General features: G+C 48.9%; 4 protein-coding genes across 4 annotated transcripts; 2 read left to right on the forward strand and 2 right to left on the reverse strand.

Annotated features, from left to right (window-relative positions):
* Positions 1-915: 915 nt before the first annotated feature.
* LOC143401505 (vomeronasal type-2 receptor 116-like) lies at positions 916-15,010 on the forward strand. The gene is given in 9 exon segments (XM_077105921.1): positions 916-939; positions 5,402-5,691; positions 6,083-6,312; positions 6,315-6,461; positions 8,257-8,687; positions 9,378-9,605; positions 10,149-10,272; positions 14,119-14,223; positions 14,226-15,010. Coding segments are annotated over 7 exon segments (1,992 nt in total). The 5' UTR covers positions 916-939; positions 5,402-5,691; positions 6,083-6,140.
* Positions 15,011-25,229: 10,219 nt separating this feature from the next.
* Positions 25,230-32,960, forward strand: LOC143401514 (vomeronasal type-2 receptor 116-like). The gene is made up of 5 exons (XM_076859080.2): positions 25,230-25,508; positions 26,298-27,098; positions 28,757-28,984; positions 31,042-31,165; positions 32,038-32,960. Exons 1-5 carry the CDS (start codon positions 25,386-25,388, stop codon positions 32,958-32,960), a joined length of 2,199 nt encoding a protein of 732 aa, XP_076715195.2. The 5' UTR covers positions 25,230-25,385.
* Positions 32,961-44,919: 11,959 nt separating this feature from the next.
* LOC143401521 (putative adhesion G protein-coupled receptor E4P) lies at positions 44,920-66,926 on the reverse strand. The gene is made up of 16 exons (XM_076859091.2): positions 66,896-66,926; positions 66,314-66,364; positions 65,261-65,383; positions 64,312-64,461; positions 62,505-62,545; positions 61,897-62,032; positions 61,484-61,582; positions 59,582-59,760; positions 58,194-58,361; positions 56,867-57,061; positions 50,569-50,804; positions 48,661-48,727; positions 48,023-48,114; positions 46,616-46,796; positions 45,518-45,613; positions 44,920-45,074 (listed from the first exon to the last, which is right to left on the reverse strand). The coding sequence occupies exons 1-16, from the start codon at positions 66,924-66,926 to the stop codon at positions 45,039-45,041; spliced, it is 1,881 nt and encodes a 626-aa protein (XP_076715206.2). The 3' UTR covers positions 44,920-45,038.
* A 3,282-nt stretch (positions 66,927-70,208) lies between these two features.
* Adgre1 (adhesion G protein-coupled receptor E1) lies at positions 70,209-121,044 on the reverse strand. The gene is made up of 26 exons (XM_077110365.1): positions 121,038-121,044; positions 120,157-120,303; positions 119,491-119,643; positions 119,262-119,381; positions 118,084-118,236; positions 117,855-117,974; positions 117,345-117,491; positions 116,678-116,830; positions 115,271-115,423; positions 114,537-114,683; positions 113,870-114,022; positions 113,641-113,760; positions 109,314-109,460; positions 108,132-108,220; positions 107,343-107,423; positions 103,317-103,494; positions 100,693-100,809; positions 98,252-98,451; positions 97,127-97,297; positions 95,174-95,368; positions 94,226-94,461; positions 93,033-93,099; positions 91,276-91,367; positions 88,911-89,079; positions 88,384-88,488; positions 70,209-70,427 (listed from the first exon to the last, which is right to left on the reverse strand). Exons 1-26 carry the CDS (start codon positions 121,042-121,044, stop codon positions 70,209-70,211), a joined length of 3,639 nt encoding a protein of 1,212 aa, XP_076966480.1.
* Between the last annotated feature and the right edge of the window lie 22,072 nt (positions 121,045-143,116).

The following is a 143,116-nucleotide window of genomic DNA, read 5'->3' on the forward strand; positions in this document are numbered from 1 at the left end:
TATAGTTCTCGAAACACTGGTCAGAGCAATTAGACAGACGAAAGAAATTAAAGGCATAAAAATAGGAAAAGAAGAACTTAAATTATCACTGTTTGCGGATGACATGATTCTATACCTAGAAGACCCAAAAGGGTCTACAAAAAAAAAAAAAAAAACTACTAGAACTAATAAATGAATTCAGCAAAGTGGCAGGATATAAAATCAACACGCATAAATCAAAGGCATTTCTGTATATCAGCGACAAAACTTCTGAAACGGAAATGAGGAAAAACACTCCATTCACAATATCCTCAAAAAATTAAATACTTGGGAATCAACCTAACAAAAGAGGTGAAAGATTTATACAATGAAAACTACAGAACCCTAAAAAGAGAAGTAGAAGATCTTAGAAGATGGAAAAATATACCCTGTTCATGGATAGGCAGAACTAACATCATCAAAATGGCGATATTACCAAAAGCTCTCTATAGGTTTAATGCAATGCCAATCAAAATCCCAACAGCATTTCTTGTAGAAATAGATAAAGCAATCATGAAATTCATATGGAAAAATAAAAGACCCAGAATAGCAAAAGCAATTCTAAGCATGAAATGTGAATCAGGCGGTATAGTGATACCAGATTTCAAACTATATTACAGAGCAATAGTAACAAAAACAGCATGGTACTGGTACCAAAACAGGCAGGTGGACCAATGGTACAGAATAGAGGACACAGAGACTAATCCACAAAGCTACAACTATCTTATATTTGATAAAGGAGCTAAAAGCATGCAATGGAGGAAGGATAGCATATTCAACAAATGGTGTTGGGAAAACTGGAAATCCATATGCAACAAAATGAAACTGAATCCCCTCCTCTCGCCATGCACAAAAGTTAACTCAAAGTGGATCAAGGAGCTAGATATCAAATCAGAGACTCTGCGTCTGATAGAAGAAAAAGTTGGCTCCGATCTACATACTGTGGGGTCGGGCTCCAAATTCCTTAATAGGACACCCATAGCACAAGAGTTAATAACAAGAATCAACAAATGGGACTTACTTAAACTGAAAAGTTTTTTCTCAGCAAGAGAAACAATAAGAGAGGTAAATAGGGAGCCTACATCATGGGAATAAATATTTACTCCTCACACTTCAGATAGAGCCCTAATATCCAGAATATACAAAGAACTCAAAAAATTAGACAATAAGATAACAAATAACCCAATCAACAAATGGGCCAAGGACCTGAACAGACACTTCTCAGAGGAGGACATACAATCAATCAACAAGTACATGAAAAAATGCTCACCATCTCTAGCAGTCAGAGAAATGAAATCAAAACCACCCTAAGATACCATCTCACTCCAGTAAGATTGGCAGCCATTAGGAAGTCAAACAACAACAAGTGCTGGCGAGGATGTGGGGAAAAGGGTACTCTTGTACATTGCTAGTGGGACTGCAAACTGGTGCGGTCAATTTGGAAATCAGTATGGAGATTCCTGGGAAAGCTGGTAATGGAACCACCATTTGACCCAGCCATTGCCCTTCTCGGACTATTCCCTGAAGACCTTAAAAGAGCATACTACAGAGATACTGCCACATCAATGTTCATAGCAGCACAATTCACAATTGCTAAACTGTGGAATCAATCCAGATGCCCTTCAATAGATGAATGGATTAAAAAAAATGTGGCATTTATACACCATGGAGTATTACGCAGCACTAAAAATGACAAAATCATGTAATTTGCAGGGAAATGGATGGCACTAGAGCAGATTATGCTTAGTGAAGCTAGCCAATCCCCAAAAAACAAATACCAAATGTCTTCTTTGATATAATGAGAGCAACTAAGATCAGAGCAGGGAGAAAGAGCAGGAAGAAATGGTTAACATTAAACAGAGACATCAGGTGGGAGGGAAAGGGAGAGAAAAGGGAAATTGCATGGAAATGGAGGGAGACCCTCAATGTTATACAAAATTACATATAAGAGGTTGTGAGGGGAATGGGAAAATAAACAAGGAGGGAAATGAATTACAGTAGATGGGGTAGAGAGAGAAGATGGGAGGGGAAGGGAGGGGAGGGAGGATAGTAGAGGATAGGAAAGGTAGCAGAATACAACAGTTACTAATAGGGCATTATGTAAAAATGTGGATGTGTAACCGATGTGATTCTGCAATCTGTATTTGGGGTAAAAATGGGAGTTCATAATCCACTTGAATCTAATGTATGAAATATGATATGTCAAGAGCTTTGTAATGTTTTGACCAACCAATAAAAAAAATACAAAAAAAAATACAGACATGTTTCTTATTTTTTTACTTTCTGTTTTATTTGAGAGTTTCCTGGTAGAGTGATTATCTGTTCGCAAGTTGCAGATATAATTTATCTGTAAATCCATTCAGTCCTGATGTATATTTTATATTTGGACTTTTATTTCCTAAAGCATCTGTGGGAACCATGCAGCACTATTCGTGTCATGCTCTCTAGTTCATATTTCAGTATATTCAGGTTACTATATTTTCCTTTGAAAAGAAAGAAAAAAATCCTTTTTTTCTAAAATCAAAGGAATGGATTTTAAATGACCTGTGTCACTTCACTCATAATCTCTGCCTTTTATACAATGTTGCTAATGTTTTTTCCTACAGCACTTTTCCTCGTTCGACTCCTCACATTCGTGTCTACCTGTGGATCTCTCTGAGGTACCAGATCTGCTGTTTATTTTTCTTTTGGACCCAACCATTCACTTTCATCTGCATTCTTATTCTCAACTATTTCCTGCGTAATTTTCTTCTCTTTCACTTATGTTTAATTCACATTCTTGTGTTCTTTTTTTAACCTTCTGTTCAAGAAATTTAATGCTGAGCCTCTCTCTCTTCAAGCAGACGTTCTCACCCGCCTCAGACCTCCCCTCCTTCTCTGTCTCCGTACCTGGCTATGACTTTCGAATCATTGGTTTTGTTTCCTTTCAAAATAATTTCATGAAGATGATTTTTGGTTTGTACACTGACCTGCTAAAAATATTTTCAGTATTTAATGAGAAGTCTCCTTAGTGTGTGGTTTAACAAACTGAATTTCAAATGTGCCTGCTCACTGTATTTCTGTGCTGACCCAAGATCTCTCTCTCCTGGGGACTTAGAAACCTGCTCAGATGGGGACTTGCTTGGTGGTAAGAGAGAAGCCTGTTCATACTTACAGGATTCCTCTGTGTTAAGGGCATTGCTATAACTGGGATCTGGGATGTCGTCAGAGGCAATGTGTTAAACACTTGGTCCTCTGCTTGGCAGGTTGTGGGAGCTTTAAGCAGTGGGGTCCTACAGGAGATTTGGGTACTGTTGTTGTGGGACCCCAGGCTTTCCTCTTCCTTCCTCTTTCCTGCCCCAGCCATGAGATGGGTGCTCTGCTCCATCAAATGCTCTAGTCATGACGTACTGCGCTGCCTTGGCCATAAGCAGTGGGCCACCAACCATAGACTAAACCCTCCAAAACCATAAATCATCTTCCCTTTTTAGGTTGATTATCTCAAGTATTTTGTACAGTACTGACTGACACAGGCATAAGACGTGAAACATATAAATACACACTGGCTTGTTGGGAGGGCTTAATTTGTAATTTATTATATATTTCTGGTAAAAAAGTAAGAAGATTAACAATATACATAAACCCTGTATTGGCACTTTTCAGTCAAAATCTGAGAGTCTTGGATGTTTGGTCTTACTGTCGTTAGGTATAGTCAAATGAATATTTCTTAATGGTTTACATATAAAAATATATTATTGAGCTTAACATTTTCAATTTATGGGAATTTTGTTTTCCTTAATACTTTGCACCTTAAGATAAATGTGTTTGAGCATTCACATAAATATTTAGTACTTATTTTTAGTTGTGCTATATTGTGAGCAATTGTCTTTATGAAGAGTTACAAAAAGCTTGGTCCTTGTCCTCAATGCCAATTCAATAATGAAGACACTGTTTTAGAAAAAGGAAAAGGAGGGTTGATTGCTTTGCTAGTAAAGGAGAAGCACGGGGGGATTCCTGTCCTAGAGGTCCTGATTGTGCCCATCAGGGAGAACAGAGGGATTTTAAGGAAGGGATTCATTCCAAGTGTCCCCTGAGTCGGGGGAGGATTCATGTGCCAGTTTGGGAGACAGCCATTCCCTGGATCCTGCCATCCCTGAAATCTGAACTGCCTGGTCCCCGTGATGGTGTGTGCTCTGCCTAAATGGGAAAAAGGTAATCCTGTTTTCCTTCCCCAGGTTAGGGAGGAGGAGAGGGAGAAAAGGAAAGGAAAGCATGTCCATTTTATAACAAGTCTCAATGGCAGCTCAAATAAAAGAGTCTAAATTACACAGCAGATGAGATAATGCATCTACATCAGAGAGAGTGGTCTGGTGTGCAGAAAGAAAGAAGGAATGCAAAACACATGTCACGAAAATACAATGTAAAATACAAATAATGTGGAAAAGTGATGACATTTAAAATCCCAAATGGAAATAATTCTTCAGTTAAATACAGGTTGACAAATAGGAGGAGAAATCACAATTTTTGGTCAATTATTTGTAAAAAAGAAATGTGAAATAAAAAACATATGGAACCTTCCAAAGTCAAGATATGGCAGAAAGTACAAAGAGACACCAGGCAAATTCCAAACACAAAACATCAGTGGTGGAGAGAGGGCTAAAATAATATCACATAATTGAATAATTGAATAATTTATTCAATAAATGGAATAAAGACAAAATTCAGCATTATAAATAAAATGGCCCATTTATAATGGGACAAGCCTCAAACCAGCACAAAGAAATTGTCATTGTTCTCTGACATAATAAACTGTTTTACTATAGTCCAAAATAGAAAAGTAGAAGAGGAGGAAGGAAGACAAGATAGAGGGGTGAGGAGGAAGAGTGGGAGGAGCAGAAGTCCTGTGATCTGATTGGTGAGGACTTCAAACAACTGATAAGGTCAACTGTTCCCATAATTATACTTGTGTAGGCCTTCACCCTTATTGGCTTCACTGCTGTAGAACAGCATACCAAATACTGGGGGACTTCAACAACAATCATCCTTTGTCAAAGATGAGGATTCCAAGATCAAGGAATGACCTGATTGGTTGTCAGGTCAAGGTCTGCTTCCTGATTCATGAATGGACAAGGATCTTCTCAGTGTGCCCCCATATAGCAAGCCCTCTGGACTTTCCAGGGACACTGATAAGAGACATCCTCCTCATGACCCTATTTCATCCTAACTACCCACCAAGATCTCATGCTCTCACAGCATCACATTGGGTGGAGGATTTCAACACATGAACTGGGTGAGGGGGCAAAGACAAGCATTCAGTATATACAAACCACTGTATTAGATTTGAAGAAAATCATTGTTAGAGTCTTATCCCTAAAGACCTCTATGCCCTCTATGCAGGTTGCAGTCCAGGAACTACCAGTATGTCCTGTCGTTGGTCTTTGCCATTGAAGAGATCAACAGGAGCCCATATCTCTTACCCAACGTATCTTTGGGATATGAGTTCCATAGTGTCCTGCACACTGATCGTTGGACAATGGAGAGTTCTTTAATTTGGCTTACCGGAAGGGTCAAGTACATCCCTAATTACACCTGTAGAAAGGAGAGCAAGTCCGTAGCAGTAATTACAGGACAGGCATGGACATCTTCAGCCCAAATTTGAACACTGCTGCAGCTCTACAGATTTCCACAGGTGAGGGTGGGAGGGATGGGGAGAGAGGAAACCATTATCTATTGGTGCCATTGCCAGGGGAATAAAGAGAGTGACAGGAGAAGACTGAGTTATGCCTGTTATCAAAGTGTGTTGTCTCCAAGGCATACTCCAGCACTGGAGGGAAATCACATATACTTGGTTTGAAATATACAGGGAGAAGTGGGGGAAACATATAAAAGGGCTTCCCTGAACACAGGGATGAGTCAGTTCTTTTATAGGATAGTGTGAGGAAGTAGGAGTTGATGAGAACACTGGGACAAGAAAATCTTCACTTATACGACTTAAAAAGGTTGTACCACACCTGTCAGTTCTGAGAGGGTGCCTGGTGCCAATCCTCTTCCTCACATGGCTTCCATGTCCTTCCCTTTCAGCTCACCTTGGGCCTTTTGAACCCATCTTGAGTGACAATGGCCTGTTTCCTTTTCTCTATCAGATGGCCCCCAAGGACTCAACTCTGGCCCTTGGTGTGGTGTCCTTGATGGTTCATTTCAGCTGGAACTGGGTGGGGCTGATCATCTCAGAGGATGAGAAAGGCATTCGATTTCTCTCAGATGTGAGAGGAGAGATGGAGAGGAACGGAGTCTGCATGGCCTTTGTGAATATGATCCCAGTCACCATGCTGTTGTATTCACAAGAGCTCACAAACAATACAACCGGATCATGAAATCCTCAGCACGTGTGGTTATCATTTTTGGTGACACAGAGTCTCTTCTGGCTGTGAGTTTTATTTTATTTTTATTTTTTTTTATTGTTGGTTGTTCAAAACATTACATAGTTCTTGATATATCATATTTCACACTTTGATTCAAGTGGGATATGAACTCCTATTTTTACCCCGTATACAGATTGCAGAATCACATCAGTTGCACATCCATTGATTTACATATTGCCATACTAGTGTCTGTTGTATTCTGCTGCCTTTCCTATCCTCTACTATCCCCCCTCCCCCCCTCCCCTCCCCTCTTCTCTCTCTACCCCCTCTACTGTAATTCTTTTCTCCCCCTTATATTTTTCCCCCTTTCCCCTCACTTCCTCTTGTATGTAATTTTGTATATCCCTGAGGGTCTCTTTCCATTTCCATGCAATTTCCTTTCTCTCTCCCTTTCCCTCCCACCTCTCGTCCCTGTTTAATGTTAATCTTCTTCTCATGCTCTTCGTCCCTACTCTGTTCTTAATTACTCTCCTTATATCAAAGAAGACATTTGGCATTTGTTTTTAAGGGATTGGCTAGCTTCACTTAGCATAATCTGCTCTAATGCCATCCATTTCCCTGCAAATTCTATGATTTTGTCATTTTTTAATGCAGAGTACTCCATTGTGTATAAATGCCACATTTTTTTTATCCATTCATGTATTGAAGGGCATCTAGGTTGGTTCCACAGTCTTGCTATTGTGAATTGTGCTGCTATGAACATGGATGTAGCAGTGTCCCTATAGTGTGCTTTTTTTAGGTCTTTAGGGAATACACCAAGTAGGGGAATAGCTGGGTCAAATGGTGGTTCCATTCCCAGCTTTCCAAGAAATCTCCATACTGCTTTCCAAATTGGCCGCACCAATTTGCAGTCCCACCAGCAATGTACAAGTGAACCCTTTTCCCCACATCCTCGCCGGCACTTGTTGTTGTTTGACTTCCTAATGGCTGCAAATCTTACTGAAGTGAGATGGTGTCTTAGGTTGGTTTTGATTTGCATTTCTCTGACTGCTAGAGATGGTGAGCATTTTTTCATGTACTTGTTGATTGATTGTATGTCCTCCTCTGAGAAATGTCTGTTCAGGTCCTTGGCCCATTTGTTGATTGGGTTATTTGTTATCTTATTGTCTAATTGTTTTAGTTCTTTGTATATTCTGGATATTAGGGCTCTGTCTGAAGAGTGAGGAGTAAGATTTGTTCCCAGGACGTAGGCTCCCTATTTACCTCTCTTATTGTTTCTTTTGCTGAGAAAAAACTTTTTAGTTTGAGTAAGTCCCATTTGTTGATTCTAGTTATTAACTCTTGTGCTATGGGTGTCCTATTGAGGAATTTGGAGCCCGACCCCACAGTATGTAGATCATAGCCAACTTTTTCTTCTATCAGACACAGAGTCTCTGATTTGATATCCAGTTCCTTGATCCACTTTGAGTTAACTTTTGTGCATGGTGAGAGAAAGGGATTCAATTTCATTTTGTTGCATATGGATTTCCAGTTTTCCCAACACCATTTGTTGAATATGCTATCCTTCCTCCATTGCATGCTTTTAGACCCTTTATCAAATATAAGATAGTTGTAATTTTGTGGATTGGTTTCTGTGTCCTCTATTCTGTACCATTGGTCCACTCGCCTGTTTTGGTACCAGTACCATGCTGTTTTTGTTACTATTGCTCTGTAGTATAGTTTGAAGTCTGGTATAGCTATACCACCTGATTCACACTTCCTGCTTAGCATTGTTTTTGCTATTCTGGGTCTTTTATTTTTCCATATGAATTTCATGATTGCTTTCTCTATTTCTACAAGAAATGCCGTTGGGATTTTGATTGGCTGGCTGTGAGTTTTAATAGATGGGACAATGTAGTCACACAGAGAGTTTGGGTCACCACCTCACAATGGGATGTTACCAATAGTAAGAAACATTTCATCCTGGACCCATTCCATGGAGCACTCATTTTTTCTCACCACCATGGGGAGATTTCTGGATTGAAACATTTTATCCAGACAGCGAATCCTGCCAAGTACCCAGAGGACACATTCCTTGCTAGGTTGTGGTGGATGCATTTTAACTGCTCAGTCTCAGAGTCTGAATGTAAAACATTGGAGAGCTGTTCTTCCAAAGGCTCCTTGGCATGGTTACCACGGCACCATTTTGACATGGCCGTGAGTGACGGGAGCTACAACATATACAATGCTGTCTATGCCGTGGCCCACACCCTTCACGAGATGCTCCTTCAACAAGTAGATGGGCAACCAATGAAGAATGGGAAAGAACCAGTGTTCTCCCCCTGGCAGGTAATGTCTCCAATTGGGTGGTGTGAACTTCACCAAGGCGTCATCCTTGAAGGGCTCCACAGGGCTCCAACCAAGAAGTCAGGATCCTTTCCCCAAACACAAGCACTTCTGTACTCTTGTCACTGCCAGCAGGTAAATCTGGGCCTGGATGGCAAGCAAGAACCAGATGCCGCTGGCCAGGGGAAAGGAGCTAGGAATGAAGATCCGTGTTCAGTTAGAGAGCGCCTCAATGTCCTGCCCGCCCACTGCTCTCAACAGGAGAAGCCCCCTTCCAGGATGCCCTTCATTGACAAGCAGAGAACTAGCTCCCTAACTGCCTGGAGGACGCTGGGCACAATGGACAGTTTGCAGAAGGGATCTCATGCAATTCTGCACCACTTCAGGCTCTGGTGGCCTGACCTGGCTGACAGGTGCTCTGAGGCCCAGGAGAGGAAACGGGTGTGGAATAGCATGCCCACTGACCATGCAGGTGTGCCTGGGTTTGGGCATCTCCTCCTGAGCCTGACCGATACTGTAGAAACACTCTAACCATACCAGTCAGAATTCATACCATGTCCATGTTGTACTCCATCATGTGCCTGTAATTAAGTTGAATTTTTAGGAAGGGATTTAAGAAAATGTGCAGCATTCTGTAATCCAGGTTTCTTCTTAACTCTGGATCCCTCTCCTAACTTGGTGCTTCTCTTTCAGCTGCACCCCTTTCTGAAGAACATCAAATTTAACAATCCTGCAGGGGACCCAGTGAGTATGAATCAGAAAGGACAATTGGACAGAGAGTATGACATTCTTAACTTTTGGAATCTTCTGGAAGGCCTTGGACATAAGGTGAAAGTTGGAACATTTTCCTCTTATTTACCACAGGGACAACAACTGTCTCTATCTGAGGACAAGATAGAGTGGGCCACAGGAGATACACAGGTGGGTTGATCCTGATCATGATTCTTTGCACTACACTTAGAGAACCAAAAGTATATGATGGGTCATGTGGCTCTCCAGAGGTGAGTAAATGGCCACATCTGGATGGTTTTCCATCATATTTCACCTTCCAAGATTTCCTTAGTGACTTTTTGATGGGTGGGAAACAAACATGTACATTTGACCATGGGTTTCTAAATGTCCATATGTATCACATTTGCCATGTAGTTAGTCTTTTTTATCAATTAATTTTGGGTAGGTATATGCAAAGTATATTTATTTATATATTTATTTTTTAGAGAGAGAGAGAGAATTTTTTAATATTTATTTTTTAGTTTTGATGGACACAACATCTCTATTTTATTTTTATGTGGTGCTGAGGATCGAACTCAGGGCCCCGCCCATGCCAGGGAAGCACGTTGCCACTTAAGCCACATCCCCAGCCCACAAAGTATATTTATTAGTGGTCCAATACTCTAAAGCATTACAGTTATTATGGGACTGGGTCAAAGTCCTCTCTTGCCAACATGTATTTGAATTTCCTAGACTCCCAACTCAGCCTGCAGTGTGAGCTGTAGACCTGGATTCAGGAAGTCCCCTCAGGAGGGAAAGCCTGCCTGTTGTTTTGACTGCACTCCCTGCCCAGAGGACGAGATTTCCAACCAGACAGGTGAGTGCATGCCTTAGGAGAAATTCCTGAGATCTGCTGTATCCCCCAAACCACGCAAGGAACTTCCAATTCATATGGAAGAGAAATGTAGGGACAAAATTCTTCCTTGCTTAAGTTAAAAACTCAGGTGTGATAATCAATAGTACCACCCCATGAAATAATAAACCTCCTGTCCCTTGAACCACATGCTCTGACTCCGCATTCTAAACCCACCTCACACAGTGTAGTCCCAGGAAATGTCTTTTGACACCGAACAGTAGCCTAAGTTTCATTTCCACCTGTGAATTTAACACATAGTGCTATATGTCTCCACTTTCAGCTTCTTTGAAGGTACATTTGGATCACATTGAAGATGAGGGTCTTGCATAGCCTTACTTTCTCAGTACACAGCACTGTTCTTGATGCAGGGCAGGTGCTTAGAAAGGTTGTGTTTCAGTTGAGGAGTAAATAGTGCTGCCATGTAGAATGGCTATGGTACAGCGTACTCCCAGTAAGTAGGCTGTACTTCCTGCTCTCCCCTAGCTCACCTGAGTGAGAAACAGCACATAGAGAGGTGAACTCAAGATATCCGTTACACTGCACTAGAAGCAATCACAAAAATTCTAGTGTGTCATGGGTGATTTCATCTACATGCTTGAAGGTTGGCATGGACTTCTTGAAAGTGGTGTAGTGTCTACTAATGATGATCACTGAGTGTGCACTAAGAATTGGTGGAGTATTAGAAATGGCTAATTACAGGGAGTCACCACTTCATCTGATAGCCAGAGAACTTAACAAACATACACAGTGCAACCTCACATAAAAAGGTGGTTGTGAGTGTTGGGAGAGGATGTGAAAAAGGAACACAAGTCTACTTTGAGCTGCTCAGATTTGACATTAAATGGTGATACAGGAAAACGTAGTCTGGAGTGGGGATTTTCTACTTTTTGTGACTGATATGTAGCCTAATCTGTAACACATTTCACATTATTTCAGTTGATTTAAAGTATACTTATTCTGACAACATCGTCCAGTAAATGAGCAGTTTGAGTGAAGGTTCTCTATTGCACAATCAGTATATGGTAAGCTATTTGCTGGCTCGTGTGCACAGCTCCCACCAGCTTCAATTCCTATGGGCTTGGGAATTTAAACATACTCTTCTAAACAGACCAGGGGTTATAAAATACCAACTATGTGAGAAAGACTAATTCTCTTTCAAGAAAAATTTCAAACACCAGACAGAAAGTGGGTCCTCTATAAAGGTCTACCAAGAATTGTTAGCATCGTGAAGATTTAAGTCAACCTGAAAAGTTGCAGTGTCAACAATGATTGTCAAAGATGTCAAGAAATAATCTGAACAACCCCATATTTATGTCTTAGAAGTGTTTTAAAATGTTTTACATGAACTATTGTCTAAAAACTCTTACACATTTTTATTGTGGCTAACAACTTCACTGGTGAACGCTATCAAACATTCAAGACACAGCAGCCACTTAGTCAGAACCTCAGGGAAGTGAAAATCACAATGGCAACGGGCTGCCACCTCACCCCAGTTAGAGTAGGATTATCCAAAATGAATAACAGCAAACTCTGGCTAGGATGCCGGGAAAGTGACCACTTATCCATTGTCGGCAGGAAGTACGTGAGAACAGCCAGCGTGGAAAACAGAATGGAGTTTTCTCAAAAACCTAAGAAAGAACTACATATGATCCAGCAGCCCCAGGACTGAGCACATGCACAAGGAAATAAAATTAGCTTGCTTAAAAGATATTTTTACTCCCATGTTTTGCACTTTTCATGATAGCCATAATATGGAGTCAGACACACATCAACGTGTGAATGGATAATGAAAATGTGGTACACGTGCACAGTGGAATATTGCTCAGACAAAAAGAAGAAGGAAATCCTGCCTTAGAAGGAAATAGATGGAGAAGGAGGACTTCATGTTACATTAAATAAGCCAGACCCAGAAAAATAAGCATCTCATTTCTCATTTCCTCTCTCATATGTGGAAACCAAAAAAAAAAAAAAAACAAGAAACAAACTTGACCTGAAAATGAAACAGTGACTATTTGAAACTGGGATGGTTACCTGGAGTGAGAGGGGAGAGGATGGAAGAAGGGTGGATGGATCCAGTTCCTGCAGACTGCATGCATATGAGGGAATATCACAGGGAATCTCATTAAAATACACAATTAATATGCACAGATAAAAGCAAGATATACAAAGGAGTAGGGAAATTGAATTTCTTTATGCTAATAGGTTAACTTTTGTTGTCAATACTGAAAAGCTCATTAGAAGAAAGGAAACATACAAGCCACTCTCCTTGAACGAAATTCACATATGATTAAAAACGAAAAGAAAAGAAAAGCAATCCCACCATATTTTAGAAAAGGACTATATCATGACCAAAACTGGTTTATACAATGGAAGTAAACAGAGTCCCAGAAAAAGAAACAAATTATAACCAAACACCTGCAAACGGTTAATAAAATGCAGTTCCCATTCCTTTTATACTAAATCCAGAGAAACAACTCTTAGCACAGGAGTAAGAAAGATGGGTTTAAATCCTACCAAGAGTGTCCCAGAACAGCACAGCAGGCACAGTGCACCCGAGGTCAGGTTGAGGACAAGAACAGGACGAGGACGCACACCGCTACACCTGCTGGACCCCACACCAAGTCCTACCCACAGCTGGTCCCAGAGGACTGAGGCAGAAGGAAGACCATATTGGAAAGGAAGTGACTCACGGTGTTCATTCAGATGATATTGTTTCATGAACAAAAAAATCCAAATGAATTAAGGAGTTAGTCATTTATTTTGGTGGGAATGGACTTTCTATTTCCTGGGTGCAAACTGCTTGTTTCTATTACTCATCTCGTTGTTCTCAAAAAAGAAAATTTAAAAGATAACACAACATTTAAGCTTGTGAAATATACAGAAATAAGTTTAATGGAAATCTTGAAAGAACTGAGAAGAATGAAAGAAGACTGAAGAAGTGGACAAATAAGGCCTGTCCCTGGCTGGAAAGACACAGCACCTGGAAGGTGGCGGGGCTGGCTGTCTCAGCCGGTCTGCGGGCGCCATGCCGTCCACTCCACACCTGCATGTTCTGGGTGGACACTGCAGCTTTGGGCTGGGAGGACTCACTCCCCGTGAAATCGAGTACTGTCATCTCTAGATGCTTGTGACTTAGCCATTCATTTCCTTCTGATGGTCTAACAAACTTATCCAGACCATATTTGGGGAGAGAGGCAGGTGTTTTATGTCCTCCCAAATCCATATGTTGGAACTTAGCCCTAAGGTGATGGGATGAGGATGTGGAGCTTTGGGTGGTGTAGGATCAGGCGGTTTCCACCTTCCTTAATAAGATTAGTGCTACCATAACCAAGGCCTGGGGAGTTTGCACTCACAGTCAGGTGGGGACACAGCAATAGCCACCTTCCTTGCAACAGAGAGAGCCTGTGTCAGACCATGGACAAGAAGCTCTGCAGCCTGAACTTCCTGGGTTCCAGAAGTGGTAATGGTAAATGTGTGCTTTCATGAACTCTGAGCTCAAAGTTAGTTCATTATTGTATCTTGAACACACTAAGAAGTAGGTATGGCTTTTTGTTAGATAAGGAAGATGGTCTCATGAACATGCAATGCAAGGTATTGGATGAAAGAAACAATAGCTATGTTTTCCAAACCGTAAAGAAGATGGGGAGTGTTGACTGGGAATCGTTCCTCACACAGCTCTTTCATTCACTATCCAAAGCAACAAGGAAGGACACTTTGGCTAAGATTGTTCAGTCCTCTACTTTGAGAGGGCCTAAGAGTAAGAGAATTACTGACCCAGGACTGATGACACTCTGCATTTCTCACCAGACATGGACCAGTGTGTGAAGTGTCCAGCTCGTCAGTATGCCAACACGGAGCGAACCACCTGTCTCCAAAAGGCTGTGACCTTCCTGGCTTATGAAGACCCCCGGGGTAGGCTCTGGCCTGCACGGCTCTCTGCTTCTCTGCACTCACATCTGCTGTCCTTGGGGTCTTTGTGAAGCACAGAGACACCCCCATAGTCAAGGCCAACAACAGGGCTCTCAGCTACATCCTGCTCATCTCCCTCACCTTCTGTTTTCTCTGCTCTTTGCTCTTCATTGGCCGTCCCAGCACAGCCACCTGCATCCTGCAGGAGACCACATTTGGACTGGTGTTCACTGTGGCCGTATCCACGGTCCTGGCCAAAACTGTCACTGTGATTCTGGCTTTCACGGTCGCTGCCCCAGGGAGAAGGATGAGGCGGTGGCTGGTGTCAGGGGCACCTAACTTCATCATTCCCAGCTGCTCCCTCATCCAGCTGACTCTCTGTGGAGTCTGGCTGGGGACCTCTCCTCCCTTTGTGGACACAGACACACACTCTGAACATGGCCACATCATCATCACGTGCAACAAGGGCTCAGTCACTGCCTTCTACTGTGCCCTGGGATACCTGGGCTCTCTGGCCCTGGGGACCTTCACGATGGCCTTCCTGGCCAGGATCCTGCCTGACACCTTCAATGAAGCCAAGTTCCTGACCTTCAGCATGCTGGTGTTCTGCAGTGTCTGGCTCACCTTCCTCCCTGTGTACCACAGCACCAAGGGCAAGGTCATGGTGGCCGTGGAGGTCTTCTCCATCCTGGCCTCCAGCGCAGGGCTCCTGGGCTGCATCTTTGCCCCCAAGTGCTACATAATTCTCAAGAGACCTGATGAGAACTGTTTGAAAAATGTCAGGGATTAATAAAGCCAGGGGGACTAAGCATTCAGAAGATTGCTTCATATGTATGTATTATCATTGACAGTTCTGAGCAAGGATGGAAAAATACCACCCTGATTTTGCTTTCTGATACTATGAAGTAACAAGGATCCCTTAACCTCTTTACCAACAAGATCCACCTCCCTTTTGAAAGGACTACTATTTAAAACCAACCATAACCAGCCACCTGAGCTCACAGATGTGAATGCTATCCGAGTGCAAAGGTTATGCCTGAATGCATGAGTGTTTACATAGAATTATTTCTGCCTTGTGCATGCTAAGTGTCTGACACTATAATGTTCATAGTTAGATAAAATGTCTGATTTTAAATGCTGATTGTTTTCTTCTCATATCCTTGGTGTTTTATATACATTAATGTTATCTTGGTGTTATTCTGTATGCATGATCAGTCTTGCTAAGTTAGTTTATATGTGTATAACACACAGTCCAAAAAATTTTTAACAAAGGATCATTGTTAAACAATTTTGAAATGCTGTCCTTGCCACACACTAAGTTCAAATACAAGTGGGCATGGTTCTGAGAACTTGTGTTTTTCCATTGAGTTACTGATTCATGTTATTAATTTGGCTTTAAAATTTTTTTGTGACAATACTAGACTGGCACTAGTATTTTCAGGGAACAGGTTTTTATCTACTGAGATGAAAATTGTATAACAAAAATTAACTCCTTTAAAATCTACAAATCAATAACATCTGGCACATTCACAAAGTGATTCAACCACCCTTTCTAGTCACTATCCAAAGCATTTATTAACATAAAGCCAAGTTCCTTGTGCATTGAGCACTGATTTCCAAGACTTCCTTTTCCCTGCTTGTGCAACTGCCAATCAGCTTTCTGTTTCTGTTAACTATTCTGGATATTTGGCATAAATAAATTCATATATGTTAACTATTCTGGATATTTGGCATAAATAAATTCATATACCAGTGCAACTTATAGTTTGTGACTTCTTTCCTTTAGCATAATTGTCCCAAATTCATGCATATTGTAGAAGATATTCTTCATTCCTCCTCCTCCCCCTCCTCCTCCTCACTGGGGAATTGCACCCAGGGCCTGGGGCGTGGTAGGCAAATGACTTATCACTGAGCTACATTTTGATCCCCTCCCTTGGTCTTTTCATGTCCTAAAATTTTAATTGATTAGGATTTCAGCTTCTAAAAGACTCTACAATGGGGGTCCTGCCCAAGTAATAAAATGTATTGGAAAGGAAGAAATAAAACTGGTTGTTTCTCACTGAAAGAATTAACCCAGGCCACAGCTTATAGAGATTTAATTTAGTGAGGTATATAGGCTTTGGATATTATATGAGAAAAGGAAAATGTTCCCATGCATATGCTGGGACTGGAAAGGATAGCTTTGGTCACATAATCCTACTAAAGCTGGGCAGTATCCACTGGAGGTCATTCCTTCTGTGGCATTCTTTTATGTTCTGTCTCCAGCAAGAAAGTCGGACAGTTTGACCCAACATGCCTGCTTCTCTACTGTAGAGACCTGAGAATGACAGAAAAATAAATGACCTAGACTAAGGGCGCCATACCTTTCTTATCAGATGTGGGGTGACCCATGCATATCGTCAAGGCACTAATACTGAGAGAGAGCACTGCTGCCCAGGGAACCTGAGCTCTCTGACTTAAGAAGGCCACTTTAGGACACCTCTGGCCCATGTGGCTCTCTGCACTCAGCCTCTAAACTTCAGGAATGGCTCCAGTGAGGCATGGAGACACTTCCATTGTCAAGGCTGAAAAGCAGGCTCTCGGGGCACCTTGCTTCTCTTCTCCTCTTCTGTGTTTGCTGTTTCTTACTCTTAATGGGCCACCCCAACACAGCCACCTGCAACCACCATCATACTGCATTAGAAGCTAATGTTCACTATGGCTGTTTCCACTGTTTTGGACAAAATGGTTCTGGCCTTCAAGGTCACTGCTTCAGGGAAAAGGATGGATGAGTTTCTGTTCTCAGAAGTACCTACCTCTGTGTCTAACATTTGATCCCTGGGCTGTCTCTGTGCAGCCTGGCTGAGAACATATCCCCTTCTATGGACACAGACACACACTCAGAACATAGCCACATCATCATCACGTGCAACAAGGGCTCAGTCACTGCCTTCTACTGTGCCCTGGGATACCTGGGCTCCCTGGCCCTGGGGACCTTCATGATGGCCTTCCTGGTCAGGAACCTGCCTGACACCTTCAATGAAGCCAAGTTCCTGACCTTCAGCATGCTGGTGTTCTGCAGTGTCTGGCTCACCTTCCTCCCTGTGTACCACAGCACCAAGGGCAAGGTCATGGTGGCCGTGGAGGTCTTCTCCATCCTGGCCTCCAGCGCAGGGCTCCTGGGCTGCATCTTTGCTCTCCATTTGTACATTATGCTCATAAGACCTGAGTGGATCGATCGTCTGAAAGATTTAAAGAATAATGAGATTTCCAGGGAAACAGACATTCTGAGAGTTTATCTCATAAGTCTCTTTCACATTTATAGGATATTGAATCAAAAAGAAACCCAGTTTTGGATTACTGATTTTAAAGGAACAGTAACTAATTAAAATAAAATAAATTGGCCCAGCTCCTTTTTAAAAAGAGTCATTTTGTGAAAGTACCCTCACTGGCCATCAGGCTGCAAGCCACAATGATATCCTACAATTAAGGCTGTCCTTGAAATCATAGTACTAAACTGATAGTTGTATTTTATTCATTAATTGGCTGACACTATACATATCTATATTTTGATAAAATATCTCAATATGCTTGTGTTCATTTTCTGTTTTCCTCTCTTTAGAACTGGTTATTTTATTGTTTGCAAAACTTTTACCTGAATAAAACTCAATTAGAATAAGCCATAGCTAAGCAAAGAAAGGGGTTGAAAGTAGGAAAGTGTTAGAAATAATGAACATAATCAGTTTTTGAAGAAGGCAAGAAAGGGTGTACTCTAGAATTGATAAAACTTGACCGTGGCCCAGAGATCCAGAGGAGAGGCCTGCCTGCCACACTGCAGCTGGAGATAGGGAGGAGGATATTGAATCAAAAAGATTCACCACACCATGACCCAATATCCAAAGGAGAGGTCTGTCCCAGGCCCAGAGATACACAGTGAGCCACTCCACGCTGGGGTTCATTATTCACCAAAGCGTGGCTCCACAGCCCAACATAAGGGTACATATAGGCTCAAAACTACCACTGCCACAAAATTGGGGTATAACCATTTGTATCAAGGGACAACAATAAGGACCTTGTAACAAACCATCAAGGTCCTTGTGGGCCTGACTTCACCAGAGGTTTCTCTACTAGGGGTGATAGCAGTTATCCTGTTGCTCAGGTAACAGGGAGTCTTGCATAGGGTTGCCTATCTCTTGTCTTTCCTACTAACAGCCAAATTCTTATGATTACCCCTTCACTTGTCATATAATCTAATTCCTCCATATTCTAACATCCTACCTCATAAACATCTCAGCCAACCCCCCAGTTCCCCCTTCCACCATCAGAAACTATAAACCATTACATAAACCTGTTGACTATAAGGTAGAAGATAACCTAACTCATCATTTCTGATTATAGTAACAAAAGTGTAAATATGAAAATAGAAGCTGATACATGGCTGCACATTGGATACATTGAGTGCTGTAATATGATCTCTCCCTTAAAAGTGAGGTATTGGTAACCTGTAGGCACACTATAACACAATAAGACAGAAGCTATAATACCTCAGATCTACACTGCAAGAAAGAAAGACTCAGATATCATGAAAAAACAAGGGAGGAAATTGCCTCAAACAAACCAAGATACTACAACAATAGAATCCATAGATAGTGCAGTAGGTGAAATGTCAGAGAAGGAGTTCAGAATATACATAACTCAAAATGATTTGGGAATTAAAGAACAACCTAAGTGAGCAGATACAGGCAAAAATCTATCACTCCAACAAAGAGGTAAGAGAGCAAATACAGGTTGCAAGAGATTACTTCAAGAAAGAGAGATACTAGAGAAAAAATAAATAGAAATCCTCGAAATGAAAGAAACAATAAGCCAATTTTAAAACTCAATAGATAGCATCACCAACAGACTAGATCACATGGAAGTCAGAACCTCAGACAATGAAGACAAAACATACAATCTTGAAAATAAAGTTGACCTCACAGTGAAGATGGTAAGAAACCACCAAAAGAACATCCAAGAATTATGGGATACCATCAAAATACCAAATTTAAGATTTATTGGGATAGAGGAAGGTTCAGAGATTCAAACCAAATTTCCCAAGCATGAAGAATGAACTGGAAAATCAAATACAAGAGGCCTATAAGACAAATGTATAAAATTACAACAGATCTACACCAAGACACACTATAATGAAAATTCCTAGCATACAAAATAAGAATAGAATTTTAAAGGTTGCAAGAGAAAAAAATCAGATTACCTATAAGGGAAGACCAACTTGGATCTCAGAGATTTTTCAACCCAGATTCTCAAAGCTAGGAGATCCTGGAACAAGCTCTGAAAGATAATGAATGGATGCCCACAAAGAATCGTATATCCATCAAATTTTTTAATATTTATTTTTTAGTTGTAGTTGGACACAATGCCTTCATTTATTTATTTTTATGTGATGCTGAGGCTCGAACCCAGAGCCTTGCATGTACACAGGGAGTATAAAAAGTCAAACTCAGAAGCAGAGTCCAATGGTAGTTACCAGAAACCCAGCAAGAGGGAACTGGGGATTATGGGCCACAGGAGAAATGAGTTCAGGAGATCTGCTAGAGTGCTCAATACAGCTAATGAAAAATATTTTATACTTAAAATGTGCTGAAATATCTAAATTTTCAGTATTGGAATCTTGACTAATAAGTATGTAAGATAACATATATGTTAAAGAGCTAGATAACAGTCATTCCTAAATACATAATCTCAAAATATCTTGTGTAGAACATAAATGTATTCAGTTTGTACTTGTCAACAAAAAAAAATTAAATACAAATGAGTAAATAAAATGCTATCACAAATGTTTCCCATGAAGAATGGTATCAGGAAAACATGACCAGGGGAGAGTGGCGTGTGAAGAGCTGTGTGAAGAGCAGTGTGAAGAGCAGGCCGTAGAAGCTGGGCCACATGGAGCAGGCAACCTTGAGCCTTGTGCAAGAATCCTCAGGGGCAGAGCTCAGAACAGCAGGCTCAGGGGTAAGTGGTCTCAGTTCTGTGAAGAGGTCAAGGTGAGCTTCCCAGCTTGTCCTCCATGCAGCCTATGCCCTGTCAATCATGAAGCCCATTTATCCCAGGAGGGCACTGAGACCTGAGAGTGCTATTAGATGTGAGTGGCACAGGAAGTCTTCACTGACTGACCTCAGCCCTTCACCCTCTTGCTAAAGCATCATGTGCAACCACACTCCTGGGTGTTTGGTTGATTCCAACACCAGCTCATTCAAACTTGCCCAATTTCTCACACAACCAGCCCTGGCCCCTGAGGTCACTGGGTTACAGGGCCCACTGTCTCAGGATGTGGTGGTCCCCAGTGCCTTGTTGAAACATGATGAAATCGCAGGCCCCATAGGAGGAGTCCCAAACATGTTTTTCAACCATAGTTTTCACCAAGTTTCAGGGTGACAGGTGCAGAGCCTCGGGGCACCAATCCCCAGAGCTCCTGGATGGACAAAAGGGAAGCAGAGAAAAGACAGGGACACCAGAGCTGCCTTGACCGCAGGACACTAAGGGCAGGGTCAGAGCACCAAGTCTCCCTCAGTAGTCCCCTTTGCTCCTGGCTGTGCCCAGGCCTGGCCAGCTGCTCCTGCATGTGTTTTACCAGCCGGAGGGCATGGAGTGAGTGGGGGATTTTCTGTGCCCTACTCAGGGTCTGACCCTCCCTGCAGAGCTGAGACTGTGGACATGATCCAGCCCCTGCTCCTCACCTCACACTGTGCACTGGGCTCTGTCTCTGTTTGGGCAGAGCCGGGCATGGTGTTCTTTCTGGTTCTTCTCTTCCTGCTCCCACAGCCTGTACATACTTCATGGGTGCAGATTCAGAATTGTTTACAATACTTGAGGCCAGCTGTCTACAGAGATGGAGACCTGGTCCTCAGTGGGTTTTTCCCCCTTTACTACATGAACCAGGATGCAGACTTATCCAGGATATCCTTTATACTCCAACCAAAGACTGAAGTGAGAGCTACTAGGTAAGTTTCTAGACTCTGTGTGTGTGTGTGTGTGTGTGTGTGTGTGTGTATTAGGTATGGTCATGATTTTGTGTAACTGGATTTTTTTTGCTTGTGTGTGTGTGTGTGTTTCCCCCATGAGTTATGAAAACTGTGCACAGCAATGGCAGAAACATGAAACAGTGAATCCTGAGGTCCTTTCCTTCTTTTTTTTAGTTTTCTTTTATTTTGTGCATTATAATTATACATAATAGTGAGGTTCATCCTGAAATATTCGTAAATGCATACAATATATTTTTCTCCATTCCACTTGTCTTTTATCATTCCACAACCTTGCATTTTCATCTTTTGCTCTATGATACCTTTTCACATTTCTATCGGTGCATTACAGCTGTACATAATGGTGGCATTCGTTGTTACATATTCCTACCTGCACATGAATATCAGTATAATTTGGCCACTGTCATCTTCCAGCATGTCTTTCTCCTCCCCTCCTCCCACCCCTTGGTCCCTTTTCTCTACTGATCTCCTTTCCATTTTCATAACATCTTCCCACATTTCTTTTCCTTTTTCCTGTCTAACTTTTAAGTATGAAAAAAATATGACCCTTGACCTTCTGAGTTTCTCTTATTTCACTTAACATAATGGTTTCAATTTCAATCCATTTCTCTGTAAATGACATAACTTCATTTTTCTCTATGATTGAATAAAACTCCATTGTGTATATGAACCATATTTTCTTTCTCCATTAACCCATTGATGGATACCTATGCTGGTTACATAGTTTAGCTATTGTGAATTGTGCTGCTATAAATAGGCATGCATCACTGTAGTAAGAGGAATTTAGTTCTTCAGGGTAAATACCAAGGAGTGGTATACCTGGATTCCATGCCTAGTCTTTTGAGGAACCATACTAATTTCCATAGTGATTGTACAATGTACAGTCCCATCAACAGTGTAAAGTGTTCGTTCCTTTTTCTCCCCATCCTCTCCAACATTTACTGTTATTTGTGATCTTGATGACTGCCATTCTGACTAGTGTGAGATGAAACCTCAATGTAGACTTGATTTGCATTTCCATAATTGCTAATGACATTGAAAAAATTTTCATATATTTGTCGGCAGTTTGTATTTCTTTTTTTGAAAAGTGTTTGCTTAATTAATTTGCCCATTTATTATTTGTGAGGTTTTGGTGTAAAGTTTTTTTAGTTCTTTATACATTTTCTGTATTAATCCTCTGTCAGAAAAGTAGATAGCAAATATGTTCTCCCATTCTGTAGGTTCTGTGCTATACAGAAGCTTTTTAATTTGATACTATCCCATTTAGTCACTCTTGCCATTATTTCCCGAGCTTTAGGGGTCCTATTGAGAAAGTCGTTGATCGTGCCTACATGTTGATGTGTTGACCCCATGTTTTCTTTGAGAAGTTGCATATTTTCTGATCTAACTCCTAGGTCTTTTATCCACTTTGAGTTTATGGTTGTGCAGGGTGAGAGACAGAGGTCTAGTTTCATTCTTCTAAATATGGAGAACCTGTTTTCCCAGCACCATTTGTTAAAGGCTGTCTTTTCTCCAAAGAAGGTTTTCAGCACCATTGTCAGGGATCAGATGACTGTAGATGTGTGGGTTTATCTCTGTGTCTTCTATTCTCTATCATCGGCCTATCTCTCTGCTTTTAGGCCACTACTGTGAAGCTTTTGTTACTATAGCTCTGTAATTGGATTAGAAGTCAGTTATCATGATGCCTCCAGCATTGCTTTTTTGGTTTAGAATTGCTTTGGTTATTCTTGGTCTTTTTTTCCTCCTAAAAAAAGACTTTAAGACTTTTATTCTGGGTCTGTGAAGAAAGTCATTGGTATTTCAAAGGTGATTTCATTGAAACTATATATTGTTCTAGATAGTATGACATTTTAACAATACTAATTCTACCTATCCATGAACATGGGAGGTCTTTCTATCTTCTTCAGTCTTCTTTAATTTCTTCCTTCAATGTTCTATAATTTCCATTGTAAAGACCTTTCATTTTATGGTTAGTTTTATTCTTAGGTATGTCATTATCATATATTAGGTCTTTTTTTTTAGAGACTTGTGAATCTATACTTTTTTAAAGACATAGGATAAAATTCAGCATCTATTGAGACCACTCCTTCAGTCTTATCCCATTGATCAGGCACTGGGGACATTGGAGGGAGTTGAATTTTTTTCAAAAGGTGATCCCATAGAAGTGGAGAATAAATCAGTTTATCAGGGGCTGAGTGAACAGGGACTGGTGAGGGGTGGGAGAGGTGGATCTATGGTGCTAAGTTACAGTTAGACAAGTGGAATTGACTGGTGTGCTCTTACCAGGAGGATGACTACAGACAATGATGATGACTGTGTCCTTGAATAACTCAGAAAGGGTTCTGCATGTTCTCACCATGTAAAGAGAGAAACAACCGAGTAGACATGTGTAATTGAACCTAGACACTAAACAATGCGTACGTACATGAAAACATCACATGGTACCTCATAAATATGGACAATTTTTATATTTTATGTCTCAGTTAAAACAATAAGTTTAATTTAAATTTAAGCCTTTGAAAACATTTCCTTCCTTTAAAGTATCAGAACAAGTAAGACAAAATGCTTAAAGGTAAACAAAATTATTGATTCATTGTTATTAATTTAATAGGACAAAGATAAAAATCAATAATTGGACAAACTCCAGCTATAAAATTTCTCTGCTATATTTAGTACTCCATATCAAAGTAGTCCTTCATGGACTGAAAAAATATTTTTATCAATTATTTATGGAAAAATAAAAACATTTGACCATATGTTTTAGTGACAGAAAATATCCTTGAATAGCAACCATACAGATAAAATTATTGGAAATAATGGGAAAGCAGATGTAATTAAAATAAAACATTGTTACTTGGTAACTGCTTAAAAATGTTTCACCAATATTCAGTTAAAGAGTTCCTACAAAATAAATGATTAATAAAAACCATATATGGAAAATCACAAAATCAAACCATAAGCAACAATGGATATGAACTAAAACACCAATAGTATAAAATATTAAGTCTAAATAATTCATGAAAAGGTGAAGCTTTTTGAATATTTAAATAAGATTCCAATTTAAGATATTCTTTAAAAACTAGGTCAATTCTAAACAAAGAAAAGAAATTCATAAAGATTAAACAAAATATTGTATTATTGAATTCATAAATTCTGTTAGAAAAAAACAACAATGGCCATATTACAATTCAACAACCAATATTTTTGGAAAATCTACTTAGAGAAAAGCTTCAAATGTTCAAACATAAAATGAGAAAGAATTTACTAAAGAGAAAGGGAAATATTTTAAGTTGAGAAATCAGTTTGAAGACTATGGAAATAAACTGGATGTTCTTATCAAATATTAACTTTCAAAGAAAATATAATTGGATAAATCAGCTGTGATAAGATGATAGAGAAGAATATAGAAAGCATCCACTTTAAGTGCCCCATGTGGAATGGTGTAGAGGATCCTGATCCCAGTGGTTTGAAGAACTGGCAAGTGAGCCCCTTTGAAACACTTGCAGACACATAGAGTCCAAGTGCTTGCGTCTTGGCGTCTGCCTCTAACTAGACACAGACCACAAGTTGGAAGCACCACGGCCTTTGCTAAAGGGTTTGCAAGGGGAGAGTGCAGCCCTCACTCACGTCCCCAGAGGAGGACACCTTGCTGTCTTGTGCATACGATGATGCACCTCCCATTTATAGGACACTGAAAACCAAATGTGCCCACTGGGCAGCTGTATGACCCAGGCAAATGTCACCTCACCCACTCATGATGCCCTGCAAGGCTCTCAGTTTGCTTCCTGAGGGGGAAAGAGCCACTGCATGGTCTTCCTGTGCTGGGGAACCTTCCTCACACCAGCTCCATCTCTCAGGGAAGGAAAATCTCTGAGATGGATGCCTGAGTCTAACCCAGATTGTCTCTGTGCTTGACAGAGGAGTTACCCTGGATGACAGGATTGGACCATTTTCTCTAATTCTTCTTCTGTGTTTAGCTGGTTCTGGAAGAACTATCAGTATGTGCTGGCTTTCTACTTTGCCATCGAGGAGATCAACAAGGACTCCCACCTGCTCCCCAACCTGACCTTGGGGTTCCATGTCTATAATGCCTTTTCCAGTGACCAGTTCACCTTGTGGAGCACTCTGCTTTGGCTGTCTGGAAAAATGCAGACTCTCCCTAATTACAACTGCCAGACACAGAGCAAGTCTGCTGCCATCATTGCAGGGACCATGTCAGCATTCTCGGCTGAGATTGGAACCCTTCTAGAGCTCTACAAGACCCCACAGGTAGGTGGTTACAAATTCTGGAGAGAAATTTGGGTCTCTTCCAATCACAGTCCCTCATATCTAATCAAAGGGAAATTTGACAGCTGTGATTCCATATCCCATGAGGAATAAAACAGATCCCAAGGAATTGTAGAGGTTGCAAGATACCTCCTTTTTTTCCATCTTTATTCCCACTACTTGAGATGAAAATCACATGGGGATCTTGTGAATTGTCTTTCAAGGGAAGTCATGTGTCCTTTCCCGAAGGATGTGGGGCAGGATATCATGGTCTTCCCTGTGCTCAGAAGGAGGGAACTGGGCAATTTCTACAGCATTTGTTATGGTTTAGATATGAGGTGTCCCCCATATGAATGGGATGATGCAAGACATTTTAGAGGTTAAATGATGGGGTTATGAGAGCCTCAACTTAGTCAGTGCATCAATCTTCTGATGGATTAACTGGGTTCATCTCATGCTGGACAATATCCTGCTTTTCTGGCTTTTCTGTACCACACTCTTCTTCCATGATGTCCTGCCTCACCTTGGACCCAGAGAAATGGAACTGACTGTCTATGAACTGAGAACTCTGAAACCATGAGCCCCAAAGTAAACTTTCCTCCTCTAATTGTTGTTGTCAGATCTTTTGGTCACAGCAGAGAACATACTGACTGAAACCGCACTCTTTCCCTTTCCCCAGCAGTAATCGATTTGTGAGCCCTCACCTAGAAAAATTCTGCCATGCCATGCCCTAGAAAGCAACCCCATGTCCAAATGAACTTAGAATCTTGATATTTTTCTTTGCTCATTCAGGTCACGTATGGACCTTTTGATCCCATGCTAAGTGATAAAGACCAGTTTCCATCGCTCTATCAGATGGCCCCCAAGGACAGCTCTCTGGCCCATGCGATGGTCTCCTTATTGCTGCACTTTGGCTGGACGTGGGTGGCACTCTTCCTGTCTGATGATTTGAAGGGAGAGCAGTTCCTGAGGGATCTGAAAGCAGAGATGGTAAAGAATGGTATCTGTGTGGCCTTAACAGAAAAGCTCCCTGTCACTAAGATAACGTATGGGACAGGGGATATCACCTTCATGAGTAGGATCAGAGTCTCCTCTGCAAACGTGCACATACTCCACGGTGAAGCAGGGAGCCTCATCACCGTGGACATGGCAGCAGACTTCTTTTTAACCACAGGGAAGGTGTGGATCATGGCATCGAAGCAGGAGATCGTCCTGCATGAGATGAACCACATGCTGCACTCTTTCCACGGGGGCTTCTCCTTCTCACCTCACAAGGGGGAAATCCCTGGCTTCAGACACTTCCTCCAGACAGTGACCCCTTCCCACTACCCGGAGGACTTTTACTTCACTAAATTGTGGTTGCACCTCTTTCATTGTTCACCGGCTGGGTCACTATGTGGACAGATTTATAATTGCCCTCCAAATGCATCCTTTGAGTTTGTGTCGGGAGTAATTGACATGATGACCCTGACTGACTCCAGCTACTTTATCTATAATGCTGTGTATGCAGTGGCCCACGTCCTCCATAACATGCTTGTTCAGAAAACTGAAATGGGATCTTTAGAAGACCAGCTTAGGCTTCATCCCTGGCAGGTAAACCTCCTTCAGAACCAGGTCATGCATGCAACTGAGGGTATCCATGGGTGTTATACTAATGTAATGCATAGCCATGTTTTCATCTTAACATCAAAGAATCAGGAAAAATGAAATATCAGTTCTTTGACACTGGATATATTACAGATAATTGTCATATACAGATAATTGGATATATACAGATACTTATTATCTGTATCAGGGGAATTCTGCTAGAGGAGGCTGTGGTTTCTTAAAATTAAAAACAAAATGTTACATCAAAAATACTTGCAAATGTAAGATAAAATTATGTAAAGTACCCAAACACAGCCCATGACAGAACAGATGGGGCAATAAGTAATCAAACCTATACATTTCCTTAGAGTGCACACAAATGTAGAGAATACTGACATGGTGGCCACATCTGTCAACAGCTGTTCCAACTAAAATACTATGTATTGTCCCAAGTCCTTTAGGAGATACATTCAGTGAAAAGAGAAATGGCTCCTACATAGTATCCTAAAATGACTCTGGAGAATGAATCAGTTTTTGACATCACTATTCATCAAAACTTGGAACAAGTTTGGGAAAGGGATTATGGTTCCATTTTTAGATGTTATGCGACCAATGATACCTGTCAGCTCAGGCTATTTCCCTGGGTCCTGTATGGATTTTTCTGAATTTCCACCTGGCTTATCTGAATTCATAACCCATTCAAGGAACACATTTATAATCTCTCATGAAAAGGGACAAATTGTTTAATGAAATTTATCAAGTAAATCAATTAAATTTCATTTACAGAAGTGGTTAAATATGTACGTGTGAAATGTTATGCCATCGAGTTTAATTTACCATCTGTATATTTTGACTAACAATAATATTTGATATGCCATATTGAGTTTATTTAGATGTGATTCTAAGAAAACTAGTTGACTTTAACAAGATAAACTCAATGACATAATTGTGGATTATTTAGAATGCTTCAACTCCACAAAACTGAAGACTTAAACAACATTTATTTAAAGAACAACAGGCATTTACCTTCCCAACATAGTGTCACGGATCCCAGAGATTCAGTGTTACCACACTCTATGAAAAAATCATTAGAATCTGGAGTTTCAATTTTTCTATTTTAAGGCAAAGACCACTACCTGCAATATTACCAGATGGCGACATTTTCCAAAAAAAAGGTTGAGGGCATAGAGAGAAAACAACTCACATCATGCTTTCTTAATCATTATCAAAGTATAATTGACACATAAGCAATGCTCATATTTAATGTAAACATTCTCATGATTTTTGACATATTCATGCACTCATGCTGTTAACACCAGCAACACATCAACCCATGTTGTGACCATTTCAGTGTGCAAAGATTGACTCCCGAGAAGCCCTAAATGGATCTGATTGGTCAAGATTGCAAGGAGTCCATGCCAAGGCCACCCTGGTGACATCATCCTAGAATTTTTTGACTGGATTCATTCACTCCAACATTGTTTTCAGAGAAAGAAGGGTTTTTCCCAGTTGAATCCATGAGGTGGTAGCCACCAAACAGAACCGAGACACTAATGCCAGTGACTTCAGAGTGAGGGGAGGTGGAAGAGAAGGACTTCCTGGTACATATGGTTTTCCATCTTTCATTTAGATGCACTCCTCATGTCTAACTCTGGCTCCTTCAGCTGCATCCGTTCCTGAAGAACATTCAGTTTACCAACAGCGCTGGGGCCCACATCTCCCTGGATGAGAAGAGCAGCCAGATGGCCCACTATGACATCCACAACGCTGTGAATTTCCCTGCTGGTCTTGGGCTGCTGGTTAAAGTAGGAGAGTTTGTCCCCAGAAGTCCACTTGGTCAAGGGTTGGTCATCAGTGAGGAGATGATAGAATGGCCTATTGGATTCACAGAGGTACAATCCCAATTCAGTGTGGGTACATGGGAGGGATCTGGATGGGGCCCTGAGATGAGCCTGACCATGACCTTTAACCTGGCACTAAACTCACCCCTGCCATCTGTACTTTTAGTATAAACTGAGCTCTATACAAAGAGCAGGTTTATAGAAGCCATCACTTTTTTAGTTTTTGTAATTAGTTCAAACAGCAATTTAGAGAATGAAATGAACAAAGTTAATGAATGGAGATAAAGGGTTAACAATGGAGATGAATAAATACCAAAAATGTCCCTCCACAGATCCTGAAACCCTTTATTAAATATGGCCTGGATCTTCATTATGCTTTTATGTCCTATGAATATGAGTGACCTGTGGACTCACATCTTTGTAGAGACCATTCCCATCCTCCTTTGGCATTTTATACTATTCAGTCCTCAGCCTTTCTTCTACTCAACATCCCAATGTTTTGGCAAGATTTTATGTCAGGTTTTGGCCTTGGGATGATCCCACCCAGTGTTCCAGGAGACTGAAGTAATAATCATGATGCATTGTTCATTGGTACCAGTGGTGCCCAGCTGGGTGGGGAGGTGCATGCACATAATCCCAGTTACTTGGGAAGCAGAGGCAGAAGGATCACAAGTTCAAGACCAGTGTGAGCAGCTCTTTAAGACACCATTTCAAAATATAAAAATAAAAATGGCCTAGGAATATAACATCATTGTATTTCAGTTGCCTAGAATTCATAAGACCCTGACTTCAATCCCCCATACTGTAACCAACCAACCAATCAACAATCCACGCCAGGATGATCATGCCCACAGCAGAATAGACACAAGCCATGGTGTTAATGCCCTCTCAGCACTTCTCTCTTGACCTTGCTCCTTGTCAACAGTACTCCTACGTTGCTTTATGGGTTCATTCTTAGCATTCATTACAGTGGGATTCATTATGCCGTATTCATCCATGGCCACAGCATAGCTCATCAGTCTCCTTCCCCAGTGCCTCCCTTCCCCCCTCCCGATTCCTTGTCCCTTGCTCTACTCTACTGGTTTCCATTCTCTTGTCATAGTCATTTATTATTATTTTATTTAATACATTCTACTTCCGCATGAACGCCGGGTTCATTTGGGGTGTATTCACATATGGACAGAGCAGATTGACAGAATTCATTCCCAATACTTCCCATGCCCACTGCCCCTCCTCCCTGTCCATCCCCCTTCTATTCTCTGTAGGTCTCCCTTCTATTTTTGTAAGTTGCTATTTTTGTTCTCCCCACATATCCACACATGAAATAAAAATGTCAACCCTTGACTTTGACTCTGGCTTATTTCACTTAGCATGATGTCCTCCAGTTCCAGCCATTTACCAACAAATAACATAATTTCACTCAACATTATGACTGAGTAAAACCCATCATGTATATCTACCACACTTGTTATCCTTGTGTCTGTTAATGGGCACCTGCCCTGATTTCATAATAAGCTATGGTTAATTATGCGGCTATAACCTGGGATAGGTGAGTCATACAGTAGTTCCATCTGGGTTTTGCGGAATCTGTAATAGTACTAATTGTCAACTTCCCCCACGGTGCATACATGTACCTTTTCCTCCGCATTCTTGCCAGTAATTAATGTTGTGTGTGTTCTAGATGACTCCCAGTCTAACTGAAGTGAGAAGAAATCCCAGTGTAGTTTTGGTTTCATTTTTCCAACCAAGAATGAAGGTCTGGTAAAAATACCATCAGGCGTAGAAACTCTTGGAATCATCAGGACATAGAACCTTACATCCCAGAGCTCTGGGAGAAGAGGTTAAATACAAAGAGGGAAAAGGCTGGGGGTGCAGCTGGTGATGCAGGAAAGAAAATGACCAGGAACCTGGAGAATACTTAGTAAAACAAAGTCAAGGTAGCACAGGTATCCAGGTCAAGAAGCAGAGGTCATGTCAACACGGTGGGAGCTGGTGGACGCTGTGGTGAGGACTTCCTGCCAACATCAAGGATCTCTTAGGAGACGCATGGACAGCCTTTGAAGCTGCAGGTAATCTGCAGAATCATGACTGCTGCTCTTTTCGCTCAGACTCCTCGATCTGTGTGCAGCCAGAGCTGTCCCCCGGGATTCAGGAAGATCCCCCAGGAAGGAAGGCCCGTCTGCTGCTTTGCTTGTGTGTTTTGCCCAGAGGGACACATTTCCAATCAGACAGGTAGGTGATGCGGAAGGAGCCCATGGTCACTCTGCCTCCTGACCAGTCCTAAGTGAGGACACCAAGGCTGTTGGCCTCACACTGGGGCCACAGCGCACCCTAGTCTCCATCTTCCCACTCATTCACTCTTTCACTCTTTCCACGGCAGAGGCTGCATCCTTGCTATGAGAGTAGGTGTGAGCCATGGCAGGGGGAGCACAGGGCATCCAGGACAAGATGCCCATGACCCGCCACCTCACAAAGGAGGGTTGCCACCCACACTGTCTGTTTTAAATGAACAGAAAGGTTTAAAGATATGCCCTGTTCTTCAGTAACCACATTACCATATCAATTAATATAAAAATAACCATATAGCAGCCATATATTCCCACTCAAAATTCAAATATTTCAATCACTCTCTTCTCAGTACTTATATGGAAAATTAGACCAAAATATTCACAGGAAATTATCATTTCCAATAAGAAAAAAATTTAAACTATCACCAGAAATTATGGTAGTGACAAAAGTAGAATGACTTCTCCATTGGGTGTAACCAGGAGAGCTTTCTTAGGGGAATAGTAAATGTCATAAGGTGTCAACCCGGGGGGCTCAACAGGAGCAAGACTGTGGGCAGGCAGAGAGAGGGCGGAAGAGCCAGGTCCTTGGGGACACTACGCAGTCCAGGGGGGCTACCTCAGCCCACAACTTCTGAGGATCCCATTGGAGTGGGTGTGGTCTTCTCCTGGAGTCAGGAAGAGAGGAAATTCTCTACGTATCTCAGGACTATGTCAGGCAGCTGTTCTCACAGTGATAGTGGAAAAACAACCATTTCCTTTAATTTAAAAGTGAGGATTTTGTGAAAAAGAAACACTGAACCTGTGCTTTTTCCCCAGATGCAGAGCGGTGTGTCCAGTGCCCCGCACACGAGCACCCTAACAGGGAGAGGACTCACTGCCTCCCCAAGGTGGTGACCTTCCTGGCCTATGAAGCCCCCTTGGGCATGGCTCTGGCCTGCACGGCTCTCTGCTTCTCTGCACTCACAGCTGCTGTCCTTGGGGTCTTTGTGAAGCACAGAGACACCCCCATAGTCAAGGCCAACAACAGGGCTCTCAGCTACATCCTGCTCATCTCCCTCACCTTCTGCTTTCTCTGCTCTCTGCTCTTCATTGGCCGTCCCAGCACAGCCACCTGCATCCTGCAGGAGACCACATTTGGACTGGTGTTCACTGTGGCCGTATCCACGGTCCTGGCCAAAACTGTCACTGTGATTCTGGCCTTCAGGGTCACTGCCCCAGGGAGAAGGATGAGGAGGTGGCTGGTGTCAGGGGCACCTAACTTCATCATTCCCAGCTGCTCCCTCATCCAGCTGACTCTCTGTGGAGTCTGGCTGGGGACCTCTCCTCCCTTTGTGGACACAGACACACACTCTGAACATGGCCACATCATCATCACGTGCAACAAGGGCTCGGTCACTGCCTTCTACTGTGCCCTGGGATACCTGGGCTCCCTGGCCCTGGGGACCTTCACGGTGGCCTTCCTGGCCAGGAACCTGCCTGACACCTTCAATGAAGCCAAGTTCCTGACCTTCAGCATGCTGGTGTTCTGCAGTGTCTGGCTCACCTTCCTCCCTGTGTACCACAGCACCAAGGGCAAGGTCATGGTGGCCGTGGAAGTCTTCTCCATCCTGGCCTCCAGCGCAGGGCTCCTGGGCTGCATCTTTGTCCCCAAGTGCTATGTTATTTTATTAAGGCCACATAGGAGCTCTCTATGTGGGTTCAGAGAGAAAATTCATTGTGGGAGTAACAAGCCTTCTTGAGTATTAACTCACATTTGCTAACATTAACAAGCGGCCTTGAGAAAATTCTACTCAAATCTAAGAGTCTGATTTCAAGTTACAATGTGGGATTTCCTTCAAAGTCAAGAGACTGTCTCCTAATGCTACAGTCACTATGAAATACCACGGTCAACTTTTCAATTTTGAATCTAAAGCATTTTTTCATTTCCTCCAATTAATTCATCTCTTACTGCTTAATCATGTATAGTATTCACCTGGGTGTAGTATTCACCTTTATGTGTCTCCCACTTGGATTTTTTATATATTGTCTTGATTTGCCTCATTGATATCCATAAAAATCCCTTTTCTTCATCTAGCCATAATTACCCAATGATTCAAGAGCATTTATAAAGCCTTCTTTCAGTCTTTCAGTAATTTGAAATGTTCCTTTTTAATACACCAACCTATATGAATATCACCGTGTTTTGGGATCCCTTGATATGTTACATTAATTTAACTCAGGTTTTGTTCATAGAGAAACCACACTTTTGTTAATCAAACTAAATTTGGCCCTAGGGGACCTCCATACAGAGTCCTTAACATGATGAACTGCAACCTAGCTTAGTAGTCAGCCTAAGGTAGAGTGTACTGCTTTGTAGCAATTGGCTGAGCAGCAGCCAATCACAGCAGCCAAGCCCCTGGGCGGTCACTATTCAAACTTCACTGAAAAAAGGCAAATGCATATACTGATATATCTGATTGTTTTGTGCAGGAATTTATGATATGGAAAGATTTGCTTTGATAGATGTCTAAATTTACACTGCATTTACCTTGCGTCTACTCTGCCCCTAGAAGCCCACCTTCCTTCACCTTTTGTTAATTGGTGGGTGAGCCTCCACGGCCAAGCACTTATTGGTGTTAGACCTTGGGTCTGTCTTCCAGCCATTCCTCCAGGATTTCTTACCCTCTTACCTCTTACCCTATATCTAACCATTTCCTCATGCTTTCATTGCTTTCTGTGACACCCCCATGTTGCAAAAACATAAAGGCCCTTACAAAGTGCGCCTTTTCTCCTGTTCATCCGTCATTTTTAGTTGATTCCTCAGGCCCCAGCCTAGGATACAGGATGTAGGGAAACTTGTTTTCTCCTCTAAATACAAGTGTGAACATAGTAGCCCAGGGTCTGTCTTTGAGAAACTTGTGGACACACAACAATTTGATTTCAGGTGGGCATTGAAGGAAAACATAGCGTGCAGTATTAGAAGTTTCCTTCTGTTCTCTCCAAGGTGGTTTTTGCAACCAAGGGGGAAGAGTCTCCCTGTGGTGGGAGAATCACACCAGCGACTTAATGATGAGGTTAGAAAATTGGGTCTTAGGAGCAGGAAGGGCCAGAGTGAAGAGGTAGAAAGAAGAGCATCAGGGCTGGGGATACGGCTCATTTGGTAGAGGGCTTGCCTCGTATGCACAAGGCCTGGGGTCCAATCCCCAGCACCACAAAAAAAAAAAAAAAAGAAAGAAAGAAAGAAAAGCATCACCAGCAGGAGAACATCCTAAGCAAAGGCCCTGAGGTTGGGCTCAGCTTTGAAGTGTGTGTGAGGAAGGCAGAGTGGCTGGAACCTACGGAGGGGAGACAGGATATGAGAAGAGGTAAGTGGGGCACAGGTTTACGGATCATTGTGAATTTTATTGTAAAAGCAAAGGAAGTCATCGGCAAATTGACAACAGAGAGAGTGGAAGTGGTTCTTAAAAATGGCCTCACTCACTGTATTTGGGTTTTAATGGACTTGGGCAAAAAAAAAAAAAAAAAAATGTGTGCCATAAAATCTCTCTTGAATGAAACCTGATGGCTTTTAGTTTAAAGATTACTAAAACAGGCAATACTGAAGATGAATTTCAGTAGCATGGTAAATACTATAGATGGGGTGGACATCAGTTGCTCTGGTTGGGATGTGGTTCTTCTCCCAAGGGTTCGTGTCTTGGAGGCGTGGTTCTCAGTGTGGCAGTGTTGAGATGGTGGGACCTCAGGAGGTGGGACCCAGTGGGCGTTTATCACTGGCCCTCCCCTCACTCTGGCCTCCTGTCCTACCATGGTCTCTGTCTCTCCCCTGCATTCCCACCACTGTGATGGCATCCACCATGAGATGATGTAGCCAAGGGGACCTAGCCAGAGCCAGTGCAATGCTTTTTGGACTGTCACACTCCAGAACTGTTAGGTACAAAAACGTCTTTTCTTTATGAGTATAACTAGCTGGATATGCTCAGTAAATGTTCAAAGAATAAGAAACTAGAGAGGCAATAACAGCAGAACTGAGTCAAGTCCTCGGAGACATGGTACGTGGGAGCAAGTATATTTTAAAGACAAGGGAGGATGGAAAGCACTTGATTTCAGCAGGAGGCTACAAAAACTGAGCAACCCAGAGTCAGTCTTGTAAAATTATGAAGACAGAAATGACAGGAGCACAGTGGTAGAATGCTTCTGAGTGATGATCTTTACCTGGTTTGGTCAGGTATCTGACGTAAACACTCTATGTGTCTTTTGCAAGGTGATACCTGTGTTTTCAACTCTTTAGATTGTCAAGAGAAGAGTACTTGCTTGAAATTTTACCAAAGACTCTTTTCTTGGATTTTTGATGAAAATAATAGCTGTAGAAAAATGAGTCTGGCTTTAAAAAAAATGCGAGTGAGGACTTTGAGATAAGAAATGCAAAGATATATATATTCAGGTTGTCAAACATGTCATGAACTAAAATTCTTGACATTAAGAACTATATGCCCCTAATATGTAACTAATTAGAATAAATAAAATGAATTTTTTAAAAAGAACTTTATGTCCCAATGTGCATGTTAAGTCTTCTATTTTAGGGGAGAAGAGTCAGGGTATAGTGAGTTATTACAAAGATTTTTCTGAATGGGTTAAAAATATCAAGGAAAAAAACAGCCTTCACATAATAATTATTGTCATTAGCCAATCTCCCAGAGTGACCCCATAGCTTAGTCATCCTCTCTAAATAACTATTGAAATGACTAACCAAAAATGTCACATAAAGCCATATCCATTGCTTACTGCAGGTCCTCTCCACCCACATTGGATGGTATGAGTCATCTGGGAAATAGGTTGCTTTACAAAAGGGAAGTACACTGTGCCCTTGTGGTGAGCAGAACGACCCCCTGGAGTTATGCATGTCCTAGTCCCAGGAACTTAGGAACACGGTTCCTTCCTTCTGATTCCGTGGCCCCTCAGGAAGCCACTGGACCTCTCACAGCCTGGCCTGCAGTAATCATCAAATATGGAGGAAAGAGAACTGTCCTGAGAACGCCAACCTCCCTTCTGTCTGTCCCTCTGCTGATGCGCTGAGGGAGTGAGTAGGAACCCCATCTGGTCCACACTGCAGGTCGTGTGCTAAGAGGTTGCAAAAGTGGATGGCTGGGGCGGGAACTGTGTCGATAGTGAGAGAAACGAGAGGAACGGGGAGGCGGGTGACAGAGGGCAGAGGGCAGAGGGCAGAGGGCGCGTGGAGGAGAAGATTAGCCCTGCCAATGACCAGCGGCCAGGCCCAAGGAGAGGGCGAGAGGACTGGATGGTTCACATCACCTGCCACCAGGAGACAGTGGCCAGGTCTCCTGCAGGACACTGATGGCGGGAAAAGCCCGGGCAGCGACCAACTCGAATAGTTCCATTATGGGCACAACAGGGGAGAGACCCAGCCACCAGGAGCGACCCAGAAGGAAAAGGCGGGCAAGGACTGGGAATGTCAGCGAGACAGGAATCACCAGCCTGTCCTCTCCCGGGGGTGGTTTGTCCCTCCTGCGGGATTCGCGGCCTTTCTTTGCAATGACAGGTGAACTGCTCGGAGCCAGAATAGACGTGGGGGGAAACGTCATGAAGGACCCTTGGCAAGGTCGTGGCGAAGACGCAGCTGTTGGGAAGGAGTCGCCATCGGTGTAAGGGGGACAGACGAGCCTGTGCCTGTTCCCTGAACCAGCTCCTCTGATGGGACCTTCACAGCTCGTGGAACTGTATCTTTCAAATTAGGCGAAGTTCACACAGAAAATTCAGCCCACTGGCAGGTGTGGCCATCACGCACCTGTCCCCAGAGCCTCTCCTCTCCGGCTCTGTCGCCCTTAACACCAACCCCCGCCCCACCCTCTGCACCCCGCGTCTCTCTGAATCTTCTCACTTTCCATGTTTCATAGGCACATGATTTGAAGGTTGAGCCTCATTTGCTGGTGGCTCCTAGTGAATCATTCCCTCCACGAAGGACGGTTCTCATGGGTGTGTGTAAATCTGTATTTAAAAACGTTCAGAAACTTGCAGCTGGAAGTGTGGCTCAGCAGCTTTTCCTGTGGTGGACCCGACGTGCAGGTGGTTGGCTGGGTTCTCAGGGGCCACGGCTCAGCCCCACGGCTACGGGACGAAAGCAACCATAGGCGACAGGCATGGCCGTGAGCTTCATGTGGGCCCTGAAATTTAAGTTTAAATGCCACTCACGCCTTACTAAATATTCTTGTGAAGTTGTTTCCTATGATGAGGTCTCAGCCTCCTTCTGCACTGGGAGGGACCCCAGCTCACGATAAGCTGTCACGTGTTTTATGCACAACTGGAGGAGTGGAGCTGTCAGCACATATTACATACGTGGGTGGAAATATCACACTCAAGTATGTACGGTCTTACATATTAACCAACTCTATAACATTTAAGGGGGTGGAACGCTGTTACTCTGATCTTATCGTCACACATTGCATACATGTGTAAAAGGTATTGACTGTACCTCAGGAGCACATGCTGTTAAAATGACAATCAAAAAAATCATAAAGCCAGGCATGGTGGTATGCACCTGTCATCCAGCTACTCAGCTGGATCAGGTGGATCACTGGAGCCCAGGGATTAGAGACCAGCCAGGGAAACACGGCAAGATCCCATCTCAGAAAATAAAATCACAAATGCAAACCACTCTGACTGCAAGGGCTTTAGAAAAACAGTGGACTGCAGTTTACTAGCTCTGGATCTAAAGGAATCCAAAGAAAACAGGAGAAATCTCTATGTAAAGGTAACACAGAGGTGGCTGCCACACTGTCACCTGCTGTAGGAGGTGTGTCCTTCTCCCTCCTGGTTTCTGTCAGCACCTGGGGTAGGTGCAGGTGCTCAGTAACTGCCGTGGTGCAGACAAGGGTCTCCCAGGGCCCACAGATGGAGGGTGGTCACCAGCCTGAGGAGCTCTGGGAGTTGGTGGGGCCTCCGGGGGCCTGGGGGAGAAGTTAGGTCCCGGGGACATTGGGACCCTGACACTCCTTTCCTCTCCCTTCTACTCCTTGGCCACCACAAGGTGAGCAGCACCCTCCACCACCTGCTCTTGCCAAGATGGGAGCCTCATCACAGGTCCAGAAGCCACAGGGCCAACGGAACCCGGACCAAGACCTCCCGAACCAGAGGTTGAGCAAACCCTTCCTCTTTACGCTTATTTATTCCCACAAAGGAAAGGCAGCCAACAGGGGCATTAACCCTCTCCATCCACCGGCCCCACCCCCACTCCCCTCCACACACATGTGCAGGTTCTTGGACCTGGAAATTCCATGTTGCAGATCCCATGTGCGATAAATTCCTATAAATACAACTTACGTTTGAGCATTTAACCATCCAAGCCCTTTTGCTCTCAAAATCCCTAGGATTATCAAATTAAAGATGAAATTCATCTGAGGGTAAAAACGTAAAGTGCTAACATCCGCATAAATATGGCCAATTTATACAGTCAAATAAAAGGCACTGGAAGACCACCACCAAGTGTCCCCTGGGGAGCAAACCACCTCCCCATTGAGGACCCTGCTTTAACTGTTATTCCTGTTCCCAGAGAAATCAAACATTGTGTCTTGTGTCTAGAAATAAAGCAAAGTGATCAAAGTATTGTACCTGCCTATTTCAACACGCACTTAGAAATCCAGATCTGCTGCTCTAGTGGAATAAAATGTAAGTTTCCTTGAACCAAAATTTAAAAAGCCTTTTAAGACTCACCATACAGGAAAAACTCAATTCTCTTATCCACAGCTCTGACAACAGGCAGGAAACTGTACAATCTTATTTGCTACTTTGCTAAGAGCCTCGGGGTTTCCAGGGGGCAGAATTTCCACAGTTGGGCCCAGTGTCTGGCTCACACACTGTAAGAAACACACAATTCCACAGGGTGTCACCCACTCATTGTTCCCCTTGCAGAACCTTCCGGTCCCCTCATTGCACACGGCACACAAAGGTAAAGGCCAGGCAAGTGGATAGAACATTGCTAACTTTGAGATGCTGTAACCAAACCAGCAGCCACAACACCAGCCCTATGTGCTTAATAAACTTTAATAAGTAAACTGAAGCCAAGCCACAGAACGAGACCTGGAATCCCAACCTGTGCATTCAGTGGCGAGCACATGGGGGGGCGGGTACGAGCCATGGTTGGGCAGGGACACTTCAGGTCTAGAATGAGATCTGCCGGGGGTGGGGGCAGTTGCCATTCTCCCCTTCGCATTGTCTTGGTGGCACTCAGAAATTACCTTGAAATGGTCTCCTGACACCGGCCTGCCCAGCCCTGCCTGTTGGAGCACACATACGAACATCAGTCTTTCCTACTTCTCGACTCACGAGCCACTGAGGGCTTCACTTCTTAGTAGAACCGCAATCAGCACGCTCCCTGTCGGAGTCACCCAGAGTCAGCCTGCCACCAGCCTCTGTTCTTGCTGGGGAGTTAGGTGACTCAGGGTGAACCGGTCATCCCAGCTTTCCATGATAAAGAATCTCTCCTGTCCCAGTCTGGATTGTCTTTAAAGAAAAGGGGGACAATAGAACAACACGTCTCTGAGTGCCACCTTTCCATTCCCCAGAACCTAGCCGAGCTAAGGGAACAGATGAGCAAGCCTGGCAGGAAGCAGGTGTCTTTTTGAAGGGCCCCGGCTGTCTCTCAAGCACACTGGGAGCCAGGACAAGGGAATGTCATCTGCAGGTGCTTTTCACACCTACGCCAGGGCTGCTGCTCCCTGGGATGTGGCTCATCCAAGCAGACTGAGTGCCTGATGCTCACCACGCCCCTGTGCCTACGCCTAACCGAGAAGCCCTCTTGCAGCAGTGACTGGGGCAGAACCGAGGGCCCTGGGGAAAGGACACGCATCACTCACCAGCCACTGGCCCTGGGCAAATCCCTGTGAGGGAGGAAGGTAGGCAGTGAGGGGCGGGGAGACTGTCACCACTAGACCTTCTCATAATCGTTTCTCAGTACAGCCTGGTGCCTTGAAGGCCATCTCTGGGGACTGACTTTGGCCTCTTGACAGCCTGTCCCACTGCCCTAGTCTGACTGATGCAGGGAACGCGGACAGCTGGTCCCCCTAGCTAGATGCTATATGGACTGGCATGAGCCGGGGAGCAGGAGCAGGTGGGGAGCCACCAATCAAAAAGTCCATTCCACTAGAGCCTTTCTCTACCCAGAACACAGAGAAGATGCCGGAAGACTCTCCGGCTGCTTTCCACCATATTGAGGTTGGCAGAGATGGCTAATGGATGGAGACCCCCTTCGACCTCACACAGGATTGTCCTCCTCTGGACTTCTCATTGTGTGAGGTACTGAAATCACTCTACAGCTCATGACCACATTTTCCAATCAGAAACCCACTGAGCTTCTGGACCTCACAACTCAGCCTCTGGGGGCACCTGAAGGATGAATGGAAAGCACCTGCTTCAATGATCACTTCTGTTTTGTGCATGAGGAAATTAAGTTCAGAGTAGTAAAGCCACTTGCCCAAGGTCACGCAGTAAATTCTACAAGTAGGACAGGATCCCGGCTATGCCTGATCCTATAGGTCTAGATTTTAGCTATTTCCTGACTCGTTTCTTTCAAGGAGACTTCAGGGAAGGCTTAGGTCCACACGAGGCCCCCCTGGTCACGATCCCATAGCACAGAGCACTCGTCTTTCCTAATACTTTATACGCTTGTCTGCCTTCTCTTTGGGGTCAGGCTGCTTTAGCTGCTGCTCACACTCATAGAGGAGTTTGTGTCTGTCTGTAACTCCCCAAGATCGCCTTTCTCAGGCCTAATTCTGGAGCTCCAGAGAAGGGGTTTGTCAGCCCAGGATGTCCAATCCTGAGCTAAACAGCACGTGACTTGGCAAGAACAGCCGTTAGAAGAGTGTGGCCGCAACAGGAGCTGCTGGCCCAAAAGGGTAGAGTGGCTTACATACGGCAGAAATTTATTTTTGTTCCATGTAAAAAGTCCAGGGGCGTCGTTCTTGATCTATATGGTAATTTCCCTCAACCCGGTAGTTTGCAGACTCTGATGACGCCAATGTGTGCCCCCCAAACCTTTTAAGTCCATCCCCAAGAGCTGGGAGGAGGAAACTGCATGCAGAAGTGGGGGTTTGGCCCCACCTGGGAGCGCCACGTGCGGCTCTTATTCCTGAGCTGGCGCTCAGTTGTGTGGCCACACTTACCCCTAAGGAAGTGGCAAACGCACCCTGGCTCCAAGAGGAAGTGGGTTTTGGTAAAAGTTTCTTCCACTGTGGGGTGGGCAGTGCCCACAGGACACTGGAGCAGGCAACGCAAAGTCCCCCGCCACCCCTCCTGCCATCATGCCTAGTGACCGCAGAGAACTCCCTCTGAGTTGCCTTGGACGCCCACCAGTGTCCGAAGAGTCGTTCATCCCAGTCACATGCACATCATCCCCTTAGAGGCCACCTCCCTCCTGGCCATGCGGGGGCCACAGGTGTGTACAGTGGCCACTGCCTGAACAAGCTTCATCAGCAGGCGTCTCTCCCAGCTCTCCCGGAGACACACGGGGTGTCTTGGTATTTAGTGATACAGGCATCCCCGTGTTTATAGTTCCCAACTGTCACCGCGTGGCACCAGCCTAGGTGTCCATCAACAGACGAGTGAGTTAAGGAAATGTGGCGAGTAGCACAGAGGAGCTCAGCCCAAACCAACAGGAAAATGATGTCATTTGCAGCAAAATGGATGGAGCAAGAGAGCCTCGTGTTACGTGAAAGAATCCAGTCTCAGAAGGTCAAGGGTCATGTTTGCTCTCATACGTGGACGTGCAAGAGAAGAAACGGGAAACTGAACGTCATGAAAAGAGAAGGGACCAGCAGAGTAGAAAAGGGGCATCGGGAGGGGGAGGGAGCAAACTTGACCAGATGAGCATGCACAAGTGGGCCACGGTGAGTCTCACTATTGGGCATAATTACCGTGGACCAATAAAAAAAATAATTTTAACAATTTTTTTCCTAAAAATGTATATTATGTTGAGGCATAAGGGTTAAAAATGAAATTGACTTTTATCATTCTTGGCTCACTTTTCCACAATAGGGAAATAGAAGTCACAAGATTACACTCACCAAATTCCTTCTTTGTAGTTTATTCAAAATTGAATTTCCATCAAGAGCCTCCTACCAAAAAAACATGATGATCCCAACACTGAGCACCAGAGCTCATCCAGCATTCACTCCCAGGCCCCTTGAGGACCCGTGTCAAGTTGGATGTGGAACAGAAGCCACGGATTTGCACAAACTCAAGTCCACTCATCACGGAATGAATAGCTATTGCATGACTATTGAGCCAGGCATCCTGCTGCGTACAGTGTACTAAAGGGAACACAGAATATGGAGAACGTGAAAGTACACTGCTTTATTCTCTGGACACTGAGAACCGTATTCAGCTCACAGGCTCTGCTCCCGTATTTACAAGGTTTTCTGTCTCCTCCAGATTGTTCAAATGCCAACCAGCAGCAAATACTCATTGACCACATGTGGGTTTGCTGTGGCCTCACCACACCTGCACGCAAGGTGCTCTGATGGTACCACCTCCCCTTAACACTCTCCTGCCCTGCCCTGGTCTTGTCCCTTCCCTAGCAGCCCTGTTCTGCATTCAGGTTGCTTCCCCACCCCCACCCGGATCCCACACATGAGCGACATAATGACACCGTCCTTCTGAGCCTGGGTTCCTTCTGCTTAACATCAGTCCTCCAGCTCCATCCATCTTCCTGCAACTGACCTGTCTCCCTGTTCTTGGTGGCTGAGCCTGTTGCGCTCATGTCCACATTTGCTCTGTCCAGTGTTCTGAGAGGCAGCCAGGCTGACTCCACAACTTGGACTTTTTAAACTTGTTGCCTCTTCTAACATTTCAGGATACCTGGTTTCAGAACGGTTCAAAGAAAAGGTAGAATTCAGCAGTTACCTAGTTCTTCAAAATTAAATGACAAGGTTACATGCTAGTGACAGACGTTAATATTACACAGTTTTAATCCCAGAAAGTAGCTGGGGTCTGATTCTGCCGTCAAATGCACATTGAAAGGCTGTTCTTCCCCAGTTTCCTGTTCGAAGCCACCTCGTAAGTCTGTGGTGAACACTGCCACTTTGTCGTTGGCTGGGAGCCAGTCCCTGCATCGGGGCTCTTCATCAGCTGTGTTTTCCCGGGGAATGTTTGGAAGACAGTTTTGGTTGTCATGACTGGTGAAAACTGTCTCCAGCATCTAGTTAATAGAAAATTGCTTATTTGGGAGCAAATAATGCTCAAAACAGCCCCTTCCAAATAAGCAATTATCCAGCCTGAACTATGGATACTGCCGAGCACTTTGGAAATAACAATTAGATGAAGGCCAAGAGCAATAAATTTACCATATTTTTCATTTTTGCTTCCAAGAAGTTTATAACCCAGGGAGTTGTGACCAGCACTCACACATGCCAGCATCTGTGACACAGGGCATGGCATGTGAGGGGCAAGTCAGGCTGTCCAGACCTTAGTGGGCTGAGCAGCCAAGGCAGAGTCCCCCAGGAGTCTGAATAGGGAAAGGGTTTAGAAAGGGGAGGCCAATGGCTCTCTGAGAGAAGACCAGGGATGGGAGAGGGAGGGAGGAAAGGAGTAGCCTTGGTGTGGGGGAGAGACGTCCAACACAGAAGCCAGGGTCCTGAGAGCTGGCCTGCTTTTTTGTCCACTTGTGACCTACACCAGAGAGCATCAGCAGCAAGAGGGGACCAAGCACCAGCGCTCGCCGCCCGCCCGGGAAGGTTGCATTGTTTGGAAGTTTTATTCATCTAAGTCCTGACATCGCACAGTATAAAACGTTGCTCTGCGCACACTCAGCTCAAAAATATGTGATGCCCCTGAACTGTAACCTTAAGGGAATCACATAACGGCAAAGCCAGCAGGGAGAGGTGGTCACAGCCTGGTCACATTGTTGCCACAGGCAGGTGATATTTGAGCTCATTAAGCAATAAAAGCCACAACCATCCGTCCATGACCCCAAAACACACATCAAACCACCAAATTTCAATTTATTTGAAATTTCCTCCAATAAACTCTGGTGACTCTTGCATGTGATTTTAACGTGGACAGTCGTTATAATTTAAAACATTTTTGAAAAATGTCCTCTGATAAAGTCAGGTGACCATGATGGGTGATTAGTGTGCTGAAACAAATACACCCCCAAATTAATAACATTGGAGAAGAAATGAGAAATGGAAAATAAAACAAATAGCGCCAAGCCCTTGCCGTGGGTGTGCTGAGACTTGTGAAAAGTGACACTAGGAGACAAGATGGTCTTTAACCCAGGTATACACGTAGGTTCAAAGATTCGCCTGGCAAACAAAGTTGGGGTGGTGGCAGTGTCTTGCCCAGGATTTCTCCTGACAATGTGTCCCTACATAAGGGTGGTGGCTGCTTCTGCCCTGCAGGAATTCAGCCCCCATTTCTGTGTTTCCATATGGGCTGTGTGGACCTGGAGCGCTGGTGCCAGACCTCGACACCAACAGAAGCCAGAAAGGGGTTGTGAGCGGCCTCCAGACCCCAGCTCCGGCATCCCAGGCAAGGTGGCAATGGCTGGAGGAAGAAAATCCACCAACTTTCCCCCTCAGTGAAAAGCATCTTTCCAACGCCTCGTTGCACTTAATTGCACATGAGTGTGGGTGCAATACCTCCTGCATACCCCGTTCTTTCTCTGGAAAGAAAAGCCAAAATAGCCAAGTGCAGACTTTTCATGGGAAGGGAGAGAGGGTGGTGTTAGTCTAGTCACTGTGCAGCCACACGAGCGTGTGGACACAAGCCAGTTCTCGGTCCCCAGCTGAGGAGCGGGGAGGAGCTGCATCAGTCAGATGGACAGGGGGTCTTCAGTGACCGAGTTCCGAGGACTTCCCTGGCTCCTCCTTCAAGGCAGAGGGCAGGGGAGGTAACAAAGAGAGAGGAGAAATTAATCCCTCAGAAATTAACCAAAGCTTCTAGCTTCCCTAGAGACCAGCTGGGATTTCTGCAAGCCCCAAAGCTCCGTAAAGGCATCATGATACCTGAGAGCCTTTGGCTCATTGTAAGAGTCAACCCAGTTCTTTCCCTTGCCCTCCCTCCCCGTTCCCAGCCCTGTGCTCTGCTCTAGTGGTCTTCTCTGGTTGGTTTGTTAATTGGTGCAGTAAGTTATGTACAGAAGTGGGATTCACTGTCATCCATCCAAACACGTACCTGGAGAGTTTCATCCTGCGGCTCCTCCCCTTCCCACCCCCACCCCTCGACCGTCCTCCACTTTACTGCCTTCCCTTCTCTCTTCACAAGTTCCCCCATTTTTGGACCTTTTCACAAATATTTATATTGGGCTTACCATTCTGGTGTGGGTAGTGGAGCGAGACATCTCTGTACTTTCCGTTTCAACACCCCTCTGCACCCTGCTAAACCACTTCCTGTATTCCATTCGCACCTAGAAGTTTGAGAAATAGAGGAGCTTGTGTTACATACAGAGCTTGGGCCAAGAGAAAGCTGATGACATCGGACACCATAAGGACTTGATACATGATGATAATGCAGGTGATAATGAAGGTGATGGTGATGATGGTGAGGGTAACAGTGATCATGATGGTGACAGTGATGGTGTGATGGTGATGATGGTGTGATGGTGATGATGGTGATGATGATGTGATGGTGATGATAATGGTGATGGTGGTGATGGTCATGATGGTGGTGATGGTAATCCTCAACAGTTAGAGGTATGCATCATTAATTTGCAGATGAGAAAATTGAGGCTCAAGGAGAACAGGCATACTGCCCAAGGTTACATAGCAACCTACTCAGTAGTAGACCCGGGATTAGTGATGAAGTCTTCTCTGGGCTTGTGGTAGATTTACCAAATATTCCAGTGTCCCTCCTTATTACAGGAGGATTATTCATCCTCTCCCTGGTGAGCCCAAATATAACCATGCAGCTTCCTTTGAACAGTGAAATGGTAGCAGAATGGATGGACGTGTGTCACAGCCAAGCAAAAATATTAAGTGGGGTAGGCTACATTTGGCCGTGATCTCTTTTCTGTCTGCCATGAGACCAACAATATTGTAGGCAGGGAGCCATACCATAGCCTGAGAGAAGACCATGTAGACCAAGCCATACTCATGCAGCATAGACAAGAAATGAACTTTTATCATTGTAAAACACTGAGACTGGGGCGGGGGGATTATTAGGAAAGGACTATTTGTTAAAGCAGCATAGTCTACCTTATCCTGACTGACACATGTTCTTAAGAGATATGTCAGGATGCTAAATGGGTGAAACCCCGAGGGCACAGCACGCTCAAGGAGCCCCTGAACCCCCTTCTCAAATAGAAGGCAACATCTCAGTACAAATATGAAAGGCCAAGGAAAGGCAAGAATGCACACAGCCATTCAATAGGACAAGGGGCTAGGCTGGGAAGACCAACACTTAGTCTTACCTGGCGATTAAGGAGGCAGTGAACCACGAAGAGCAAAACCCCCTGCAGGACATTGGTGATGGTGAACAGGTAGGCAATGACCAATCCCACTGTCTGCCCAACTTCTTCAACCATGAAGAAACCAAGGCCCCAGGAACATCCCAGCACAAACAGTTGAGCAATGGCCTTAAATGTCATGACCCTGGGGAAAGAGCAATAGTAGCTACAGCTTAACTGAACACGGTGAGTTTGGTGAGCACAGGGCCTCATCTAACCTGCAGCAACCTTTAGTTAGTGACTGATACAAGGTCTGCACAGCCTGAGGGTCAGGCAGGACTCATGTTCTCAAACACCTCTGCTAAGAATAATGCTTTCTCCTACCCTTGGAAATGATTTTTCTGCAAAGTCTTCTACGTGGCCTTACTGGAAAATCTGCAGAAATGCTTTCTAAAATTTGTGCTGAAAGATTTTGGAGGAGAGTGATGTCCTGTCTTCAGAACACAACGCAACAAAGGAAAATAGTGTTCAATAAGACGGAGTGGGGCTGCCCTGGCCACTGGCTGGGAGAGACGGCACGTGAGTGTGCGTGTGTGTACACGTGTGTGAAGCATGAACCTCACTTGCACACACACACGCAGGGAATGGGGAAACAGCACAAAGAGAGAGGCTAACCCTCCAGGACTGAGGAAACGGAGGACTAGTGATGTTAAGCTGGTCGATAAGTGGATGAGACCAAAGTCAAGGCCCAAGGCCGGAGAGATTCTACTGCAAGTTGTACCCATATCCCCGCCACTCTTGGGGAATCAGGGCAGTTAGTTGGTTGGCTCATAATGGCCGTGGGAAGAGTCATGTCCACCTCATAGGCTGGAGTTTATTGGCAAAGGCCAGTATCTACCCTTGTTATGATGGAGAATTTAGATGGCACCACTGAGAACAGTTTCTACAATCTAGGAGAGTGGGTTCCAGAGGTCAGCGGACTCTCAGAGGTTAGAAAAAGGATAATATTGATACTCTAGCTAGCAATTCAATATGAAGAATGTTATACCAAGGAGACATTCAATCAATGTTTCTTGAATAAAGAAATAAAGCAATGGATCAAACTATCTGAAAATCATGGTGTTTACTTCTTTTGGGGAGGGGGTCAGGGGGCATTTCTGGACTTGAAACTAGGCATTTGCTTGTGTCAGGCAAGGCCAGGCCTCCACCACTGAACGTCCACAGCCTGGGTTGTACTTCTGTCCATTGTCCCTCTTTGTCAGGAATGAGAAGAACGTCTGACTTTTGTCTGGGGCAGAACCCAGGGCCGTGTCTAGACCAGCACCAACTACCACTGGACTACACGCCCGGCCCCGTGTCATGTTTGTGAATAGACTTACTCTTTCCTGCCAGACAAATCCGTGGCTATCACCGATTCCAGTAACTTCTTACCTGGTGTCCTGAATGGTGGAAACCTCTTTATTGAGGGAGGAAAGTTTGCTTCTCAAAATCCACAGAATTTGGAAGTACAACACCAAGTTTATCTGTGGAAACAGCAGAGAAAATAAATGGCTTGGAATTTTCTTTCAATTCCATTTCAAACAACACAACTTGAGCTGGAGCTGAGAATCTTTTTCCCAAAGGACACCAGCTCCGTAGGGTCACCAGGGACATGCTCAGGTCTATCACGTGCTGCCCAGGGCTCAGTCCTGCAGTGCTCGGTAACTTATCATCCAAATGACACTCCGAGAGGGGGAGGCTGCTACCGACACCTACACCAGGCAGCAGGTGTAACCGGGACCTTCCTGGCAAACAGAAGACTGGGTTGCTCTGTGCGTTTTATTGGATGAATGAGTGCAGGGCTTTCTAAAGGCTGCAAATGCAGCAAAGGGCTACATTATTCAAAGAACAGCTGGCGCACTAGGAGAAAGCCATGGCAACAGGACTGATGGCAATATTTTCAGAAACAGAGTTTGGTGATGTTGAGCTGCATTTTCTTATCTTTATCTCATTTCCACTTTAGCAGATAAGAACACTCTCTTTGCTTGGTCAACCCAGGGCCAGCACGCCCATAAATAACTACCACCTACCAAGATAACGAGGGCCACTGGCCCCATGAAGCTCCAGATGAATCCTTCATCGAGCTTGAGCCAGCAGCTGTGGAGCAAAAGGCAAGCATTAGCTGGGCTTCCTCCAGAGGGGAAGGGGTTTGCACAGAGGCTCCTGAAGCAAGATCCCAGCAGCCCAAAGAGCCACTGAGTTCAGACCTCAGCCTCAGGCTTTAGACATTGACCTCAGCTGACACAAGCTGTGTGCACGAGTCTTGGCTTCCCTAAGTGTAAAGTGAGACTAATCAAAGCACTGGGCGATTAAGTGGCTGTGCACTAAGGCTTGAAGTCAGGTAACGCCAGTGATCCAACCCTGCCTTTCTTCAATACTGCACTGGCTATTCTGGGTCTTCTTCCTCTTCCACGTAAACTTTAGAATCAGTTCATCAATATCCAGAAATACTTTGGTGGGCTTTGGATTGGGAATGTGTCAGGCCTACAGACTAAGTGGGAAGAACTTGACGGCATTGAGCCCTCCTATCCATGAACATGGAATAGCCTCTCTGTTTATTTCCATCTTCTTTGATTGCCCTCAAAGTAGAGTGTAGTCATTTCCTCACACAGAACTTGTACGGAAGATTAGATGTAATTGTGTGTGAAGCTTTTGGAGGCAGCTCCTGGCAAAGAGCTCAGGTTCCATCAATGCAGTCACTATGGCAATAATGATTGTCATAATGAGAGAGAGTAAAAACAATAATTTAACTATTATCATAAAATAACCAACACTAATTGAACATTCATATCCAAAGCTCTGTTGCTCAACCACTGTGTGTCCTGTCGTGACGGATGTTGGTAAAGGTAGGATAATTTATTCTAGAAGGAGACCTGGCAGTGTGAATCTGGAAAAAATAACAAGCCTCAGCGAACGGGGGGCAGAAAAACTTCCACACCTAAGTTCTAGCACAAGGATTGCAAACTAGAAGTCCCCGGCTGAATCTAAACTACCACTGTCTTTTTGAAACACAGCTGCACTCCTTCGTTTGCATACTGTCAATGGCTGCTCTCACAGTAGAAAGGCAATCCTGAGGGGTTGCCACAGCAACCGTATGACCTGCAAATCCTCTGGTGGAAAAAGCTCATCCGCTTCTGCTCTTCCCTACAGTTTGATCTCCTGGATGATCCTGGCAGGGTACAGGATTCAAACTAGAGGCAGGGCCTCTCCTTCAATTCAAGAGGGACAACATCGAGCAGGACGTGGCGGCGCCAGCACAACCCCTTCCTAACCCAGCACCACCACCAATGCCAGTTGCTCCGAGACATTGTTCTGCACAGAGCTCTACAAACTTCTGCTGCGAGGCAGCAGAACACTGCTGCTGAGAGCACCGCCTGGGAATGCTGGCTTCCTCCCTTTGTAACTCTGATCTTGGGAAGAAGCATGAAGTGCGGAAAGCCCCAGATGCCTGTGCATGGGGTAGTAAACTGACAAGTTCATATTCGGTCAGGGTGAGAATGACATGAGCTGCCACATACAGGAAGCATGATCTCTGACCTGCCACCGGCCTTCGAGAGTTGTGACAGTGGTTATTCTTTGTGGTTTGGAAATTAGTCTCAACCCATTCCACCTATTTTTTTCAAACTCCTACCGAACACATTGCCCTCAGGTTCTGTGTGGAGCCATGGATTTGCTTTACCTCTCCCTAAGTTTCCAGAAGTTGTATTCAAATTTTTGTGTGCATATGAATTGGTTGGGGGAATGGAGCTCTGTCTGGTTTTCATCATCAATGGGATCCAACCCCAAAGATGGTGATAACCACTGCTCTAGGAATTGCCAAAGTAAAACAGCACTGGGGCTTCAAGAAGGACTGGTTTGAAGAATAATTCACCATTTTCATTTCGAAGCTCACGCGGACTGCAAATACCCTTCCCACCACAAACACACATGGCGCTTACTGAGTATATGTGCCGTAGTTTTGGTGTCCAACTATCGCGGACACCATGACAATCACAGCTGGGACGCCGTAGCCCAGGGGGTACATGAACCTCTTCTTGAATCTTCCCGTGCTGGTGTAGTTGGCCACTTTAAGATTCCTGACGGTGAGGAAGAGGTGTAGTCCTTCCAGGAGCATCCAGAAGAAGGCGGCCAGGTAGAGGTAGTGCAGTACCCCTGCAATGATGGAGCACAGCATCTGGAAGGGAGAGAGGAGCTGGCTGGGGCCACCGGCGGCTGCACCTGACTGTCCTCAGCACGCACCATTCCCTGGGTGCCCGCTGGGAGTCTCAGTTTGAGTACCTGTGCAATACATTTCTTGGGAATTTCTGCTGGCCATCGAACTTTGCTCTCTGAATGCACACAGCAGGCCAGAAATACCAAGGAACAAAGGAGTGGGGAGCAGCCGCCAGGGTCCTAATGGAGGAGAGTGTGCGCCCTGGCCCTCTGGGTGGGGAAACTCTGCACATGCGCCCTACACTGCCCCTTGGAGGTCCTCCTGGAATCAACCTCCAGTGGCCACAGCGGGAACTCACCCATTGGTTGGCTTTCTGTCCATCTGTCTCATTTCCCCTCTCGGGTCAATGTAGCCTAGATCAGTTCCAAACCAACAATAACTCACACTCAAATTTCCACTGCAGGATCCGTCTTTGCACGGAATATTAGCGAGTCCGTGGAGAGCCGGCACGCACCCTGCACCGCAGCAGCCTCAGTACAAGTAAATGAATTTTTAGGACAACCTTACTTCACATTCCATCGATGGGGACACTGGGGTCACAAGCCATCGACATTCATAAAAAATAGTTACTGGTGAATTTCAAAGCGTGTGTCTACTTTTGGTCTAGAAACATCTGAAGTACCACACTTTGGAAAGCACTTTTCTAAACTAATTTATACATATATATGAATTTTATGTGTATACATACAGCCTTTGAAGGACAGTTATCCAAATCACAGCACCTAGGAAAGTGGCATTTCCATTTCTGCTCGAATAACAATCTTATATGTTCAGAAAGGCAGGGGAAACCGTGGTGAGCACGAAGAGGGGAAAATGGAAGACACAGCAGAGAACCAAAGCAATTTATTTCAGTTTCCCACCAACTCCCTGCTTAAAGAGAGAATGAATTTTTTCTGATTTAATGACAGAAATTTAATGCTCCTTTTTCTTCTTTGTTTAATTTCACATGTCAATCTGGCTGAGCCACACTGCCCAAATATATGGCCAAACATTGTACTGGATGTTTCTGTGAATGTTTGCAGATGGAATTACCATTTAAGTTGGTGGGCTATGAGAAGAAGCAGATTGGCCGCCACAGTGTGGGTGGGCCGTGTCCTATCAGTTGAAAGCACGAGTAGAAGAAAGCCTGGGTGCCCCTAGGCTAGAGGGAATCTGCCAGCAGGCAGCCTTCAGACCAGAATGGCAGGATCCTCTGGGTCTCCAGCCTCCTGGCTCGCCCTGTGGCTTCTGGATTTGACAGCCTCCATAATCCCAGGAGCTCATTCCTTAAACCAGATCCCTCCCTCTCTACTCTCTAATGCACATTCTACAGCGTCTGTTTCCTGGAGAACTTTGGCCACCACAACCTCCTAATGACCAAGTCCAGCAGACTCTACTTGATCTCTGGGAAGAACTCAGCTCGCCTCGTTGACGGTTCCTGTCCTTTGGCTCCAGGATACCTTCTGTTCAGGAATTCTCCTGACACTGCTCATCTGTGAATATTTGGGCAAATCTCCCAGCTCTGAGTGTTTAGGTGTTGCTCTTCCACAGGCTCCAGCCTGGATCCTCCTCAATCGCCCTGTACACCCTGAGCTCACCCAACGCCCGTCCTGAACTGCCTTTTTTGCGGAGGACATCCTGAGGTCCCCTACACCCCAGTCTCTCGGGGATGGGGGCTCCTGTTCCCAATTGTCCTTGTGTGTCTCAGTCCCACGTCCCCCCAGCACACCTCACTCGCAAATGCGGGCGGGGACTCCTTGTCTTAAGTTTGGGTTTATTTTTGGTGGAACGGGATGACAGTGCGTATCTGTGGGGTACAACGCTTACGTTGTGTAATGTGGTCAAAGGTCATCGCGTCCGGGTGATCAGCTCGTCTGTCACCTTACTCATGTGCGTGTCTTTGCCGGGAAGGTGCTGACCACCCTCTCCTCCTGTTATTTTAAATGTGCCCGGTGCTAGCTGTGGTCACCTTGCTGTGCAGTACCACAGCGGGACTTGGCGTCCCCGAGTCTGTCCCACTGCAATGTCCTCTCTGCCCTCAGACCTTTCGGTGCAGCTTAGTGAACGGCATCACCAACCCCCTCACCAGTCTCCCAAACCGAAAGCCTCAGACAGGACACGGCTACTTCTGCTTTCTCCCAAGCACGCCACTTCGGCGCCCACGGTGGCGCCGAGTCCTAACCACGTCACTTTACATTTCTTCTGTCCAACTCGCCCCCTCCACCCCCTCGGTTCCCACTCTGCCACCTCCTAGCGAGCCAGCCTCGCCCCTCCACGTTCTTTCTGCTGCTAGTTTCCTCTCACCCCGTTTTCCTTCGCCTTCCCTGGGTCCACCTGCAGCAGGACCCAAGAAGCTGCCCTCTGGCTGTGGGCCAGCTTCGGCCGGTCATCTGCTTGTGTACCTCAGGTCGCTAGCACACACCAGGCCTATGGGCTGGCTCCATCCCGGCAGCCATGGTGCCACAGACGCAGGTGAAGCTGCACAGCTCGGCCACAGTGCGCAGAGCTGGAGGTGGCACCGTCTGGCTCTGCACAGAACTTGGCCAACCTGGAGGACGACGCCCAATCCTGGCCTGTCCGGCTCCAGAGCCATGGACTCCCCGCATTCTCCCTGGAGGTTCCCTCGGATGCCCATTCAAACTGGACGGGCCACAGCCTCCTGGAACTCAGAAGGAGGGTGGCCAGTCAGTAAGGAAGCCAGCTGACCAGTGGGCCCAAGGCAAGTACTTCACACGCCCCCAAATCCTATGCTGACTCCTGCTTCAGATCCTCCAGGTCCGTGGTTTCTACTCCCTGGAAGTCTTTCTTCCTGCCCTTGACCTGTGAGCCCTAGTTTACCCTTGAGAGCCCTCGCACGGCCCTCTGTAAAGTGTGTCCCAGAGTCTCCGGCTGGTGTACACTTGTATGAGTCCAGAACTAGACACCTCGGAGCTCAGACCTGCACTTCACGGGCCACACCCAGGCCAGAAGAACCTTCATGCTCTCAACAGCACCAGCTCTTAAAATGTAAAAGCTTAAGACGACAAGATCCCATCTCAAAATAAAAAATAATAAAGGACTAGAGAGACAGCTCGCTGGTACAGCAGCCCTGGGTTCGATCCCCAGGGCCAAACAGGAAGAAAAAAAAAGAGCAGGGTCTTAATACTTTATTTCCATTGGCCAGATTAGGTCACATGGCCCAACCTCACTGCAAAGGACACTGGGAAAAGCTGTCAGTCTTCTTCAATGTCCTCCACACCTGGCAAACTCATCCACCTGATTGCCACTGAGTCACCTCATCTGCACTGGTGGCTTCCTCAGAACCCACAGGGACACAGCACTGAGGCCCTTGTATGTCACCCTGCACAGTGACAGTCCTCTAGGCTGCCTTACACCTTCCTAGGCTGGTAGCTCCCTGTTCACAAAGCGGTTCAACAAGGCTCCTGGCACACAAGGATTCTTTGAATATCAATGAATGAATAAATTCAGTAACAGGTGGGTGACTACATAGCATTATATAAGAGCAAGACACTCTCAAGATGACCAAATTAGCTGGGCATGGTGGTTCACACCTGTAATCCTAGCAGCTCGGGAGGCTAAGGCAGGAGGATCACAAGTTCAAAGTTAGCCTCAGCAAAAGCGAGGCAATAAGTAACTCAGTGAGACCCTGTCTCTAAATGAAATACAAAATAGGGCCAGGGATATGGCTCAGTTGGTAGAGTATTCCTGAGTTCAAACCCCAGTACAAAAAAAAAAAAAAAAAAAAAAAAAGACGATAAGTTAACTTTATCTTAACTAGAATATCACTTTTATAACTTTGAACACATTCTTTTAAAATCTTATCAGAGTAGTGGCTAGCACTGAGGGTGACCTCTGATCAAACCACCAGTGACTGTCAATGCATATCATCGTGAAATACCCTATGACAGGCTTTTTGGTAAAGGTCCACAAAGGAAATATTTTAGGCTTTTCAGGGCCATCTCTACAATATGCAAACAGATAGGTATGACTGTAATAAAAATGACATTACAGTACAGAGGGTAGGCCAGATTTGCCGGAAGCCTATTTTTTTCCAATTTCTTCCTATATTCAAATGAGGAAAGTGAGGCCAAAAGAAGCTAAAATCATGCCCAAGGTCACACAGCTAGTATAAGTAAACTGTATTTGGATCCAAACTATCTACAGAAACCAATTATTCTTTCTTTTTTTTTAAAAAAATTAAGCAACAAAATGACGAAGCATATATACTTATGGTATATAACAGGGTGTTTTGAAATATGTATACATTGTGGAATGACTACGTTAATTGACATGTCCAACACTTCACAAATGTACCACCTTAACTGCACCATTTGTCTTCTCAGGAACAATAAGTGTGCTTTGAAACCTTCCAGTTGGTGGACCACAGTCTTTGGAATTAAAAGGAGCCTAGAACCTGTAGTTCTGGTCCTTCCTGATGGTGACTGGGGTGATGATGAGCATGGTGACTAAGGCCAGCTCCGGCCTTCTTCACATTCCTCATGCTCAGTCCTTGCTGCTGGAACCCCACACCTAGGCCCCACCGCAGAGGGGAAGTCCAGAAAGGGAAGTCAGAGCAGAGCTGTTGGGCAACATGGTGGCTGCTGAGCAGAGTGATGTGTTGCAGCTTGGAAATAACCAAGAAAGCAGCTTCGCATCTCCCACATCCAGAACAAGAGCAGCAGTGGGGGTGCATGTCCCTCAGCTCAGCTCAGCCTCGGTCCATGCCATGCGGCCATCGCAGAATCCCACAGTGATGATCACAGCAAACAGAAATGTGGCTCATGGTTCTGGAAGAACCAGGGGCCCACGTCTAGCAAGGGCTCTTTGCTGCATTGCCCATGGCACAAGGGCAAAGAGCAAGGGGGGACAAACTTGTTCTTTCTCAAGGAGCCACTCTGTGGTAACAGCATTAATCCATGGACGAGGGCAGTGCCCTCCTGGCCTCATTGCTTCTGATAGGCCTCACCTCTTACTAAATATTTTATTACTATTGTTATTATTATTGATTATTATATTACTGTATCTTCTGTGAATCGTACATAGTTATGGGTACAATATGGCATTTTAATACATGTTCACAATGCATAATGATAAGATTGGGGTAATTACCATTTCCATCACCTCAAGACATTTGTCATTTCTTGTGCTGGAACCATTCTAGATCCTATTAGCAGTTTTGAAATATTCAATTAGTCCTTGTCAACCAGTTATTCTACTGTGCTGTAAGGGCCCACCCCTTAACACTGCTGCATTTGGGGATTCAGTTTCCAAAACTTAAATTGCGGTGAACATGTTCAAACTATAACACAATCTTTCCATGATGTGAGTTTCAAAACTACATGTTGTGCACAATAAATGTTACCATTTTCTTTGTTAATTTTAAATAACTTTAAATAAATGAGAAAGTCACTTCAACAAGGTCATGCAGCAAGTAGAATGATTAATTGAGATCAGAGAGGCTAGGCCACTGTCGATCAGTGTTTCAGCTGCTCCCCTACCCCTCATTCCAGAGCATAGATTTGTATCTAGGAAAAGGCTTCCCAGCCCAAAACTACATTTCCCAGAATTCTTTGCAACTGTGCTACAGTGTGACTGGGCTCCAGCCAATAGGATATGAGGGGAAGTGATATGTAGCACTTCCTGGTGCCGCTCATATTAACCTCCCCCTTGGACTCTAGCACATGCTCTTTTCACTTCCCAGTTGGCTAAAATAGGAGACACTACAGAATGTCCCTGGAAACTGAATGGAAGATAACAGCCTCCTTCAGCCTGAGGGTGGTCAGACATCCTGCAGATCTGTCTAACTCATGCTGTGCGAAGCCTCTGACACTTTGGAGTTCAGTCATTACAGCAGGTGATGTCCCCTATCTAACACCATCACTAAATGGGCCCTCAGAAAGATGGTCTCAAAGTTACACAGGAGGAGAGATGAACAAGGCACACTTCCCTCTCCCAACACCATTGCTGCTAGTTAACATCTCCTCACTTAGGATCAGACGCTGGATTTGACTATGACAAGGAGGTAATTTGATTAAACCACCTACCTCAGGCTCAGTCCTGTTGATGCCCGTGAGGAACAGGAAGTGGGCCAGGAAGAGGCAGAGAGAGAGCTGCAGGTGGAGTGTGGTACTGGTGTTCTGGATGGGCCGGCACAGGAGGAAGGTGAGGACTGCCAGGAGGAGGCAGAGCAGGGAGAGCCCCAGCCCCACGTAGGTGATCACAGTCAGCACCAGATCCTCCTACAGGCCATCCAAGAGGGGCAAGTTAGCGCTCTCAACTCTGCTGTTGTTTTCCTACAGAGTCATTGCGCTTCCTAGTCCAGTCCCTGAAACAAGCAACTTAACCCAACGCTTGGTGTTTGCAAAACAGGGAGAGTTAGAGCATTTTCCACACTGGACTGATGAAGAACCACTCACCAGATGGGCACTGCCCAATGGAGGTATTGGACACAGGTACCCTGTGTATTGCTGTAAATTTCCTAGTAGCCAAAATGAAAAATGTAAAAAGAAACAGATGAAATTAATGACACTCCGAGTTTGGTTGTTCGGTTACACCATCCACAATTCACGTATCTACCTGTGGCTGGTGGTCTCAATAACAGCACAGCACTCGGCCCTGGTCTCCAGGGAGGCTGGCTGGGGACTGGGTCTTGTTCTGGGTCACATCCTCAATGCTCAGAACAAGTCTAGCACCCAGACAGTACTCGACAAATGAATGAAATGAGGCCATGTATGTGAAGCACACGACACAGTGGAGCTAAAAGGACCTAGGGGAAGAAGTGAATTAAGCTTCTTTCAACCTGAGTTATCCCAGACTTGGTTGTGAAATTCAGAGAGCTATGGTGTGTCATCAGTGACAGTCATTGCCTGCCTTCTGGTGTGACCAGAGAGGTTTGGTTGTAACCCTCTTTTGCAGGGTAATAGATCTTCTTTCAATCCCAGACCCCCTTGGACCTCCCCTCTGGAGAGGCTGCCAAACCAACTTCCCAGTGGCCAAGGGCTTTCCTTTTGGCTTGAGCTCACCCCACCCATGCTTGCAGAAGTGCCCCCTGAACACAGCTGAATGACGGCAGTGAGTGTATACATACCCCATCTCCCTCGCCACTCAGGATGACTCTGAGGTGCGTATCCCACACTGCCCCCTGGGTCTCCCAGGGGGAATAAGCTCTGCTGACCACAGTGGTCACTGGCTTGATAATCTTCTCTGTGCCGCCTTCTATCCTTTCCCCATTTCTCTTCCTCAGTCCCTCCTGGCGTCTCTCAGAATCACCTCTCAGGGAAGCCACCTGACTCCTTATTTTAGAACCTTTTTCTAAGCTATGCAGAAGATAAGCCCAGAGCTTCCAAGCAAGGGAACTTGGAGCCTTGGTACCTTGGGCGTCAGAGCCACGAGGACAGCAAAGCTGGACAGGTGGAAGCACTTGCACCTGGTGTGGGAGTCATTGCTGCCCACATGGAAGCAGCCCTCCGTCGACCAGCTGCCCCCATCCTTCGACCCCTCCCAGTAGACGCAGAGATGCTTTGCCGTCTCACCACCAGGCTGGAAAGAGAAAAGCAGGAACGCGGATCTCTTTCCCGTGTCCCTTTTTCAACGTCGTAGCTTCATCCAGTGTACTGAGTTGGAAAGCACATTCAAAAAACACCTTTGGGGTTATTCTACATTTATTTATGTTCCCTCTCTATGGCCAGCTCAGTATTCAGGGCATTGACCCTTAAAAACTGCTTCCCCCAGGGCTCTGCTGAGAGATCCCCGGGGGAGCACAGAGACAGGCGAGTGTCTCTTTCACACTCCCTTTCTGCTCTGAGCTATCTCCCTCTCCAGCGAGGTGGCCCTTCCTCCTGCCTGCCTCCAGCGCCCACCGTGCTCAGGAACACTCATGCCCCGTGGCCTTCCCAGCTTCAGTAGGGGAAGCTTCATGCTGTGGAAGTCCCTGGGGGCCTCAGCATTTCTCTTCTTTCCCAACTTCATTGAGATGTGTTGACAAGTAAGAATTGTGCGCATTTAAGGTTGCCTCACGAGGTCTTTCTACATGTGAACACTGTGAAGTGATTGCCAGGACGGAGCTAATTAGCCTATCCGTCCCCTCCCATTTCCTTTTGGGTGAGGAACCTGGAGCCCTGCTCTCTTGGGAGATTTTGACATACAACGCATTACTATTAGCTCCAGCTGCCAGGCTGGACTTCTGCCGATGAGGCACACAGCTCCGGCACTTGCCCACCCTATAACTTCAGGTTCATTCTCTTGGACCAACATGTCCTTCTACCACCTGGTTCCCTGGTGACCACCATTCCACTCTCAGTGACTGTGAATTTGACTTTTTCTAGATCCCATACCTAAGTGAGATCATGCAGTATCTATCATTCTGCATCTGATTTATTTTATTTAACAAATGTGCTCCAGGTTGAGGCACGCTGTGGCAGAGGGCAGGTTCCTTCCTTCCAAAGGCTGTACAGCACCCCGTGATGTGACCTTCACATTCCCTTCATCCACTCATCTGCTGGTGGACACTGGGAATGGTTGGAAATAGTGCTGCCGTGAATGTGGGGTGCGGAGGTCCCCTCAGATGCGGAACTCCGCCCCTCCGTAGATGGACCCATGCTGGGCCTGCTGGATCCTGTCCTAGTTCCGGCTTTAATCTTGTGTGGTTCCTTATCCTGCCCCGACATGGTTGTTCTGATTCACGTTCCCACAGTAGTGTGCTCGGCCTCCCTTTCCCCACATCCTCACCAGCGACCATCTTTTGGCCGGGTTCTGCTCACCTGAGTGTGTTGAAAAGTCAGGAACGTGGGTTCAGACAGGTTGACCTTGTCACTAACGGTGCCACTCACAACCTGGGAGTTCAGCCTGGCTCCCAGCTTCCTCCTTCTATCACTGAAAAAGGATCCGTTCAGAAAATTCCCAAGAGATCGATAAGTGATCAGAGCAACTATGCTCTTGTCTGAGAAAAGAGAGGAGAAGTGGTGTTAGGGAGTGTCCACGTTGCTACCCGCATGCCTGTGCACACACTCCCTTGGAAATTCCTTAAGTGGAACATGCACTGTACTAGGAGAGGTGAGGGGTGCACAGTCTGGGAAGTGTGAGCATAACGTTCACGTCCTGTTTTAATAGGTGTACGTGTCAAACAAGCCCACCGATGGGCCATAACAATGCACAACGCACAATGTTATGATGCCTGCATAACAACGCAGGCATCAAAAGCAGAGTCAGGTCAGGTGAGGTGCACAGGCCTGTAATCCCAGTGGCTTGGGACTCTGAGGCCGGAGGATCTCAAGTTCAAAGCCAGCCTCTGCAATTTACTGAGGCCCTGAGCCTCTTGGTGAGACCCTGTCTCTGGGGCTGGGGCTCAGTGGCTAAGTGTCCTGGGTTTAATCCTTGGTACAAAAAAAAAAAAAAAAAAAAAGCAGACTCACGAGGCAGGATGCTGGGCCCAGAAGGGGAAGTGGAGAATGGAACCTCAGTCCCACCCTCCAGGTCCACTCTGGGTCAGCCAACTCAGTGGAGGGCTTGCGGGCGGCTCATTCTACTAGATGAGCTCCCTCGCGCCCCTTTCCTGTTCTCCCCCTCCCTCTCCTCCTCCCTCTCTGGTCCTGTCTCCCGCCCTCCCTCTTCTGCCTCCCTGTTCATGCATGGACAGTTTAATCCACGTGTTCAAGATGCTCTGCAGCCTGGTGGAGCCTCCTAAGCCGCTATTACTCATGGGCCACCTCCCACTTAGGGCCAAAGCCACTCGCCACCTACATCATCATTAGCTCCATTGTGGGAATCCACTCATTTTTGCTCCTTTCCTGCCCCACTCCCACCCCAAGCTCACATTAAGGAGCGAAGACTAAAGTGGCCAGGAACTTTCCGGAGTGGCTTAGCAGGCACCTCACTCTCAGAGTAACCAGGTCTTTCTCTTTGAAGAGGTTTGTATTCATTCTTCATTCCTTCACCCATCTGATATCTATTAAGCATCTACTGTATGGCAGGCATTGTGATACAGTCATGAGCAGAACAAAGTCCCTGCCACCGGAGAGTTGGCTTTGCAATGGGAGAGATGGACAGTAAACCAACAAATAACTAGAAAGTTCCTACATGGCTTAGGTGCTTTGCACAGACCTACGGTGAGGGGTTAGGCAGGGTGGCAAATCCAGCCTGCCATCTGTTTGTGCAAATAAAGATTTATTGGCACCGCAGGTTCCTTCTTTGACATATCTGCGGCTGTTTCTGAGTAGTTATGAAACAGATCTCCTGGCCCCCCAAAACCTAAAATATCTGCAGTCTGGTCCTTTTACAGAACAGTTTGGTCAACCTGTAAGGACAGAGATAAACTGGGTGTCTGTTTTAAATAGTGTGTTCATAAAACACTTCCCCAAAGAAACAGAGGTTGAGGCCACAACCAGCCTCCATGGCCAGGAGCTAACTTGTTAGACCACCACATGGAACCGCTCGTGCCCCACGGGGGTCTCAAGGAAGCATGCCGGCGGGCCCCCATCCTGACCTCATGCGAGTGACGTCATCCCCCAGATTGCCTGGTCAGTGGTCAAGGGAGATCCCTTCATCCTCCATGCAGATCCCCCCAACTGGAAAACTTTGTAGTTCCCCCACGGATGGGCCAGGCACCTGGAAATGAGTTAACGCCCAGCATCCGGGGCCTGGAGGATGCGCTTCAGACCCAGTACCTCTTGTGGTGTCCTTGAAGGCGCCAGTGCAGTTGAGGTCCATCGTGTTGTTCCCAGCCTCCAGCACAGTCTCCTCCCTGCACCTCTTGGTTTCATAGACTGGAAATGGCAAGAAAGTGACCTCGCTGGGCTGACCTCACATGCTCAGAAGCCTGCAGAAGCCCTACTTTGGGAGATTTCCTTTTACGCACTTTTCTCTCTACCAAGGAAGGCTGGGGATGGGCAGAGAGCTGGTCTATTCTCTTTTCCCTCAAATTTATATTTGGAAGAAGAGCCCTACTCATGATGGGTCATTTGTGTGGCCAGTCTGTCCACCCTGGGAGATAACAAATTCCATAATTCATGGGCACTCACTATGCCTGGTCCCAATGCCCTTTATGGTGGCCATAAGGAGTCCACTTAGTATTCCTTACCTAGATCAAACAGGGTGTTTTCGCCCTTTCCTGGAGAATCAATATTCTTATTCAGTATTTCCAGTTCCACACGCTTAAGTAGGATGGTAGCCTTTTCTGCAAAATCCTTTTGGCTCTTCTTTTTCGACAGATCTTCCTTTTAAAGAAATAAAGCTAATTAGACTCTCACCAAAACTTAAGAAATCAGGAACATGCTACATCTGGTTGGGTGAGCCCAGCAAGGCAACCACGTTTGCTGATCTGCTTCGAGGTGGCGTGGGCCATCCTCCCTGTGTGACCCAGGACTTCCGATGGCAGCGGAGGCACTATGGACCATCCCAGAGCTTCTCATCTCTCAGGACATCGGGACCTGCACAGTTCCTGGTTTGGGGAGACTGCCCAAGGCGCCCTGGATGTTGAGCAGTATCCTGGGTTTCCATCAACTAGGTAGCCACCTCCTCACACTGTGACAATGAAAAGTACCTCCAGAGATTTCCAAAGGCCCCTGGGACAGCGGGCAGCTTTGCCCCTGTGAGAACCACTCTGTCTGAAAGCCACAGGGAGCCACCGCAGGATTTGAGCAGAAGAGCATGGTAAGACTCACCCAGACCAGACTTCACCTCACTCACCCAAACGTTCTGCTGTGAGTTCGTGTTTCCATCCTCGTTCTCTGGGGAACAAAAGTAGCCATTAGTTGGGACATGGAAGAAAGAGTCTGGCTCACATCCCTCCTTCCAGTCAGCCGCAAATTGCGCCTATTCCTGACACTCCTCTAAGTCCAAAATGTGTTCTGCAATAGAATTTTAAAAGGGAACTAGGATGGGGCTTCCAGTTCAGTCATTCAATCAACAAGATGTATGGAGCTGCTACTTAAAACCCAGCATGAGGCTGAACCACAAGGACACAGTGTAGTCAAAGAGACCCGCGGTGCTCCCTTGTGGAACTTGCAGACTGCAGGAAAGTCATTAAGGAGATAATCACAAGTAAGCGATGAAGTTGTTGCAATCGATGCTCTGAAGTAGGGTGAGGTGACTTGGGAGCACACTATAGAGCTCCCAATCCCTTGGGGGGTGAGAAAAGGCGTCCCAAAGGAATCCGTGTCAAATAATAACAGAAACTGCTGCCTACACATCATACACTGTCTCATTTAAGGGAACAGAAGGTTCTAGAACAGGCCTCCCTAAGGTAGGACCCAATGTTCATCGAGCCTTCCTGAGTGCCTAGGACTGCTGAGCATTTCACATGCATTAACACCGAAGGGCAGGTGGGGTGTGCTGATTTGCCAGGGCTGCTGTATGTAACGTAGTGCCACCCACTGTACCGTCTCTCAGTTCTGGGGGTCAGAAGTCCTGTGAAACCTCTTCCCCTTGACTGTGGACTGGATCTGGGGACCCATTCTGATGAACAAATACAGGATGTGCCTTCTGAGACCAGGTTATAAGAGACTCAGACTCCAGCTCCTTCAAGTTCTCACCTGCTACAAGAAAGAAAAACCCGTGTCTCCAGGTAGGGGGAGGCCACCCTCCACAAACCACAGGGAGGAGCTGAGAGCTGCAGCAACATCCTCTAAGAAACGGAATCCTGCCAACAACGTGTGAGTGAGCTTAGACGCAGGCCCTGCCCTGGCCTAGTCTTCAGATGACACCGTGGCCTGGGTGATTTCTTCATTGCAGCTGTGAGAAACCTGGATGCAGAGGACCCAGCTAAGCCCTGTTGGGCTCCTGACCCACAGAAACTACGAAGCAATCCATTTCTGTACAGTATTAAGTGACTGCATTTGGGGGTAACTTGTTATGCCTCGACACATCACCCACACAGTATACTCTGTTGCTATTCCCATTTACAGATTATTCGTTTTGGTCAAGTTCCATACGTAAAGGAGCCACCACTGAAGTGCAGTCAGCGGAGCTCAAGACATAGAATTATACGGGGACTGAACAAGTGACTACGTTGGGGGCACCAAGAGATGGATTGCTTCTTTTTGGAGAAAGAAGCCACAAATGAGAGGAAGTCTAGAGCAAACCTTGGCTTTGACTGGAATCAGAGTACAATGCAAGCTCACAAGAAGGAGTGGTATACAGACAGACAGACAGACAGAAATAGGAATCGAATTTAAGATCAGCAAGAGGTAAAGGAAAGGAGAAGTTTAGAAGACAACTGGAGATGTCATTTTTGGAAGCTTGGGAATGAGACCCACGTTGGACACATAAATTTGTAAAGTGTCCACCACATGAAAATGGTTGACTGATGCCCCTGGGCTTGGGGACATCTCCTTGTGAAAGATCCTCAGGGTCAACAAAGGGATGCGGATGAGTTAGGAGAGGGCTCTGAGCTCTTGCCCTGGCCTGAGCTGTTACAGGAGCACATGTACATGCGCGCGCACACACACACACACACACTCCTTTTCCATGGTAGAAAGCATTTGGGAATTCTCACCGTGACATTCTGCATGTTCAGTGTCAGGGGAACCAGAGAGCCAGTGGAAGAAAGAGCGTTGAACCACACAGACGCAGAGGTGATACCCGATCTTTTTACTACAGAACATTTCCTTGCACTTTGCCAACTCACTCCTACACTCGTCAGCATCTGTGAATCAGGAGAAAATATGACTTTTATTCTCAAAGAACTATTTCATTTTTTCCCTGCCCAAGGAATCTCAGTTGCCCAACATCGTTTACAAACACCAAACGACATCTCTTGTTCTTTAAAAGGATAAATCAACATTAGAGATGACTTTAGAATGTTGCACATTTATAAAAATATGCAAGTGTTTTATAGAGGGAGAAAAGTCGATTCTATCATGCAAGAGTAACCAGGAAGACTGCAAGGTGGGGAGCGGCTCAGCCACCAGAACTACCATGAACCTCGACCAAACAAGGAGACACTGGCACGTGAATAAATGGAAATGACAGTGGGGTGGACAAAGAGACCCAGGGCATATGGAGCTTTGGGGTACGGAAGAGTAGTATGTCAAGTTGCTGGAGTAAGGGGGTGAGGCTTGTGACACAGCGTCAGTTTGTGAAATCTACTCAAAACCCATCCAGCAGCAAGGACCTGGAGTCGGGGGGAGGGCGCACGCTGCTGGAAAAGGTTTCAGCCGAGGGGGGTCCTGGCTTAGGTCTTGTGTGCCCCGCCATCTTTCTGCTGACAGACCAGAGCTGAGCCCCCAAACTCCAGGGAGACCCAGAGAGAAGCTGCCCTGGGCCAGTGACTGACACTTGCTCTCTCTATCAAAAGGACTCGGGGACAAGTCCCCCTGGAAAACAGTGTCCTCACCCATCAGTCTTCTGAGGAGCTCCGGGTTTTTTATGGGCTCTGAGTTTGTGCCTGGAGCAGCACAGCTATCACTAACGAGTGGCGGGAGTGGAACCTCACAGTCATTTACCATCACACTTGAGGTAGGATGTGTGGAAGATTCTCCCCAGCCACGAGTACTTGAACCCATTTCTGCAAACACAGTGGGTGCTGTTGAAGCAGACGGCAGTTTCAGGGCAGGGAGGGCAGGAATCTGCAGAGATCACAGAACCTGATTATTCCTTTGTCATTCATTCATTCATCCAGGAAGTACTCACTCACTGGCCACCTACGATGGACCAGAGGCGCTGGCCAGAAGAATGTGCTCTTGGGAAGCTTTTGAGTGTCCATCTCACTGCTGAGTAGAGAGCTCACAACGCCCACCCCTCCCACTTCTGCCTCCGACACCAGCGCTGCCACTGCTAACCGCCAGCACTGGTGTTTTGTGAAAAACACCCAGCTTTGTTATTATTTTCAAAAGTAAAAACTGGCGTCAGTGAGGATATGGAGAAACTGGGATACTTGTGCACTGCTGGTAGCAATGCAAAATTGCGTAGCCTCCCTAGAACTACTTAGGCGGGTTCTCTAAAAATTAGAATTACCACATGATCCAACAAGAGCTGAAAGCAAAATATCAAAGAGATTTGCATATCCATGCTCACACCAGCATTATTTACAAGAGCCAAAAGGTACAAGCAACCCAACTTTCCGCGGTGGATGAATGGACAAATAAATGTGGCATACTCATACCGTGGAATAGTTCTCAGCCATAAAAAAACGAAGGACCTTCTAATATCCCTCCAACATGGACATTATGCTGAGTGAAATAAACCAGTCACAAACAGACAAATATTGTGAGATTCTGCTCGTAGCAGGTCCTGTGAGCAGTCAAATTCATAGAGACAGAAAGTGTGCTGAAGTATGGAAGGGAAGGAGGAGGTAGCGGTTAGTGGACAGAGGTTCAGTTAGGAAGATGAGAAGGTTCTGGAGATGGATGGTGGGGACAGCTGCACAGCAGGAGAGTGCATTAATGCCCCAGAACTGTGCACATGTCATTGGCTGGAAAGGCCAGTGTAAAGGTCCCATCCATACACACATTCCAGGTCCCAATCTCCTTCCTCCTGGCCTTTGGCGATAAACTCACCTCTAGAAGTCTGTGCCTCTGATCCTGATGAAGCCAGCAAGACACTGACAGCTGGAACAGAAAGAGGAGGGGTTAGTTCTGATGGGGTCCCTGGGGCTCTTCTGGGTACCGCATGGCTTTGCCTGATACCTGGCCTATGTGCTATCCCCGCCTCAGGTTTCTGAATCTTGTTCATGACTAGTGTGTGTTTCAAAATTCTAGATTTTGAAGCCTGCTTCATCAATCTTTCATTTACAAAACACATTTTGGGGTCAAGCCTAAGGACACCTCGCACAGTTCTATGTCCTGAAGATCTCTTAGGTTTTTTCCCCTATAATTTTAGCTTTCTGTTTTGCATGTTCACCAGTGACTCATTTTGAGGCTTTTCTTTGCATAAAATGTGAGCTTTTGGTCAAGGTCTTGTGATGCTTGGTCTCCTTTGGATTTGGAGTTGCCCCAGAAGCAATTGTTGGAAGGGCTCCCTGGGGATCCCACCAAGGAACTTACAATGTGAGGTTATAACACGACAGGCTCGTGCAGCTAGAGGTGGGAAAGTGACACATTTAGAGGAGAAAACAAAGGTAGGGTTTCTGCGGCACTCACCTGAGAGCAGGGCCAGCCACCTGCTTCCCATAGCACCGGCCTCCAGAGCAGCAATCGAGGGTCTCTGGGGAGGAGGCAGGAGCTCCTGCAATGAGAAATCCTGAGAGAAGAGGCCTATGAGGGTCACAGGGTGAGCATGTGCAGAAAAAAGAAGTCACAGACTGTTGGTGGCAATGTAATTAGTACAACCATGTGGAGAACAGTGTGGAAATTCCCCCGAAAAACTAAAAATAGATCTAGCATATGATCCAGCTCTATGGCTTCTGAGTCTGCGTCCACAGGAAATGAACAGCCCACCCAGAAGGCAGCTGGCGCCCATCGCTGTGTGGCTTGCTATGTCACTGTCACCATAGCTCAGGTATAGAGTCCCTGGGTGATGGTTGAAGAAACATGGACCATATGCACCACACAATCTTACAGCCCCAGTGAGGAAGGAAATCCTGACGTGCAGAGAAATGAATGGAGCTGGGGGTATTATGTTAAGTGAAATGAGCCAGACACAGAAAGACAAGTGCCGCATATTTTCTCTCCTAGGTGGAAGCTAAAAAAGTGACCTGAATACGGGGTAGTGACTGCAAGAAGTCAGGTGCTGCAGGTGGGGAGAGGGAGGTCACAGGAAGTTGGATCTGACCAGTGCACACTGTCTGCGTGTGTGGAGATATCACACTGAAGCCACCTAAGGACATGAACACATGCTAGTCATGAACAAGATTCAGGAAAAGAGTTCCTCTTCATGGGGACATTCACCCTGGTTTCCTCATCTGTTGATTGATGTGGCTGCTCCAAAGAAGCTGTAAGCATGATTGAGTGACTATTTTTAAAGAATCCTGACCTTTCAGAGACTCATGCTGAAACATTTGCTGGTGAAATAAAAACATGACCAGGATTTACCTAAGAAATAATTAGGTAGAATGAGTGTTTTAGGCAGCAAGTGGGAATAAAGAGGAAGCAAGATCAGCCGGCAGCGGATCACAGCTGGGGCTGGTGAGGAGTCCGCGGGGTTCACTATGCTTTTGTTGCTACGTTCGTACGTGTTCAGAAGGTTCCAGAACAAGGAGGCATGGGGGTGGGGAGATGATCATGGAAATATACTACTAAGTAAATAAATAAATAAATAAATACCAAAAGGCAGTTTGCATGCTAACATTTGTGAAAAATAGGAGAGATGAAATAGGAAATGCCAGCACACTATAAACGATTAGAAATAGGTATACATGTATTAATGATGCATTTATGTAACAGGAAAAGTATCTCCCCATTTTGCAAAAATGTTAGCATTCTGTATACAGTGAGATCTATGCATGTGTGACGCTCTGTGCAACATCACACACACACATGCACAAACAAATGCACTGAATGCATAGCATATTATGCTTCTGTGTTTGCATAAAATACTCCCAAAGCAAACCTAAGAATTCACAAAAACAATTGCCATTGAGAAAGAGCTGTGGATCCAGGAAACTTATATTTCACCATTTGTTTTGCCTCTTGAACCAAATGAAAGTCTTTCATATTCAAAAATTCATTTCTAAAGGTCAGAATAGTAGAAGTGCTCTACCTCACCCTCAGTGAGCCTTCCAAAGACTTTAAAAGGCATCTTATTCAGCCATAAAGAAGAATGAAATTATGTCATTTGCAGGAAGATGGGTGGAATTTGAGCATGATATATTACATGAAATAAGCCAGATTCGGAAGTCAAGGGTCTCCTCTCCTAGATGGAAGCTGCAGAGAAAAAGGAAAGAAGGTTGTGGGGGGTGGACCTCATGAAAATCTAAGGGAGACAAATAGAGAAAGGGACTTGGGGAGTAAGGGGAAGGTACAGGAGTGATACTGGCCAGATTGTATTGTAATGTGGTGTGCAGGGGCAGAAATGTAACCACAAATCCTGCCATTGTGTACAACTGTAGAGCACCAATAACAGTGAGGGAAAAGGCATTGTGTTTGCCTAATGGGTATCATTATAAAATTTAAAAAGCACCCTCCTGACAGCATGTGAATGGAGAAAAGTTCTGGTGCATACACCAAGACAAAGTGCTGTGCAAACCTGCTAATCCACCCAAGTGGAAGCGGTAAAGCCGCCCACAGAGACAGAGACGGAGCTGAGTAGGTGGAAGGAAACCCCTCCTGAAGCATTCAAGTCAGGGCCGAGCCAACAGCTGGAAACCGTGAACCAGTGCCGCACGGGCTCTCAGAACCACCCTGGACGCACCTGAGATCAGCACAGGACGTAGAGCCCGATAGAGAATAGCATGCTTCAATCACAGATGCTAACGGGAGATGACTGAGTGACTTCATATTGCTTTTTATTAACTGTGATTCTAAATTTGGGGCATTGCCTTAGCAATAAAGCATTCAGTGTTTCCATGGCAAAGGAAACAAAACGAGTTTCAAACACGGTTTCCCTTGGCTGCTGTACCCTCCTCCCTGCTCCTGTTTGGATGGGCACATTCTGCTTTGCTCTCCGAGTTTGGGATCCATCAGGGCCTGCCTGTTGATAAAGCAGTTGTCTCCCAGAGCGTCGCCCACTGGGTGCTGGCCCCAGGCAGTTCAAGGGGAGATCCTGAGCCCCAGGTCTGCAGCTACAGTTGAGTGGTCCTGAAGTTGAGATGTTGCCTCTGTTATGGTTCAGATATGAGGTGTCCCCCCGCAAAGGCTCATGTGTGAGACAACGCAAGAATTTTCAGAAATGAAATGACTAGGTCGTGAGAGGTGTGACCTAATCCCTGGGTTAATCCACTGACGCATTAACTGGGCAGTACCTGTAGGCAGGTAGGGTGTGGCTGGGGGAGGTGGGTCACTGGGGCTTGACTTTGGGGTTTTATATTTCTCCCCTGGTGAGCAGAGCCCTCTGCTTCCTGGTTGCCACATCCTGAGCTGCTGTCCTCTACCTCCTCCTTCTGCCATGATGGTTGGCCTCACCTTGGACCCAGAGCAATGGAGTTGGTAGACCATAGACAGAACCTTAGAAACTGTGAACCAAAATAAACTTTCCCTCTAAATAGTTCATGTCGGGTACTTTGGTCACATCAATGCAGCTGATAAAACAGCCTCCTAGCCTTTGCTTCTCATCTGCAAAATGGAGCCAAGAAGAACAGACTTCACTGCACTGAGCTGATTCAGAGAGATGACCTTCCGTAGCATGCAGCACCTGCCTGCGCATGGCAAGGACTGAAGAGGACTCGGAACAGTGATGGTGGTAGTGGTGACAGTGCTGGTGACGGTCCTGATGGTGACAGCAGTGATGATGGTGGATGTAGTAGTAATGGCAATGGTGAGGTGATAGTGATGGTTGTAGTAGAGGGGGAAATCATGGCTATGTCGATGGCAGATGTGACATAATGGTTGTGGTGGTGGTGGTGGTGGTGGTGGTGATGGTGATGAAGGTGATGGTCATGACGATTGTGGTATTGGTGGTGATGGTGGTGATTATGGTGATGGTGGGGGTGACGGTGGTGATGGTGGGGGTGACGGTGGTGATGGTGGGGGTGACGGTGGTGATGGTGACTGGTGAGGGCAGTCCCCCTCCCTCTGTCTTGACAAGGTCACAGTGAGCATGAAAGTGCTTGGCAAGACTGCACTTGTGGGAAACCAAAACCGTGAGACCCTTTTTTATATAATTGGGACCTTTTAGTTTAAACGCATAAACCTAACAGAAGACATGAGTATACTTATTGCTAAATCAAATTAAATTCTAGGTGGCCAAAAATATAACAGGTGGTTCATGACTTAAAAGGCTGTTTTATTATCTCTCAGGACATTGAGGTCAAAATAGAAAAATATCAACAATCATTCTGGGAAAAGCTACAGGAACTTTAGGCATCGCAATTGATTATATCAACCTAGAAACCAAGCTTATATCTTCAGTCTCTTAAAAAGCCTAAGCAGATAGTTGTTATGCCTATTGCATGAAGCCCACCATATATAGCCTATTTGATTGAGGATAGGTTATGGTATTCATCCAGGAGAGAAAAGGCTAATAAAAAATATACTTCCCTTCTAATAGACCCTCCTTTACCCTCCCCAGGGATTTATGAGAAGCACAGTTAATGTCAGCAGCAGGGGGATTGACATACAGAGCCTGCCCTTAGTTAAAGATTACAAATATTTAAGAACTGCTGTACTTTGACTAAGGAACAAAGAAACTCTCTGAGAAAGTAGCTCAACCAGTTTTATGAGAATAAATGTAGGCACCTAAAATATATTATAAGATTGTTATAAGGGGACTTTAGATGGGATCTTAGAAATAAAGTACAGGTGTGCTTTAAACTTAAAGGTTAATGACAGGTTAGGAGACATAGGGTCTGGTTATGTAGTTTACATCTGTTAAACAAGGAAATGTTACATCCTGGGAAATCTGAAAATTGTAAATGGGTGATGCATTTTATTAATGATTCTGTACCCATAATGATGAGAAAAGGCAGAATAAAAAGAGACCCAGAGAAAGCAGTTTTAGAGCTTTCTCTCTGGAGATTCTCCAACAGGACGACTCCTTGTCTCATCCCTTGTGCCAACACCACTCATCCTTCAGGACCCCCTGGATCCCACTGGGGCAGGACTCCAGCAGGTGATGGTGATGGTGATGATGGTGATAGTGATGATGGTGAGGGTGATGGTGGTGATGGTGGTGATGGTGTTGGTGGTGATGGTGGTGATTATGGTAATGGTGGTGATGGTGGTGATGGTGAGGGTGAGGGTGGTGATGATGGTGATGGTGTTGGTGGTGATGGTGGTGATTATGGTAATGGCGGTGATGGTAGTGGTGATGGTGATGATGGTGATGGTGGTGATGGTGATGATGGTGATGGTGGTGATGGTGTTGGTGGTAATGGTGGTGATTATGGTAATGGTGGTGATGGTAGTTGTGATGGTGATGGTGGTGATGGTGAGGGTGGTGATGATGGTGATGGTGTTGGTGGTGATGGTGGTGATTATGGTAATGGCGGTGATGGTAGTGGTGATGGTGATGATGGTGATGGTGGTGATGGTGTTGGTGGTGATGGTGGTGATTATGGTAATGGCGGTGATGGTGGTGATGATGGTGATGGTGTTGGTGGTGATGGTGGTGATTATGGTAATGGCGGTGATGGTAGTGGTGATGGTGATGGTGGTGACGGTGACAGTGATAAGGGTGGTGGTGATGGTCATGTGTCCCACACACCTTCCCTGACTCTAATTACAGCCACAACTTTCATGCTAAAGACTGATTCCTTACTAACTGGTAGTGGTAATGAGAATTAACAAGGGTCCTATGAAGTCCCCACAGAACAAAGTCATGGTCTGAGGAGGCCCCCGTGGAACCTCCTTTTTATTTATTTATTTTGCAGTCCCAGGCATGGAACCCAGGGCCTCATGCATGCTGGCAAATCCTCTACCACTGAGTCACATCCCCACCTCTTTTCTTAATGTTTTTTTTTTGAAAAAGGATCTCACTAAGTCATCCAGGCTGGCCTCAAACTTGCCACCTCCAGCCTCAGCCTCCCGATCATGCCACCAAGCCCGGCTGGAATCCCTGGTTCTTGATGCGCCATAAATCAGCAGCATCTTGTGTGTTAGAATCCTGTGTGTCAATCAAAGTTTGCTACAAATATTCCTCTCAGCCCTTCCATTACCACTTCCTGAAATCATTTCTAGAGCTCCACTGTGGGCCAAGCACCTTACTGAGTGCTCAGTTACGAAGTATCTAGTCAGGTGAGCTTTCTGTCATTGAAATCTGACAACATCTCCCCACTCTCCAGGTGAAGAAATTGAGGTTTAAGGAAACTCATCCCTTGCTTCAAGTTCCCTCTGCTGGGAAAACACCCAGCTAAGACTCGGATGAATCTGCTGGAGTTCCAGAGCTCAGGCAGGACCGTGTCCCTGAGGGCACACGTCCTGGCGCCTAGGCTAGACGCTGACCCAAGACACTAGGGAAAGCCGGAGACCCCAGGCTCTGGCTGGAGACATCTGCACTCACTGTTTCCCAACACAGAACCCAGGAGGCGCCTGCTGGCACTCTGCCTGGGACAGTAGTGCCTGACTGGACCCTGGGGGCCGAGTCCTGGCCCTGGAGTTGGCTGGGCACTTCCGAGGGCCTCCCCACCCCTCACTTGTTTGGCCCTTTGGGATTCATGCTTCTCCTCCTTTCAGAAAGAGCTACTCTAGAATGTGCTCTGGGTCTGAAACTCTCACATAAAGAGCCCTTGACCAGAGGTGGACAGCTCTTTCCCCAGTCCCCATCTAAACCAATCTAACTAAAGCGAGTGTGGAAGAGGTGACAATGTGAGTCAGACCAGTTGAGGCCATTAATGATGTAAATACTGGAAAAATTCGGGGTCATGATCCCAGGTAAAAAATCCATCACACGGGGCTGGGCGAGGCGCTCAGTGGTAGCAAGCTTGTCCAGCATGCTGGACCCCTTGGGTTCCAGGTCAAGTACAGCCAAAAAAAGAAAATTCATTTATGTGATAGAGACAGAGAGAGAACTGAACCAAGTCTCAGAGAATGACCCTCACTGCCTGCAGCCTGTGATGCTTTAGAATTACAGTCCCTTTATTTCCTCTGTAGCAATGCTGGTGTGACCCAGGCCAACCTCACGGCCACTCCTCCAGGGGTCCTCCCCAGCTGGTTCAAAGAGCTTGGCCTGTAAATGCCTCTGTCCGTGAATAAAGGACACTGCCTTCCAAGGTGACCCTGGCGTTTAATTGTCCTGATGTGTCCATATGGGGCAAGGTGTGTGGCAGCAGTGGACCCCTCACCTGACCTCAGTAGACCTGAGCTTTTAACTCTCTTTCCTCACTTAAACAACAAATTGGCTCTAAGCCACATTTGCTTTAGACTCTTCTTCCTACAGTCTTGTCGTCTCACCTCTCCTGAAGCCCCTGAACGCACAGCTCGCCTGAATGTGCCAAAGCACCCCGGTAGCTCCCCATTGCCACACAACAACACCCATACTCCTTGACCAAGCAGGAGGAGAGAACACGAGGAAGACGCCCATGCAGCAACTTTCAAGAGCTAACGTACACGGCATGGAAGTCCTGCTTGACCCTCCCAGAGCCAGCCAAGATCACAAGCAGAACATCGTCTGTTTTCCATGGGAAGTTACTAAACCAGGACCTGCTTACCTCAAAGACGGAAAGTCCTTGCTTCTCACCCCGTCGGGTAACTTCTCAGTGCTAGCGAAAGAGGAAGCTTGCCCTACTTATCTCTAGCAGTTTCCCAAGGAATCCTGTGGTTGGGCAAAAGGGCTGGGTTGTTTGCTGGGGCATATGCATAATGCAAGACCCATTAGTTCTCTCTTCCTCGCCATAATTTAAACAGCGCATTTCCCAGATGGATCACAAGGGCCTTGGCAACAAATGTGGAAGTGGTGATGGTACTCAACGAGGGGAAGATAAGAGAGTGATGTGAGTTCCCATCAATTCCAAGGAAATGGATCCAACTTTGAAGAGGTTCCTTTAATTCTTAATGTGAGAGCTGAAGGGCAGAGTGTGGGAGAGCGACAGGGCGTCTCTGTGTTACCTGGCACCCATGGTCCCTTTCCCATGTTATCATTTTGGGGAAATACCCAAGTACTTATACATACCCTTGGTCTTTGAGGCGGCCCACCTCATATAATCACGCTCCTCGATTAGGCTGGGGCTGGGAAACTGGTCTGGGTTCACATTTTGGTAAACTCCAGCACAAATATGGCAGACACCCCTTGCCTTGGCAAACCCAAAGACACACCTTGTGATCTCCTCCTCGTCCTGAACATTTCTGACACAGGCCTTGTTACTCCCGACAGCAGCATCTTCATTTCTGTTTCCCACTTCATTCTATGAATTAATGAGTCCGTGCAATAAAATATTCAAACAATCTTCCTAGGCTGGTAGTGAGCACCTCCCTGCAATTCTCAAAGTGTTTGCCACATGGTGTTTTGAAGGGCACATGAAAAGGGTTCTGAAGTGGAGAGTATCACTTCTTCAAAATGCAAAACCGAAACGCCCCAACCCAGGAGGAGCTCCTGACACCCTTCAGATGTCTGTAAAAGACTGTCATTACCAAGTTCTGGGTGCTCGGAGCACAGTGCAGCATGTGCAAGATGCCCGCCCAGGCGATGGGAGAGTTCCCACCTTTGAGCGTGGTTGTCCCCACCCCGGCCTCAGCGTGGCCACGACTGGCTCTGACCAATGAAGCAATAGCTGACTGGGAGGAAGGGTGCTCGCCTGCCGGAGGCCACGCTGGTGAGGACCAAGGCACGGTCCCCAGCTGCCCTTCCCTCAGTGGCCAGCCTGCCAGATGTGTGAGAGAGGCCACATCAAAAAATCCCTTCAAATTGATAACCCACCAAATGGCCACAGACCCAAGAAAGAGCCCATCCCAGGCCATCCGAGCCGGTCCACCTCAGAACAAAGGCCCATCCCCACCCACAAAATCATGGGCAAAAAAAGATATAAAATAAATAAAACACCAGAGATTGTTTAGCAGGTGTGGGGTTGTCTGGGAATCAGTGTTAGAAACAAATATTCGTGAAGATGAGATGTGGAGAGCCTTGGGCTGGGCCACGGGGACAGGTTGTCTTAGGGTTTGCAGTGGTTACCTGCAAGAGCTTTCAAAAAAAGAGGAATCCCAGTGCCTGGGGGTCTTGGCAGCTCTGTGTGGCGCCGAGATTAGGGCTGTAGAGACTGACTCCGGTCCTGATGTGTGTCTGCCCTCTGAGTACCGCACCACACCCCATGTCCCTCCCTTCCTGCTTCAGATTGGAGCCAGCGTTTGTTGAGCAATAAGCCCACTGCCCCATTTCCTTGAATTCTGAGCCCCAGAATTAGCAGGCAACAGGGGGCTTCCCTGGGGGGTGGGCACACAGAGCCCCTCTTCTTGGGGCCAGCAGAAGGTGAGTGTGGAGTGACCTGGGAGGATGAGGCAAGTAGCCGGGATGCAGAAGACTCAGGCGAACAGGCAGAGTGGCCAGTGGAAGCCACCTGTGGCTGCCCTTCCCAGAGTGTCTGTGTCCCTCACAGCCGGTGCTGGGTCCTCTCCCAGGAAGACCTCAGTTCCGCACAGGGACACCCCTGGGTTAGAGACCCTTTACTCTCTGAGGCTCAGTTCCTGTTTCCTCCCCATCCCCAACTTTGAAGTCATTTTATGGCAAGCAGAAATAGCCCATCTAAAGGAGTAGGCCCCAGGTGCCTGACTGGGGACAGGTCAGCTGCCCCTCTCCTGCCCTGGTCATCATCTGGAGAGACAGTCGTTATCAGCATTTGCCCAGAGAGTGGAATAGGGCCTGGCTTCTCCCTGAAGGCACAGGTTAACTCAGGGGGAGGGAGGTGGCTCCTTGGAGCCACACGAGGTCTGGGGTGCTTTGGTGATCCTGGTTTCCTCACAGAGCTTTTTTGCCGTCTACCCAATTCCATCCCACCAGTTTATATCCCCGCTGGGCAACCCTGGGCAAGGACCCAAACACCACGCTGTCTCACTGGGGAGTGAGGTCCTCTCCACCTGTAGGCATCTTGGTTGCTCAATCTGCTTTAGGGCCTGCACATCTGGTGTGTGTGTGTGTGTGTGTGTGTGTGTGACAGAGAGAGAGAGATGCTGTGGTGCCATCTGTGTACCCCTCTCACTCTGGCCTACACTTGTGGGCACACTTCAGTGGGGACATCAACAATGCAATACTTATGAATTGTTGCATGATTTTAAACATGAATAAAACTGTTTACAAGGGGAAAGTAAATGGGGAGGGTGGTCTGTTACAAAGCCTGAGGTAACTGATCTGCTTCCCGTGGTGGACTGGAAGGACTTCTTTGCACATGCGCTGTCAGCCCTGGTACTGAGGCCCATCACCTCCCAACCACAGCCAGGGGAACACTAGTTGGTCCAAATGTCAGCCAGCAAGCTGAGGGGCAGCCAACCAGGGAAGTCCTTCTGGAACAGGGGTCTATATTGGTGTCAACTGACCGATCCGCTCAGCTTGTCTGTCTTGAGAATTTGAATGCAAGGCCACCGAGAGAGATACAGACACACAGTAAAGTGACCCCTGAGCAGTGAACAAACCAAGAGATAACAAATGCAGAAGCCATCAGATAAGGTCTGCTGAGGACCTTCCTCTCCTCGCTCCACTTTGGGCATTTCACCTTGCTTGGGTACACACGTCACAGAACTGTGGCCATTCCACAAACCCAGGGAGCAGACACTCAGTCTAGGAAAGGTTTGATATGATGGAGTCACCTCTTAGAACTTAGCGACTCTCTAACACTTCGCTTTGGACAACTGTGAAAATAAATTGCTCTCCACCCTCTGTACCCTGCTCTGCACTGACAGGTTGTATTTACAAACTTCATCACCGGCCCCTCGCGTGCTCTGTCCTGCGGCCGAGTTTGGCCAATGGAAGACCTAGAAGGGCAGGAGGGCTGGAGGGGCAAAAGGTGGGTGTTCATTTCCCAGCTCCCTCCTCCCTGCGGGAACCGCACATGGAGCAGGTTGGATTCTTCTCTTGCAGACTAAATCCCCCTCTGCACTGCTGTAACCCGTCAGGCCAAGGAGGGGTAAGATCCAGCACACGCCTACCTGGACCCATTTCCTACACACCTGCTCACACCTACATAAGTATCCTCTCATTAAATCCTCCTCGTTTTAACTCATCCCACTCAGCCAGCTGCTTCTTGCCAGGTCGGTAACTAATCCACACCCTCCCATCGGCTCAGTTCGTTGTAGCCAGAAACCAACCTCTCTTATCAACTGTCATGGAAGAGGAAACCACACTTCAAGAGAAACGGAAGTACCCTCATTCCACCGCATGGTCCCGAAGCACACAACCCAAATGCCACTTCCTCCGCACCCGTGTTGATAAAGGGTTGTTTCTTGGCAAACCCCCGCCCCTTGCAACAGTGATATCCAGTGTGTGGACTGGCCAGGAATGTGGTGCAGGAACAGGGTGAAAAATCCAGCAGAGTCCAGAATCAGAGTCCTACAGAATGGCAGCCCAGACTTGAGACCAAAGTGGTGCTGTTTAGTGTCTCTTCCAAATGCTCTTTGCAGCTGTCTCCCTGGGTGACAATGGATCCTGCCTGCAGGTTAGACCATCACCCGCGTTTCACACAGATCACTCCCGCCCAGTGGGCTTGGTGCCTCGGGTAGAATTAAAACGTGGCCACACACTCTTTGGCATTCTTCTCTCTGTGGCTGGAGTCTATGTCCCTTCCCCTTGAATCTGGGCTCCGTGACTCCTTGGCTAATAGGAAATGATGGAAGATATTCTAAGCAAGCTTCCAAGGCCAGCTCTTAAGACAGCAAGAGCTTCCACTTCTTTCTTTGGCCTGTTTTTGGGACGCAGCCGCTATGTGGTGAGGAAGCCATGCAGCCACATAGAGAGACCACGTGTGGGCGCCGTGGACAGAGGGACCAGCTGAGGCCTCAGCCATCAGCCAGAATCAACGCCCAGACACCTGAGCAGCAGTCCCTCAGGTGACTCCAGTGCCCGGCAGTGCTGCTTGGAGCAGGGACCAGGTGTACCTGACAGACCAAGCCAACATTTCTGACCTGCTGAGTGCAGCCACACACTAAGAAATTGAAGATGACTGTAAGAAGGAAAAAGGAAAAGATAAGGGTTGGGAAACCTTCAAGATAATTCCAGGTGCTGAATAAAGCATCTTTATTCAGTGCTTGCTATGTGCCTTGGCACTGTTCAGTGGACTTTGCATTTACTAACTCGTTTTGTTCTTAACAACTATTAGAAACTCATTTTTCAGGTAAAGAAACTGAGATACAGAGGGGTTAGGGGCTTTCCCAGAGTCATACAGCTCACTGGAGTTAGGCTGCAAATGTGTGGTCCTGTTTATTTCCTCCTCTTTGTAGAGAACTATTGGAAGGAGCTGCCAAATCTTGCTATATCTGCCCTTCTGCATCCCATTCTCTCCTCAAACCCACTCTGGTCAGGATTTAGCCTGTACCATTTATTTAGCTTGTACCATTGCAAGGAAACTGTGCTCATCAAGGTCACTGTCAAGGTCAACACTGAAGGTCCACTTTCATTTGCCTTCTATGTACAAATTGTACATGGATAGTTTTCAAATGTATTTCTCCAGTCTTGGTCTCCTAACTGAGTTCCTAACTGAGTAAATGCACACACTTGTTTACTTACTGGATATTCCCCAAAATAGGCATCTCACCTTAACTGAAACAGAACTCCGGATTGTCCTTTCCAAACCTCCTCCCCCTACCATGATCTTCCATGTGCCAGGAAAACGTCAGCCCCTTCCATCTCACTGGAACCCTCTCAGGAGGAGCCTCCTCCACCTGGACGAAGGTATCCATTCAACATGAGAATCTCTGACATCAGCACACTTCAGGAAGAGAGTGACCCCCAGTGGTCAAGAGTATAAGACTTCTAGGGAGGAGAGGGGACCCGTGCACCACTACGGACAGTGTGTGCCAGAGGTACTACAGTCCTCAGATGTGAGCTGGTGTGGTGGGTGCACGCACCTGGGCACATGCTCCTTAGGTCATCTCTAGTTACTGTTAATGCCTGATGTGATGGAAATGCTGTCTAAATATTTGCTGTGATGCATTATTTAGGGACATTTTTCTAAGCTTAAAAGCACTATATTAAAAGCATGTTCACAACTATGAAAACCACTGCATTCCACACTCAGCAAATCCATGGAGATATAAAATGACCATCAAGATCTTTAGTAAGAGGAAGGCTTTCCAGAATGTCTAAGAAGTTTGCAGCAGCATCTGAAACACAATTTTTTCTTTTTTGCAAGGGTTTGGCAGTGCCAGGGATTTAACCCAGGAACATTCTGAATCACTCAGCCACAACCCCAGCCCTTTTTATATTTTATTTTGAGACATGGCCTCACTAAGTTGCTCAGAGCCTTGCTAAGTTGCTGAAGCTGGCTTTGAATGTATGAGCCTCCTGCCTCAGCCTCCTGAGCTGCCAGGGTCACAGGCATGAGCCACCGTGCCCTGCTGAAACATGGATTATTTAGGAGTAGGCTTATTGTTTCATCGAGGTTGATTTTTTTTTCTATGTAGTTCTCTTTGTGTTTTCATTAGTGCATTATAGTTATAGTGACAGGCGGGTCATTTTGGCATAATCATACAGGCATGGTATGAATTAAATGCTATACGAGAACTGTTCCATGCCGCTCTAAACCGTAGCATCTTGACTTTCAAACAGGTGCTTAAGGTGCTCCTGAATTTAAGGAATGCTTTCTCCTATTGAATGGTCATGGAAGTGTGGTCTACACTGTTGGGGCCCCTCCTAATCCCCATTGGGGCCCCCTGTTGCTTTCTCCAGAGAACTGACATGGCAGAGTAAGAACCCCCTCACCTGGAGGCCGCACACCTCCCATTGCCACACCTCCCATTGACATGGCATAGAGGGTGCGGGGCCCCCGATCCACCTGGCTGGTGCTGGCGGGCGACTCGCGCTCCAGGGCTCCCAGGGCTCGGGGTCACAGAGCTTCCACAGCCTTCCCCAGGACTTCCCTCACCCTGCCACCCTCACCCCCTACGCAGAGCACTCTGGAAGTCCTGAGCACAAAACCCACGCCGGCCTCTGCTTTCAGCCAGCCTGACCTCACCGTCACGCGGAGGTGTGAGTTGTGAGAAATGTTCGAGCAATCTCACTACTAGGTGAAGATCATGTCCTAAAACCGGGGTAGAATGCCTGCTGCACACCTGGGCTAGCTCATCACTGGATGGACATCACAGAGTGTGCTTACACACCTCTCCAGCCCAAGGTGTAGCCTAAGGCCATGATGAAGAAAAGGCAGGAGATTAAATCAAGCGCAAGGAAACAACACAAGGGTAAACACGTGATACATGAGCTGCTGCCAAGAAATGGCAGGTATTTTAAAGTTAGCATTTTTATATGTAAACTCAGTTACACTAAAATAACAATTAAAATCACAGTAAGGGACAGTCAGTTATCATCATTATCAAGTATTTTGTACTATCCATAATTATATTTGCTATAGTTTTTCATGGTGCTGGGAATAGAACCCAGGAGTGCTCTGCCACTGAGTCACGTCCCCAGCCCTGCTTATATACTTTTTTAAAATTTTTTAATTTTGAGACAGAGTCTGCCTAAGCTGCCAGGTTGGCCTCAAGCTTGTGATCCTCCTGCCTCGGCCTCTCAGGAGGCTGGGCTGGCCTGTCTATACTGAACATTCATGTGACTGGTGACGCAGTCAGTTTGCCACACCAGCGTCACCACACACAAGGGATGCTCCACACTCCGGCATCACTGTGGCTACAACACCACGGATCAACAGGAGTTCTTCGGCTCCACCATGGTCTTTCAGGACCACCGTGGTATGTGTGGTCCCTCGCAGACCAAATGTCACGCACACTTGACCGTAGGTAGCAGTGTTATTAACAGAATTAATACAGAGTCATTGTTTTTTAGAAACGTAAGCCAAAGGGACCCTTCTGGATGACCTTGCGAGTCTTGCCATTACCTCTAAAAGCAAGGGTGGTCCCCAGAAGGCAGAAATGCAGAACCACGTCCTGTTCCCGTGCAGCAGATCCACGTTCTTTTCCCTGGATGGGCTCAATCCACAGATATCACTAGCCAATCAGTGCCCTCCGTCTGCGGCAGGCAACAGAGCCACAGAGATAAGCCAGACAAGGATCCCAGGTGGAAACAAAATAAATGCACCTGCTGCACCCCACATGCTGAGTATTGAAGACAGAAGAGCCTGATTTCAGCAGGATGGGAGAACTGTCAAGTCGGAGGGACTGGGAGGGCGTGCAGCTGATAACAGAAAGCCTCCCTGTGAGCCGTGGAGAGCCGTGGAGAGCTTTTTGTATTCATCACCACTTGATGGACACTTGGGTTGTTTCCAGGGCTCGTTATTGTGGACACGGAGATGTGAAATACAGTGGATGTGGCAGCGTAGGCGTCTCTTGAAGATCCCGATTTCATTCCTAAGTAAACTTCAAATTACCATCTTCCGATCTCAAGTTGTGTGCACGTTGAGGAAGTGTCGGCAGCTTGGGCAGAGTTCCAAATGTCTTTCTTTAATCAGTCACTAAGGGGTGCACATCAGCTTCCCCTTCGGTGATCTATTAGGAAAGTTCAAAGCACTTAAATAGTCGTCTTCAGATTTTAGCTTGAAGATGTTCTTTGCAGTGTGGTTTGTGGCTCTGAAAACTCGGAAACGGGTGAAATACATAATGATGTTTGGACTTTGAGGACCCTGAAGCCATCCAGAAAGTAGCGCCCTAGAAGGCTTGAGGAGTTGAAAAGGCGTTCATGTCATAACAAGTAGGAAAAGAAAATTCCAGACCAACCCAGCACACCTGCCTGAGCTACCCCGCGAGGACTTCCACTGTGACAGCAGAGTTTCCCTTTGCCCGTCCTGCACATCGCGGGTGGGACAGAGACTAACAGCAGGGGGCGGTGAGTAAGCAATGCCAAGATGCTGTGTTTTCTGGAAAAGAGACTGCAGATCTGCCTGGAGATACACCATAGGGGCAGGAACAACACCAGGACCCCCAGCCACAAAGTTTAAGGAGACCAAAAAATGAGTACTGAACAGATTCTCTGCCAAGGCAATAGTCTAAAATACCAAAATCCACACAGGAACGTCTACCCCAACCCAAGGCCTGACAGTAACCTCCCAGTCTTTACAGAACCTGAGGCAAAACCCATATGCATTTCAATGTGTCTGTTTCTGTTCTTTATACCTAAAGTATACACCATGATGGATTTAAATTTATTTTAACCCACACAGAGAAAATTGAAGCGCACATATTTCCAGGGCACCCCGAGATGTTTCAACACGTCCACATTGCGTAGGGTTTAAGTCGGGATAAACAACTATCTCTTCAAACATTTCTTTTCTGGAGGCCTCCACCCCTGGCTCCTGGACTCTGGGGATCTGGAATACTGTGAATAAGGGTGCGTAGCTGCCTCTTTGGGATGTGAATTTCAATTCCTGTGGCCACGTACGTAGCAGTGGGATTGCTGTATCAGGCCATTGTTCAATTTTTGAGACTCCTCGAAAAATTAAAACTAGAACTATATTTGGAGGTTCCTCAAAAAATTGAAAGTAGAACCATCACATGAGGTTTTGACACACAAGGCAAGATGGTGACAAGATGGTGACAGTCAAGAAAGCCAACATAGCCAAGTTCCCCTGGAGCTGTCTCGTGTGCGTGTGTCTGACAAACCCCTCCAATCCTCTCTCGGCAAATTCCAGTCTGCGTGATTGTGACCTGCAGTCCCCATGGGGGAGCCTTGGGCTCATCACCCTGACTCCACTCTGTGCCTCTGACCCACGCCCGCCCCGGGGTCTGCCCGCCCCCTCCCCTGCTCTGCCTCCATTCCTGGGACCTCCACTACGTCTGCTGATGGGAACTGCAGATGGGCGATGCAGTGAGACCACTCGGCATTGTCTCTCTGTCTGTCTCATTTCACTCAGCAGAGTGTCCTCTAGGTTCATGGGTGTTCCTGCAAATGGTGGGATTTCTTTATTTTTTAAGGCTGCTTAGCATATTTTATTTGGGGGCGCTGGGGAGAGAACCCAGCAAGCACTCTGCCGTGGACCTACACCCCACACCCAAGGCTGAATAATATTTTTAATGGTTATTTTTTTCTCCATAAGTTGATTTTGTAATATTACTGATGGGGTTAACTTCTATTAGAACCTGGGAGGTACCATTTTAATAATTATGGTTTGAGGATGAGTGAAATATTTACATTTGAAACTGTTCTGAGTCCTAAAACCTTTTCTTTTCAATTTTTCAATATTTTGTCACCTACTTTAAAGTTCTGAGAGATAAAAGCAGAGTCAACAAATGTTTCTCAAGTATTGTGGGTTGGGAGGGGACCATGAATTGTTTGGATTACAACAGCCATTGTCACAAGGGGGGAAACCTTGCCGTTTTGTCGCCTCTTCCCCCCTCTAGTGGTGACAATTGAGATCACAGGGTTCAAAGGAACCCACCAGAGTCTCACCCACTGGCCTGCTGATGGGAACTCAGATGGACACACAGTGGGGAGTTGTTCAGTCATAAAGCAGAAGGGAACCTGCCGTTTGCGGCACCATGGGTGGAACTGGAGGTCATCATGGTTAGCGAAATAAGCCAGCGTCAGAAGACAGGTCCTGCAGGTTCTCACTCGCATGTGGGTGTTCAAAGAGCCGTGGGATGCACAATAGTGATTACCGGGGACTGAGAAGGGAGGGGACGTTGGATACTGGGTGCGAGAACACAGTCAGGAGGGGTCAGTGCTGGTGTTCTGCAGCACCGTGGGGTGACTGGCGCACGGCAGCCTGTTGCGCTAGAAGACGGAGCTGAACACTCCCAATGTGAAGTCGTGGTAAGATGAAAACTCGAATCACCCTGATTTGGTCAGTACGCACTGTACGCATGTACTGAAGTGTCACAGCTGGAGAAATAAAACCCAGAATCAGCAGGTGGGATGGCATCAAACCAAAAGCCTGCTGCTTAGCAAATGAAGCAAGAGTGTGAAGACGACCGACAGAAAGAGGGTCCTTGCCAGCTGCTCCTCTGACAGGGGACTAATGTGCAGAATTCATAAAGAACTCCAAAAATCAGCACAAAATAACCCAGTCAGTAAATGGGAAATGAACTTAACACATTTCTCAAAAGAATAAAAATACAAATTGCCAACAAATCCATGAAAAAATTTGTCGATATATTTGGCAGAGAAATGCAAATCAAAATATACTGAAATTTTCTCTCTCCCTGGTTAGAATGGCAATCATCAAGAATACAAATAATAATTATGCAAAATTACATATAAGAGTTTGTGAGGGGAATGGAAAAAAAATAAGAAGAGAAATGAATTACAGTACATGGGGTAGAGAGAGAAGATGGGAGGGGAGGGGAGGGGGGATAGTAGAGGATAGGAAAGGTAGCAGAATACAACAGTTACTATTATGGTATTATGTAAAAATGTGGATGTGTAACCGATGTGATTCTGAAATCTTTGTAAAGTTTTTAATAAAAAAAAAAAAAAGAATACAAATAATAAATTCTGGCAAGGATGTGGGGAAAGGTACCCTCGTACATGGCTGGTGGGGCTGCAAATTAGTGCAACCCCCTGGAAAGCAGTATGGAGATTCCTTGAAAAACTAGGAATGGAACCACCATTTGATATCCAGCTATGCCACTCCTCGGTATTGATCCAAAATAACTAAAAAACCAGAATACTATAGGGAAAGCTGCATTTCAATGTTTATGAAGCACAATTCACAATAGCTAAGTTATGGAACCAGCCTAGGTGCCCATCAACAGATGATGGATGAAGAAAATGTGGTGTGTATACACAATGGAATATTACTCAGCCATAAGGAAGAATGAAAGTACAGCATATGCTGGTCACTGGATGGAACCGGAGAACATCACACCAAGGGAAAGAAGCCAGACCCAGAAGGTCAAGGTCGAATGTTTCTCTCATGGCCAGAAGCTAGAGAGAGAGAAGGAATTTTAAAACAGGGATCTCATGAAGACAGAAAAGACAAAGGCCGCCACAGGAAGGAAGGGGTGGAGGGGGACGTGAGCCAAGAGAGGAGCTGCGGGGTGGAACGACCTCCCTGTGCTCAGAGCAGGAGGAAGGGGTGTAGGAGGCTGAGACCAACCTTGGATCCCAGGACCCACTCAGCCTACCACCACTGGCCATTTGTGACATGCCATCTCCTGCTTCCGTGTCCCTTATATCTGTCACCTCTACATTGAGTGCTCTGAACACAAGCAGGAAGACCCACCTGGATCACATGAAGCCCTGTTTATAAACAGGATCCACCCAAACTCCTGCTCTGTGGCCTCCACAATAGCAGAGGCGCCATCTGCTGAGTTTCCTGTGATCCAAGAGTTCAACACCTGATGTCACTCAGGTGTCTGTCTCTCAGCTAGTGCATTGCTACAGTCCTAAGTGCCAAGGTGACTCGAAGTAAATGTACAGTATCACCCTGCAAAGGGAGAAAAGGGAAGGGATGAAGGGTCTGGAAGAGGAGCTTTGTGGTCAAGAACTCAGAAGCCAGCTCGGACACCTACAGCTGTGTGACCTTGGGATAGGCTTTTAACCTCTCTGAGCCTCAGTATTCATATCTTCAAAAATGAGAGTGATCATCCGTTCATTCAGTCAGTCATCCAACATCTTTATTAAGAATCTAGTACGTGCAAATATCCATCCTGCTGGAGACACATTTTAAGTTGGACACACCCAATAAAAGAGAAAGTACAATACGGGGTGACAAAACATGAGGTTCATGGGGTCGTCCAAAGATGATACCGCATCCTACCCAGCCAATGCAAAGAACTCTTCCTACTAGAAGCGTGATTAAACCAAGTCTCAGAGAAAGTAGAAATTAGCAATTTTGAGGGAAGGTTTCCAAGGAAGAGAAGGCAGGTGCAAAGACTTAGATTCAAGAGGAGAAGGCTTTCCTTCCGGCTTCCAGGATACACCCTGCCACCAGCCTGGTGAGCAGAGGGACGTCCTGACACCTGAGATGCCCAAGTGCATCCGCATCTCCTGGGGTCACGTTAAAATTCAGGCTCTGAAGCTGTAGGTCCGGGGTGGGGCCTGAGGCGGGGCTCGTTTTGCCAGCAAAGCTCTGGAGTGACGTGGTGTTGCTGGTCCGCGGACCACACTCTGCACAGGGAGGTTTTCGAGTGCCCACTGAAGGGAGGTTGTCTACGATTTAAATTCTCACCCCTCTTCTCTCCCCTAAGCACCCAAGATTTGATGAACAGGTGCTGATAACTTTCTGAGCAGAGAACCCTACCCAAGTCACAGGGAAGTTTCTGCCAGAAACAAGGGAGTGCTGGTTCCCTGGACACCCTGGAAACCAAGGCATTTGCCAAAGGGTGTTGTCACCAAGTGCTTCTCTCCAAGAAACACTGGACTCTGTTCCATCGAAGGCTCCCACTCACCAGTCGAATTCTGCGCGAAAGAAGCCTCTGCCTGTGTACTGCGGAACTTCCACCAGGTTTTATTGATCATTTCTTTAAAAGTAGGGAGAGCATGTGGCTCATGGTAACTCACTCAGACAACCAGTCACTTCCTGAAAGCTGCTCTATGCCAGGCACGTGACATGTGCAGAGGCCACACTCAGACCCCTGAACCAACCAACGCAGGAGAAAAACAATGTAGCCACGTGTCCTCAGTCCTGCCTTGCACTGCGATCATTTCCAACAATCCTGGAAATACAGGGAGTTGCAAGCTACAGAGGATAAACAGTGATTTGCAGCAGAAACTCTTGATTCTCACCAGTGCATGAGACCCCCGTCCCCACCCATCCCTAAAGTTCAGAGCTGGTGGGATCTTGCATCTCCACAGCAGGCAGAGAAGGGAAATCAGGCCAGGCTCCTGCAGGCACTTAAAATTCTCGAAGGCTGTTCCAGGAGAGTGTATGAGAAAGCAGGAAAGCACTTTAACCCTGGTAGAGAGAAGAGAAAACTTCTTCAGAGTCTGAAAGGTGATTAATATGAAAGTGAGTACAAAGGTCGTATCTTCAGCCATGGGCCTTACCAAAACGCACGGAGATAAATGTAGTGGCAGAGACTACAAGGATAAACCTGCTGAGAAATGATTGCCCTCAGCATGGCAGGCACTGCTAGCTACCCAAAGCCATTCCCAGCCTCCCCACCCCAGGTTGTTCCTATTCTAGAAGCTACAGATCAAACACTTGTTTTGTTTTTGTTTTTGTTTTTTCAGATTCCTTTGCAAGTAGCAGTGGTTACATTACATAGTTCTAACCAATTCAGTGAAGAAAAATCCGGGAAAGTTTTTGCTCCCAGCTAAAGAGAGAAGCAAGAAAAGAGAATTGCTTCTGCCCCATTCCTCTTCTTGCTTTGAGCATAGTTGTGATGTCTGGGGTTGTGACAGTTATGATAAAAAGTCAACGTGATGATGATTAAGGGGAAAACTATGCAAAGCCTTCCTCTCCCGCCGACAGCACGGTACTGGGATGGAACCTCACTCATGCAGAGCATTGCTGTGTCGCTGAGCTACACCCCAGCCCACAGACCCTAGATCTTTTACAACATCGTTAAGAAATAGAAGCAATTCAGCAACACCTAATGCTGGACTCTTTTCTTCAAGCAAAATAATTCCTGTATAATTAAGCCACTGGATCGTGGTGACATCCAGCCAAAACAGGCATCCTCCTGTGGTGTGATAAGAGGTAATCAATTCTCTTTGTGCTGTCGTTCTTGCAACTGTTTTCTGAACATTTCTGTACCATTTTGTCTTTGTATTATTGCAGGGATCATGTTCTTGGCATTTTTAAAACCAGTTATAACATCGACCTGGGCCCCTTGTTGATTAATGAATAGAATAAAACCCTTAACACATGCTCATCTTCTATCTGTGCAAGTCGAAATTTCACCCTTTCTTAAGTTGCTCAGCTAGTGAGGGGCAGAGCCGTGATTCAAGCCCACACGGCCTGGCTCCCGCCCTGGCCTCCTGGGGCTGCCTGCTGTGGTGGTGCCCAGCGTCACAGCGCGGCAGGCATCCCTCTGACCAGAGCCCGTGGAGCACAGCAGACCCTCACCATCTTGGACGAGGAGGGCATGGAGGACAGCAGGATGCCCGAGGTCTGGGACTGGGAGCTGGGCTTGGTCTTCCTGGTGAGCCACCTCCTGTACTCTTCTCGTACCTGAGACAGAGACAGAGCACGGGAGGACAGGAGGATGGGTGCTCCTGGACCCAGCAAAAGATTCCACCACAGGCACGTCTGGTGGGCGGACGTGGGTGGAGGTGGGCGGAGGGATGGAGGTGGAGGGGGGTGGATGGGGGCGCAGAGGTGGGTGAAGGGAGGTGGGGTGGAAGGTCGGGTGGGTGAATGGGTGTGGAGGTGGGAGGTCTGGTGGGTAGAGGTGGGGGTGTGGAGGTGGGGGTCCCATGAATGGATGGGGGGGATTGGGTCTGGTGAGTGGATGGGGGTGATGGAGGATTCTGTGGGTGGGTGGGGTCTGGTGGGTGGATGGAGTAGGAGTGGGGGTCTGGTAGGAAGAAGTGGGGGAATGGAGTGGGGGTCCAGTGGGTGGATGGGGTGGATGGGGGTCTGCAGCCACATACCTGGCGGCTGAGCAGACAGTGGATGATGAAGATGAACGTCCCCTGCAGGCTGTTGATGATGGTGAACAGGTACGCCATGATGCTCGCCATCTGTCCAATCTGGAAGAAGCCCAACACCCAGGGGCAGCCCAGGATGAAGAACTGGGCAAATGCTTTGAAGGTCAGCAACCTGTTGGGGAGAGTTGCAGGCGTGTGATGGGAGGCCTGGTGCTGTCCTGGGGCCACACTCCCAGGGCTGTCTGAGCTGCCACCTGGCGAGGACACAGCTGGCCTGCAATCCTCATGCTCAGAGATGGAGAAACCAGATCCTAGAGGCAGTTAAAATGCAGCCCGCCTAAGGTTCACCTGGTACAAAGATGTGTGGGTACATTTAACAAGGTTTCATTTGCAGTACTGAAAGACCTCCAGGACCCACCTTCTAAATGGCACATGTTAAATGAACTGTGGGCCCATACTATAAGATGACATGAAGCATTTCTTTTATCGAGGTAAAATTTGCCTAAGATACAGTTCGCCATTTTGACTACTTAAAGTATGCAATTTAGTTGGAATTGAGTACATTCACAACTTCCTGCAATCATCCCCACTATATACCTCCACCTTGATTTTATAGTCTCAAAAGAGAAACTCTGTAGCTATTGAACAGTTATTTCCCATTCCGACTGCCCCAGGAGGAAACCACCCAAACGTTCATTAACAGATGAGTGGATAAATAAATGTGGTATATCCATTCAGCGGAGTAGTGTTGCACCGTGAAAAGAAGGAGCTCTGACCCACAATAGGCGGTGTGGGAGCCCTGCAGGAGAGAAGCTGACTCAGACCAGCCACTGTGCGGGTCCATTAGGCAGAACATCCAGAATACGGACGCCTACAGACAGACAAGGGTTCTCAAGCCACTTTTAAAAATGAGACAAGAGCAGTAATCGGGTATTTGGGGTAAAGATCCAGGGTCTGGATCAGGCGCCTGCATTCCTCTTCTGACTGATCCCTTCACTCGCTCAGGGAGTTATTGACCCTCACTTGCCTCAGTTTCCTGGCTTTGACAAAGTGAGGATCATACAAAAGCTGCACCACAGGCTTGCTCTAGAGGTAGGAAGGTGAATGGACACACCGCCGGGTGCTTGGAACAGAGACTGGCACAGAACGCGCATCTCTGTGGGTTGCTGTCAGCCGAGAGTGTCCGTATATGAGCTGTGTCACAGGACAAAGCAAACCTCAGAGCAGCGTGCACAGGGCCTCTCCCCTGCGGGAGGAGGGCACGTGGGTGGCGTAGAATGCTTCACCCGGCCCAGACCTGGAGACCCGGGGCTCCCAGGAAAGTGCTCACGGGACGGTGCTGCCTGGGTGCAGGGGCTGTGAACACGCCCGGGGAAGCAGGCTGTCACCTTTGGTGCCGAACCCTGAACGTACCCAAAGCCACTTCCGAAAGGTTGAAGTGGGGAATTTCACTTTATGTGGAGAAGACTATTTAAATTTTTGTTCTACTTATGTTTTAACTTTTATATTACTTTAAAAATTTTTGCAAAATGGGTAAAGAGGAGTTAGACGTGCACAGGGAGAGAAGAAAAGACTATTCCAAGATCACTGACCATCAAGTCTAGATAATGTCTGGTTGTGGCAAGATCTGAAGATGAACCTGGCTGAGCAAGGAAGTCCAGGGACACAGAAGATGACAGGAATGTGAAAACGAGCCCGTCTCTAACAAGAGATGGAAAATGGAACCCGACAGTGAGATGGTGTACTTCACCTACTAAATCAGCAAAAAAAGAAAAACCACAGAAACGACCGTAAGCCCAGTGCTGGCAATGCTGCAGCTAAACAGGCACTACTGGGACTGGACGAGAATTTTCTGGAAGCTGACCTGCAACCTGTATTTAAGGCATTTTGATTCAACTTACTCTTGGATTTAAGCAGTTTCACACTTAAACTGGTAGAATTTAAAAGCCACAATGTGCAAAGATTCACCTACATGGGTAGTCAAGGTAGTATCATTTATAATAGCCAAAAAAAATCAGAAATAATTTATATTCATGAATAAGGAATGATTTAAATAAGTTCTGCTTCTTCCTTACACCAAAATGCCAAGCAGAAAATACACGTTGTAGAAGAATCTCTAGTTTAAAGTGGGAAAGTAGCCATGACATCGTTAACAAAAAAATACATATAAAAATAAAATAATATGAATCTGTTTCTTATGACTATGCACACGTGCGTACTCACAGAGAATGCGTTATTTGTGGCACTCTATGAAACACTGCTCCTAAAACCACAGTAAATACATCATGAGCCTCACAAAGGGAGAAATGTTAGTGTCCCCCGTCTACAGAGGCGGGAAGCAAGCTTTAGGGAGGTTATGGAACCGCACCTGGTGTCTCTGAGCTTGGAGACCTCAGCGTTGACGCTGGAAAGCTTCCGCCTCAGGATGCACAGCGTCCAGGTGAGGAGGACGAAGTTGATCTACAGTGTCAAGCAGAAGGGGTCAAGGGATCGGCACATAAATGGTCAGCGGCTGGCATCGTTGGAACCAGAACTCTGACCCCCAGTCTCTAGCAAGCAATGGAGCAAGCTGGTGGCCCTGGCAGCAGTAGCCCAGCCCCCAGGGCTTAATACCCATGGCTTCCCTGCTCCCAATTCAGAAGACAGAAAGCGCCCCTATCCAGCACTTGGGACACCCACTTCCCATCAGGCGGCCCCGGCTTCCTGAGCCGACGGCCACTGCGGCCCTGGCTTCCCGGGCCGGACGGCCACTCAGGGCATGCCCAGCACCTTTCAACATTTCCACACTTGGCAGGAGCCTCCCCACGCCCCCACCAGCCCCAGGCTGTGCCCAATGCAGAGCTCTGTGGACTCCCCGGCTGCCCTCCCACAGCCATCTCAGAAGGAGTCGCCTGTGAGCGTTCTCCTGTGGACGCTGGTCACTTCCACAGGGTGCGCCTCACAAGGGTGAGCTCGGGGGGAAAAAAAAAAAATTCTGGAAGACAGAGGAACAAAGTGACATTTTCTGTTGCCTTTGGCTCTTCATACAGAGGAGAGGGGAATCCAAGAGCAGGTAGGAGGAGAGGAGGAAGGCGACGTAACTCTGGACGCCCATGAGTGAGTTCAAGTCCACACGGCCTTCCTAAGGCTGGGAGGTGCTGGGGTGCAAAGCTGATGTGAAGTTGTCTCGCACTGTTGCTCTCCGTCACGGGGCGAGTTGTATCTCTCCTCCCCCCAAAGACGCATCGAAGCCCTACCTCCCAGGACCTCGGGATGGGACCTTATTTGGAGGCAGGGACATCACAGGGGGCATCAAGTTAAGATGAGGTCCCTGGGGTAGGCCCCCATCTATATAACCAGTGTCCATATCCATCGGGGAAATTTCGAGACAGAGAAAAACACAAGAGAGAGAAGACCGTGTGGGAGACACGGAGAGAAGATGGCCATCCACACCAGGGTGTCCTCAGGCCCCCAGAAGAAGAGAACCCTCCTGCTCTCAGGGGTGTGGCCCTCCACTTCAAGTCTCCGGAACTAGCAGGCAGTAAAGCCATGTTGCTCCGTGGTCTAGAGCTCTAGAAAACTAGGACACGTCTCCCCGAACCACTAGACATCGGAGCAAGGCCTCCTGAAGGGATAGATCCTCGGGCATTCCCAAGATGGAGATGGTTCAAAAATGAGTCACATGACACAAGGAATCCAGCTGCCCTGTGGGTCAGCCAGAGAAAGCCCATCTGCAGACACTGCGAAGGCTGAATGGAGGCAGAGGCGGGTTCAGAACCCCGGCCCCCCCCCCTTGCTGCCGCCCATCATTTTTCAGCTGGTCTCACTCCTTGCTCCTCCAGGACACCACCACTGCCCTTAATGTCCTTTCAGCCCCCCGTCATTCTGCATCTGTACCTGGGAGACCCTGGGAGACCCTGCACCATTCCCTGGAGCATAAAGATTGCAGTTGCTCCAAAGGCTTTTGCATTCCAGCCTGAAAGTCATAGGTCAAAGAAATTACTCTCTAACTCGGAAATCTCAAGACAAGAGAGCTCCTGAGGGCAGCAAGGAGCCTTCTTGCCTTTGCCCTCTCCTGGCCCTTCCTGACTGCCCGGGTCTCCTGCCTCCTGCTCCAAAACATTCTTCACCAAACAATTTGCTTACCAGTATGATCACAGACACCGGCCCCAGAAAACTCCAGATGAAGCCTCTGGCTGTGCTGAGCCAGCAGCTGTGGAGGGAAACGGGAGGGGTGAGCACTGTCTCAGAGTCCTGGCTGTCCTTGTCCCTGCTCATGCTCGATGGAGGAGGCTGGGAGGTGAGACTGAGGTGAGAACTCTCACCATGGGGCAGGCTGCTTGTGGTTCCTCTGGACTCTGGTGCCTGGTTTGCAGACCTTCCGCCTGCACAGACGTTCCTGAAACGCTGGCCTAGCGCTGTCTGGGAAGCACGTCCTCAGTGCGGAACCTCTGCAGTCCCTTGTCCCTCTCTGCACGACTCCCACCGACACAACGGATCTGATGTCATTCAGATCTCAGCTCAGGGCCCATTCCATGCAGGGGCTGCTCCTGACCATCCTTAGCCAAGAATCCCACCTAGACCCTCTCTATCAGTGCTCGCTGCACGGTTAAAATGACGGCTGTTCTAACTTGTCTTGTTAGTTGTCTGGGTCTTTCTGCCCCTGCTCGATCGTGAACTGCACGAGAATTTGGGACTTAAGTGTTTTGTTCTTCTCTTTAATAAACCAGCACCCAGCAGCTAGCCTGGCCTGCACCAGGGCATTCCATGATTGTTTCTTAACGGGAAGGAAGCGGGGAAGAAGGAGGAAGCTGTAGGAGGGGAACCCAGTTGAGGGGAGGGGTCCTGGGGGACTAGGTACTGTCCCAGGCGTACCCCTCACTCTCCTCTTTCTCACTCTCTCCCTCATGCCATGAGGTTAGCACCCTTCCTCCACCATGCCCTCCGCCATGAGGTCTCCACCTCACTGCAGGCCTGAAAGCAATGGAGCCAGCTCACCATGGACTGAAACCTCTGAAACTGCAAGCCCCAAAGCCAAAATACACCTTTTCTCCCTTAAGTTGATTCTCTCAGGTGTTTTGTCACAGCAACAAAAAAGCTGACTACACACATGTGCGCGCACTCATGCACACACCAATAGGAAGATAATCACATCAGGCCGACTGGCTGTCCTCTCCCTGGAATGGGACACTCAAGTAGTAGTGACACCTGGGTTTGTAAAGTACACCACCCACGCTACTGCGCACAACAGCTCTGACCTCAGCAGGACTACTGCTGCAGTTACTGCTCTTCCTGAACCTGGCAGTAGGGTCTTCAGCAAGAGAGACCTTGCCACTTACCGGTTATGCGTCCCATAGCCCTGGAGGTACAGGCTGGCAGAGATGGCCACCACCAGCCCTGGGAACCCGTAGCCAAAGGCACAGAGGTACAGCATGCTGATGTTGTGGGAGCTGAAGTAGTTCACCACCTTCAGGTTCCTGACCATCAGGAAGAGGGTCACGGCCTCCACCAGCGTCCAGGAGAAGCAGGCCAGGAAAAGGTAGTGGAGGCACCCGGCAATGATGGCACAGCCCGTCTGCAGAGCAGGCAGAGTCAGGCTCCCCCACAGAGAGAAGGGGCAGGGGGCCCTGATAGTGCTGAGGGAGGCCCCCTGCAGGTAGCCCCCGGGGGCAGGAAGCTGAGCACCCTACGGAGACGGAGGGGGCCCTGCACAAAGCCAACTGCTCCTTCAGGGAAGCCCAGCACCTACTGTGCGGTGGCAGGTGGGGCTGGCCTACTGTGGTCTCACCCCCGGGGGCCGTCAGTGCGGTGAGGGAGGTGGACACACCCCCAGGAATCAGCACCGTTTAACGGGCTGGGAGAGAGAGCAGCGGAGAGTACACAGGAGGACAGGTCCTCGGCCACCCACCGTGCTGTTCACACTCACAACACGGTTGTCTCATTTCTGTTGGGGGATGAGGGCTGTCCTGTGCCACCTCATGTACTACCTTGTGTCACCTCCTCCTGTGATGACAGTCAGAAACGTCCCTGGACATTGCCAAGTCTCCCACGGGGCAAGACGCCCACAGGTGAGGACCGCTGGCCAAGACAGGAATAGGAGGGACCACTTCCCGACATGGTGGGGGAAGTGATCTGAAGCTGACCGCCACACAGGAAGCCCTCAGCTAGGTGGGCAGCTGGGAGCCGGGCAGCAGGAAGGGGCCCAGCAAAGGCCCTGAGGGAGGGGCTGAGCAGACACAGACTGGCAGAGGAAGGGGCTGGAAGGGGACACAGCTTAGGGGTTTGACCTGGTTGTCTGTCTTGTCTACACCGGTGAGGAAGAGAATCTTGGCCAGGAAGAGACACACGCAGAGGTGCAGGTGGAGGGAGGTGTTGCGGCTGCGAATGGCGCGGCACAGCAGGAAGGTGGCAATGGCCAGGACAAGGCACACCAGGGAGAGGCTCAGGCCCACCAGGCTAATGATTTCCAAGGAGACCGCCACCTGCCAGAAAGGAGATCCGCTGCTGGCCTCCGCAAGGAACCAGAATGCCCCAAGCAGGAAAGAAGAATTATCCAAATCCCCAGATTGGAAGAAAGGGCTCAGCCTTTCCTCCCTCTGACTCTCAGAATGACCTAGATACTGTCCACTGTCACCCTCAGCATCACTGCTCTCCTGGAGTGGGCTCACCCTGTGCATTTGGGCTGCATGTCCACAAACTACATATCCCAGAATCCCTCGGGGCGAAGGTCCTGGTGTAACTTAGGTCCCCCACGGAGATGCATGCATAAAGTTCTGGGAGGCAGAAGAGGGAAATGCCAGCATTCTGCAGATAGGAGTGAGCCGTGGCTGGACACCATATTCCAACTATCCTGTCCCCGATTGCATGGGGACAGAATGGACATGAGGACATCAGCTTCTGACCTCTGGAATAAGCCACAGGATAGGGGTGACCTTGAAGCCAAAGCCCAGGAGTCAGCCTCCTAACTTCACTCCTCCTGCTCTGTGATGGCGTGGGCTTTCAATGCCCTGCGTTAAACTCCTTTCTGCTTGAAAAACCTGGAGGGGTTTCTGCTGCCTCCCCTGAACCCCAACTGATCCACAGACATTCAAGGATGCAGCGACCTCGGGGAGTGGAAATGACAAGCCAAATCCTTCTATGCCCTCTTTTCATAATTCATTTTAACATTATTCATAAGTTCATGACTTTCTCTGAGTTGAAGATAGGCCAGGCTCTCTCCCATGACCTCTTCTGTGTGATATTGTCACAAAGTGCCCAAGAAAACTGATCAAAATTCTGCCGGTTTCTAATTGTATGATTTTACATAAAATACCTAAGTCCTCGGTGCCTCAGTTTACTGATCTGTAAAAAGGAGGGTATTAATAGTAATTGCTTTGGGGGAGGGTTCAGAGAAAGCTTATAAATGTGCCTGTAACATTTTACACCCCGTGGAAGTCTGAGTTATTACTTTCTTCTCGTTCTCAGTTTTGAGATGAGAAAGCTGGCTTCAGCTCAGAGGTTGACTTGGCCAAGCAAATGCAGCTCTAAAGTGGCAGAGATGGGACTTGATGGGAGGCCAACCTTGCTCTGGATCCGTTCCTTTCAGTCCTGATCCACGGAATCTCCACCCAGAGCTTGGTGCCTCTCTGGCAGGGAACTGACCCTCGGCTCTGGCAGGATGGACAGGGACACCCCAACCTCTTTCCTTATCTCATGGGCACGTCCACTGTGGCTCCCTTCATACCTCTTCTGCTCACGCACCCACCACCCTCTCCCAGTGGACGCTTGTCCATTCCTGAGGCACAGCCTTCTGCTCCATGTATATGGTGGAGTGAAAAGAGAAGTTTGGAGCCAGACACCCCCCACTCCAGTTCAGACACCAGCTCCATCAATAGCTAACCTCACAAGGAGGCAGGCTGGTGAGCCTCAACCTCCCAGCCTGTGAGATGGGTCTAAGAATGATTAGCTGAAGACTAAAAGTCAGCCCACGATGGATGCCCCCCAAACCAGACCTGCGGCTACCACGAAGCCTGCCCTGTGTAGGGTCACTATTTCTGATTTCATAGTTGAGCATCCTGTTTCCCAACCAGATCATGAACTCCCAAAGGACAGAGGCACGGCATCCATCCCTCTGACCCCCTGGCTCCCTCCCACTGCCCAAAACACCACAGGGGACACCCAAAAGACATCCAGTCAATGTTCTCCCACTGGATTTGAAGCCAGACACTCAGGGAGCCAGAGTACCCGTCATCAGCACTGACCCGGAGCTCCTCAAGAGCCATGAGGATGGCCAAGTTGGCCAGCCGGTTACAGCTGCAGACTGTGTGTGTCTCCAGAACCTTCAGGACCTCGCAGCCGGCCGGCGTCCACCCACCATCCCCCACATCTGAGCTCCAGGACACGCAGATGGGCCTCTCGAACTTCTGCTTCGGCTGGAAAAGCAAAGGGCTGGTCACCTGAGAGTTCCTCCCTGAAGGACTTGATGTGCTCCATGGGGAGAGGAGGGGGGGGACAGGGATACGCTGTCTCCACCGCAGAGGTCCTGCCTCTGCGAACACGCTGCCCGTGCGGCTCCTACTGCGCCCCTTCGCACACCTCACCCTGCCGCTGCACAACTGAAGAACGACATCACCTCGAGAGACGCTTCTCCCGCAGTGGCTTGGCTCCTGGGCTTGAGTTGCAGGAAATGGTGGATGTTTGTTGCCCCGCTGTCCCCCCATGAAAAATGAGCTAAGTCTACAGAAAATGTACTACACGTCTGAAAGTCACAGAAGGACCCAACGTTACCAACCCTTAGCAGCCATAGGTGTGAGAGAGGCGGATGCCGATCAGGGGCACCCCGGCTTGGTCATTACACGTGGTATGCATGTGCCAAGTCATCTCACTTCTGGAGGCTGGAGAGGAGGAAGGCCAAGGAAAATCGAGGGGGGCAGGGGGCTCACATGGAAAGCAGAGGAAGAAAAGGATAGGAAGGGGTGGGAGGGGTGCTGGGGGGACAGTGGCCAAACGATGTGGTCTGTTGGGTACACACAATAATAAGTGATGCCAGAATCCACCGTTATGCACGACTATGATGCAACAACGAAAAACGTGAAGGAAAAAATTATCACACTGTCTAATTTAAAAACCGGATTCACACATTACAGACGTTCCCATGGACTGAAACATCAAGAGGTACCCCTCTAATCTTTACAGCTATGTTTCTATGTATCAACTAAAAAGTAAGTTTTCAAAGGCCCTGGAGGGAAGAGCGTCATGCCAAGGGACACTACCGAGTCTCATCTGAACGGGGAACTCAGCACAGGGTGCGTGGCGTTCCTCTGTTCTCTCTCTTACAACTGAATGTATGATTACTTCAAAATAAAAAGAGAGACCCCCTTCGCCACCTGAAGGTTCTCCAGGACGTAGATGACAGGTTCCGAGAGGTTGTCCTTCTTCTCCCCGGTTATGATGCCCCCAACAATGCGAGAATTCATCCTCAGCCTCTGCTTGAAGTTGGCCCTGGGGCTCTGAGGGCCCTGGAAGAAGCGCTCATCTAAGACAGACTCCATGTTTGCAAAGGAGACAAAAGCCACCCCCGTGGACCCTGCAGATTCCCCCCAAAGAGAAAGAGAAAAACAGGAATCATTGGCTTGGTAGCTGTTGAAGCTGGCCCAACACAGGCGTGCGCACGCGCGCACGCACACACACACACACACACTCACTCACTCTACTCTTCTGTGCCCCTTGCTGGGTTACTCAGGGTTTAAGGGTGAGTGAGGTTCAGATCCGTGACCCTCACCAGAACCACAGCATCTACAACAAAACATCCCGAGGGGCTGTGGCCTGGAGAGACTTGTCTACGTTTAAGCCTAAACCTGGATTTGTGTTCTTAAGGGACAATGCTGTCTTTGGTGGGAAATAAGTTCTCCTCCCATCTTTAGGTTCTCTTTGGTGCGCTTCTCTCTGAATATGTGTAGTCTCCAGAGATGCTGTTCTAGGGTTGCTTCCTGTCCCCACCTGGCCACAGCAAAACCTCTGGAACTATGAGCCCCAAATAAACTTTCCCTCCTCTAATTTGCTGGTCAAGTATCGTGGTCACAGCACAAGAAGGAGACTAACAGGTCTGCTTGGTACCTGTGCCTAGGAGTGCTTGCACTACAATGATGATTAAGTACCTGTGACCGATGCTCACATTGCTGAAAGTACCTACTGACAACCCACAGAGAAGAGCCTGCCAAGCCCAATACAGATGAATCCTGCACAATGGAAACACAGCCACGTGGGCGATTTTAAGTTGTCCAGTATTTACAGTTTTAAAAGTAAAAATAAAAAACACGTAAATTAATTAATTGTAATGATATATTAACTCAATGTCAGCAAAATATTACCATATCAACATGTAATTGAAATTTTTTTTAAGTAAAAATATATTTTAAACTGGTCATGGTGTCCTGCACCTGTAATGATGGAGGCAGGAGGGTCATGAGTTTGAGATCAGCCTGGACAACATAGCGAGTTCTTGTCATTAAATAAATGTATAATATATATATATGCTTTTCTCCTTTTATGGCTGAATAGTCTTTCATTGTGTATACCACACTTTCCAAACTCCTGTCATTTGCAGCAATGGGACAATCCCAGAAGACGTTGCGTTAAGTGAAATAAGCCAGGCACACAGTGACGAACACCACGTGATCTCATCTGTAGAATCCAAGAAACGGTGACCTCGAGCAGAAAGTAGAATATGACAGCAGTCACCAGAGCGGGGGGTGCAGGGGATGGCGGTACAGAACCCTACGTTCATGTTAGATAGGAAGGACAAGTCCAAGGACTCTACCCTGCAGCATGGTGACCACAGCTAATGAGGACATACCACACATCCTAGAAAAACGTTGAGAGAGTGGCTGTGGAAAAAAGTGTCTTCATACAAAATCGGTGACTCTGTGAGGTGGTGCACCTGTGAGTCAGCTGGAGTGTGACTTCCTCAAGGCACACGTGCTGCAAAACATCAGGTCGCATGCAACAAATGCACACCCCTCTGTCCATTTTTTAAATAAAAACTTGAAAATGTGTATTGATTACATTTGATTTTTTTAAAAGCCCATACACAAGTGAGATACTTTGCATCCTTATTTTTTTGTTCCAAGTCTTTGAAACACAGTGTGTAGCTTACACTTAGAGCACACTTCAATTCACCCTTGTCACCCTTCAGCCAAAGGTGGCCAGTGGCTACCATATGGGGTCCAGAAGGCCTCACCACTCCAGTATCGTGGGATTTTCTTTTTAATATTCAACTTCCCTGAGAACACAGGCCACTTCTGACTCCACTGCTCTTGATTTTCAACCACCTGCATGAGTCTTGACACCTGGGAGGTGATTCACAGGTGTTTGTAGATTGAATGTGCCGTGGTTTTAACCTGAAGTGTCCCCCAGAAGCTCATGGGTTGGAAGTGTGGTCCCCAATGCAGCAAGTTCCAGAGGTGGGGCTTTTGAGGGGATCGTGAGGGCTCTGCCCTCATCCTGGGATTAGTCCATTTCCACTTGACCAATAGCCAATTGGACTACTGGGGGGTAGGACCCAGTCAGAGGAAATAAGCCACTGAGGGCCTGCCCTGGGGGCTTTGTCTCGTCCCCAGCTCCTCTTGCCCCTGCTTCCCAGCTGCCATGAGCTGAGCCACCGCGCTCTTCCACTATGTTTCTGCCTTGGAGTCAGCTGACCATGGACTGAACCTCTAAAACCAAAAGCCAAGAAAAACCTTTCCTCTTCTAAGCTCTTCTCCTCAGAAAACTCACTCACACAGAATGCAGCACAGCACCACGTGGGTTCTCAGGAGCGGGTCCGTACCTGAGGATCTAGATTCCTTGATCATGGAACAACTGATCTTCATCCCATCCCCTTTGGCTTTCAGATAAAAGCCATTCTCCTCAAGGCAGTCCTCCTTGATAACTTTGCTCTCAATATCTAAAAAAAGAAAGGGAGAGAGCACATGTGGTCACCCAGAAAGTGGGTCAGAATTTGCTTTCTGCTCAAGAAAGGTACCCATTCATAGTTGTGTGCAAAGGAAAGAACAGAAAGGCCACTGCATCGTGGGCAAGGTCTTGAGCCCCTTGATGAATGAAGAGGGACAGTAGCACCAAAGAAATGAGCCATCCAGCTGGAGCCTTAGAAACCAGCCCTTCCATCAAGGGGGTGCATCAGAGAGAGACGGGGTTCAAGTCAGCCACTGGGCCTGGACCTAAAAGGTTCTGCAAGGGCCCATGTGTGGAAGGCTTGGCCCCAGCCTGAGGTGCTGGGAGGTGGTAGAAACTTTAAGAGGTGGGACTCAGGGGAAGGTCATTGGGGCTAGAAAGAGCTTTGGGGATCCCATCCCCAGAGTTTCCCTCTCACTTTGCTTCCCAGCTGCTAGGAGCTGAGCAGCTCCTTCCACGGCGTGTCCCACCATGATGGGCTGTCACGCCACAGGACCAAGAGCAACAGGGCCAGCTGACCACGGGCTGAAACCACCAAGACCGCGAGTCAAAAGCTTTGCTCTCTAGGAGCTGGTGTACTGCGGGTATTTGTTTCACAGGTGAAAAGCCAACCAACACTGCAGTCCTGGCAGAAGGCAGCAGAGGGCGATCTTCTGGCTACTCCAAGTTCAGACAAGTTTTCCAAGGCCAGGGGAGACCAGAAGGGTTCAGGCCAGCCCAGCATGGTGCACAGGGTCTGGTTCCGCATTGGGGTGGAGACAACTCAAATGCGGAAGCCGCTGGGGTGCGGCTCAGAGGCAAAGCACTTACCAGATGTCCAAGAGGCCCTGGGTTCCACCCCAGCACCACAAACAAAAAGAGGAGGATGGAGGGACCCAGAGGTCCCCTCTGCCACTCCCCAGCTGTGCATACTTGAGCAACAACTTTACCTGGGGGGCCTCCTATTTCTCATCAGTAACACGGCAATAGCTGCAGGGTCTATCCCATTGGCTCTCCGTGAAAATAAGAAAACGAAATCAGAGTACCTTTTCAAGACATACACCAGATAACGCCATGACCACACACACCCAAATTCTCCAACGCCTGCCCTACCCTCTACTTCCAATAACAACCTAGGTTCCCACATTCATCTACAGAAGCTGCCTCTTTCTGTCTTTCTGGCCCCTTTCCCTACAGATCCACCCTCTTCTAGGCAACGCTGCCTCCTCCTGTTCCTCGGAATCGCCAGGTATTCCTGCAGTTGTTCTTCCTCCAGACCTTGATGCTTACCTGAGGCCCCTGCCCCACGAGACTCCCCTGTCCACACTATAGCAATGGTAACTCTCGCTCCTTAATCCCCTCAGACGTCCTCATCCTGCTGTATTTTGTTAATTGTGCCATGCCTATCTGGTGTACCAGATGTCTGTTTGCTTATCATCTCTCTCATCTCATGTTCACTACTGGTGGAGGTCTCTTTTCCACTCATGGCCTTCTGGGGGTCCATTAGAATTTAAATGACTGACTGAGGCAGAAACTATGACCAGAAGTGTGGGGGCTGCTGCAAAAGATCTACAGCACTGTGTTCCCAAGTGGTCAGCTATCAAGCCACATATCAGTCAGAAAAGGATCAGTCATGCAGCAGTAACAAACAGTTCCAAGTCTTTGTGGATTAAAAATAATAGCTAGGCCTGCGTGTGTGGCTCAGTGGTAGAGCGCTTGCCTAGCATGTGTGAGGCACTGGGATCAATCCTCAGCACTACATAAAAATAAATAAATAAATAAATAAAAATTATGTCCATCTACAACTAAAAAAATTTAAAAATAATAATAGCTATTTCTCAATAATGTTTTGTATCCACTGAAAATTGACTTGGGTTCCTGTTTTTCATTATCCTATCTCTGGGACCCAAGCTATTGGAGCAACATGAGAGAAAACACTTTCCAGTCACTAAGAAAGAGGGAAAAAATGTTCTGGAAGGTCTCACTCCAGCAACTAGGGCCTGAATTAGTCACAAAATTCTACCTAACCCCATTGCAGGAAGCACAGTCCTACTGTGGGCCCAGTGGGGACAGTTGCAAATATTTACACACAGTAAATGACCATCATTCCCTAACCCTGTATGTAGTAGGCAGCCACAAATGTTTGTTGAATGAGTTAATGGCCCTTGAGTTGTCCACCCTTGGCACAGTGCCCGGCCCTCACAGACATTCAATAAATGGGAAAGTCCTTAGTAAGATTAGACTTGCTTTGCTGTGAATTCAGGAATTTGGGACAGTTGAGGAAAGTGCAGGTGGGAAAGCTCTGGAAGATCCATTGCCAAAATAACCTCCTCCTCTCCTCCTCCTCCCCTCCTCCTCTTCCCCTCCTCCCCTCCACCTCCTCCCCTCCTCCCCTCCTCCTCTTCCCCTCCTCCCCTCCTCCTCTCCTCCTCCTCCCCTCCTCCTCCCTTGTGTCTTCCCTTTCACCTCTCTTCCTCAAAATCAGTGTCAGGTGAGACCCTTCCAGGAGGGGCATGCTACCTAAGTGCTCCGTCTGCACCGTCTGGCTGACATTCTCTGAGGGTTTCAGAAGGGCCGCCAAGGTGGAGCTCTGCACACTCTCCAGCAACACTGTGGCCAGGGCAGACGTCTCCTCCCTACTGAGCTTGGTCCACTTGGACTTCTGCTCCAGCACAGAGGTGAAGCTCTCAGCTGCACTCTGCAAGAAAAGATGCACCTGTTAATTCTGGGGTCCTACCCTCCCTCCTCCCCTCCTCCCCTCCTCCTCCCCTCCTCCCCTCCTCCTCCCCTCCTCCCACCCCTCCTCCTCCTCTCTCCTCCTCCCCTCCTCCTCTCCTGTGTCTTCCCTTTCACCTCTCTCCTCCTCTCTCCTCCTCCCCTCCTCCTCCCCCTCCTCCCCTCCTCCTCCCCCTCCTCCCCTCCTCCTCCCCCGCTCCTCCTCTCTCCTCCTCCCCTCCTCCTCTCCTGTGTCTTCCCTTTCACCTCTCTCCTCCTCTCTCCTCCTCCCCTCCTCCTCCCCCTCCTCCCCTCCTCCTCCCCTCCTCCTCCCCTCCTCCTCTCTCCTCCTCCTCTCTCCTCCTCCTCTCTCCTCCTCCCCTCCTCCTCCCCTCCTCCTCCCCTCCTCCTCCCCTCCTCCTCTCTCCTCCTCCTCTCTCCTCCTCCCCTCCTCCTCTCCTGTGTCTTCCCTTTCACCTCTCTCCTCCCTTTCCTCCCCCTTTCACCTCCTCCCCCCCTCCCTCCTCCCTTTCTTCCCCTCTCTTCTCTTCTCCTCTCCTCTCATTTCTCATTAATAACAGCTTTCTTGGGTGGAATGGTAGTTTCTAGAAACCGGGAGGGCAGAGTCAGAGGAAGGGTGAGGAGATGCTGGTTGGGGGGACTAAGTCACAGTTAGATAGGAGCAAGGAGTTCTGGGTGCCACTGCACACTAGGGTGACTAGAGGTGACGGTAAAATGTCCTTCATTTCAAGAGACTGGAAGAAACGGTCTGAAGCTTTCACCATCAAGAAAGGGCAAATGTTGGAAGAGACACACAGCTTCACCTGAGTCAGGCATGACGCGGGGCTGCAGTCATGCACAGGTGCAGGCCCGGGCGTTTCCGCTCCCATGTGGACCAACTAGACGTTTCCAAGACAGCGACACAGGGGAAGCGCGGCCGCCCCAGGGCAGAGGAGGAAACCCGCAGGGGAGAGCGGAGAGCGCGGCAGGGCACCGTCTCGTGCTCCAGGTGGGACCAGGGCACCTGGTGGTGGGAAGGCCCTGGGGGCTGGCGCATCCTCGCCCTCCCGCCTGCCCTGCTGCGGGCCCCCCGGGAGCTGACCTCCTCCCCCCGCACAGAGCTGCACAGGCCTCCCCCCACCTCGGCCCCACCCACTCCCGCCTTTGACAGACCACCGTCTCTGGGGCTGCTGGCTGGCGCTCGGCCCGGCACGTGCCCTTCCTCCTTCGAACACTAGCGGCACCCTGTCACCAGGAGACCAGCGCAGAGCCCGGGAGCGTCGAGAAGCCCCGCCCGCCCGGCCCTGACCTCCGCGGCGCCCTCCCGGGCGAGTCAGCACCCGGGACAGCGCCCGCCGCGCGGCTCGGTGACGGGCACCTTCCCTTCCAGCAGTGGATCCCTGCAGAAGAACCTGAAAACTGGGCCGGGTCTCCTCGAAAGACGTTAATTTCAAAACGCTTTCTAGAAATCTTAAGTGTCCAGCATACTGTGACTGAAGACGAGGCCCAGTCCCGGGACAGCATGCCGCTGCCAACAGGCACCGAGCCGTGGACCTGCCCGCAGAGGCACCCGGGTCCCTGACAGTCACCGAGGAAGCCCAGACCAGCACGTGTAGGCTGCCTCGCGGGCTCCAGAAACAGCTACTTCCACCGAAAACTGTATTCGTGGTATTTATGCTTCTGGCACATGCAAATAAAGACTCTCACTTATCAAGATCCAAGTATTACTTTAAGTAAACAATTATAATATCTATTCAATTAGAGTATAAAATTATAATATTTTATAAGTGATGTGTTTTAAATGACCCCAGCCAAAAAAATGTATGAAAATAATTCAGAATTTAATAAATGCAGGGGGGAAAGTGAATCGAATTCAGTAAGATGGTGCAGGAAATTCAACAGAAATCCGACTCTGGGCACTAATTTCTGTCTATCCAAATTATATGCTAAAAATTACAAAAAAAGGTCTCCAGCTCCAAAGGGTACGGGTGGGACTTGAGAAACAGGAGCCTCAAGCCCTGCCACTTGCCCTCCTTCCCGCCCCGCCCCACACCCACCACACCACAGCTCTCACTGGAGAGCGCAGCTTCCCAATTCCATGGCTGAGGAGAGCCCACAAGCCCTGTTCTTAGCCAGAAGAGTTATTTCATACATTCTGGAAAGAAAACACACTTAGGCAGATCCTCAGGGGAAATTCTTTTGTGTTAAACTCAGGTTTTGAATTCTTTAGCAAAATCTGACTATATATAGCTACATCAAGGGTTTGCAACGAGTTGTCACGTTAGAGAAGCTAACCAATTAGCCATGTGACTTCACGGCAAAATGTGAAAGAGGGTTGTTTTTGATTTTTATTTATTTATTTAGTTGTAGATGGAAATATGTCTTTACTTTAAAATACAATAATTTTATATCTGTTTATTTTTATGTGGTGCTGAGGATCGAACCCAGTGCCTCACACTTGCTAGGTGAGCACTCTGCCACTGAGCCCCAGCCCCAGCCTGTAACTTGGGGTTTTAACATGAGCAGCTTCCGAGAACAGGCTGCTTGGGAGAATCTGCATTACTGTAGGTTCCATTGATTGACTTCTTGAGTCACCAAAGGGCCCTAGTGACCTTGCCCATCAGATTTCTAAATCTCCCTCCTAATACTTGAAATTGGGGGGAAATAAAACTATATGAAATGTAGGATAAAATGCTCGAGGAAATCTATCCAAGTTAGTGAACAATGTTAATCATCTGTACAAATTTAGTCTGAAAACCCTATGAATGGAGGTACACTTAATGAATAAATATGCTGAATTAATTTTCAATGGATCCAGTTACAAATAAAAATGTTATTCCTATGTTTCTACAAAAATGACCAGAATTACAAATAAAATAACAACACCCTTAAGTCCAGCTTGGAGATGAAGAAAAACCAGACTTGGCTCCCCACGGCTGTAGCGGTCTAGCAAACTCCCACTACAGCAGCCCCACCCTCGGTCCACAGAAGCCGGAAACAGCTCAGATGTCTTTCAAACATGAGTGGATGAGCAAAGTGTGGCCCGCTCACAAGAAGGAACCTCAGACAGCAGCCTGGAGGAGGCAGAGCTGACACCCCCACCACGAGAGTGCACCTAAGGACATGCATGGAGCTCAGAGAGACAAGCCAGACACAGGACAGGCACAGGTGCCACTCTCAGGAGGTCTCTGAGCAAGGACCAATCTTAAGTGCATGAAGCTTAGTGGGGGGAAAGCCAGTCTCCAGCCGGGCATGGTGCACGCCTGTAATCCCAGCAGCTCAGGAGGCTGAGGCAGGAGGATTGTGAGTTCAAAAATAGCCTCAGTAACAGCAAGGCAAGGCACTAAGCAACTCGTGAGACCCTGTCTCTGAATAAAATACAAAATAGGGCTGGGGGTGTGGCTCAGTGGGTGAGTGCCCCTGGGTTCAATCCCAGTACCAAAAAAAAAACCAGTCTCCCAGTGTCACTTACTGTATGATCTGAATTATTGACATTCTCAAGAAGACAAAGCAACCATGAGAGAGAATAGATGGGGACCTCAGGGGCTGTCCAGGGAGGAAGCACCTAACTAAAAGACCAAGACTGAGGGCGATGCCTGGAGGAGATGAAGCCGGGCTGCACCCCGATTAGTGGGAGCCCACAAATCTAGTCAGTAATTAAACTCACAGAAGTGTACACCCCCCCCCAATAAAGAGGTAAGTTGACTATACGCATGTTAGTCTTTAACGAGAGGTCAACTCACAACCCAGGAATGATAACCAGGCCCTCTCTAGGCAGAGCCTCCCCGAGATGCTCAGAACTCAAGCACCATTAGAAAGACGCGCGGTTACCTGCAGGGACGCCGCGGATTTGTTCTCACAGGTCTTGTCCAGCACGCGGAAGGTGTCGTTCATCAGGGCACAAAAGGGGAGCTGTGTCCACAAAAGGAAAAGCTCCTGTGAGCCTTACAGTCCACCCCCAGAGAAGAGGAACGGGCTCCGGGCTCCGCAGCAGCGTGGGTGGCCATAGCTCACAAGAACCTGCTACAGATCATGAGCTGCTTGAGGGACAGACAAGCCTCCAACCAATGACCAGGACAAGGAAGTGCAAATAGTCCTGATTTCATCAGTGCACACCCTGTGCTTGCACACCCTGTGCTTGTATTGAAATATCCTGCAGTAATTACCCCATTAACATGCACAATTATTCCATTAATTAATTAATAATTAATTATTAATTGAATCCACAAGCTCATGCGGACTCTAATGGTATCCTCCCTCCCTTTACCCTTTCTTAACCCTTCTTTCTTAATTTCCTTCCCCTTCCCTTACAGTCATGAGGCATGCTCTTAAAGAGAGGGACTTCATGTTTCACTTCCCCTTTTCCCCTTATCATCTAAAAAGCAGATGTGATAGCAGGAGCCAGGGCAGCTATCTTGGACCACAAAATGAGACTTGTGTTGACCATGACAGAGCACGGTGGACACTGTATCGGCTCTCCAACGCTGACACTCACGTCTTCACAGAGGAGAAACAGGAACTGCTCCTTGGTTTAGGCCACTGTTAAGACTGATAAAACTACGGCCTACCCAAGAGGCTTCTGGGAAAACGCCAAGAGCTATTGCCTTCAGCGATACTTACATACTCCAGCTCCACTGGAGCCCCCGCTTGGCACTGCTGGGCCTGCTTATTATGGGGTATCAGGTCTTCCTTACATTTGAAGAGAATCCCTGGGACAAAGACAAGAGCAGCCAAGTCCAACTGCGATCGTGAATAAAAGCAGGTCCAATCTCACTACCCCCCTGTTTAAAATCCAGCCGAGACACACGGCAGGAGGACGAGCAGATGGCAGCCACGCTGCAGCACGAGGACTCCAGGGAGCTTGAAGAGAGGCAGAGAGGACATGGACGAGTGCGGCACCATCTCTATAAAACTCCAAACCAGGCAGAAACAAGCAAGGTGCTGGTGGGAGGCAGACGCCCAGAGAGGGAGGAACGGACACAGAATTCCAGGTGGTCCAAGGAGAGGACAGAAGAGCAGGGGAAGGAGCCTTCCAGGGACTCGATAAGTTGCTGAGGCTGGCTTTGAACTCCAGAGCCTCCTGCCTCAGCCTCCCGGGCCACTGGGATCACAGGCGTGGGCCACGGGCCCACCCAGCTTACATGTGTTTTTAGTGTCTCAAAAAATCCATCATTTAAAAATGTTCAGCCCTCCCTAGTTCACTCTTGTTCTTGGGGGTGGAAAATCTCCCAACTCTTTTGCAATCAGGCTTCTGCCTGCCTCGTCAGGTTCACCTAATGCCCCACCTCTGCCCTCTCTCAGTCGGCCTGAGCCTAGGAGACTTGCACCTGCCGTCCCCCAGAACACTGCTTCTCCACGGCTCCTCGGCAGGACCCTGTGCCTCCTCCAGTGGCTGTTAAGTCCCCTGGCTCAGGGCACATGAACAATCCCCTCGGTCACCTCCAAGCACACTGTGATTTCTCAGTAGCATTCGTCACAGTTACTGTCAATCACTAGCCGTGTGACCTCTGGCTCCTTCCCTGGACCATAAACCACACAAGAGCAGGGATCAGGCCCAGCGAATCCAGGATGGAGTGCCCAGCACGGAGCCCAGGGCGATGGGAAGTTTGGTAAACAGTAGTTGATCCAAACATAACATATGGAATGAGTGAACTAATGAATTAATTAATACAAAGGAGAAGAGCGGGTGGGCAAGGTGAAAGGGAAAGGAGGGTCCCCCGGTTGAGCAGAGCGAGGGGTTTACAACCAAAGCCCCAACAGCACAGACCCTCCCTGTGGCCGTCACACGCAAGGAGGTCTTACGTTTGCAGCTGAAGTCGCCGTGCGTCTGGGAACCTTCGTGGTGGGGACGGAAGCCCGCGGTGCAGCGGCAGCCATAGGAGCCTGGGGTGTTGGTGCAGACTGCGTTGGGGCCACACGGCGGTGGGTCCCGGGAGCATTCGTCAACATCTGCAAGAGTTCAGGGCCATCAAGGAACCCGGAGGAACCGGAGGAGCTGCCTCCCGGGCTGTCCGGCAGGCCCTGCTCACCCCTGCATCCACTCCTTGGCCTCTGAAGTGCCGTTGACCACGGCGCAAAGCCAGGGTGGCAGGTGCAAGAGCAGCTCCCAGGAGTGTTGGTGCAGTCGGAACGTAAGGGGCACAGGGCAACACACCCGTCAATGTCGGTGTGAAGCAGGGTTGTGCAAAGGTCCAACAAAGCACCATGGGTCACCTACCCACGGGGACACATTGTTAGCACAAAAAGACCTGGAGGAACACACACTTCACGAATCAGCTCAGCGCTTTATTCAGGAACGAAGGTTCACACAGAAGCAGGGGAGACAGGGATGAGATGATGCCGTGGTGGGACCCACTTTCCTGGTGGAAAAGAAAGGGCCTGGGCTTGTCTAGGTTACCCTGAGGGTGGTCTAGGGAGCATGTCAGTTTTCTTGGGGCACCCAGGAATTTGGAGATTGTTCTATCACTCAGTGAAGGGGTCAGTTTCAGTGTTAGGAATTTAGGGTCTGTTTTATGGGGCAAAATGGGAGGGAGTCTAGGGTCAGTGGTCAGTTTCTGGGATTTATCTTACTGGACCTGATGGAGGGCCTGGGGTCAGAGGTTGGTATCTGGAAAGGATTTGTTTATGGAAGGATTATGCTTCGGCCTCTTCCCGGAGGCTGCCTTTCCAGGTGTGATGGACACCTCTTCCTCGGGGTAGGTTTCATCCCCGGGGAAGGATCAACGTTCTCCCTGAACGGCTTTCCTTCTCACTCCCCTTTCCCCGGGCCGCACTACTTTGGGGGGTTTGTCATTTTCCACATCTAATACACGTCCCCACACGTGGATCGTGGGTGGTTTCATCCTGGGTGGAGATCAGAGTGCATCGACCCCTTGGTGTGGCCTCTCCACACAGTCAAGAGACGCAGGAAGCACAGATGACCAGGCTCACGCATCTGTTTACACAAATGTCCCTTCATAAGCTGTAGCACCTCTAGAATAATGATGAAGAGTACCGTATGGTAAATACACAAGCCAGCAACAAGGTCATTTATTACCATTATTGAGTATCACGTACCGTGTACAGTCACGTGAGCTATGCGTGTGGGTGGTGGAATGCACAGGTGTGTCACGCCAACGTCACCACACACGCAGAAGTCGCACTAACGCGTTGAACTGTGACAACGACAACACTGCTAAGCAGGAGGAGTGTGGGGGCTTCGCTATGATCTCAGGGGACCTCCATCAAATGTACAATCCACTGTTGACAGAAACAGGGCTGCACAGAGTCCTCCTGGAAGGGAGTCCCAGCCAGGGACTACAGAATGAAGCCATGAGACCAGTCCTCACTCCTGAAATGTCAGAGGGGACTTCCATGTCACTTCTGAGTCAAGATAGTTAAGAAGTGAGTGTAGCTTCTGCTCTCTCTGACCTTCATGGGCTGGGACCCCAAGGCCCCAAGGGATAGAAAGACCAAAAGATGGAAGGAGACAGTCCCTTTACCACCAAGTGACAGAAAGCTACCCACTGGCCAGACGTACCCATATTGGCTGTCAGAGGGTAAGTTCAGTGGTACTGGACTGGGGGCAACAGCCCCCTACCCCAGGAACACTGGGCAAAATCTGGAGACATTTTTGGCTGCCATGATATCAGGGTGGGAGAGTGTTAAGGAATTCAGCAAGGAGAGGCCAAAGATGCAGCCAAATACCCAACTGTGCACGAGACAGTCCCCCACAACAACAAAATGTCCAGCCTCAAATGTCAGCAGTGCTGGGTGGCCACACACACAGGGGAGCACGCTGAGTTGGAAACTAACCAGAATGACCCAACCTAAACGGCCAGCCCATAATAGGATCGAGAACTAAATGAAGGGTCATCCCTGGTGGTCACTCACTTGTAGGGAAATTTGTTCCCCAGCTATAACTAACTGCTACAAATGGACTAGGAAAGGCAGATGTGCCTTCAGATGCCTCTTAAGCTAAGCCAGGGGGTCTGAGGCAGGGCAGGTGGTGCCAGGCCCTGCTCCACGGAGTCTCCATCCCTACAAGGACCATGGAGAACAGCAGCGTCACCCTGGACACTGGAAGGCAGAGCCATTATCTCTTGGTGAGAATATTCTGGCATGGAAGGTGGATTTGGAGAATGGGGGAGAATCACAGGGAGCTGCTGCAGCCATGAGGAACTGAGCCCAAGACGGGGCAGAACCCATGGTGGCTCCACAGGCAGATTCCCCAAGCTGCAGTGACGGACCAAGGGTGACCCCAAGGCTGACCAAAAGTGCCTCTGGGGGAAGCTCTGAAGCCTGGGTCTGGGCACTCACTGGGGAGAGCCTGTTGGGGGCCCTGGCATCCTGGTTGTGGGGCTGCTCTGGGCATGGTGGAATGCCTAGCCTCCTCTACCTGTGGGATGCTGCCAGTAACACACACCTCCACCTGTGACCATCCAGAGTGCCTCTGGACTTTGCCAGCCTCCCCTTCGGGGAAAAAAGTCACTCTAGGGACAAGAGTTCCCCACTAATATCAAGCACAACCTATCCCATGGCTTGACCCACGTTGGCCCTCAACAGGAGTTCAGACCCAGCTCATCCACCACAACTTAGAAAATCACCCTTAGAAAATCACTTCACCTCTCTGAGCCCCAGTGCTCTTCCCCATCACATGGGTCATGATCCCATTCTCATGTGGTCTTCCAGAGAGGAGACCCTACTGACTCAGGTAGGCCAAAGATATAACCAGGCCCTCTGTACCTTCACAGGTGGAGCCATTGGAGAAGAATCCAGCTTGGCAGCTGCAATGGTAGCTCCCCACAGAGTTGACACAGGTGGAATGCTCAGGGCAGATCCCACTGGTGAGGCACTCATCAATGTCTGCAAGGAAGAGGGGACAGTCCATGAACCAGAGAGTCCAAGGATGCACATACTCGTCCCAGGGGTAGATGCCCACCAAGGCCCATGGCAGACGCCCCAAAGGAGTTACCTCTGCAAGAGAAGGTGCCTGGCCTTCCCAGGACCCAGTCTCCAGTGGGAAAAGAAAAGCCAGGAAGGCAGCTGCACCTGTACCTCCCAAGCACATTCTTGCAGACTGAATGAGGACCACAACGTGGGGGGCTGTCAGTACATTCATCAACATCTGGACAGAAAAAGAACCAGCATGACAAATTTGCCCCATCCTGGGTAGCAGATGCATTTTTCAAAGATGGTTGAAAGAATCCCCATCCCACAGGTTCCTCCATCATTGTGACATGGCCTTCTTCCACCAATGGTGGGTCTGTGCTCCCTCCAACATATGTCACTAGGGTGGCAAATATGCCAGGTCACAAAAATACCAAGCTAGGTCACAAGCACACCATGCACTTCCACCTTGTTCCCTGAGGTGCACGGACTTGGAACATGCCACCATGTTGTGAGGAAGCCCAACAGCCCTCATGTCTACAGTGTTCAGGAATCAGAGCAAGAGAGAGTAGGGAAGCCAGGGAGTGCAGACGGAAGGGGAGAGGGAGGAAAATGGGAAGAAGGGAGGGAGAGAGGGAGGGAGGAAATCCTGTTTGGATCTTTGATGAGGGAAGACCTTGCAACCACTACTCAGCAGCTTCCATGTGATTTTCCTACCAAATCCTGGAGGGTTTCAAGGGTGCAAACTGACCTTCACATTCCACTCCTGGGCCCCTGAATTGGTTTTGTCCATTGCTGGACAGGAAGCCTTGTTTGCAAGTGCAGTAGTAACTCCCTACAGTGTTGGTGCAGGTTGTATAAGCTGGGCACGTGGTGGTGTCCGCACACTCATTCACATCTAGGCAGCATGGAAAGAAGAGTTTGGACAAGATAAGAGTGCAGAGTGGAGCCTCCAGGAACCTCAGCACAAAAAGGAGCAGTGACCATTGTGAGTTCAGTGTGCTCCAAAGAGGTACACGAAGCCCTGAACCCTGGTGCCTGTGAATGTGATCTTATTTAAATGGGCCCTTTGTGGATGCAACTGGAAATGTAAATGAAGAATGCAGTCGTAGGAGTAGGGCACACCCTCAATCCAGCGTAAGTGGTGCCTTGTAAGGAGGGAAGAGACTCCAAGAGAGGCTCAGGGAGAATGCGTGGGACTGCCAGTGAGGAGACCCCTACTGAATCAGGTAGACCAATGATATAACCAGGCCCTCTGTACCTTCACAGGTGGAGCCATTGGAGAAGAATCCAGCTTGGCAGCTGCAATGGTAGCTCCCCACAGAGTTGACACAGGTGGAATGCTCAGGGCAGATCCCACTGGTGAGACACTCGTCAATGTCTGCAAGGAAGAGGGGATAGTCCATGAACCAGAGAGTCCAAGGATGCACATACTCATCCCAGGGGTAGATGCCCACCAAGGCCCATGGCAGAGAGCCTGAAGGAGTTACCTCTGCAAGAGAAAGTGCCTGGCCTTCCCGGGACCCAGTCTCCAGTGGGAGAAGAGAAGCCAGGAAGGCAGCTGCACCTGTACCTCCCAAGCACGTTCTTGCAGACTGAGTGAGGACCACAACGTGGGGGGCTCTCAGTACATTCATCAACATCTGGACAGAAAAAGAACCAGCATGACAAATTTGCCCCATCCTGGGTAGCAGATGCATTTTTCAAAGATGGTTGAAAGAATCCCCCATCCCACAGGTTCCTCCATCATTGTGACATGGCCTTCTTCCACCAAGGGTGGGTCTGTGCTCCCTCCAACATATGTCACTAGGGTGGCAAGTATGCCAGGTCACAAAAATACCAAGCTAGGTCACAAGCACACCATGCGCTTCCACCTTGTTCCCTGAGGTGCACGGACATGGAACATGCCGCCATGTTGTGAGGAAGCCCAACAGCCCTCATGTCTACAGTGTTCAGGAATCAGAGCAAGAGAGAGCAGGGATGGGAGGGAGTGCAGAGGGGAGGGGAGAGGGAGGAAAATGGGGAAAAGGGAGGGAGAGAGGGAGGGAGGAAATCCTGTTTGGATCTTTGATGAGGGAAGACCTTGCATCCACTACTCAGCAGCTTCCATGTGATTTTCCTACCAAATCCTGGAGGGTTTCAAGGGTGCAAACTGACCTTCACATTCCACTCCTGGGCCCCTGAATTGGTTTTGTCCATTGCTGGACAGGAAGCCTTGTTTGCAAGTGCAGTAGTAACTCCCCACGGTGTTGGTGCAGGTTGCATAAGCTGGGCACGTGGTGGTGTCCGCACACTCATTCACATCTAGGCAGCATGGAAAGAAGAGTTTGGACAAGAGTGCAGAGTGGAGCCTCCAGGGACCTCAGCACAAAAAGGGGCAGTGACCATTGTGAGTTCAGTGTGCTCCAAAGAGGTACACGAAGCCCTGAACCCTGGTGCCTGTGAATGTGATCTTATTTAAATGGGACCTTTGTGGATGCAACTGGAAATGTAAATGAAGAATGCAGTCGTAGGAGTAGGGCACACCCTCAATCCAGCGTAAGTGGTGCCTTGTAAGGAGGGAAGAGACTCCAAGAGAGGCTCAGGGAGAATGCATGGGACTGCCAGTGAGGAGACCCCTACTGAATCAGGTAGACCAATGATATAACCAGGCCCTCTGTACCTTCACATGTGGAGCCATTGGAAAAGAATCCAGCTTGGCAGCTGCAATGGTAGCTCCCCACAGAGTTGACACAGGTGGAATGTTCAGGGCAGATCCCACTGGTGAGGCACTCGTCAATGTCTGCAAGGAAGAGGGGACAGTCCATGAACCAGAGAGTCCAAGGATGCACATACTCATCCCAGCGGTAGATGCCCACCAAGGCCCATGGCAGAGGGCCTGAAGGAGTTACCTCTGCAAGAGAAGGTGCCTGGCCTTCCCGGGACCCAGTCTCCAGTGGGAGAAGAGAAGCCAGGAAGGCAGCTGCACCTGTACCTCCCAAGCATGTTCTTGCAGACTGAGTGAGGACCACAACGTGGCGGGCTCTCAGAACATTCATCAACATCTGGACAGAAAAAGAACCTGCATGACAAATTTGCCCCATCCTGGGTAGCAGTTGCCACTTTTCAAAGATGGTTGAAAGAATCCCCCATCCCACAGGTTCCTCCATCATTGTGACATGGCCTTCTTCCACCAAGGGTAGGTCTGTTCCCCCTCAAACATATGTCACTAGGGTGGCAAGTATGCCAGGTCACAAAAATACCAAGCTAGGTCACAAGCACACCATGCGCTTCCACCTTGTTCCCTGACGTGCACGGACTTGGAACATGCCGCCATGTTGTGAGGAAGCCCAACAGCCCTCATGTCTACAGTGTTCAGGAAACAGAGCAAGAGAGAGCAGGGAAGGAAGGGAGTGCAGAGGGGAGGGGAGAGGGAGGAAAATGGGGAAAAGGGAGGGAGAGAGGGAGGGAGGAAATCCTGTTTGGATCTTTGATGAGGGAAGACCTTGCATCCACTACTCAGCAGCTTCCATGTGATTTTCCTACCAAATCCTGGAGGGTTTCAAGGGTGCAAACTGACCTTCACATTCCACTCCTGGGCCCCTGAATTGGTTTTGTCCATTGCTGGACAGGAAGCCTTGTTTGCAAGTGCAGTAGTAACTCCCCACGGTGTTGGTGCAGGTTGCATAAGCTGGGCACGTGGTGGTGTCCGCACACTCATTCACATCTAGGCAGCATGGAAAGAAGAGTTTGGACAAGATAAGAGTGCAGAGTGGAGCCTCCAGGGACCTCAGCACAAAAAGGGGCAGTGACCATTGTGAGTTCAGTGTGCTCCAAAGAGGTACACGAAGCCCTGAACCCTGGTGCCTGTGAATGTGATCTTATTTAAATGGGCCCTTTGTGGATGCAACTGGAAATGTAAATGAAGAATGCAGTCGTAGGAGTAGGGCACACCCTCAATCCAGCGTAAGTGGTGCCTTGTAAGGAGGGAAGAGACTCCAAGAGAGGCTCAGGGAGAATGCGTGGGACTGCCAGTGAGGAGACCCCTACTGAATCAGGTAGACCAATGATATAACCAGGCCCTCTGTACCTTCACATGTGGAGCCATTGGAAAAGAATCCAACTTGGCAGCTGCAATGGTAGCTCCCCACAGAGTTGACACAGGTGGAATGTTCAGGGCAGATCCCACTGGTGAGGCACTCGTCAATGTCTGCAAGGAAGAGGGGACAGTCCATGAACCAGAGAGTCCAAGGATGCACATACTCATCCCAGGGGTAGATGCCCACCAAGGCCCATGGCAGAGAGCCTGAAGGAGTTACCTCTGCAAGAGAAAGTGCCTGGCCTTCCCGGGACCCAGTCTCCAGTGGGAGAAGAGAAGCCAGGAAGGCAGCTGCACCTGTACCTCCCAAGCACGTTCTTGCAGACTGAGTGAGGACCACAACGTGGGGGGCTCTCAGTACATTCATCAACATCTGGACAGAAAAAGAACCAGCATGACAAATTTGCCCCATCCTGGGTAGCAGTTGCCATTTTTCAAAGATGGTTGAAAGAATCCCCCATCCCACAGGTTCCTCCATCATTGTGACATGGCCTTCTTCCACCAAGGGTAGGTCTGTGCTCCCTCCCACATATGTCACTAGGGTGCAAGTATGCCAGGTCACAAAAATACCAAGCTAGGTCACAAGCACACCATGCGCTTCCACCTTGTTCCCTGAGGTGCACGGACTTGGAACATGCCGCCATGTTGTGAGGAAGCCCAACAGCCCTCATGTCTACAGTGTTCAGGAATCAGAGCAAGAGAGAGCAGGGATGGGAGGGAGTGCAGAGGGGAGGGGAGAGGGAGGAAAATGGGGAAAAGGGAGGGAGAGAGGGAGGGAGGAAATCCTGTTTGGATCTTTGATGAGGGAAGACCTTGCATCCACTACTCAGCAGCTTCCATGTGATTTTCCTACCAAATCCTGGAGGGTTTCAAGGGTGCAAACTGACCTTCACATTCCACTCCTGGGCCCCTGAATTGGTTTTGTCCATTGCTGGACAGGAAGCCTTGTTTGCAAGTGCAGTAGTAACTCCCCACGGTGTTGGTGCAGGTTGCATAAGCTGGGCACGTGGTGGTGTCCGCACACTCATTCACATCTAGGCAGCATGGAAAGAAGAGTTTGGACAAGATAAGAGTGCAGAGTGGAGCCTCCAGGGACCTCAGCACAAAAAGGGGCAGTGACCATTGTGAGTTCAGTGTGCTCCAAAGAGGTACACGAAGCCCTGAACCCTGGTGCCTGTGAATGTGATCTTATTTAAATGGGACCTTTGTGGATGCAACTGGAAATGTAAATGAAGAATGCAGTCGTAGGAGTAGGGCACACCCTCAATCCAGCGTAAGTGGTGCCTTGTAAGGAGGGAAGAGACTCCAAGAGAGGCTCAGGGAGAATGCATGGGACTGCCAGTGAGGAGACCCCTACTGAATCAGGTAGACCAATGATATAACCAGGCCCTCTGTACCTTCACATGTGGAGCCATTGGAAAAGAATCCAGCTTGGCAGCTGCAATGGTAGCTCCCCACAGAGTTGACACAGGTGGAATGCTCAGGGCAGATCCCACTGGTGAGGCACTCGTCAATGTCTGCAAGGAAGAGGGGACAGTCCATGAACCAGAGAGTCCAAGGATGCACATACTCATCCCAGCGGTAGATGCCCACCAAGGCCCATGGCAGAGGGCCTGAAGGAGTTACCTCTGCAAGAGAAGGTGCCTGGCCTTCCCGGGACCCAGTCTCCAGTGGGAGAAGAGAAGCCAGGAAGGCAGCTGCACCTGTACCTCCCAAGCATGTTCTTGCAGACTGAGTGAGGACCACAACGTGGCGGGCTCTCAGAACATTCATCAACATCTGGACAGAAAAAGAACCTGCATGACAAATTTGCCCCATCCTGGGTAGCAGTTGCCACTTTTCAAAGATGGTTGAAAGAATCCCCCATCCCACAGGTTCCTCCATCATTGTGACATGGCCTTCTTCCACCAAGGGTAGGTCTGTTCCCCCTCAAACATATGTCACTAGGGTGGCAAGTATGCCAGGTCACAAAAATACCAAGCTAGGTCACAAGCACACCATGCGCTTCCACCTTGTTCCCTGACGTGCACGGACTTGGAACATGCCGCCATGTTGTGAGGAAGCCCAACAGCCCTCATGTCTACAGTGTTCAGGAAACAGAGCAAGAGAGAGCAGGGAAGGAAGGGAGTGCAGAGGGGAGGGGAGAGGGAGGAAAATGGGGAAAAGGGAGGGAGAGAGGGAGGGAGGAAATCCTGTTTGGATCTTTGATGAGGGAAGACCTTGCATCCACTACTCAGCAGCTTCCATGTGATTTTCCTACCAAATCCTGGAGGGTTTCAAGGGTGCAAACTGACCTTCACATTCCACTCCTGGGCCCCTGAATTGGTTTTGTCCATTGCTGGACAGGAAGCCTTGTTTGCAAGTGCAGTAGTAACTCCCCACGGTGTTGGTGCAGGTTGCATAAGCTGGGCACGTGGTGGTGTCCGCACACTCATTCACATCTAGGCAGCATGGAAAGAAGAGTTTGGACAAGATAAGAGTGCAGAGTGGAGCCTCCAGGGACCTCAGCACAAAAAGGGGCAGTGACCATTGTGAGTTCAGTGTGCTCCAAAGAGGTACACGAAGCCCTGAACCCTGGTGCCTGTGAATGTGATCTTATTTAAATGGGCCCTTTGTGGATGCAACTGGAAATGTAAATGAAGAATGCAGTCGTAGGAGTAGGGCACACCCTCAATCCAGCGTAAGTGGTGCCTTGTAAGGAGGGAAGAGACTCCAAGAGAGGCTCAGGGAGAATGCATGGGACTGCCAGTGAGGAGACCCCTACTGAATCAGGTAGACCAATGATATAACCAGGCCCTCTGTACCTTCACATGTGGAGCCATTGGAAAAGAATCCAACTTGGCAGCTGCAATGGTAGCTCCCCACAGAGTTGACACAGGTGGAATGTTCAGGGCAGATCCCACTGGTGAGGCACTCGTCAATGTCTGCAAGGAAGAGGGGACAGTCCATGAACCAGAGAGTCCAAGGATGCACATACTCATCCCAGGGGTAGATGCCCACCAAGGCCCATGGCAGAGGGCCTGAAGGAGTTACCTCTGCAAGAGAAGGTGCCTGGCCTTCCCGGGACCCAGTCTCCAGTGGGAGAAGAGAAGCCAGGAAGGCAGCTGCACCTGTACCTCCCAAGCATGTTCTTGCAGACTGAGTGAGGACCACAACGTGGGGGGCTCTCAGTACATTCATCAACATCTGGACAGAAAAAGAACCAGCATGACAAATTTGCCCCATCCTGGGTAGCAGATGCATTTTTCAAAGATGGTTGAAAGAATCCCCATCCCACAGGTTCCTCCATCATTGTGACATGGCCTTCTTCCACCAAGGGTGGGTCTGTGCTCCCTCCAACATATGTCACTAGGGTGGCAAGTATGCCAGGTCACAAAAATACCAAGCTAGATCACAAGCACACCATGCACTTCCACCTTGTTCCCTGAGGTGCACGGACTTGGAACATGCCGCCATGTTGTGAGGAAGCCCAACAGCCCTCATGTCTACAGTGTTCAGGAAACAGAGCAAGAGAGAGCAGGGAAGGAAGGGAGTGCAGAGGGGAGCGGAGAGGGAGGAAAATGGGAAGAATGGAGGGAGAGAGGGAGGGAGGAAATCCTGTTTGGATCTTTGATGAGGGAAGACCTTGCATCCACTACTCAGCAGCTTCCATGTGATTTTCCTACCAAATCCTGGAGGGTTTCAAGGGTGCAAACTGACCTTCACATTCCACTCCTGGGCCCCTGAATTGGTTTTGTCCATTGCTGGACAGGAAGCCTTGTTTGCAAGTGCAGTAGTAACTCCCCACGGTGTTGGTGCAGGTTGCATAAGCTGGGCACGTGGTGGTGTCCGCACACTCATTCACATCTAGGCAGCATGGAAAGAAGAGTTTGGACAAGATAAGAGTGCAGAGTGGAGCCTCCAGGGACCTCAGCACAAAAAGGGGGCAGTGACCATTGTGAGTTCAGTGTGCTCCAAAGAGGTACACGAAGCCCTGAACCTTGGTGCCTGTGAATGTGATCTTATTTAAATGGGCCCTTTGTGGATGCAACTGGAAATGTAAATGAAGAATGCAGTCGTAGGAGTAGGGCACACCCTCAATCCAGCATAAGTGGAGCCTTGTAAGGAGGGAAGAGACTCCAAGACAGGCTCAGGGAGAATGTGTGGGGCAATGGAGGCAGATTGGGGCCATGCGTCTATAAGCCAAGGAGCACCAAGGACTACCAGCAACCTCAGAAACTAAGACAAAGGTGCAGCGCAGATTTCACACACAGAGAAGGGTGCTCACACACCTGGGCTTCAGTCTCAGCCCTCGGGACTGTGAGAAAGTGAATTGTTGTTGTTTAAGCCATCCAGTTTGTGCTGGTTTGTATCTTGAAGACCTGAGGCCCTTGCTACTCAATGTGTGGTCCATGGAAAGGCAGCATGAGCATCATCTTGGAGTTCGGTGGAATTGCTAAGACCTCAAGCCCCGCGCCAGGTCTACCAAGTCAGAATCTGCATTTGAACAAGAGCCCTGGGGAGTCTGTGAGCCCTGATCTGGACTTGGCTACTCCAAGGGTGTCCACAGACCAGCAGCATCTCCTTCACCTTGAACTCACAGGACATCTTGGAAAATCAGATGCTAACCCAGCCGAGTTGGAGAAGGAGACCTGAGACTCTGCCTTATACCAAGCTCCTGGAGGATGCCCACGTTGTTGGCCACGAGCCATGCTGTGAACACCCAAGCACTGCACAGAGAGGATGCATCCACGGGGAGGCTTTGGAGAGAGGTAGAGCTTGGCTCAAGTTCCAATAGGAACCTCAGAGCAGAGGATGCCAGCCATTCTCCTGGACCCTTTGCACCCTCTTCCTTTCCGTGGAACGTCCATCCACCTGAAGATGGCACTGCGGCGAGGGGTGGCCACGGAGCTGGGCTCTGGCTGGTAGGAGCAGCAGCAGTGAGGTGCCTGCTCTCCCTCCCTCCCTGCCCTGACCCTTACCGGGCTGCACATGGGAGGGTGGGAGGATCTACCCTCAGCAGGGAGGTAGCAACACTAGGGACAGAGGCAGTGGGACGGGTGGCCCCCGGGAGCTGGGACGTGCTCCCAGGCAGGGCTGCCTGCCGCCCTGTTCCATCTCCACTAGAGGTGCCCAACAGAGGCTCAATAAAAAGTGTGGCCTGAGTGAAGGTCTCTGCAAGTGCAGAGCTTTCATCCATGTGGGAGGGAGGGAGGGAGGGAGGGAGGGGGACGTCAACAGGAAATGACAGCTGTCCCAGCGTATCACCTGATGACTGAAGACAGAGAAAAATTAAAGGAAAGAGCAGATGGTGAGAATGGGTGGGAGGAGGTACAATTTTAAACAGGGAAGCCCAAACAGCTTGACCCAGAGGGTGAAGTCCAAGCAAAAACCTGAAGACATGAACTACAAAGCTATTTGAGGCAAAAGGAACAGTGGTCTGCAAAGGCCCTGGGGCAGAGCACTCCTGTGATTGCATAGAAAAATCAAAAGGCCAGTGGGAAGAGGAGCAGAGAGTTGAGGGGAGTGGAGGAGGTGAGGAGAGTGGAGGAGAGACAGTCAGATCACGCGGGATCCGCAGGAGCACGGTAAGACTTTGACTCCTCGTCAGGAGAGCCGTGGGAGGGTTCAAGCAGAGGAGGACCACAGCCCGCCCTAGGTTTTAACATGATCCTTCCAGACACTGGTTGGAAGATGAACCTGAGGGACAGAAGCCAAGTGACTGGGGAGGAGGTGACCGTCCTTGTCCTGGCAGACGATGTTGGTGGCTGCATCCCAGGAGGGAGCAGGGAGAAGCAGGGCATCCTGGATGCAGTTTGCCGGCGATGCCAAGGAGATTTGTCAGTGGAGTGGAGATGGGTGAGACGAGGTGCCAGCCTCCGCTCGGGCTAGGAGAACTCTTCGAGGAGCCCTAAACCTGAGGTGCAGGGTCTCTATGCCGGGACACCGCCCTCCTGGATTGTCACGCCAGCTCCAGAGCCCACACCCCCCCTGCTCTGCTCATGTCCCTTCGGGCAGGAGGCCTCAGATGGTATCTCTCTTCTCCTTTCCAACTTCCTCTTCTCTCTGCAGACTTGGGCCAGTTCCCACTGACGCTCTCTGGAGTCTGAGCAGCGGGGCACCTGCCGCCACCCCCTCCCCACTGAGTCCCCCAAACTCCAGCCAGCTCGGACCTCTGCACCCGCTGCCCCCGCTACCAGGAGGCCCTGCCCACTCCACCCTGTTGCCTGGGCAGCTCCACTGCATCCACCCAGGTGACAGCCAAAGCCTCCTCCCCCAGGAAAGCTTCCCGGCCACCCAGTGGACCCCTTTAAAAAAAAATCGTACAGAAACAGTGCATATTTAAAAAATGAAGCATGAATAACTTTGATTAGAAAAATAAGTTTGGATAAGTCTAAAGTTCATCATAATAAAGAAGAACAGTAGCTCTTGGATCAAATGCACGTTTCAGAGAGCTAAGGAACAAGGCACAAATCAGGAGATTGTTTAAGTTACCCAACTTTTTTCTGCACCTTAGTTTACTGTAAGATGTGTGTTCTCCATTCCTACCCAGATCAAAGAGAGCATAGGATTTTTATTGTTAAAAACATAGTAAGTTTCCCGATCCCTGCCCTGTTCAGGTTCAGTTACTACCCACGCCCACAACACACCACTGTTTTACCTTAAAGACCCTAAAGAAAATTTTAACTCATTTTCTCTTTCTTCCCTAAAATGCAAGGCCACAGAGGGCACAGAGGGCACAGAGGGTGCGAGGAGTCGGCCTGACACAAAACCCTGCCCTTCAGCCGGACACCCAGGAGCCACCCAGCAAAGCTTTGAAGTGAATCCATCCAAAGCTCTCCCAGCCCAGCGTAGGTCACATCTGTGCACACGCACACACACACTCGCACGCACACACACACACATAAACACACACTAGTTTGAGGCACCTGCCACAATGAGACTAGGCCCACAGGGACCCGGGTTTCCAGTCCTGGCACCCCGACCGCCTTCCTCCTGCTGGGAGAGAACTCCTCCCCGCTGTTCGTCGAGACCCACGAGACCCACGGTGCAGCGCCCACTCTGGCGGCCTTGAAAGGCCCGGGAGACCAACAGCACCCGGAGGGGCCAGTGTCTGCTCAGAGCTAAGGCTTCGCAAGGTGGGCTGCTGAGGTGGCCCCGGCACTCTCCTCCATGGAAGGGGCAGCGTGGACCCTCTTCCCAGAGCCGCTGAGATGCCTTAACAGGGGTCCGCCTCAAGTGAGGGTGCAAAGCCCCGCAGCCGACCTCCCAGGCCCCCCAGGAACCCGGAGCGGCAGCCCCAGGGCACAGAACCTTGTCCACCCTCCGAGCACCCGCCACTCTCTGAGCAGTCGGCCACGCTGCTCAAACTCCATGAGCACAGGGACAGCTCCCTGTGTCAGCTGGCCGGGCCAGGGTGCCAGACACTTGGTCAACAGCATCCCCCTTGGGCGGGCTTCAAGGGTTCCTTGGGATGAGGCCAAACTCTTGGAGCCAGCAAACAGGAAAAACAGGCCTCTCTGCTCCGCCTGAGCCACGGAGACTTAAAACTGTCTTTTCCGGAGGACAAGGACTGCGGGGTCATTTTCAGGCTGGGACACAGCTCTTTTCCAGTCCTCACTCTGGAACTGAAGAGTCAGCTCCACCGGGCCTCCGGCCTCCACTGGGACCTGCACTGCTCCCTGGCCCTCAATCCTTGGCTAGATGACCATCAGCTCTCCATGGTCGCCAGCCTGCACACCCATTCTGACCACCTGGGGACAAACCAGCATCTATGATCCTGTGACTCAGCTCCTTGTATGTATTACACACACACACACACACACACACACACACACAACACATGTACACACACACACCAGAGATACACACGTAACACACACACCACTCAATACATGCACACACAGCCCTACGCGTACCACACACACACACACATGCACACACACACGTGCACACACATGCACAGGGCCCTGTCTCTCTGGTGAGGCCAAACTCTCAGAGCCAGCAACAGGAAAAACAGGCCTCTCTGCTCCACCTGAGGCCACGGAGACTTAAAACTGACTTTTCCGGAGGACAAGGACTGTGGGGTCATTTTGAGGCTGGGACACAGCTCTTTTCTGGTCCCCACTCTGGAACTGAAGAGCCAGTGAGGGCAGCCCTCGCTCACACTTTCTGGTGCATCAGGCACTGTTCTAGAGCCTGCCCACTGCAGTGAAGCAAGAGAGGCAGACCCACCTCACAGGGGAGCCCGTGTGGTTGGAGCAGAGGGGAGGGGAGAGGGGGAGGAGGGAGAGGAGGAGAGGTGGGAGGAGGAGGAGAGGAGGAGGAGGGAGAGAAGGAGGGGTGGGAGGAGGAGGGAGAGGAGGAGTGGGAGGAGGAAGAGAAGAGGAGGAGGGGTGGGAAGAGGAGGAGAGGAGGAGGAGGGAGAGGAGGAGGGTGGGAGGAGGAGGGTGGGAGGAGGAGGAGAGGAGGAGGGAGAGGAGGAGAGGTGGGAGGAGGAGGAGAGGAGGAGGAGGGAGAGAAGGAGGGGTGGGAGGAGGAGGGAGAGGAGGAGTGGGAGGAGGAAGAGAAGAGGAGGAGGGGTGGGAAGAGGAGGAGAGGAGGAGGAGGAGAGGAGGAGGGTGGGAGGAGGAGGGTGGGAGGAGGAGGAGAGGAGGAGGGAGGAGGAGAGGTGGGAGGAGGAGGAGAGGAGGAGGAGGGAGAGGAGGAGGGGTGGGAGGAGGAGAGAGGAGGAGGGAGAGGAGGAGGGGTGGGAGAAGGAGGAGAGGAGGAGGAAGGGAGAGGAGGAGGAGTGGGAGGAGGAGGAGAAGAGGAGGAGGGGTGGGAAGGAGGAGAGAGGAGGAGGGGAGAGGAGGAGGGAGAGGAGGAGGGGTGGGAGAAGGAGGAGAGGGGAGGAGGGAGAGGAGGAGGAGATGGGAGAGGGGTGGAGGAGAGGAGGAGAGGAGAGGAGGGAGGGAGAGGAGGAGGGGTGGGAGAAGGAGGAGAGGAGGAGGGAGGGAGAGGAGGAGGAGTGGGAGGAGGAGGAGAAGAGGAGGAGGGGTGGGAAGAGGAGAGAGGAGGAGGAGAGGAGAGGGGTGGGAGAAGGAGGAGAGGGGAGGAGGGAGGGAGGAGGAGTGGGAGGAGGAGGGAGAGGGAGGAGGGAGGAGGAAGAGAAGAGAGGGAGGAGAAAGTGGAGAGGAGGGAGAGGAAGAAAAGGGAAGAGAGGAGGAGAAGAGAAGGAGAGAGGGAGGAGGAGGAGGGAGAGAGGGAACTTGAGGAGGTGGAGCCTGGAGGGAGGACTTTGGGTGTCCGGGGCTGTGCCCTTGAAGGGGACTGTGAGACCCCAGCCAAGAATCTTCCTCTTTCTCTTTTCCTCCTTTGCTCCAGCCTTGCACTGAGCGATTTTTGGACCCCTCCAGGAGTTGCCACAACCAGCCCAAAGCCAGGGCCAACCAACCATGGGCTGAGAGCTCTAGCCAAAGATGAGCACCTGGGACAGTCCCTCCTCTCCTCCTCCTCCCACCCCTCCTCCTCTCCCTCCTCCTCCTCTCCTCCTCCTCCCTTATCATTTGACTGTCCCGGTGCTCATCTCAGTGGAAGTAGAGGAACAGCCAAACAGTAACGCAGACCTCCGAATTACAGGCCGCGGTAGTCTAGAAAGCAAAGAACTGCAAAAAAGAAAAAGAAGTCATAGGTCCTATTAATATTTCAAGAGCCAGGACTGGAGGACTGAGAGTTTTCAGGACCCTGTGGTCTAGGAAGTACCTACAGGAGGAGCAGCTGCTCGCCCCCGCCCCCCCCTCAGGATAGGAAACTCATTACCTGTGCTGAGACACTGAGAGGTCACACAGCGATTTCAGGACACAAAAGAAAAAACCTGGAGCCCAAATCTGATATCTGCATATTAGCCCTCCTTAGGCCCCTGATTCACTTCCAAAAAGGGTCCAGATGAGGCTCAGCCCCTGGGGACAGAAAGATCTCCCAGAAACAGGCTCCAGTCACATGGGCGAGCCGATTCCCTCCAGCCAACGTACCACTTTTCTGCTCCAATGTGGTCTTTTGCTCCACTGTGGTCATGTCCCAGCTGTGGGTGACACAGTGCCCTGTGGAGAGGGGAAAGAAAAGCACCATGAACCCCCAAGCCTGCAGAGTTGCCCCAGGGCTGGACTCTCAGAAGCAGGGTCAGCCAACATGAGAGTCCGACTGAGGACAAGCACGCTCCTCCACGCCCCTCCGGGCGCCTCTCCTGACAGCGCCTTGCCTCTGCCTCTCTTGTTCGGGTTTTCTCAGCCTTATTTGGCTTTAATTGACACACGGTAGAGCGCGTACCTGTGGGCCGCTGCGTGCGTTTGAGGCACGTGCACACCGTGTACGGATCAATCAGGGCCTCTGCCGAGACATTTCAAATGCTCTTCTTTAGTTGTTTTGAAATATACAAAATAACACAATAGGCAGGCATTTGGTTATTGGTGGATGCTGGGTCGACTTATGGATCTGCCTCTACCAGGGAGCTTTGTACGGTCACGAGTCCTGGTGACACTCCCGGTCACAGCACTCCCTGAAGCATTGCTGGAGGGTGTGGTGATATCCCTTGGCCTTCGCTTGTTGGAGGGATTTATTTCTCTTTCATTTCTGCTTTGCTGAGCTGGGTTCTCTGAGCTGATTGCTTTTTCCTTTCAGAGATTAGAATACATCCTCCCCTTCTCCCCCAGCCTAAAGCATTTCTGCCCAGCCATCTGCGGAGGGTCCAACGGGGATTCTCTTGTAGAAGACTTAGGGCTTCCCTCGTCTGCCTTTAGAGCTCTCTCCGGCTTTGACTGCTGCCTCGGGAAAGACCCCTGTAGGCTGAGTCTATCTGGGGACCTTTGAGCTTCGTAGACCTGCATGTCCATACATTTCCCAAGAACTGGGACTTTTCAGCTATTACTTCTTTAAATGCATTTTCTGTGACTTTTCTCATCATTTTTCCTTCTGAGCTCCCCGAATACCAATGTCTGTTCACATGAGGATGTCCCTTAAGCTGCAGAGCATTTTTTTTTTTGTGAGGGAGGGGGGTCTGACAGGTTCAACAGACCTGTCTTCAAGTTCAGAAATTTTTTTCTTGCTTGCACACTGGACCAGCCGTGGTGGGACCCCCTCCCCAGCTCAGCTGCACCATCTCCACAAACACCCACCACCGCCGCCGTCTGTCCCTGCTGGCGACCTAATGCTGGGTTCACAAAATCTGACTCTTCCAATAGCTCAAGAAAACGACAGAGGAAGCGCACAACCACACAGAATTACCTTCTCAATAATCCATGACCTTCAGGGCCCTTGGAAAGAGAGAGCCACCGGGATTCTTTCTTCTTATATAGGGACACACAAGGGGAGGTTCCATGGAACATTCTATCCCCAAAAGGGCAAAGGGGTAGGACTGCAAAGGAACAGGTGAGTGCAGCTCAACCCCTCCGGGTGCTGCCTACTCCTAGGGCCACACCTTGTTTCCTGAGAGAGGGAAGAGCCCGAGTCATGGCACTACTGGGCCAGACCACAGTGGTCTTCCAGATCCCCATGGTGCATCAGGACTTGGAGGTGCGTGCATTGGAGGTGCCCACACTCCGTCTTGGCCACTGAGGCTCTCAGACGCCACTGACACTGACCACAGCTGAAGAACCTCATGGACGCTGTACCACTTCTCCCACCCAGACCCAAAGCCAAAGAACGCTGCCCAGCCGACACCCTAGGACCCATCTAAAGGGGGAAGTCCATTAGACCGACCTTAGTCCACAACATGAGAAGAAGGAGTGCTTCATGAGGTGCACAGACATCAACCAAGGGACACAGAAAACATGAAAGAGGGTGGAATCCTGACACCTCCTAAGTAGCAGACCCCAAAGAAAGGTCTGAAAATCAGTTCAAAATAGCAATCTCCAGGGAACAGAGGGAGATGCAATTTTTTTTCTATCTTCACTTCTTTTTAATTATAAAAGTAGTCCAGCAGGTTTTCAGAAACTTACACAAAACAATCACTCCCAGAAGGGGTGATGTCCGCCAGGTGTGGTGGGGACACCTATCATCCCAGAGACGTGGGAGGCTGGGACCGAAGGATCACAAGCTTGAGGCCAGTCTCAGCAACTTAGTGAGGCCCTAGGCAGCTTAGCAAGTCCGTGTCTCAAAATCTCAAAACAAAAGTTAGAAGAGCTGGGGATGTGGCTCAGTGGCTCAATCCCCAGTACCAAACTAAGAGGGGGTAATACCTTCTCCATGGGGGATCAAAGTCATTTCTCAAGAACATATTTAAAAAAAAAAAACCTTACTCTTTCATGTTTAGATACATACAAATATACATGTAGACAAACAGAGACCACATATAGTCTATCTGTGCTATTAAATTTTCCTGGGAGGATAGCATAATTAACTTTAAAAGGCATTCAGAAGGCAGTGTGGCTATGCAGCACCTAGATAGTGCACCACCACCATCTTCATCACCAACACCACCATCTCCATCACCAACACTACCGTCTCCACCACCAATACTATCTCCATCACCAACACCACCATCTCCATCACCAATACCATCTCCATCACCAATACCATCTCCATCACCAACACCATTTCCATCACCAACACCACCATCTCCATCACCAATACCATCTCCATCACCAATACCATCTCCATCACCAACACCATCTCTATCACCAACACCACCATCTCCATCACCAATACCATCTCCATCACCAACACCACCATCTCCAGCACCAACAACATCTCCATCACCAACACCATCTCCATCACCAATACCATCTCCATCACCAACACCATCTCCATCACCAATACCATCTCCATCACCAATACCATCTCCATCACCAATACCATCTCCATCACCAACACCATCTCTATCACCAACACCACCATCTCCATCACCAATACCATCTCCATCACCATTACCATCTCCATCACCAACACCACCATCTCCAGCACCAACAACATCTCCAGCACCAACACCATCTCCATCACCAATACCATCTCCATCACCAATACCATCTCCATCACCAATACCATCTCCATCACCAACACCATCTCCATCACCAATACCATCTCCATCACCAATACCATCTCCATCACCAATACCATCTCCATCACCAACACCACCATCTCCATCACCAATACCATCTCCATCACCAACACCATCTCTATCACCAACACCACAATCTCCAGCACCAACAACATCTCCATCACCAATACCATCTCCATCATCAATACCATCTCCATCACCAATACCACCATCTCCATCACCATCACCATCTCCAACCCATCAGCATCCCATCACCGACACCATCATCATCATCACTGCCACCATCTCCATCACCAACACCACCATCTCCATCACCAACACCACCATCTCCATCACCAACACCATCTCCATCACCAACACCATCTCCATCACCAACACCACAATCTCCAGCACCAACAACATCTCCATCACCAATATCATCTCCATCACCAATACCATCTCCATCATCAACACCATCTCCATCACCAACACCACCATCTCCATCACCAACACCATCTCTAACTCCACTACTATCTTCATCATCATCACCACCATCTCCATCACCATCACCATCTCCAACCCATCACCATCCCATCACCGACACCATCATCATCATCACCGCCACCATCCCCATCACCAACACCATGATCTCTATCACCACCACCGCCGTCTCCATCCTCAATACCATCTCCATCACCAAGACCACCATCCCCACCACCACAACCATCCCCACCACCACTGACATTTTCATCATTATCACCACCACCATCATCATCGTTGCCATCATCAGCTTCACAAGCATTACCATCACCACCATCATCAACATCAAAATGTCATGATGCTAAGTCTGTACTAATGAACTTCAGAATAAGGGGTGCTGATGGCAGATACCGGTACTGACTCCCCAGACTGACAGCCCTGCTTTCCCACATTGGAGTTCTGCAAGCCACTTGCTCCTTCTGAAGAAGCCTTCCAGTTGAAAGCCCCACCGTGCCCAACTCCCAACATTCCCGTCCACTGTCCTAATGCAAATTCTCTTGCTGGTTAATCATCTTGGAGGCACAGAGCATAGTGTTTAGACCTGCCGACACTGGCGGCCAAGGGCTTGGGTTTTAGATTTTGGTCCCCGATGGCTATCTGTGTGGCGTTGGGAAGGTCTTTTAATCTGTCCCTGCCTCAGTTTCCTCCTCTATAAAGCAGGAGAACAGATCCACTGGGCACCAGCAGAGGACACCCACACTGCTGTTTCGAAAAGGTCCCGCATTCTTCAATGTGAACCCATGGAAAAATCTTGCAAGTCATACAAAGAGAAACAGCCACACCGAAGGTGAGCAAGAGCAAGACAGACTGACGCCTGAAGACAGAGAAGCAAGAGCTGGGACGGGAGGGGAGGGGTGTCACGTTTCCTGCCTCAGCACAAACATCAGTCTGGGAAAGGTCCTTCCTGAATTCCTCAAAGTCCCATTCTTGTGACAGCTTCTCTCCTGGAGCTTACTACCTGGAATTCTTTCACTCACAGACTCTCGGTGGCAAATGGCTCCAGATGGCCTGCCCTGGCGTCCTCGCAAGCCCCTGTCTTGGGCAGGTTATCCTCACTCCTATGCCCCAGTTTCCCCCTTTGTAACGGGGCAGGAGGGGTGCTGACAGTGTGCCCCAACAACGTGGGGGTCTTGTGGAGTCCTGTGTTTGTCGAACCTGGAATCCCTGCTGTCACTATTGGTGACTCTTCTGTCCGCCCCCCAGCAGTGCTTCGGATGTGGGAGCACAGGTCTGCTGCTGCGTGCCTGGTGCTCACAGCAGCACCGGGCTGTGCAGTAGTTGCTCAGGAAACTCATGTCACACAAGCAACCCCGAGGACGGAACTCCCTGGGTCCGGGCATTTTTGTCAAAGGTCCCCGGCGAAGGTGTTTGCAGCATTCATCCTGGAATCACCTTGCTCTGCCGTGCCCACCACGGCCCTCCCGTTTCTCAACCATTCCCAGCCCCACCTCCACCACCTCTCCCCCAGGGATCCCGCACTCACCCCAGAAGAGGAGCACCCAGACTCTCCACATGGTGCTGCTGCTCTGCCCGTCGGGGAGGGAGCCCTTGGTTAAAGCTCTTCTCGGGGGAACCGAGAAGGGCAGGCCCTGGTTGCCCAACCCTGCCCCAGCGTCACAGCCTTTCTGCTGAGTTGCTGCCAGCAAGTGGCTGATTTCCCCTTGAACTCAGGAGGATGTGCGCCCCCCCCTTTCTCCTTTGTCTCTCCCTCCCCCACTTCCTCTCCTCCCCTTTCCCTTTCTCTTTCTTCCCATCAATGTCTCTCTCCCCTCCCTCACCACCTCCTTTCACGGCACCCAGGACAGAAGCTCCCACCTCCTGCCCCCAGGAAGCAAACCCCCAGCGTAAGGCTCCATTCATTCCCAGCCTTGGCCACAACGCAGTCCTGGAATCAGGCCCACGGGTCCATTTGAGGCACAGGGCACAGAATTCCACCGTGACATCACGTCCACCTGGTAGGGCAGGGATTCCCCTCCCCCACAGGGGAACGAGGCTGCAGAGGAGGCGCGACTTCTCCACGGCCACCCAGACCCAAGGTTTGAACCCAGGACCCGCGGACTCCAGAGTCTAGAGCTTTGGCCATTCCTTCTTTCGTCCGCTCCCCAGGCCCTGGTCACCGTGTAGCCACAGCCCCACACAATCCCCAGTCCCCAGCCCAACACACGGGCCATCTTGTAAATAGGGGGGCTAGTTGTCTATTGTCAGGGACCCCAGATCCAGGCCTTGAGAAAGGGGTTATAGAGGAAGCAGAGAGGAGACCCCCCAAAATGCCAACCGGAGAGCCGGGAGTGAGACAGGAGGGAAAAGAGGGGGGCTGTCATCAGACGTGTCACCGCCACCCAGCCACCCAGCCGGGCTTCGAGAGGCAGCACCCGCCACCGTCCCCTCACGGGGGTGGCTGGGTGTGGCCCAGTGAAGCACTGGCCTGGCATGAAAGGGCCCTGAGTGTGGCCCCCAGCATGCAAAGGGGAGAGAGAGAGAGAGAGAGAGAGAGAGAGAGAGGGAAGAAGCTGGGGCCACACACCGCCTGCTGTTGGGCTGAGGCTGGCTTCCAGCAGGCAGCAGCTCGCGCCACCTGGCCCCGGGGCAGCCATCCGGCTAGGAATGACACGCCGTGACTGTGAGATGTCCTGTGAGAGGGGACTGAGCTCTCTATGGTCCTGGGTGGCTCAGCATCTGCTGTGAGTGACAGAAGAGGTGGGAGACGAGGCAGAGCGCTGGGGAAGAAGATCCTGCTGGGCTTCGTGTGCTGCCTCTTGCTCTGGGCACGGCAGTGATCTCAAAGCCATTCCTGTCTGTGCTCCAAGGGACCCTGTCTGGTCAGGCTGCAGCAAGAGCCAGCATCAAAACACAGATAACTCCACCGAGGAGGAGACAGAGCTCTGCATCGTGGTTTACAGACACTCTGGAGGAGGAACTCAACGCCGTATCCACACAGAAAAGTGCTGAACTCGTGGCCTGGCTCAATAAACCGTGTGGCACTGGTCCAAGAGCATGCATGGGGCTCACACACCCGACACCTGGGAGAGGCAGGTTTGTTCTCCACACTCGCTGGAGAGGGGCCAGAGGTGGGGAATCCAGTCTGACCCAGGCTGGGATCAAGGGCAGGACCTCCCAAAGGAGCTCCTGTCTAAGCTGAGGCCTGAGGAACGTACAGAAGGCAATCAAGCTTAGCAGGAAAGATGGTGCAGGGAGAAATACAAATGCACAAGAGCCGTGAAGGGAAGCTACCCCTCGAGAGGGGACTATGCACAGAGCTCCAGGGATCCTTCTGTGCCACAGGAACTGCAGCCATTACTTAAAGAGATAGTGGACATGGGCAATGGGGCTAAACAAAAGACAGACAGACACACATAGGGAGAAAAGGCCGGGGCAGGCGGTGGCCAAGACCCGGTGAGGCTTTCCTGACTCTGAGCTAGCTCAGCCAGTTTATTATACAGGTTTCCTCATCAGAAGGTTCACTGTGGGAAAGTTCCAGCAAAGCAGGCAATCTGAAGGACACAGGACAGGTAAGACATTAGGGTCATCTTCTTTGGCTCAGAATTCACCATCCCTGGTCGAGCCACACCTTCCCAGGTAGCCACCCCTGGTCAGTGTTACCGTAGCAACCAGGGCATCTTGACCTGCACCTTTGCACAGGCAGCTCCCAGCACAAACGCAGCCACGGTGGCCAGGGAGGCCACGGTTTAGATCATCACTCTCCACACTTCTGCTTCCTCTGGGCAGACCACCTGCTCTGGATCAGTGGGTCCTCAGCCCTGGTCAATCTGGAATTTTCCCTTCCTTGAACGGAGATGAGAGATCTCTTTGTTGTTATTTCTTTTTTAACTGCCAATAAAAGTGGAATGTATTCATGGTGAACGACAGAGTGCTCCTAAATGTGCTTGTGTTTTGGAGTAGCTGCATTGAGCTAAGCAACGTGTCCAGGGACTCTCTTGCTATTTGTGGGGCCGAGGATCCGTCAGAGCTTCCCTCTGAGCCATCTTCGATATCAAGTGCAGTCACCCTGTTGAACAACAGACCGGGGAGCCCATCCCTCCTGTCTAACTCACTCCTGCTTGGACCAACGTCACCCTGACGTCTGTTCCCCCTGACGTCTGTACCCCCGGCCCCGTGTCTTTTTAAGATGCTTCTGATGGTCTGAGGCTGAGCAAAAAGGAAGGTCCCAATGTGCACATAGTCACAAGGAGACTAAAGAAGAAGAGTCCCCCAGATAAGCATCATCTCAGCAGAAGCCACAGACGCATGCGGCTGCTCCTCCCACCTCCCCTCTCCCGCCATTACCAGCCCCCCTGGCTCCTCTTTGGAGAGTCTGCCAGGCACTGTGCGTGCTTCCTCCTACATGTCTGCTTAACTGTCTCCAGGAGTGCGGACCTCAAGGCAGATAGACCCATGCGATGGTTTTAAACATGTCCACAAATTCTTCGATACCTCTCCTTTCAAGCATTTGAACCCATTCTTTACTCAAGCTGACTCACCTCTAATGAACAGAAAAAGGAAGATGTGACACTGTGTGGCCATTGAGCCTAGGTGAAATCAGCCATGTGGCTTCCTCCTTCCAGGAGGAAAAGCCAGAGCCATGTTGTAAGAACGGTCGAGCAGAGCTGTGGAGGGACCCAGGGGTCTTACTTCATTTTGTGTTGCCATGACAAGTAGCTGGAGACTTTATAAAGAAATGAGGTTCAGTTGGCTCACGGTTCTGAGGTCCAAGAGCTAGTACTGCTCAGTGAGGGCCTCGTGGTGGACACCATCACAGTGGTGGAAATGTGTGCAGAACAGGTCAGGGGGCAAGATAGAGAGCGAGAAGTGGAGAAGGGCCAGGCTCGCTCTTTTTATTAAAAACGGTTCTCACGAGGACTGACTCAGTCCTGTAAGTCCTGCATTAATCCCTTCTGAGGTGCAGCTCCCAAGACCTAATCACCTTCCACAAGCCCAACTGAGACAGGAGAGAAGGGCCCAGTGCCCCGCAAGAGGTGCTTCTCCTCCTCCGTCCCTGACGGCTCTGGCTGCTCCCAGTGCCCCGGGGTGGCTCAGGGAGGCTTTGCTTTGGCTGCAGTAGCTGTGGGTCCATCCCAGGTGACTCTGCCCCACAGGCTTTCTGCACGACTCTCCCCTCTGCAGCTCCAGCTGTCCCCAGTCCCGTTCATGAGGGGCACCTCCCCTGCCGACTGCGGCTGGGACAGGCAGGCACGACTCAGCAGAAAGGCCGCGGGAGGCTGTGCTGGGCTCAGGCCACCCCTCCTCGCCACGGAGCGAGCAGCCTTCTCAGTCACGCTGGGTCCATCTGGGACCCCTCCCATGGGCTGCCGAAAAAGCCAACGGATCCTTGTTCAGATGAGTTTCATGGCCCACGCAGGACTCCTGCCCCAAGCACAGCAGGCGGAGCTGGCCGTCCTGAGAGCTGGTGAGGCCAAGGCCACCGACCTGCCGAGAGCCAGCAGAGCTGGTACTGCCGTGGGGGACTGCAGCAGTGGGGATCCACGCAGAGCTCGCAGGACTCCCCAGCCTCTGCTCTGAAGAGCTCCAGAGAGCCGAGGGCCACTGACATTCAGGGCTCAGGGCTGCTGTCACTAAGGCAGATGCACTTGGCCTGTTCGTAATTCCTATCCCAATAAAAAAAAAAAAAAAAAACCTCAGCCGATTGGTAACACCACCTCCACGTTGGCCCAGAGGGACCAAGCCTCCAACACGTGCACCTTTGGAGGAGACTCTCAGACCACACCCATTGAGGAGGAACGGAGGCCTCCAACCAAGAGCCATGATGGGGCAGCTGGACCCCTGTGTCACGGGAGCCCCTGGGCCTCTGTGGTTGTAGACTGCTAAGTTTGGGGGCAATGTGTTACCCAGCAAGAGCTGGCTGACATACCTACCCGAGGATTCTCCTTATGGAATAAGGATGATATTGTGTCTGCTTCACAGGGTGAGGAATGGTGCGGGGCAGTTGTGAACCCCTGGTTGTCACAGATTGGGTGCTGTGTCACGGTGGTCATCACTGTCATGTTGGTTAGAGAGAATCATTGTGCCAAGTGGTCACTGCTCTTCGTGGGAGCAATCCTGCCAAAAATTGAATTGCAGAAGTCAGCAAAGTCCATATCACACAGGACCTTGTAACACGGCCCGGAGGCTTTCGATTTCATCCTCAGGACAATAGAAAGGGGCTTAGTGAGGGAGTCGCAGGCTCAGGCTGATATCTTACGACGACTCTGGTGTCATGTAGGGTGGACACGGGACAGGATGGGATAATGACTGGGGAGACAGGACGGAAGGAGGAGTGTAGGGGGTGGAAACCACGGAATGGCAGGGTTGCCTGGATTCAGGGCAGAGAGCCTGAGACAGAGGAGGAATTGAAATGTAAAAGGTGAACAAAGAACAGCAAGGTTCTCTAGCAAATGCCAGCAGCTCTGGAGGGAGGCTGAGGCAGGAGGATCCCAAGTTCAAAGGCAGCCTCAGAAACTTATGGAGACCCTAAGTCACTCAGCGAGACCATGTCTCTAAATAAAATATAAAACAGGCTGGGGATGTGGCTCCATTGTTAAGAGCCCCTGGGTTCAAGTATTTAAAAAAAAAAAATAGCAGTTTTTCTAATCAATCCCACAGTCCTTCTGGGGATGGAGATGGGATGAAACCGTGGATGAGCTTCCTACAGTGGCTGTAATGAATCGCCCCAAACTGGGCGACGTAAGAAAGTATAAATGTATCATTTTGCTGATCTGCAAGTCAGAGACCTAAGTGAGTCCCATAGAGTTGAAATCAAGGTGTCCACAGGCTGCGTCCCCCAGAACCCGTCTGGGAGAATCCATTCCTGTCTTTTCTAGTCCTTGGGGGCTGCCTGCCTCGCAGCTCCTCCAGGACCAGCAGAGCCTCTTCCAATCCCTCCCGCCCCCAGCCCTCCTGCCTCCTTCTAATAAACCCTGGTGATGACATTGGACCCCCATGTGATCCAGGATGGTGTCCCCTCTTGCCGCGGACAGGAACATACCCTCAGGTTCTGGGGACAAGGTGTGGAGGGGGAGGGGCACACGATCCTACCCCCTGGGAACGGGGGTGGGGCAGGGGGTTCTTGGATGCTGAACAACGGAGGAAACTCCAGAGAACTTTCAAACCCAAAAGAGGTCAGAAAGGCCGGAGGGCAGCCCTGCTGGAGGGATCAGAGCCGAGAAGGGGAAGGACGGAAGGTCGGGGAAGAGGAAATGAGCCGTCCTAGCCACGGAGCAGGCAGAACCTAACCCCGTAACTGTCCCTGGGAAGGGAAAGCACAAGACACTCGGTTGAAGAAGTCAGAGATGTCACCCTCTGCCACGCTGACTACGGGAAGGGTCAGGGAACTTGGGGGCCTCGCCACGTCCCTCCTGTGCGCTACACTCTCCCGGGACTTCCGTTACCTCCAGGATGGGGGCCACCTCATGAATGTGGCCACAGGCCCTCACTGGGCTCAGGGTTTCCCACCTTCACTGGCTGCCCCCTCCCCTTAGTGTGGTCATCCCCGGGCAGCTGAAGGTGCCATCTCTGGCCGCTGGGAGGGTTGCCTGCTGTAGCCCACAGCTCCCCCTCGTCCAGAGAGCTGACCTCAGCTCAACAGCTGCACCAACCCTCAGCCCAGCTCACAGCCGACAGCAGGTGACCGCGGAGGTGCCAAGGCCAGCCCCTCGCCCCCAGGGTGCCATGCGTGTCCCTGTGGAGTCAGGGTGGGTCAAGGCTCCCGCTGAGAGCAGCTCCTCCCCTAGCTCTGTCCTCGGCCTGCGCTGGCCTGTCCCTGCTCCTCTCCTGCCGAGGCCTCCCCCAGTGGCCCCTGTGGGAAGACCCTGGGAGCAGGAGGCACGTGGTCCCACATCTGAAAGGAGCCCTCGCCCCACCCCTGTGCACCCTCCGTGTGAGTCCCACCCCCATCGGTGCCTTGCTGGACCCACCGCGGCCTGAGGGTCCCCTGCCCCTCCCATCCCAGGGCGCCAGTCACCTGTGCTTTCTGCAAGTCCTTATCCCCCAGAGACTGGAGCTTCCTCGGGGCGTTGGAGAGCGTCCTTCACCGTCCTCCCCTAGAAGATGAGAGTCGGCGGAGGAGAAGACAGAAAGCGGCGGGGGGCTCTCCTGACCCCGGCCCCCAGCCCCCCACCCCGAGGAAACCAGGACTGGGAGCCGGTGGGAGAGGAGCAGCAGCTGGCAGGAAGGGACAGAGGTCGCCAGAGGGAAGTGGCCCCGGGGGGACAAAGCCACAGCTTCCCGAAGGGCTCCTGGTGTCGGTGGCTCCTAAGCCTCTCGGAAGGCACCAGGTGTTGGTCAGTGGCCCCAGGGACACTTGGTTCAGCGACTCTCTGGGAAGACCCGCTGCCGTCCTGCCCACAGCTGTGAGTTGCTGCAGCAAAAGGGACCCCACAGCTGTGGACAGCAGAGCGGCAGGAGGGAGCCAGGAGCGTCCAGGGCCCTCTCCCGGCAGAGCTCACAGGGCACAGCCAGTCCCCAGGACTCAGGGAAAGGGGCATGGGCTCGGCAGAGGCTCGGTGCTCTGGGCTCTTCCCAGAAGGAAGCCGGTGTTGGCCCCAACTGCATGGTTCTCACAAACAGCACCGTCACCAGGAGCACTCGCGGGAGTGCTGGTGCCAGCCACCCCAAACCCAAACTCCCAGATGCCACCAGGAGCCCGCTGTGGTGTGATACTCGATCCAGGTGGAGCATGACCAATCAGAACAGGCACCTGCTGTGGTGCTGAGGGCACCAACCCATTAGTGGCAGGATTGTGAGAGGTTGTTGGACAAAGGTCGGACATGTGGTGGACTTGGCCACGACCAGCTTCCATCTAGAGCAGACGTTCAGCCTTTGCTTTTAAGGCCTTCAACTGATCAGGCGAGGCTCGCCCACACTAAGGAAGATCATCTACTTTACTTAAACTTACTATAAAAGTTTCTCAACACCAGCCAGGGCTGGGGTTGTAGCTCAGTGGTAGAGCGCTTGCCTTGCATGCGTAAGGCCCTGGGTTCAATCCTCAGCACCACATAAAAATTAATTAATTAATTAATTAATTAAATAAAGATATTGCGTTCATCTACAACTAAATAAAAATATTTTTTAAAAAATATGAGTTAGCTGGGTGTGGCGGCGCACACCTATAGTCCCAGTCACTCAGGAAGCCTTGCTGGACCCACCGCGGCCTGAGGTCGCAGAACCCAGAGGTTCAAGACCAGGGTGAATAACAGGGAGACGCCCCATCTCAAAAATACATTAACAAATCCCTCGCTGTAGTTTAGCAACCTAACCCACGGGCCATGGCAGCCTCGGTTCGTGAGACTCCAGGAAATGCACTCCGTGTGCGGTTGAGGGGAGCAGGTCTGATTGCCTGGGCTGGCGGGGAGGAGGGGGGATCACCAGGGGACCCGGGGACCCGGGGAACACGGGGTGTTTTGTGTTTTGTTGAAGCTGTGGTTGTCAAGAGTCTCAACACTGATACTGCAAGGGATGCGTTTCATCAGCACAAGCTGCTCCGTGACAGCGTTGACAAGGTCAGCTCCGAAACGAAGAGCGCCCACCCTTCTGCCAAATTGTGTTAGTGCACATTCTGCTTTAAATGGCTGAGTGTGACACTGTGCATGTGTCGGAAAGGGCCAGATCAGGTCGTTTTTATTTTTAATTGACACCTACTATGTGGACCTATTTGTGGGGTCGGGATATGGTAAATAATTCAACAGACACCAAACCCTTTGTGTTTCTTCAGTGAAATGTGGCCTCTTAAGCTTGTTTTCAAATGAAGTTGGTCTCGTTGCACAACGGTAAATAATATTAAGAAGCTAAGCAATAATGTAACCATGGACTTCCTTAAAAACTCAATTAAAAAAAAAAAAAAAAAAAAAACTTGTGCAATTTCAGTTTCCTAACTGCATCCTGATTGATTAGAAATGGGTCTGGGGAATCCTCCGGCATTGCGGGTCTGAGCCTGGCCACTCTCAGGCCTCCCCAGGATGCTGCCGCAGGCCGGGTGCTCCGCCGCCCCTCCCACTGTGCAGTTTCTGCCAAGACCTCTGCCAGCTCCGAGCTGCAGCCAGAGGAACTGCTACCTTCCACCCACCTCGGACGCCACCAGAAGCCAGAAGAGGATGTGGAAGTAGAGAGGGCGAGGGAGAAAGTGGAAAATCATCATCTCGGCTCCCGACAGTGGGGTCCCTGACCCCAGGGGTCAGTGGATGACGGATGGAGAGAGAGAGAGAGAGAAGTAGATAGACAGGGACTGGAGTTGTGGCTCCAGCCTAAGGGCAGGCGAAAAAAAATAATAATAATAATAGCTGAACAGACTGAAAAATCAGCCACTCTCTGGATCCATAAGCAAAGGAGGCTTCGACCTGGACCGGAGTGGGGTTGGGGGCTGTGAAACCGGAGTTTTGAGAGGAGACTAGATTCCCTGCTTGGCTGATTTCCTCTGGGTTCTTGTCTCATAAATTTTAAAGAATAAAATCCATGGACAATCATGGAAGAGCAGAGTAGACGGAGCAGGACTTATTTAAACAGGAGGGGATAGGACTCCCACCATGAGGAGGGGCCTGAGCGCAGAGAAGCCCCCTTGGGTGAGCCAGCTGGACAGTTTGTGTAGGTTCTGGGCAGGGCAGGGAGGACAGTCTGTGTAAAATTAGCCTTGAAAAGGTTATTTTACATCCGGGCTCTTCCCCACCCTCTTGCTAGAGTTTGCATCTGGGCTAACCCCATCTTCCGTTTTCTACCACTGGGTAGAGGGGTCCCAAGGGTGAGCCTCGAGGTCTTTCACACTTGAGGCAGACTTTGCTGGCGTCATTCACGTGACGAGGGGGACTGCCTGGCCTTTGGACACCAGTTCTATTTTTTCCATATTCAGATGCAGGGTGCCAGGCCGGGGGGGGGGGGGGGGGGGACATGATGACACCTGGGGGAGGAAAGCCACCCAGATGAACAGATGGAGGCTGGAGAGTGGGGAGAGCCCAGGGGAGGCGCCCACCCCGCTGGACTTTCGCCTCCAGGTTCTCACAGTGATTATCAGAGAAAAATGACCTCCTGCTTCTGGCCGAGGTGAAGGAAAGGAACCCTCTAGAAGGCGTCACGGCCCTCTGCTCTTCTTTCTAACTGATGGAGAATTAATTGCGCGTATTGATGGCACATGGCGTGATCCTTTGATAGATGTTCAGGATGTGCCATGATGGGGTCAGGGTGTTTGACCCTTCTGTCTCCTGAAACACTTGTCATTTCTGCGTGCTGGGAAACTGCTAATTGCTAGGAACAAGGACACTCCCATGACTAAGGCAGGAGGCAGGAAGTGAACCAGGGGTCAGCAGGCTGTCCTTTATTCAGTGTTTAGTGGCAGAGTCAATTAGTGGAACCCTGGTGGGGCACATTTTCGGGGCAAAACATGACGGCAGGCTGAAGCAAGGGCCTGGTTTATAAAGGCTTCATTTAGGGTCGGACAGGAGGGCAACTCCTGGGGTCCTTTATATTAGGGTCCTGCTGACCCACTAGGTGGGACAGGAATGTGGATAGGGAATTCCCTGGGGCTTCTTGTATTGGGGTCAGGTGACCCATTAGGGTGGGGGTCAGGTGCCAGCCCCGTGGAGTCCCTTTTGTGTCCCCTCTCTCTGGCTGAGGCCTGGGATTGAAATGGCAAAGGTTCAGGGGGACTGTCCTTGGACTTTTTGTCCGAATCCCTCACAAACCTCTTTCTTCTAGTTTTGTGAACTATTTGATAAATCGCCGTAACTCCAGTGACATTGCTGGGCTGTAGGACCCCAAAGCCAGTTCCTCCCACCTAGCTCTTTTGGTACCAGCCACCCAACCTCTTTCTCCCTCTCCCTCCCCCGTCCAGCCTCCCATGACCACGGCTCTCCTCTCTCCTCCTGTGAGATTGAGTTTTTAGCTTTCCTCCTTGGCCAGAGCGTTGGCTTCTCAAGACCTGCCTCAGGAGGGCCTCCGGTTCATCAGAGCCTGCCCTGCTGGGCTAGAGCCCACCTGATCCGGGGAAGGGAAGGCCAGCTCTGTGCGGCTCCACCTTCCGCAGGGAGAAGGACAAGGCCAGCTCCAGCCCACACCCGCTGTCTTCTCCCACCTGGAGGGAGAGGGAGAAGTGAAGGTGAAGTCCACAGCAGGCCGCAGGCTCACTGGAGAAGCTTCCTGGCCCCACAGACCTCACCACCACATGAGGAAGGCCAGCTGGGAGAAACGCCCCTGACCTAGAGAATCCAGTCTGACTGCCAAGAACTACAAGGCGTACTAAAAGACAAAACCACACCCAGTTCAAAGACAGAGAGCAAGCCTCAGACTGAAGGACCTGGACAGTAAGTCCAAGGACACTTTCCCTAGGCCTTTGTCATTCAATATCCCGGGCCTCAGCCAGAAGAAAGATCACAAAAGAAACTTGTACCTGACTGGCACCTACCCCCATCCTAAAGGGTCATCTGAGGCCAACACAATAAGTCCCAGGAAATTCCCTACTCACATTCCTGTCCCACCCTAATGGGTCAGCAGGACCCCAATGCAATGGCAAATTGCCCTCCTGTCAGACCCTAAATGAAGCCCACACAACCCAGATCCTTGTGTTGGCCTGCGGTCATTTTCTGCCCAGTAAATGAATAAAGGACAGCCTGCTGATCCGAGGTTTGCTTCCCATCTCCCACCTTCGTCACGTGTGCGTTGTTTGTCCTAACAAGAACCAGACCTGGCAACTTCCAGTACCCCAGGACGTGATTATATTTGGAGACAGGGTCTTTAAAGGGATGATTAAGTGACAAGAAGGTCTTAGGATGGACTACAATCCACTTGACTAGTACCACAAGTGGAGGAGATTTGGACATGGGCACCTACATGGGGGAGAAGACCAGCTAAAACCCAAAACGAAAGGCCCAGAAGAAATCAATCATGTTGGTCTCAGTCTCCCAGCCACCAGAACCGTGACGAGATACATCTTTGTTATTCAAGCTGCACAGACTGAGGTGCTGAATGCCTGCCCAGCGCCTCTCCACGTGGCTTGGGCTTCCTCACAGTATGGCATCCCAAAGTATCAGTCTTCTTCCAAAGAGACTTGAGGATGCCAGCGGGGGGCAAGAAGCCTGTTGGTTGTTCCCTCCTCTGACAGTTCAAGCCTGGAACTTACCCCAAACTCTGTCAATCAAGCAAGCCATAAAGACC

The sequence above is a fragment of the Callospermophilus lateralis genome, chromosome 1 (genome assembly GCF_048772815.1).
Source record: "Callospermophilus lateralis isolate mCalLat2 chromosome 1, mCalLat2.hap1, whole genome shotgun sequence".
In the NCBI taxonomy this organism is placed as follows: domain Eukaryota; kingdom Metazoa; phylum Chordata; class Mammalia; order Rodentia; family Sciuridae; genus Callospermophilus; species Callospermophilus lateralis.

What these genes read in the sequence shown, in the direction of transcription:
- LOC143401514 (XM_076859080.2), top strand. Translation starts at nt 25,386, where the DNA reads ATGCAGACTCTCCCTAATTACAACTGCCAGACACAGAGCAAGTCTGCT. An exon ending in GGCCTATTGGATTCACAGAG is followed by an intron (nt 28,985 to 31,041) that starts GTACAATCCCAA and finishes CTTTTCGCTCAG; the next exon opens with ACTCCTCGATCTGTGTGCAG. An exon ending in ACACATTTCCAATCAGACAG is followed by an intron (nt 31,166 to 32,037) that starts GTAGGTGATGCG and finishes CTTTTTCCCCAG; the next exon opens with ATGCAGAGCGGTGTGTCCAG.
- LOC143401521 (XM_076859091.2), bottom strand. Translation starts at nt 66,926, where the DNA reads ATGGGAAGCAGGTGGCTGGCCCTGCTCTCAG. An exon ending in CTTCAAGGACACCACAAGAG is followed by an intron (nt 59,761 to 61,483) that starts GTACTGGGTCTG and finishes CTCTTTTCTCAG; the next exon opens with ACAAGAGCATAGTTGCTCTG. An exon ending in CCACTACCCACACCAGAATG is followed by an intron (nt 45,075 to 45,517) that starts GTAAGCCCAATA and finishes TCTGCCTTGAAG; the next exon opens with GAGGAGCCAGGGAAGTCCTC.
- Adgre1 (XM_077110365.1), bottom strand. An exon ending in AGGCACTTTCTCTTGCAGAG is followed by an intron (nt 113,761 to 113,869) that starts GTAACTCCTTCA and finishes TCTTCCTTGCAG; the next exon opens with ACATTGACGAGTGTCTCACC. An exon ending in TAGACAAGACAGACAACCAG is followed by an intron (nt 94,462 to 95,173) that starts GTCAAACCCCTA and finishes CCTGCTCTGCAG; the next exon opens with ACGGGCTGTGCCATCATTGC.